This window comes from Tetrao urogallus (assembly GCF_951394365.1).
Source record: "Tetrao urogallus genome assembly, chromosome: 5".
NCBI lineage: Eukaryota > Metazoa > Chordata > Aves > Galliformes > Phasianidae > Tetrao > Tetrao urogallus.
In genome coordinates this window covers 61733326-61876237 of record NC_136818.1, presented here as the reverse complement: position 1 = coordinate 61876237, position 142912 = coordinate 61733326, and the positions used below count along the sequence as shown (strand labels likewise).

Genomic DNA, 142912 nt, shown 5'->3' with positions numbered 1-142912 from the left:
TACACCACACCTTCTTACTTTTGAATGTGGACATCATTGGTCAGATATACATGGGCCAGAATCTGAATGCTTTCAGATGAAATGGTAATTGAATGGTAATCATTTGTAATTTCATATCCAAGAGAACAGGATTAAAAAGCCCTCCAGCCCTCCTGGCCGTCTGTGGTTCTGAGATGCATGGAAACAGAGGAAAGATCACTTGAGGTCTTGTTTTCATCTTAGATTTGCATCAGGAGTCACAATTTGTTTTAGAAATAGCTTTGGAAAACTTAATATGATGCTTCTCGTGGTGGAAGCACGTTATGGGGAGCCATTTCACCGTGAGTCACACACTCGGACGCTACAGCAAGGACTCTGAAAGAGTACATCAGAGACCAAGATGTGCTCCATGAAAGGACACGCTCCCTTTCTTGCAAAAGGGCCTCACAAGCAGACCAGGTGCTTTTGTTTCAGGCACTTTTCATGGTAGGAACCCTATCTTTCATTACAAAGATGAAGCAAACGATGTTCTCATGTTTGCATTTGGTTTGTCAGCTGGGGTATTTACAATATTTTTCTTCTCTCTGCTCAGCATTGCTAAGAGGCAGAAAGAAGCAGCTATGAGATGCTCCAGAGTCTGGACTTCCAGGTTTTGGAAGTTTTTCTTGCCTAGCCTTGTATTGTACTGACCATGTTTTCTATGACTGTCCCATGATTGCACTCCTTTCCTGCAGAAGATTAAAATGAAGCTCTCCTTGGTGACCCCCTCTTTATCCTCTGAAATAAGAAGCAAACAAAGAAGAGATCTTTCTGAAGGAACTGCACTGCACGGACCTGCCCACAACTGGCTTTACCAGCACACCAGGACTCCTGCTAGCCCATGGGACAGACGTGGGCTGTGCCCCCATTTCTGCACCCCTGCCCACCTCCAAGCTCAGGGCATAATACCTTTGTGCTTCAATATTTTTATTTTCCAGCAGCGTGTTGCATAACAACAACCCCCACCGCTGTGCAGGATACTTGTAAAAGACGTCTGGGATGGATTAAACTCCTTGGCACCTCCTCAGCGATTAATCAATCTCAATAGGCATTTATTGCTTTGTTCACTGCAGTGCAGGAGAGATTATCCCTTAAATATACTTGACTCTTCTGGTACCGTTCAATTACACCAAAAAGAGCCCCAACACATACACAATTATTTTGAACTACTTCTCCAGCGAGGAGCAATTGATCTCTGAGAGTCTCTTCCTCTTCTTGTTATGCTGATTAATAGCCTTGGAGTTAGTCCCCGAGAGGAAAACATTTCCAAAAATAGATGACAGTCTCCTTGTTCATGTTTTAATCCCTCGAGGGCCCTTTACATCCATAACGAAGCCTTGAGGAACTTCCTCATTCCTCCCATCGTGTTTAACCTCACCAGAGGTTGGCACAGGGATGGGGATGGGTGCTAACACATGGAGGGAGCTCTCCTCCCCACAGGGCTGGAGGGTGCAGGCACCAGCAAGGGCCTGGGGGTCCCTGCCAGACAGCTGAAGGAGTTTGTCCCCACGGGCTTGATTTTTAATGCGGCTGAATTGCATTATTTATCTCATTAGGAAAGAAAGGAGCTGAGCGGTGCGCAGCAGCTTGCGTGGACACGAGCTGCGGAGCTGCTTCAGGGCACCCTTGGAGCGTTGGGTTGGGAAGAAACTTGGGAGATTTTACAAGTGGGGGGATGAGCCTCAGAGCGCGCCGAGGGCTCTGCTTCCTGCTGCACACAGGCCCTTGCAATTTCCTACTTCTAACCACGAGTCTTGTATCTAATTGTGCATTTTATAGCTGCTCTCCTGGCAAGCAGATGAGTCTGTTACTCATTTTGGAGCTGCGTATCGTCGTTACTCTTATCCTACTTTTTTTTTCTTTTTTTTTTAACGATATCCCATAATAAATGAAAATAGCCTTGTGCAGCCAGCTGGGTCCCGAGGTCCCCTCTGTCACTGCAGTGCTGTGGTTGCCACCAGGAATGGGCTGCACGGATGGGGTGGCGCCCAAGGAGCCCTTTGCACAAAGCCTGGTGCTGTGCGAGCGCGGTGCACGTGTCTGCCTTTAAAGGAAGAGCAGGGTATCAGTTTGCAAACAAAATAATCATCTTCTGGTACTTTTCAGGAAATGATTTTTAATATACTTTATTGAAGCGAGGGAAAAACAATTTAATTGTGAGAGCTGCTATGAACCATATTTAACCTCCAAAGTACTAAATGGAGTGCTTTCAGATAAGTTATGGTTTTTAATCTAAGTTAAACCATTATGTACATAAACAGTATGTTTTTGCTATTCTAATAACTGCCAGCTTGGACTTATCAGTTCTTTTCTTTATCATCTTTTTTGTCTCCCAAGACAGACTGCTCCATTTGAACTTTAAGCAATATTTTATGTTTTATTCTTCTTCGTTTCTTTTCTGTAATATGCGGTGCAATACCGAGCATGATTTCCCTCATCTGTAAAGTAACTTACTGGCTTTTGTAGGAGTTCTGAAACGTCTGGATAAAATCCCTGCTTTAGAGGAGTGCATGCACAGTGTTTGTATTTCATCTCTCCTGGATGGCATCCAGTGGGCTGTTACCAGTTCAACACTCTGATTAATATTTTACATATACTTTCCTAGCACTTGAAATGAAGTTTCTTTCCTGCGAAGATTAATTACTGAGTGAATGATATCAAAAACATTCACACAATTCATTTGTGGAGATAATCTTGGTAAAACGTAGCAGCACATGGAGTTAATTAAGTGACAGCAATGGAGATAGTTAAGATTTACACTCATTTCCCTGCCCCTTAAATAACTGTCCTTAGGCTGCAACAAAACAGCGCACAATAACAACTTAATGGGCAAGAGAAGCAATGAATATCTGCGAGAAGGAAATTTTGACTTTTTACCTTAACTGTAGATAAGCATTCCATTATTTAGACTCAACAACATTGAGGGGAGTCACTGTCCCTGGAGGTTTTCAAGAAACGTGGAGATGTGGCTTTGAGGGCCATGGTTTAGTGGTCATGGTGGAGGTGGGTTGGGGTTGGACTTGATGATTATGGTGTTCTGTTACAGCCTTAACGATTCTATGATGCTGTGACAAGCTAAGAGTTGAGCTCACCCTACAGAGTTGATAGCAAACAGCTAACCATGGCAAGAGCCATGCTGAAGGGCAGTGACCATTACACAGCCCTCACAATGTGCTTCTGCTCTCCTGCCCAGGCTGCGTGGGGCTGACACATGGGCTCCCATCTCTGATGGCATTCTCACTCACATACATTCCCCCAGGGGAAGGGTCTGGGCTTGCATGTCTTCCAGCCCCTCCCATCCAGAGATGGGCAATGGTGGAGCAACTTTGCTCCCATCCCTTTGTGGAGTTCCCTCCTGTCAATGACAGGAGGACAACCTTCTTCCTTGGGATGGTTTCCTTTAGCACTCTCACCTGTCTCAGTTCTCCCAAACACACATAATGTATTCTTCATCTGCAAGAGCTCAGATTTGGGGTTGAGATCTGGCTAGAGAAAAGTTGGCACGGAAAGTCACAGGAGCAACTCTGCAATGTCACCAGCATCGCGGGGCTGGGTCCAGCTTCACACTCAGCGCTCTTAGCCCAAATCAGCCACATCCTTAAGCATGTGAGTAGCCTTAATGAAATCAGCAGGATTACTCCTGTGCTTAAAGTTAAATGCATACGTAAGTGCTTCGCTGGACTGCAGCCAGGTGCCCTGGCATCTGGGACAAGACGCTCCGCCGCTCGCCAGCATGCGATGGGGCTGCTGCCCACCCCAAACCCCAGCCCAAGGCTGCAACCCGTGTCCTGGTTGGAGCCTCTTCCACCACACGGTGCCCCCAAAGAAGTGACACATTGCTGGCTGCACGTGTGCCCCAAGTAGCCGAGTGCTACCCCAGGACCTCACCGAAGCAAACTCTTTGTGCACAGCTTGTCACTCCTGCTGTCACATAGGCTCACAGTGCAGCGTATTCACATTTTTCCCTGCCTGACCCTCAACATCTCAATTTTGTCTGCCTTTGAAATCTTGGCTAATTAGGAGGCTACATGTTCCCTGTGAGACTGGCCTTTTGTGCAGAGTTTGTAATTAGAGTGACTGTGCAGTGCTCTATTAATTGCAAGAATTGTGATTTTTAGATTAATGAGTTAATTGCTAATATCTGCATACGACATTCCCTCAAGATGTATTACATTACAGTAAATAAACCTTGTGTCTGGAATGGCAGACATTAAAGGAAACTGCCGTGATTAGTTTGAATGCTTTAGATAGCTAAAATAATATTTACTCAAAACACAACGTGTGTAAAACCGGATTTTAAAGCTTCTTCTTCCCCTCCAGCCCCCCACAGTACAGAAACACGAGTGTTTGCTCCAACACCTTCAGTATCTCATGGAAAGCAGCAGGCACAGAGGGCCTTCCACCACTGAGCCCACCGCTCCAGTTCTACTTTGCAGCGCTGCTGCAGGGCGCAGCGACCCACCGTGCAGCTCCCAGGAGGCTCCTGCTCAGCTGCTGAGGCAAAAAGCATTGGAAATGGAACAGCCAGAGCCGGCCAAGGCCTTGGTAACAGCTGAGTGATTTTCATCAGACAAGTAGCTGTGTGCTGAAAAGTGTAATTTGGGGACAGCTGAAACTATTTGCAAATTCATCATGATTTCAGGAAGCAGTGTCACTGTAGGAAAAAAAAAAAAAGCTCAGAATGAATAAGTATCACAGGTTTCCACCTTGAGATTTTCTAGATGAAAGGCCCCTTTTTGTTTTGGAAATGAAATTTGATTTAGAGATTTATCTAAATTAAACAAAAACCCACTGAGAATGAACACAAATGCTGCTTTGCACGACAGTAAGCCTTCTGGGTTGGCTCACAACAGTTCTTTCCTTTTTGTACTTTCTGGTTTTTTGTTTAAACAAAATCTAAGCCCTATCTGAAGCAATTTCCCTGTATTTTAGTTCAGATTGCCGCTTGACTTATTCACATCCTCCTACTCCGTAATGCACAGAAATAAAGGGAGGAGGGATTAATTCTGGTAATAAGTGACTTTCTTTCTGCTCATCCTCCTGTCAGTATCCAATATATAGATACTTAAAGAAAATGTTACATGGGAATATGTCCTCATTGCCTTCATGCTTTTCAGAACTCTTCTAAGGGAAGCTCTTTCACTGAGCTAACACGGCACACATTATAGGTGTCATGGAGCTGAAGTGGTTTCCACCACCACCTCCACGTCACCATGCTGGGGCTCTCTGATGCCCCCTGACCCAGGGAACGAGCTGACAGGGCCCACAGCTGGGTTGTTTTCCTGCTCCTCTAAGAGCCATCCATCCGTTTCAGCTATTTGGTTTTATTTGCACTGCTGTGAAATGTCTGGGCTGGATGGGCGGCGAGGGCCTGGTCCAGTGGATGGCAACCAGCCCACGGCAATGGGCTGAACTGGATGATCCTATGGTCCCTTCCAAGCCATTCTGTGCTTCTGTGACTCAGGGATTCTATGATTCTATGACTGGTGCTCATCAGCTTCCTTGACAAGAATCACACCTGACTTTGCCTCTATAGCTTTAGGCACCTGGTTGTTAAAACAGTACTGCTGAGAAAACAGCGGTGTAATGACAACTGAAAAATACTCTTTACCTGTCAAAGCAGTTCAGATTTTTCTCGTTTTGAGCCTGGCTAACCAACATTTCAGGATGCTTCCCTGAGCTGAGCAGCTTCCTGTCAGTCCACAAGGTCCCACAAGCCATGGGCTTTGGTGGGAGCACTGTTCTTGCTGGGAAGTCTGCCTGTGCCTCATACCCACCCATACTCTCACTGCAGTTCCATTACTGAAACTTCCTAGGGCTCATAGCAGCAACCACTGTTAGCACATGAAACCATGAAAACCTTGTTGGCCAAGGAGGATGGAGGTGGCATGAAAGAATGGCTGAAGTGATCAGCAGCAGACCTCCCATGGCCGCTGTCTGAGCTGTGCCAGCCCCTCTGTTCTCTTCCCACCTCCTTCAGGTGTCACAGATGCATATCAGAAGCCATCCTTAGCTCTGGTTCTGCCCACTTGGGATGCGATGCTGGATTAGGGGCAGGGGGAGAAGCTTCCTCTGCCTGCATCTCCCAACAGCGTGTGCTCACTGAAATCTAGAAGTTCTCTGTGCTGAAGTTCCTGGCATCCCTGATAACCTTCTAAAGATACACAAACAGCTCCTCATGAAAGAACAAAATGGAGAGGAGCGGTGTGAGCTGGGACAGCTGCCCAGGCAGATGTGAGGGCTGCGCTGGCTCCGTGTCCTATCACTGCTGAGAGCACGGTCCTTGTCAAAACAAAGCAGTGAAAAGGGTTGGAAACATTTTGTACTGAGCTTCCCTAAAGCTGGGAGAACAGCAGCGTACTGAAATGCAGGGACCAGCAGGTCAGCTGCACGCCGTACCCTGCAGAGATGCTCAGACAAGCAGGAACATCCATCCTGCTCCTGCCACCTGACCATGGGGCATTCTCCCAGACCAGGAGGTGTTACGACTTCCTAGGAAGGCATTTCTCTGACTTCCCCCTGTCTGAGGTCTGACCAGGAGACAGGAGCAGAAGGGAACAGACCTCTCTGCCCTGTATCTTTCTCTCTGATGGATCAGAGAGACGATCTGCTCGTTTATTGCAGAGTAAAGAATAAAACTGCTTACTTAAAAACTAAAGACTGTTTGTCACTGGTCTGCAGAGCACTCCTCTGAGAAGCAGACATTTTTGAGGATGCAGCTTATTTGCTGAAAGCAATGCATGCATTGGTGCAGTCTGTTCCAATTCGGTGAGTAAAACAAACAAGGTACAGGGTGTGTTTACCCCGGCATAATTACATCACAGCGGGACTTCTCGTGTGTAACTGGTTTGGTTTAGAAAGAAATCACAGCTCCACCAGCAGAAGTGTGCTCGGGCGGGCTGTCCTTTGCTTCAGCACGTGCAATCTGGCAGCGAGCAGCATCAGGAGGGGTTGGCTGAGACATGACTGAGAGATTTGGCTGTCCCCAGTCAGTGAGTCCTTGAAAATTAGGAAGAGGGAGGGTGGGTGCAGGTGGTGGAGCTGCTATTGCACGATGGGCCTGATGAACCTCACCCTGCCCTGACTCAGCACCACGTGAGCACCATGCATCTGCACTTGCTCCATCTTGGAGCTGGCACAGGGCTTGGTGCACCCCTGGTAACCATCTGGGCTTCCTCCCCCCACCTCCTGTCTGCAGTGGCTCAAAATGGGCACTGCAGAACCAACTCTGAGCAATCACAGATATCCTGCCTGCTTGCAGCTGCCCACTTTAACAGGGTGCCCTGAAGACAAGGTGCTCACAGGCAGGCATGGCCAATAGGTCCATCACCGATGGCCCACAGCCCGTGAGTCTGTAGCAGCCCTCTTAACCCTAATGTAATTTGGCTGTGCAGCATTTTGGTGGCAGCAGGCTGCACGATTTAATTCTGCACTATGAGAAAAGTCTCTTGGTTTGAGAACCCGCTACCTTGCATGACTCAATACCTCATAGGAACCCACACATCCCTGCACCCTGTGCCTTTTCCCACCGCCTCTGGGATTTTACAGACATCCATCGTATCCCCATTGGCCACCTCTTTGCATCCATCCCTTCAAAACTCTTTCCTGTGGACACTGTGATGTTAAATCTCTCAGCAATTGGCTTACGAGGCAACAACAAATGCAGAACCAGAGCTTATGTGCTGCAGAATTCTTCATTGCAATATTAAAGTGTGCTGGAAGTGTGGACAATAGGGGTAGGGCAGCATTTATGGGAGGTGAACTTTGAGGAAGAACAGAAGATAAAGGGCAGGGAGCAGAAGGGCTCCGTGTATCTTTATCTAACAGCTATTTGTTTGGGAACACCTGGCACATACATCACATCAGGGCATCCAAGTGCCCTTCAAACTTTAAACCAGAGGAATTGAACCTTTCATTAAACTTTCCAGGAAAGATTAAACATCAGCCCCGTGTTCTATCAGCAGAACGACTCTGTGCACACAGCCATGGCATTCAGACGTGTTACAGGAGGGGCACACAAACGTGCTGCTGCCTGTGATGCTTTTCTCTGGCCCGATAATTCCTTGCTTAGGAACAAAAAGTGAATGGAATGGAGCAAAGTACCCCAGCATTCCGCCTAATGATTTCACACATATGCAGAGTAAAATAAAAGGGGGAAAAGAAAAAAGAAGCAGATTCTCAAAAGAGAAATTGATTGTATGTTTGCTCATGTTTGCCAAGGGAAATGGATTTGCAAATTTCCCACCAATGCTGAATTCAGCATTGCAGCAGAGCAGAGGCAATGCTATCGCCTCCTTCCAATCACTGATTCAATTCAAGAGTTCTCAGCATGCCATTTCTTTTCTTCCTCAATGGGAATAAATTCACCGAGAAGGGATAACACCAACACGTTATGAAAAGCATCAGCCACCCCCTGCATTGTGCAACTCTGTGAAAATCAGTCAAAATCTGTTTAATTTAATGTGTTAGAAGTACGATAGCGAGGCCGTGGTTACTCCAGAAAATTGCTGCTACCATTACGACCAGCACACGACCGAATTCTGTACTATCTTAAAGTCCCCTGTGCAGTGTGTGGCTCTCACAGTGATTCTTCCTGCAGCTGATGATATTGGGATGCTCCGAGCCCACTTGGTACACAGCAAGGAAACTTCTCCCAGCCCTACAGACCCAGCAAAGCACAGGTCTCTCAGACCCAGCTCCAGCAGGGACACACACTGCTGTGATCCCCTGGCATGGGGAGCTGCCAGAACCCAGCCTCAGCCTCACTGACCCCACAGCTCCTTCCCAATGTCAGCACGTGGCATCGCACGGCCAAACCACGGAGCTGGGCAGGGGAACTGATCCAGCCAAAAATCACTTTGTTGGGTTTTTTTTCCTCTCTTTTTTTCTTTCCCCCCCCCCCATTTTCTTTCCCTGGGCTCTGTGCTCAGCTGGAGCCGTTCCCCAGTGCACTTCACCTTGCAGCTGCACAAGCACTGTGTTGGCCCAAAGCAGCTCTGCTTCTGGGTGCTCATGAGCACAGGGCTGCAAAGCTGCTGTGTTTCAGTGGGGTTGGGTTAGAAATTAAGAAAAATAGAATTAAGAGCTGTGCAAACACTGCACGAGCCATGAGCACAAAGCATTCTGTGGCCTTTTGCAGTTAGTGGGTTATGCCAGTGCCATCCTTTGCATTGGATGACCCCCTCGTGGTACATCACACACAAAGGGTCCCCATTCCACCTCAAAACTAAACTCAACTAAAAACATGAAAAGAGGAATAAGAAGTAAAATGAACCAGTTCGTTTCTCAAGGCAGCACGTTCTGTAAGGACAATTCCATAGTCCAGTTTATTATATGGACAGTTACACCTAAACCATTGGCTTGAGTTTCTAGATGAAGAGAACTGGTAGGAAGCCAACATTTGCTGCCACGATAAGTGGGCTCCTTCTTAGGCAGAGCTGATCATTTCAATATGACCTGCTGTAGACAACCCAGCATACCTGTCCAAAAGCAGCTAGGTTGTAAAACCTGTAAGACACACCACGAGCTATTGAAAGTGATGCTGGATGCGTGGCATTCCTCAGTGCATGCACTGCCCTTCTCACGACCTGGTGCAGGGTCCTGGCAGGGGTTGTTCTGCCTGTTCCCACCCAGCAGTGGAATAACTGCATCTGTTCAGATCCCCAGACCCTCGCCCTAAATCTGCAGAGCTGCACGTGCTTGAATTTCTGCACAGAGCCATCCAGCTGAAGTCCATCCAACTCCTCGCGCTACGTAAGCTCAAGTGGGAGCAGCATCAAGGCCCCTATTTGCATCTGCAAATCAGCCTCTTCAAGAAAACCAGCTTGCAGTTTTTTTCTTTAAGTTTTTTTTTTTTTTTGCAAGGTTTGGGAAGCCTCAGTGCTACAGGAGGTGCTGCTCTGAGCACTGTGCTGTGCCAGCAAAACGTGGAGCAAAGCGCAACTGTGCTCCTGGCCGGTGGAGCACCTGGTGCAGCTTCTGGGGGTTGGCAGGTGGGGCAGGAAGCCAAATCTGGACATCAAGGCTCTTGCAGACAGAGGGCTATGGGTTTTCTGCTCTGTTACAGCAAGCAGGTACGTGATAGCACCGGACCTGATGTGAGCAGAGGTGTTTTGGCCAGCAAAGTGAGCCTGGAAAAGGGACACCAGTTAAAGCACGCACCCCAAATCAGCTCCTTCCATCAAATGGGCTCACCAGAGGTGCCTTGGGAAAGTTTGTTCAGGTTCACAAAACTGATGCTGAAAAGGCTTCTTCCCCCTTCCTCCTCCATGCAGCTCCCAGCAGGGCTCTGGGAAGGCGGTGTGCAGCTGCACATGGGCTGTGTTCTGCACAGTCAGGCTGCCAGAGCAGCTCAGGCACCTCCAGGGCTGGGCAGCCACGGGATGGACGTTCCTATAGTTGCCATCTGAAGTTCAATACCCAGTGCTTCAGACCCTCTAAACCCACCACGTCCTCCTTCCCAGTGTCTAATGATGGTTATTTTGCTCTTGATGAACATTCAGTCACAATCCACACAGTTTGAGGCAAAATCACAGAATGGTTTGAGTTGGAAGGGACCTTCAAAGACCAGCTGGTCCCACTCGCTCACAATAAGCAGGGACACCCACAGCTCCACCAGTGCTCAGAGCCCATTCCCTGACCTTGGGTGTCTGCAGGGACGGGCACCACCAGCTCTCTGAGCAGCCTGTTCCAAATCAAAGGCATCTTTGACCCATCTGAAGACATTCACTCCAGAGCTTTCTCTTCCACAACCTGCAGCTTAATTGCTCCAGTAATGAAATCATTACTTGCTGTTTGGCCTCAGCGTATGCCACTTAATATGGTTGCACCCTGAACTCAGTGCTGTTTACTAGGAGCAGTCACTGCTTCTCAGTCCCACACCTCCATCCATGACACTGCTAGTGTTTCACCAGCAGACCCAGGCTGGGCAAAGCTGTGACGGGCTCAAAACAAAGCAGAAGTACTGTGCACAGCCCCAGCTCCACCTGCAATACCTGACAGCGATGGTGCTAATGATGGAAACTGAAGAAATTCTGAGATTTTTAGATAATACAGAGAAGGCAGCTTCACAGAGCCACTCAGCAGCAGGTGCAAATGATGGACGTGATGCAAACACCCAGCAAGGACCCAACACGTGCTTATGAACACCGAGATCTTCAGGCTCCTCACCATGTAATTTCACAGACAAAACAGTGGAGCTTGCTTATTAATTTTGATGGACAATTGATCTGGTTCAAGGGGTTTCTTTGACTAGAAAAGGAGCGTGCCTTTCCGCAGGCTGATTGAGAGGCACAGAACGCATCTAAGGCAGAAGGCTCCATGATTAGGCAACAAAAAGATCGGATCACCACCTGCCCACATTCGTGTGATAAGCAGATGAACAATGTCTGTCAAAACATTAATTCCCCAATCTATGGCTGGGGGGGGGGAGGAGGGAAGCACACACAACACAAACACACCCCTGTGCCCATTGGCTCTGTTCTATCACGGCCCATCACTGGGTGCGTGGTGGGCACGTGTGGCTGCCCCTCCATCCTTTGGCTGTTCCTGGTGGCCTTTATTCCCCACCCACCCATCCGTCCATCCATCCCAAACTGCTGGCGCTGCACACGGGGCGATGCTGAGGGCGTTGGGCCACGCGGGCAGCATACAAAGAGAGCGCCGGGGCCGCGCTGGGTGCCCCCCGGCCCGGGGCAGCGCTGGGACCGAGCGGTGCGCGGAGCTCCCGCGGGAGGCGGAACAAAGGCGGCCGGCGCCGGGCGCAACAGGCGCGGAACCCCGCGGAGCTCCGGGGGCGGTGCGGATCCCCCCCCCGCTCCTCCAGCCGGCTCCCACCCCCCTCTCTCGCTGCGTCTGTTTGTACTTTAGCTGATCCACTAATCCCTCGAGAGAGCCTATTTGTAGTGAAGAGTATCTATAGGGGGCGAGGCTGGTCCATGTGGGTTTGTGTCATTGGTTTGCGAGGAGAGACCCCGCCTATTGCCAAAAAAAAAAAAAAAAAAAAAAAAAAAAAAAAAGAAAAAAAAGCAAAGAAAAAAAAAGGAAAAAAAAAAAAAAAAAAAAAAGAAAAGCAGCGAGAGCCCCTACCTCTCCCTGCCTGCGCGCACCCAGCGAGGAGCGCTCCGCCCAGCGCCGCCCGGGCACTTTTTCGCTTGAAAAAAAAAAAAGAAGAAAAAAAAAAAAGGAAAAAAGCCGCCGACCCTCCCCCAAGTTGCAGTTCGCATCCTCCCGATCCTCCCGATCCTCCCGCTGCCGCTGGGCGCCGCGCCGGGCTCCGCTGCCCCCGTCCGCTCCCGGCGCGGCGGCGGCGGGCGGAGCGGCGCGGGGGGAGGCTTAAGTTTTTGTGCGGGGCTCGCGGGTGGCACTGAAGGTGGATCTCCGGCAGCGCAGCCCGGCGGCGGCGGAGGCGGGCAGGGATGCGGCGCTGAGGCGGTGCGGTGCGCTGCGGGGCTGCCGGCGGCCGGGCCGGGCCGAGCCGGGCGGCAGGTAAGCGCTGCGGGCACGGCCGCGGGGCGGGGGGGAAAGCAGCGCTCCGGCCGCGTCCCCGCGACCTCCTCTCCGCCGGGCCGAGCTCGGGGCCGTCCCCGCGGAGCCGCCGCCCGTCCGGCACGGCCCGGCCCTCGTTCCGCGGCCCCGCGGCGGGGTGAAGCCGAGTCTTTTGTTGTGCCGGGCCCGCATTGTTTACCGGGGGCCGAGCGGCGCGGAGCGCATCTGCGGCAGGGCGGAAAGTTTGGGCGCGGGGAGCGGGCGGGGGGACGGAACGGAACGGAGCCCGGCGTGCGTGTGGCGGAACGGCGGCACAGCTCCGCGCTCCGCTTCGCCCTCGCATTTCCCATTTATTTTTCTTTCTTTCTTTCTTTTTTTTAATATTCATTTCCTTTTTATTTTTTTTATTTTTCATTTTCTGATATTTTTTCCTTTTTTTTTTCTTTTTTTTTAAATCTCGCTGCTTTTAATTCTGTACCCTTTCGCCGTGCTGACCGTTTTATTCCTACACTGACTTTATTCTTTTTTATTATTTCATCATTTCATTTTACCTCTCGGTGCGCGCTTTCCCCATTGCTCCCATCTTAATTTATTTTCTTCCACCTCCCCCCCCTCTTCCCTTCTCCCCTCCCCCCCCCCGCCCCCTCCAACCCCTCCAACCCCCCCGTACTTCCCGTTGGCAGCACGCTGGCTGTTCGGTGCCCGCAGGCAGCGCCGGGCACTGCGTGGCCGCGCCTCTCCCCGCTCTCAGCTCCCATCCCTTATAGGAGCGGCACCCCGGCCGCAGCCCTCCGCCCACCCCCCGGCTCCCTCGGGATTACCGCTCCGAGCCGCGGCTTTGCACAAAAAAACTTCCTGCGAGGGGGAAGCTCAGCCTTTGTGCGGCCCCGGGGCGAAGCAGAGCTGCGGGGAGCGGGTCCGGGAGTGCGAGATGGAGAGCTCCAAGTGGGAGAAGTGCTCGCTGCCCTCCAGACGCTCGGCGCTTCCCGTGCGTTGCGCGCCGCGGTTGTCCGGAGCTCTAATTGTAGCGCTGTAATCATTTCCACTTGATTAAGTGTACCGTGGGCACGGCGCTGAAACCCCCACGGCTGCGGCACGGGGGATGCGTGGCGTGACGCTTTAATCCCGTGCCTTGGAAGCTATGAGAAAAGCAGGAGGAACGCGAGCCGGGCATAAAGAACTGTTGTTTTGTACAGAGGGTGGCTCGGTGCCGCGAGTGGGACCGCGCCGACTGCCCGGATCGGGGGAAAAAGGCACATAGTTTGGAGTTTGTTTAAACGGAGCCAATGGAATAATGCCGGCCGAGATGCCGGGTGACAAAATGCTTTTGTTCCCGTTTGCGGCGGTGCGTGAGGGCGCAGACCTGCTTTAGCATTCCTTGAAGGTCTCTTTAGCGAGGAAAATTGGAGATGGTCTCATTATGGGGGAGTGTGTGCGGAATGCTATGAGGTCTTTATGGATTCAGAGGTGATTGTTGAGTCGCAGACGTTTCAATTACACATCTGGTAGTATGAAAAAAAAATAATAATAATACTTATTTGTGGCTGTGTGCTCTGTGCTTTCCACGAGGGTGGTTTGTCCCCGTGCTTCGGGGTGGGTTTGTCCACAGGGCTCGGAGCTGAGATGGTGTTGTTTGCGTGGCAAAACTTTGTGCTGCTGCAAAAGCGGTGGTGTGTGGAACATTGGGGGGTGGGAAGTGGGGCGGTGTGAGCAGCAGGCTGTGAGCAATGGGCTGTGCCTTGCAGAGCTGCTTGTGTCCGGGTATGGGGCACAACTGGGAGCATCCAGCCGGGCCCGCAGCTGTAACCATAGAGCTGCAGCCCCGCTGTGCCCCAACACAGAGCTGGAAGGCACAGCTGCACCCCTCTGCTCCTCACGCTTCCCCAAACAGGAAAATGCTTAAAGCAGTTTCCCAGCAGTGAGAAGTGCCATCTGTAACGCTGTCGGCTCGGTGCGTCTCCGGGTTCCAGTGCTCATCATCCTCCTGGTGGGGAGGACATCGGCCTTGGAGAGCAGTGTGAGGGATGGGTTGGGAGCAGTGCATGCAAACCTTCAGCTGGGAGATCCTGTGTGCTGTCAGCTGGCTGCGGTGCAGGCGGAGCTGCTGGAGCTCTGCTGGCTCTGGGATGCACACAGTGAGCTAAAGCTGGGGCTGCGCCTGCCCAGAGTTTGGAGAAAAGTGGGTGAATTCCCACTGGAAGTGCACAGGTTGTTCTCTGAGTGCTGCTTCGAGCTGTGAGGATGGGAAGTGGCTTCGTGTTGAAGCAGAAGAAACGGGAAAGCTCCTCTGAAAGCAGCACCGCTGATGATCTGTGAGCGTTTTGTTAAAATCTGCTGTCATACAAAGTCTGATAGGTGTCACATTTACTCTTCGCAGAGGATGCAGCGAGGATTCCCTGGCTCTGTGTTCTGGCTGGGGATGGGGGGGGTGAGAGCAGAGCAGAGCTGCTATGAGGAGCTCCTCAGATCACAGCGGTTGCACCTGCAGTAGAAGTTTGGGGCTTTCAGCACACAGAGCTGCTGCAGCCCCCCGTACTCAACTCACCCACACTGTGACCCGGCACACTGCCCGGGGCTGAGGGCTCGCCCCACTCCAGGGGTGCTGGGGTCTCATTCCCTTGTGCTCTTCTCACCCCTGTGCCCCCTCCTTGTGCCCCCCGTGTTTGGGTTTTGTTCCTTTTGACCATGAAAATAGAGACCAGTTGTGGGTGTAAGGATGAATAACAACATGCACGTCCCTTGCCTGCTGAGGGTGGGGATGCCAAACTTTGCAGCACTCTCTGCTTTTGCTCGCCCACCCCGGTGAGCAGCCCCGGCCCTTGGCACCTCCAGCCCACACCAGGAGTGCCCTGCTGACATCTGCTGTGATGTCAGCAGAAGTTTTTGGTTGCTGCTGCTGTTAATTCAGTGATCGATGCCGCTTCCCCAGCATGCCCCCATTTGCACCCTGTGCATTGATGGTGTAGGAGCCAGGAGTTGTTTCCATGGGATTAACTGTCTGCTCTTCAATTATTATTATTATTATTTTCCTATTTGGGCTGTTAATCCTGGGGGGATGTTGTGTTTGGGCAGCGGGGGGCTGAGATGGCAAAGGGAGAGCGGAGCCTTTCCCAGAGCAGAGGCGCCGGACAGGGAGAACAGTGGGAACCTTCTGGCAAACTTGGTGTGTTTGTTTTGTTTTTTTCCTCTGGGTTGTGTTATTGGTAACGTCCATGGGATTATTAAAACCCCAACAGCTGGAACAGCAGGAGGGGAAAAACACACGATGGGGAGAGGCGGTGTAACTCTACATCCACATCCATGTGCCCCCCCACCGAGGGTGGGTGCAGGGGGAAGTGTGGGGAGAGCCACCTCTGCCAGAAGAAGGAGGGTTCCTTTCCATCACAGCAGAATATCTCTGGCAGCACGTGGTGATGCCAAAGCCTGCTTTCTGTCTGGAGGTTGGCTTCGGGTAGTTCTGCCTCGCTCTTCAGATGCGCCGTGGTCTGGGTGGATCTTGGCACGGGTGAGAGCAAGCGCTGCTCTGGGACTTCACAGCAAACTGCCAATAAAAACCCAGTGAATTCAAAGAGATCAGTAGCAGGTTTTAATTATTAATGAGTTCTGCTCCTCCAGCTCTATCAGGCAGTAATTTGGTGTGTGCTTTAAGCCAACAAAACCCAGCAGTCCTACTGCAAGCAGCTCCGTTCTGGGCTTTCTTACTCATCGTTTTGCATGGGGCACAAAGGATTGGAGTGCTGGAAGTTGCACTTAAGTTGTGGCATTCAGTGAGTCTCTGGGTGAAACTATTTCAGTTCAGTGCATGGGAAATTTTTTTTGCCAGCTTTTGTGATTTGAAGTTGCCTGCAGTTTCATGATCATAGAGAATCATAGAATCACTCAGGTTGGAAAAGACCTTGAAGATCATCGAGCCCAACCACAACCTAACCAAACTACCCTTATAACCCTCCGCTAAGTCACGTCCCTGAGCACCACATCCAAATGGTTTTTAAGCACATCCAGGGATGGTGACTCAACCACCTCCCTGCGCAGCCCATTCCAGTGCTTAACAGCCCTTTCTGTAAGGAAGTTTTCCTGATATCCAACCTAAACTCACCCTGGTGAAACTTAAACTTAAGGCCACTTCCTTTTGTGCAGTGAGTGACCTGGGGCAAGCTTCAAACTGAGGGTTAAGGGCTCCATGAGGAGCATAGCAGAGTACCAGTGCTGATTTCAGCTTTGCCCCTTGGCAGCAACGATAACAGGTTTTCTCAGCTGAAATACCTGTGCTGCCCACCGGTCCCAGAAGGAAGCAGGGCTCTGTGTTCAGGAGGGGCTGTGCAGCCTGCTGGGCTCAGCTGCTGTGCGGGATGCGGAGCGGCAGCAGCCTTCAGGGGGCAGCAGGGTGGTGTTCCAGGGTTGTGGTTAGCCAAAAGTTCAATCCATTCCTTGCCTTTGTACTTTCTCAGCATCGTTGTGTGCAGGTTCCTGCCCCACCTGTGCTTGTTTCCAAAGGATTTCACCCAAAGGAATGGGTGGTGATGGGCAGGAGTCAGAGTGTGGTGGGGGAAGTAAAGGAGTGCAGGGAGAAGCTGTTGCTGGTAGTGATGAGAACAACAAACAGCTTCTCTAACACATCAGCTGTGGAACTAGGTTATGGGATGAGGTTAGTGGAAAAGACCCAAATATTACCTTTTGTTGATGGGTGATATGTGTAATCCCGTTACGTCCCTGCTACAAGTGAATGCTGAACAGCAGCTGGAGCTCAGTAAGAGGGCTCTGGAAGCAGGGATGAGTGCCCATGTTCCTCCAACAGCCAGAGCAGCGGGAGCTCCCAGCAGGCTGCAGCAGCAAGCACTGTGTGTAGGATGGGAGAGGAGAAAACAGGACGGACTGAATCATCCTGACCTCTGAGGCCAGGCACAGGGCTCACTTGGTGCCCGTGGGACCACTTTGTGACGGAGGGAAGGTCAGCGACACGCTTCATCTCTATCTGCATGAGTTTAGGGACATCAGATCCTTTGCAGTTAACTTTTTTTTTCCACTCAAAGAGCTGTTGAGAAAGGTGAGCATTTTGTTCAACCGAAATTCTGAAAGAAGTTCAGCTTCCTGCAGCACCGTTGTTTTTGCTGGGGGTGAGAGGAGTGACTGCGGGCTGGAGGAGATGTGGTGTCCCTGTCCCCATCCCCAGTGTCCCAGGACACAGTGGCCTTCTCAAAGGCCCTCAGGGTGCTGCCAGGTGAGCGATGAGGCTTTGCAGCCAGGAGTTCAGGAGCTCGATCCGCTTCGCTTAGCCAGAGTGTTGGAAGGTAAATTGATTAAGGCAATTAGCGTTGTCATGGGGAAAGTAAATTGAATGAAAAAGAGCTCTTGGGTCTAGCAGGTGGAGTTTTAACAAGATCCAATAGCTGGAAGGTGGAGCGAGAGGAGGGCTGGAATTAAGGTCCACAGCTTGCTGCTGAAGGTGACGGATGCTGGAAGGGCCCACAGAAGATGCTGGTAGTTCCTCTGCCTTTGTAAAGGCTGAATTCAGGAGTGCTCATTTATTGAAGCGAGGGAAGCTCGAACAGGGATTAATTAGCAAGTTACCATGCAGTGTGCTGAACAGGGATTAATTTAGGTAAGCTGCCATGCTGTGTGTTAGGCTGGAAAATCTCAGTGGTTTCTTTTGGCCTCAAAATCTGTGCAATCCATAGAAGCCCACCATTTAAATAAGAGCGCCCAGGTGTTTGCAGATCCCAGGGGCTGGTGCTGTAGTTCTCCTTCAGGAGGATGGGTTGCAGAGGGGAGACCTCTGTCTGAAGGTGGAGTTCTCAGGCTGTGTCCTTTGGAGCGTTGAGTCTTAGGATCACTGAGTGGTTTGAGTTGGAAGGAGCCTGTGAAGGTCACCTCCTGCAATCCCCTGCAGGGGTTTTATTTCTCACTGTTTCTTTATAAATTCCCTCTGCCCATCACATTATCTCCTGTGCCAGCACCATGTACATAGCGCTTAATGAAGAGGTGAGCCAGGGCCACATTAGCCCCAGCTGTGGCTGGTAGTTGGGTCAGGTGTGGGTGCATTGAGGCGGAAGGAGGAAATGAAGGAGGGTTGCTTATTTTCATTGTGTGCTTTATCTGCTTGTACAGAATTCACTCAAACTATCTCCTCTGGGTGGCTGTGGCACTTCCAGAATAAGGCCAGCCCTGGTGGGAGCCTTCTTAGTGGGGGAGCACCAATGAGAGCACAAACAACTGATCAAAACAGGTCAAAGCCAGGTTTGGCAAGCAATTATGCACTGCTCGTGTTGTGCTGGAACGCAGCAGTGTGTTTGCATGCAGTTTTGTTGTGGAGACCAAGCACACAAGGAAGGAGCAAGCAGAGCTCAAAGGGCTGCAAGTTATGGTTTATCTGATGCACGGTTGTTTCTATTAAGATGAAGGTGGGAGGATTTGGGGGTTCTGCCATGTTTCGTGTGTGCAGTGTGGTTCCTGCAATGTCCAGCAGTGCTCCCTTCCATCAGCGCTTCGTGCTAACGAGCATTGCTGGTAAGAATGACGAGTGCATCATCAAGCAATGAACTTAGCTTTATTTCAGGCAGGAATGTGCGGCACAGTGCATGCACACGGTGCTCCACTTGCCTTCTTGGAGGTGAGTTTTCAGATGCTCCCGTCCAATTCATCCACCTGTGGCGGTGTGCCTGCATCCTGCCCGCGTTTGGCTTTGTGTGATGCAGTGTAAGCAAACCAACAGGCTGTTAATCTCATTACTCAAACAAATGAAGTAAACCTTTAAGGCACTTAAAACACGCCTGTGTGTGTCGGCCGGTGCAGAGCTGTGGGGCAGCAGCACGGAGGTGGAGGCATTGGAGCAGCCAGAGAGCTTTCTGTTGGCTTCCTATTGCTTTTGGCTCTTGGTTAGAAGCAGAAAGGACCAAACAACGTCTGTAACAGCGAGAGCACCTGGCTATTTTCACACAGATCTCTTAATGGAGATTAAACACAAAATAAAGCAGGATGCATCAACAGCGATATTCCCATAAGCAATATTGTAACTTGCAGGCAGTGTAATTATATTTTGTACACTTGCCAATTAAGCAGTAATGCTTTAGAGAAAAATTACTTTCAAGAGATGGAAGAAAAGTATCGCAGTAAATCAAATAAAATATACATGTATTAGAGTGCTTTGTGTACGCCATTGAAATTTTAAGGTTTCCTGCTGTGCTCCAGGAACACCTCGTTGGTGTGCTGATGCTGCAGGTTTGCAGCTTTTTGGCTGGAAAGGGGCAGAGAGGTGGAAGGGTGTAATGAACCAACTGCTTTCTGGATAGCCACGTGGAACTGAATGCAAAGGCACTGCTGTCCACCTGCTGGCCAGGCTCCAAGCAGGGCTCCCCAGTGCCGTCCTTGGGTAGGCTGGGTTCCTTCTGCTACTTCTGAGGAGTTTCCCCGTGATGACAACCAGCCTTTATTTTTCAGCTCGTGCACTCGTTGCCTTGAAAACTCTACTGTGAGTTGCACTCATACAGAGGTGTGGGGTGGTTTATTTTCACTGCCCGGCGCTGCTGTGAGTTCCACCCATGAGCCCATGGCACACCTCGTGCCATCCGCGCTCCGAGCCGCTCTCCCTCCCACCTGCCCACACCTCAGTGGTGCTTTTAATTGGAGGAGAAATAAACGAAGGTGTGTTCTGAGTGTAAGGAGGTGATTATCACAACGGGGTGATTGCATTTTGGTACTTGATTTGATTTGTTAGCTGGGAGATTAGTCTAAAAGCAGAGAAGGAAATGAATGCATTGTTGACTGCAGGAAGTTACTTATGAGATTTTTCCTTATGTTTAAAGGAATTCCCCCTGTGACTTAAGTAGCAGTGCAATTTATGGCCTTTCACGTTGGATAGCTAAATAAATAAACAGAATAAAGGCAGCGAGAATAAAAAGAAGTGGTGTCGGGTTTGGGGGTGTTAAGTTTCTGTTGTGGAATGCAGGAAGGGGTTACTTTCCAAGGCCGGAGCAAACAGATCAACAACAGTAAGGCATGGTGTATAAAAGTGGTGCGAGTGCTGGAAGGCACTGTTCACAGCTCCTGCTTTGCTTTGAGTGCCCCCAGCCTGTAAAGCCAGCCAAGCTCTCTGATCCTCCATCCGTTGATGATGGTTTTGTGAAAAAGTGGCTCCTTATGTAAAATGGAAGAGTTCAGTGAGCACAGGACCCAGCTCCTGCAGGCATGGCTCTGAGCCGTTCGGGTAGGTTTCATTTCTGGAAACCCATCCTATGGGTTTCATACTTTTTCCTTTGCAGTGATTTGTGATTGGGATTGATGCTGTCATGGCTGATGCGGCTGGATGGCGGGATCTGGCAGGTCTTTGCCATCCATGTTCCCTTCAACAAACACTACGAAAGCTCAGCTCTGTAGACTGAAGGAATTTGTAGGACCGTGTTCCATCCATCAGTGAGGACGGAGACTCCCAAACCTGAGATGGTCCCATTTCAGCTCTGTTGTTGTTCCTGTGTTTGCGTATCACTGCGTATGGAAGTGATGAGGAAAGCAGAGAAACAGCCGAACTTTGAGTTCCTTATTATCCCCACAGGACTGTCAGTCGAGGAGTGGACGTCAGCATCTCCTGCAGTCACCCAGTGGTGTGAGCCGTAGGGAAGGCAGTAATTTTGGGGGAACAGTAGGATTTCTGATGGGTGCAGCAGTGACTTATTTTGCATCCTTGAGAAACCTGTGAACAGCGATGCGCTCGACTGCAGCTGTATTAAACTTCCAGTGATTTTATTTAAACTGCATTTATTACACCCGTCATCAGTGTTGTATCAGCAGAGTGCATTGGAAGAGCTCGACCCTCAGTAGATCCATAAAATGAAGAGTAGCCGTTCACTGGGAGATTACGCATTGATATTTATAGATCCTTCAGACTGAGAGATGATTCTGTCTCCACTCCAGCGTGTGTGAAGATGTTTTGTCAAGCAGCACCGCCAGCACACTGCAGCATCAGAGCTTGGGAATAGTGCTGACTGAGGGGAGCTGCAGCCATCATTCAGCGTGAGGATGGCTGTGTTAAGGCAGTAGGGCGGCAGAGCCATGCTTCAGCAGGCTGGTGAAGCTCGCAGAAGTCTTGAGCCTGTTGTGGCGGGTGGTTGAGGGAAGGATGAGGCAGGGGGCAGCTCGGTTTGTTGGCCCTGGAGGCTGGATTCACGTGGTGGAGGGGAGTGGGCAGGTGTGAGCAGGAGGGGAAAGCATCATTTGGCTCCTGCAGCCCTCAGGGTGCTGGGATGGCCTCGCTGTGCTCCGTCCTTCATTGCATTGCGTTCATTTATGGCCAGATAACAAACGTCTTGTACAAATCCGCCTCAAAATGCTGATTGCTGTCCTGGCTGTTTTCGGGCAGGCTTCACTGTTTGCAGTGTGCTCAGCATTGACCGCTGCAGCAGGTGGGTTTGTGTCCCCATTGCCTGCCACTGACATGCCTTCTGCAGTGCTAATGCTCCCGTCAGTAATTTCTTGGTGTTAAGTACAGAGTGTGAGCTGTAAGTAAGCCCGTATTGGTAGTGATCGTGATTGATGTTGCGATGGCCGTGCTATAATTTGCTGTGTTATGCACCAGAAAGTTGAGAGCATTAGGATAAAGTCTTTCAATAACGTGCGACAAATTCTCATCATCAAGGAGCAGCCGTTGTATACATTCTGTTGAGTAATTATGGAGTACAAAGAAGATTTGATATAGGAGCTGTGGCTTAATCTCCTGCACTTCATTACATTTTCCCTGTGGTGGTAGCGAGGAATGGGAGGTATATTTTATTTTCCAATTTGAGTATGCTTGCTCAGGATGGCCTCGCTCTTAATGTTGCTTCACGGGGGAGAATTTACAGTGGGGGTTTCCATTAACGCTAATGAGAGTTATGCCCATGCAATTCACTGGCCTGGTGACAGGGGAGGAGAAAGAATAAATAAATTCTATGCCTTCTGAAGAAATAAGATGACCCTAAAATGTCCGGTGTGTCAGCAGGGAGTGACCGAGAGCAGGAGCTGCAGTGGTTGCTGCTCTTTAACATCCACCGGTAGCTGAGAGGGTTTTCCACTGTTCCTCTTCTCTGTTCTTCGAACAAAGAGGAAAAGGGGGTAAAATGTATTTTAATTGGGAGGAGTAGGACAAGGGGGAATGGTTTTAAACTGAGACAGGGGAGGTTTGGGTTGGATATTAGGAGGAAGTTTTTCCCCCAGAGGGTGGTGAGGCACTGGCACAGGTTGCCCAAGGAGGCTGTGGATGCCCCATCCCTGCAGGCATTCAAGGCCAGGCTGGATGTGGCTCTGGGCAGCCTGGGCTGCTGGTTGGTGACCTGCACACAGCAGGGGGTTGGAACTGGATGAGCATTGTGCTTCTTTGCAACCCAGGCCATTCTGTGATTCTTTGAATAAGTGACCTGAGGACAGATGCTGTGATTGTGAAGCAAAGCATACAGGTCGCTAACATGAAGTTGTCTGAAATGGGTTGCAGTAGGTTTTTCTTCAGGCTTGTGATTAACACACTCTTCCATTTAAAGCCATTAGGTGCAGTTCCGTGCTTGATTTAAAGTAAGTGCAGTTCATATTTTGGGTTATAAATCTCAGCCGTGCAGTGAGGAATCATCCAAAAGCACAATCCCTGGTGTAAGACAAGCTCGGGTTCCTGCTGGTCTCCCTGCAAAGCAGGGCAGGTTCTCTCCCGCAGCCGGGCTCTGCTGGTTGTGTGGTGGAATTAGAGCGAGCGCGGCGTTCATGTGAGCTGTTGTGACACATCTTTTGTACGGGAGCCTCTCGGAAGGGAGCGCGGAGAGGGCTATACTTAATCAGTATAAATGTCAGTAGCATATTTTAATAAATTCTTGATTTTGCTTGGACTGTTTGCAATTGCATATTTAAAAGGAATCTGCCATCCCCTTTCGAAGGTATGTGACATTTAAAAGATCTGTAAAGAAGATTGGTTTGACAGCTTCAAATTACATTTGAAAGAGTTTTTTCCTTTCAAAACAGAAAATGAATACTTCCTATTCTAAATGTCACTGCAAAGGCATAAACATGTTTAATCAAATTATATATTTAATTTATGTAAAATGTAATTTTTTATTCATGCAAGAGGCTCACTTGTTACGTTTTTGCCATCTCCAAAGCTTTGCGAAGTTGGTGAACTGCTGAATCTCCTGAATAAATCATTGCACGGCGGTTCTTCAGATTCTTTCAGGATTAGCCCTCGGCTTACCGTTGGCTCTGCTCACTGCCAGGTCTTTGTGTTGTGGGGCGAGCTGTGATGGTGCTGGTGGGATGCTGGGCAGCTGGGCTGGTGGTGGAGGAGCACTGGAGGTTATTGCCTGCAGCACTGCTGTGGGGCTGGGAGGCTGCTGACCATGGCTGATGTTCTTTGGGTGCTCATCTCACGTTGAGCTCAAGTCTCTGTGATGGAGCTGCTGGGCCAAACCTGTGAGAGCTCTCGTGGGGAAGCAGCCTTGCACATAGCAGGGGGGTTGAAGCTGGATGGTCGCTGTGGTCCTTTTCAACCCAGGCCGTTCTGTGATTCTATGATTCTACATCTGAAACGGCCCAGAGGGTCAGGAGCTGCCAGCAGGGCTGCTGCCATTTCAGTGCTCCTTGTGGAAGCTCTCTGGAGTTCCCTTGGCTGCTCATCTCTGCCTCCACCACCAACCCTCAGTGCTGGAGCTGCCAGTAGCCCAGCAGTTGCACTCTGGCTGCCTTCGAGGGCAGGCTGCTTTTCAAGAAGGAACACTGAGCACTGATGGGTGAGCCCCGAGAGGAAAAGCCTCCTTTGTGCAGACTTGTGGCATCAGGCCGTGTCACGTGGCTGGGATGGATGGGTGTCTTGGGGCTTGGGCTTTCTCGCTAAGAGAGGAAGCAACAAAAAAATAATCAATGTCAATAAAGCAAAACCAGGGAATTCAGCTCTTTCACCTTATTTCTGTTTTAGTGCCTGCAAGTTTTATGTGTTTGCTGAGCAGATACAGATGCGGAACTTGTACTTGTCCCCAGCAAGGCCAGAAGTGTTAGGTAATATCTTCCCGGGTGTGAACGTAGAAGGGCTTGGCAAACCTTTGAGCATGCCCTTTCCTTGTGCATCTGTTTCAGGATGACTGGGCAGCCTGTGGAATTGCTCTGGCAGGATGCTGTCAAGGCTCTGAGAGCCAAGGAGCAGCAAAGAGCAAGATTGTGTTCCTGCAGGTTCCCTGTGCAGGAGGAAGGGAAGAGCTGCCCCTGCACGTCACTGCTCCTTGGCTCAGTCCGAGGCTGACAGTGGGGCATCTTGTGCTGACGCTGATTGAAGAGAACTGTCTTGTTTTCTGCAGTGCCTTACACAGTCCTCTCCTTTCTGTGTCTTAACCTCATCAGTGACAGTGATTAGTAATTGTGATTTAGGTACCTACCAGGATGAAGCTGTGGCACCAGGAGTTAAGCAAAGTTTAGGGTACTCGCATATGTGCTGCTGGTTAGAGCTGACCCATGCTACAGTCCTTACATAAATCCACCATCTGAGTGTCAGAAGGGCTTCATATGAGGTAGGTCAAGATCTCACAGACTCCTGAAACTTCTCCTTCCCCTTCACGTTCCTGTGAAGTGCGTTTGCTTGCATACATTTATTCCTGTAGGGGACGGCCAAGCCAAAGCAATTCGGGAGGGGATCTTGTATGCAAAGACCCCAATCCTGGAGCTGACCAGAATCTGCTCCATGTAGATGTGGTGAATGTGGCGCTCTGGCCATCAGGCTCCCTTCCAGAAGAGCTCTCCTATGGGTTTTTCTGGAAGAGTTTGGGTTTTTCAGCTGTATGGTGTTGTTTTTGCTTACAGAGAGGTTGAGTGAATGAACTGATATTGACAGAGCTATAATTTAGGCAATTAGCCAGCTGACGTGTGTACTGAAAAGGACAGAGACTGTTTCCTTCCTGGTTTGCTGTTTCCTTAGGAGGGAGAATGTATCTGAACAAAGACCCACGGGAACTTGGGGGTCACAGGTAGCTAAAAGCAGTTGGAAAAAATCTCTAAGCTCATCTAGTCCAACCACCAACCCAGTGCATCTTCGTTGACCTCACAGGGTGTCTTTCCAAGCCCTCCTTACTCAGTGTGTTGGCCTGATGTTGAAATAGCACCAGAGAAAGAAGTTTATTTTCTTGCAACTGCTGGTGTAAAATCTCCCCTCCTTATCCTGACTTACTCCTGCCCTGGACTTAAAAGCACAGGCAGGCTGAAAGTGTTCAGGAGGGTTTGTCCTCCAGCTTTGTGCCAAGCACCACCTGTGGCTTGAGCTGGGCAGAATAGTCTGAATCAGAGGTACAGCTTATATTTGTGTTTCATTTTTTTCTTAAGAAGGAAAGCCTTGAAAATGTTCCCTGCCATATTCAAGTTCAAGCACAGTATAGTTTGTGCTTGAACTACACTGGATTCTGCTGTAGCAGATTGGTGTAGAGATTGTGAAAGACAGAGAGCAGTAAACACTGCAGATTTGCAATGTATTCCTCCTTTACGGTTTAGGGGAATGCGCGATCTATAGTTTTTTTTATTATCCATTTCAGCATGAAATATACTGCAACGTTAAGTTGTATATTTCCATTGAAATATATGGCAGGAATAAAATTGCAGACAAAAAGTAACTTATTTGATGTTCCGTGTAGTTGTTGCCGTGCTGTTAAAATAACACAGTGACTGCTGAGCTGATAGCAGACCAAGAGGATGCGGCGTCAGTGGGATTTTCTGAGGAGCCCTGCACCCCAAACTGCAGGAGCAGGGGCTGTCCTGAGCTGTCACCATCCTGAGAACTTCATTTTCTGGGTAAAAGAAGCCACCCTGCTCCTCCCCTGGGAAAATCTCCTTGCAGTGCATTTTGGCAAAGCGTAACGTTGAATATTTGTTTTCACCCTGTGTGCTCTGCTGTAGAGAGTTTAAATCTAAAATTAGAAGTAAGTGGAGGCAAACTGCAGTTAGTTAGATGAGCTAACGAGATTGCAGTAGATTGCTGTTCCGCACTGTACGCTGGCCAAACCCTTCATGTAGTGAGGTGTGGGATGGTCTCAATTGAGGCAGCCAGAATTATTTTAACTGTTACGTTATGTAATTTACCCATTAGTCCTAATTGCTGTCTCTCTCTTAAGCTTCCACTGACCCAGTGTCTACTATTAGTGGTCTCTTTTCCCTATCAGGATAAGCTCCTGCAATTGCCGTACTCGGTACAGAGCAGCCGAAATGCATCTCTCGTATCGTAGAGTAGAAAACAGCTGAAGGCAAAGGCGTCAAAAATGAGCAAAACCAGCACAGCTTTTCTCAGCAGTGTGATGTATTTCAGTGCTCCTAGAATCACAGAATGGCCTGGGTTGAAAAGGACCACGATGCTCATCCAGTTCCAACCCCCTGCTGTGTGCAGGTCGCCAACCAGCAGTCCAGGCTGCCCAGAGCCACATCCAGCCTGGCCTTGAATGCCTGCAGGGATGGGGCATCCACAGCCTCCTTGGGCAACCTGTTCCAGTGCCTCACCACCCTCTGGGTGAAAAAAAAGTCTTGTGCAGTTCTTCTGTGCCCCATGCATGCCCTGCACCATACAGAAGCAGAACTTGTTCCCCAACACAGCTGGAAGCCGCCATCACCACAGCTCACCTTTGGTTGGTGGGCACCCACAGACTGCTGAAGGGTAGAGGAGGAGGTGCTGTGTGGTGGATAGCTGAGGTTCTTAGGTTGTATCTGCACTCCAGCTTGCATGTTGCAGCAGGCTCTCAGAGCTGTGCACAGTGACCCATCCCTGCTCCTGGGGACGTCAGCGTGAGGCTCAGCCCAGACACCCATCCTGCTGAGCCCAATGCCGTGCTGTAGCTACGAGCTGTTATTAAAAGGTGCTGGAGATAACAGCCGTAGCAATCCCACATCAATGTGGAATGACTTGATGGTAAATTACATTGTTCGTCAAACAGAAAAATTGTTCGTTTTTCCATGCTGGCAAATTTGGTTGTTTTTTTTTTTTTCCTCAATGTTATTTCCTCAGTTTTCACCCTCGTATTTTACTTGCTATTTATAGTGTTACGTGTGTGCAACTTGAGACCAGCCAGTTTGAGGTGTTTTAATCTCAGATTTTCCATAAACATTCCTTCCTGCAGCGAGACCCCTGTGCACCACGTCTATGAGAACAGGCCCCTCCAGGCAGAGATTTTTCTAATTCCCTGAATATGAGGGGGAGAAGTTTATAATGAAGTGTCGAGAGGACCTTCAGCGTTAGTGTTGTGAGTTTGGCTATCTACAACCATGGTGAGAATTAGTTCTCAAGCACTTCACTGAATAGAGAGTAATTTTGCATTCGTACTTACTGTTTCTGTAGCTTATTTTCAAAGAAAAGCTGCTTTTGAATATTCAGATAGTTCTGCTGTGATAATGCACGCTTTCCAATTTTAAAACACCTCTTTCAGTATGAAGAATTACTGCAAAATAATCGATTCTGCTCAGATGTCTTCTATTAACCAGGTTTAATGTTTGCTGTAAGAGGCCTTACGGAGTGATATTTCAGATGCACACGCAATAATGTGAAGCTATTAGGCATTTCCCCCATATGTTAATACTTAAAGGGTAGCCTGACAGGCATTAATGTTATTAAGGGGTTTGCAGGGGTGGGTGTTGTATTATTGCTGGGCATTGCTGCAATTACAGCAGTTTGGGGGCTGAGCAGCCCGCTGTCCCTGCACTGCCACTGTTTGTGTTGTCTGTTGGGTGGGTGCAATTTGGGAAGCTCTGTACCTGGGAGCACTCCTGGTACTTTCCTTCCCATCTGTGGTGATGCCTGGCGGGATGCAGAGAGCTGGGAAGTACCAGCAGTGCCTGCAGGGCTTGCATGGCCAGGCTGTCTGTTTGGGCTTTATGGCTGGACTTTATCGTTGGATTTGATGACATTGTGGGTGGTGTGATGGGTGGACTCAGTGATCTTGAAGGTCTTTTCCTTGGTGATTCTGTGATTCTGCACGTGTTACTGAAGTAAGGGCACCCAGGGCAGGCACCTGTTTGCCAGCAGCAGCTGGTGATGGGTTTGCATGAGTGCTGGGTTGCACCCCACCTGCCTCTGAGCCCACTTTGGGCCAGCTGTGACACCTGTGGGGAAAGCTACGTGGGCAGAGATCCCAAACTCACCTGAACTTAATGCTGCTCCCACCTCTCTTGAGTTAATCTGTGGAGGCTCTGGCTGCAGTTGCTGGAACAGGACTGCATCTCTTCAGTCTGCTTTCAGCAGCACTTAAAAAACATAAATTGAAAACAGTGTAAGTGTGCATCTCATCCCAGGCTCTGCTTCTGCTCTGCCTGTGTGCTCCAGATGACCGCTTCTGGTAAGATGGGGATGCTGGAAGACAGTGATCCCAGAGCAGCTTTCCTGCACTACAGCATTATAGCAGAACGCAGGGCTGTGCTGGGACCTGTGGATGAGGTGCTGCCAGCAGCGCGCTCCCTGCCTTGCTTTCAGTGTTATCTTTTAGCTGGCATTTTCAGGGACTACCTGTCACTCCGGGTGGTAGTCTGATGCTAAAAATCACTTAAGTAGCTTCACCCATTTAGAAAGCATCTCCTTTGTCTAAGATGGCTTTTAAAAGGTCTTTCTCTCACAACTACTGCCTTAGTAGAAAAAACAACAGCAACAAAAAAAAACAACAAAAAAAGTTCTGTTTAGCTAACTGACTAAAGAAGATTTGAAGAGCCAAGCTGCTGGCTCTGCTCTCCAGCCATGTCTGGCCAAAGGGCTGTGCTCACCCGGGTTCTGGCAACGAGCGTTCATCATTCATCCCTTCCACACCGCTGCTTCCTCCTGCCCTCACCTCCCTGGCATGCCGTGAGCTGCCAGGCTGGAGGTGCAGCCCACGACCTGATGGTTGGGTGCAGAACACAAGCCTCCAGGATGAGAAGTATCTGTGGTAAAGGAGCCCCCGGAAGGAAGGGTTTGCAGCAGGAGCTCGGTGAGATCTGGCTGCAAACAGCACTGTGCTGCCATAATGCTGTGTGAAATACTGTACCCTCCGATTATGTTTTAAGGAACAAAGTGCTGCAGCAAGCTGACACTTCCCCCTTGGTGTTTGCTCATCCCTTCTGAGCATGGTGGACTGTGGTTAGCGCTGCGGTGGAAAGCGGGGTAGGGAAATTACAGAAATGGAAGTTAGGGATCAGGAGAGAAGAGGAGGATGAGCCATTTGTGGGGTGGCGTCAGTGGAAAGGAGAGCGTGATGCCCGTTCCATCCCATGCCTCCCCGCTGCACCCTGGTGCTCTGCCACTCCGTGTCCTTTCTGGCTGTGCTGCTCAGCTGTTGCAATGGGGTCTTACAGAGCATCTCAGCTGATTGCATGGGGCTGAGAGGGTCGTGGTTCCACGGCTCCAGAATTGCAAAGGAGCTGGGCAGCGTGGTCACACCTCACGTAATGTATGGGAGCGCTGCTAAATGCATCACCTCGTTTCATATTGCATTTGCTGAGAAAGTGCAGTTTTATTGAACATTAGGATTGAATTCTTAACTGGCAAATCAATTTTAGTAGTAAGTTAAAATGCCTGGTATTAATGAACAAATGCAACCATTAATCAGGGTTACAGTAGATTAACAGTTGTCAGCATTTATGCTAATAGTACTTACATACCGTGGGCTTTCCAATTGCACTCCTTGCTTCCATCTTTTCCTAAACACGTGCAGCAGCTCTGCTTTACCCTTGGCCCTGTTTTCTCCGTTTCGTGGCTCATCTTTGGTGGTTCGGACCTGGCCAACATGCGCAGCAGTGACCCAGTGTTGTGTATGACTTTTTTGCACGCTCAGTTTCACGTCAAAAGAGATGGAATGGAACGGGTCCGTTTGTTCTACTGCTGGACTGTTTAATTTGAGCTGGTGTGCAGTGAAACCAAGACAAATGGAGTGTCCTCACTGAAACTATTTAACAGTCTCTGGCAGCTCCAGAAATCAGAATACAGTTAAACGAGTTTGGGAGGATGTAAAAGAAACTCCCTTCAGGATTCCCTTACTAAATTCATTTTGCTTTCAGTCTTTGATCCCAGTAAGGAGTTTTAAGCCGGCAAAGCAAAATTGTTGTTCAAAACCAGGCAGAATAGAAAAACGCCTTAAACCTTCATGGGTCTTTGGAGCATTTTCCTCCATCCATTTTGTTGGGATATGTTTCGGTTTGAAGCTGGGCTTTCCTAAAATCTTTTTAGCGCGCGGTCTTCAATTAGCTGATTGCTATGGATTACAGGCATACTTTGGATACCTCATCAAGCTGTCTAATAGCTGGATCGTACTGATTGTCCTTCAATTAATCACGTCCCATATTTTCATTTATCAAAACCAAAATACATGTAATTAACTCTGAAGTGATGTAGCTCACCGTAAAGTGGTTTTGCTGCTGCTGCAGAGATAGCTCAGTAAACGATACCAACTGGAAATGCAAGCTGGAGTTAAATTAATGGTGTCGTGTCCATCACAGAATGTTAAGAACCTACAAGTGAATGATGGTTGAGGGGAATCTTCTGCGATGGCAGGTTGCTGGTGTGTATGTGTGTGTGCTTTCTTTCCATCCTGGTGACTTCCATTCTCCTTTTTGAACAGTGCCATTCAGTCTCTTTGAGAAGGAGCAAGAAGTGCCCCTGGTTTCTTGCAGGTGGGGAAGGAGGATGAGTGGGGAGCAGGATGGGGAATGGCGGATTTATTTATTTCCATATCAACGTGTGAGTTTATAAACAGACTACTGAGTGACATTGTTTTGCTTTAAGAGCAACTTCATTAATTTGAATGTAATCTCTCCTTCCCCTGACGTTTGTATTGAAATTGGCTCAATGCACTTAATTCCATGACAGACTGAATTGGGATAAATAATATACAATATCCCTGAACCAGCTTGCTTCAATTGGCATGATATTTATGAGCAGTGAGTTTCTGAATTGCTCATCATGGCTGAGACTTTAAGCTGCAATTTTATTCATAAACACAACTGTGTGTAAACAAGGAGAGCGTGGAGTATTTGTGTATGGGGCCATTCATCCTTCCAACTAGAATGGACATATTCTGTAAACGTAGGCTGGTTTTTTTTAGTGCATTGACTGTAATTAATGAGGAACTCATGGTTTTTTTTTCCATTGAACCCTATGGTGAGGAATTCTGTTTCTGGAGCAGAGATGTTACCTGGGTTATCTCAGGACCTGTCACTGATCCGTTGATAGCTCTCAGGGCCCAATGCGGTGCTTGAATTTTATCTCCTGTTATTTTTTGACAGCAGGGATAAACAGAAATCTCGAGTTTCCAATGTGATTCATTCAAATAATGGAACACAATGATAAAAACTAAAAAATACTCTTTTCTTTGAGTTGTTTTGCTTGATCCCCTCTGAGAGCAGTTGTGCTTTGTCAGTAGTGCTGTTTCACCACTGCTTCGGATTCCCTGCCTTCGGCACTTTGTTATCAGACATTAATATCTGCAACAGCAACCAATTATCTTGTAATTTTAACAAAGGCGTCAGAAAAGAGAAAGTGCTTGTTGGTTAGATGGCCATAAATACACGGATCACAAGAAAGAGCATTTACTTTTATTATGCAAAATAATGACTGTGTAACTGTTAATGGGATTTACTTCATAGGATGACAATTTGTACTTCTGCATGTCTATGGGAGAGCTTTCCCACCAGGCTGTTTTGACAGCTCTCTGTAATGATATAGGAGAGTGATGTGTCTAACGAAGTCTCCAAGAAAAATACCTGGTTTGCATTTCAGGACTTGTCACTCAGTGTGCTTTGCAGTGGGAGATAGCATGGGGAGATGCCTTCCTTTCCTCTCGGTCTGCCATTGCAGCCCCTAAAGAAGGCTCTGTGGGCAGTGCTCCCAGTGAGCAGTCTCCACATGGGGAGAACATTTGTTTTGCCAAGGCTGATGATGCTGGGTTGGCTTTAGACCACAGGATGTGTGGGAACGCATTGTTGTGTTCCCTGCTTTCAGTAATAAGGCCATTCCTGCAGGCATGGCCGTACTGAAATGCCACCTGCGAGTTCTGTGGTAGCCACCTGGGCTGAGAGGGCTTTAAGCTATGGTTCCCTTTTTGGGGGAGGAGAACATCTGCAGAGCTGGTTCAGCACAGGCAGGAGATGGTGAGATCTCAATAGGTGGAACATCAGTATGATAGAAGGTGCGCCAATAGAAGTGACCCACGCACGTGTGAAATTATGATGGTTGGATGAACTTCAGTAAGTGAGATGTAGGTTGGTTTGGATTTCCATGTGGAAGCAAAACCAGTCAGAAGCAGGGAAGCACACTGGGTGCAGCTGGTGGTGGTGCTCTGGTACCTGCAGCACTGCAGCCGTGGTCCTCCATCCATCTCTGCACGCTGAGGTGGTGTGAGCTGTTGGCTGTGCATGGTGACCTCCTGCAAGTGCTGGTGTGGCATACACAGCCCTTGTGCAGCTCACCTCAGGATGCTGGGCTACTTTCAGGCATTTGGCTGCACGTTAATTAGTGCCATTAACTCCCAGGCCTGATTGTGGGAATTGTTTATGGGGAGAAGAGATGGGTTTTGCAGAGTGGGAGCCTCCCCCCACCCTGATGGAACGCATCAGGTGCTCGCTGCCCAGCCAGCACCCATCTGGTTGGTGAGGGCAGCTTTGTTTGGGCAGTAATCCGTTAGTAATTAATTAATTAACATCTGTAGAGGCTGTGATGGGTGCTGGAGCAGAAGCCCTTCTGCACCCTCCTGGCACAAAATTCACCCTGGTACCAATGGGCATCTCGCTGCATCTTCGTCCTGGTCTCACAGAGCAGCAGAGTGAAAGTGTGAAGTTTCTCTTTGTTGTTGTTTGTCTCTTCCTTTTCCTAAGCAAGCTTTTCTTCTCGGCTAATCCTCAGAAGCAGCCCAAGAAATGACATTTATGCATATTTCATAATGTGATTTCTGTAGGCATACGGAGCAAACAAATCAATTTCTCAGCAGCACGCTGTTTAAAAGAAACAGCAACAACCTGTGGGATAAGTTGCAGAAGCTGTTAAAATTAATTATAAATGGCAGAAGATATAACATTTTGGGGGAAAAGTGCTAATGTGTGAAGAATAATAAACATTCAGTAGATGAAAAGGAGCTCTCTGTCATCTGATTATTTAAACTTCATATATTTATAAATATCGTAGCGCGTTAAAACAATGTACCGCTCGCTACCAACAGCACATTACCATTTTATCCTGGAATTGCAAACAGCCTCGTCTGCCGTCTCACTCTTGCTCCTTGCTGTGCAGCTTCCCTGTAGGTTTGTTATGACTCGCTAAGCACTCCGAGCAGTGTTCTCTTTTCTATTCTGGGTGCTCAGACCTTAGGAAGCAGTGACCTTTCCTTGGTGGCCGTTCAGAAGCATCTTCACTTCATCCTTTAGGGATGGTCAGAAGGAAATCCTGATGCTGTTGCTCCCATCACATCTCAGGTCCTCAGTTGCACGCGTTATTCTGGATTTCCAACCAGCTGCACTGGTTCCTGTGGTGGTGACAGTGGCCATTGCTTCCCATCTTGCGGGGACTGTTGTTTGATGGTGGCTGTTCTGGTGGCTGCTGAAGGACCAAGAAAATGGAAGATCTGCTGAAGTGAGCGTTGGGTGGATTATGCCAAATCTCTCAGAACTGTTGTAGATATATGAGTGTTTGTTGGGGTGTAGTTATTTCCCTTCTGCCTTTTTACATCAGCAGAAATGCTGCAGTAGATACGGTCAGGCTAAAGGAGCTTAATTTTGTTGGGTAGAAATTGACTCCAAAAAATCCTTCTTTTTCTAGTGTTACAGGATGAACTTTCCTCAAGCTGCCTCTCCAATGGAGAAGTCAGATAGTAGCCAGAGAAATATTCTCAAAAGAGAAATAAACAGTTAATTTTCGGCTCGCTTTGCTCAAACGGAAGGGAAACACTCTGTAGTGAGGCAGCTCCTGCTTGAGACATCCCCTCCTTGTGGGCTTGGAAGCCTGGAAGTGCTCTAGGGCTGCAGTTCAGTTTGCTGGATGGTTTGGTTTGAATGGATTTGGGTTGCGCAGGGCTGCGATGGCGCTGGGCGGGATCCCCACCATGCCCATCTGCCTCCCTGTGGCTTTGGCAGCTTCGCAGCTTCTCCGTGTGACCCTTCCACAGCCGAGCCTTTCGTTTTTTCCTTTCTCCTGAAGGTGCTGACCTGACAGCGCGGTGTCAGAACCACTTTGTTCTCATCACCCCTGTGCCCATCCAATGTGATGTGACACCATGTCACTAACATATGTCACGCTGCGTTGCCGCCTTCTCACTCTTCCCCAGCTTGCCGGAGGCCGCGTTGCCTCACGGGGAGCGAGGAGCTCCCGTCTGTGGGTCTGCACCACATCACCATGCTCTTCTCAGTGCCACCATGAAGCTTGGCGTGTCCCCACGGGACCCTGGGGGCGGCAGCTGGAGCACACTATGGGACCCTGGTGGGGTTGGCAGGGTCGGGCATCCTCTCTGTGACCCGGTTGGGGTGGCGAGGCTTTATCCCGCGCCAAAAAGATGCAGGGGCCGTTTGGGCTGAAAGGCAGTTAGATCCAGGTCACTGAGTTTGGGGCGGCTGTGTTTTCTGACAAAGTCTAAAAATGCAGATTCGCAGCAACCTATGTTAATGGATTCCGACTGCTTGAGTTTCACACTGAATAATGGCCGGAATTATCAGCGACGGTGACTTACGAGATGTGATTGAATATCGTCCTTTTCCTCGAAATTAAATTGATAAAATGATGTAATATCACGTTATTTTTATTAGCGTGCTTGGGTACAAAAGTCTCCGTGGAGCTGGAGGTTTTCTTACAATAAAACAAAAGTACTGCAATGATAATGCTCAATAAATTTCAAAAATGTGGTATCACGTTTTAAATGCAATTTTGTGCATATGGCGAGCGAATGCAATACCTCTTCACCCTCAGGCCGCCCACTTTCATACATTAAAATATTCTATTTAAATGCAGATTTTGATTTGCTGTCTGGCGTGGCGTTTCAAGTAGAATAGACAGGAGAAAAGGAAGATGGTCCATGTACCTTAATTTAATTACATGTTTCTTTTGGCGTGCAAAGGAGCCAGCAGGAGTTGTTAGGTATAAAGGCGCGTGTGTTTAATAACAAAAAGTGCGAGGTCAGTTTTCTAAAATGTATGAAAGTAAATGCTGGAAAGAGAGTCTGCTGTGGTCTTATGGAGTGAATGTGGTGTAGGGTGGTGCGAAGGTGGGCTTCTTGCCATAGCCTGCGTGGGCTAGGAAGGCTGCTTTTGGCCAAGGTCCTGTGCAGGTATCTGGTTTGTGTGTGGATCTGCCTGCTGTGGTGCTGGGAGTGCTGCGAGGTGCTTGGGGTGAGGATGGAGGGGCTCTCTGTTAGCGCCATCTGGGTAGGGGAGCCGTGGATTTTTGACATGGAAACCAAAGTGGTTTATATGCACCTTAGAGGTCAACTTCAAGGGGTAAATGTTACAACAGCAAAATGCTTTGAGTGCCAATGAAGTGCTTTTGCTATTTGATTTTCTAAAAACCAGGGATGCTGTGTTTGACTTTGGTGCTCTTTATCTTTGTTTGTATGTCATCCAAGTTAAAGCCTATTTCCAGAACTCAAAGAATATTGGAATTTCAGTGCCCTGGAGCAAATAGTTGGAGTGGTATCAGAGATTATCAGATTTAATTCATTTATTATAAATGTAAATTGATTTGAAACCACTGGGAGCTGTTAAATCGTGTGGCAGTTGGCCTTGGTGCTCTGCAGCGTGTTCTCTCTGCTGGTGTCCACTTCTACCGGCTCCTTCTCCCATCCTTTGGCCAGGCTGCTTTGTTATCTGGTCTCAAAAGGACTGAATTTTGATGCTGGGTGTTTCTTAGTGTGTCGGCCTTGGGCGTCCATTGGCTCTGGAGATATTGCCTATTCCTCTAACAAGCAGTCAAAAACTTTGGCTTTGCTCTCAATGCATCGTGGCCACGCTGTATCCTCTGAGCCTGAATTTCTCTCTGCGCCCACCCCTATTTCTCTCCCTTGTTTGTAACATTCTAATAATGTCATCACTTCATGTATTAATAGGAGAGCCTCGTTGGCATTGGCAGCGATGATTGTCCACACGGTCCCGCCGTAGGAGTGGGCTCAGGACTCTGCACATCTCCATGCTCTGCCTCCCATCACTTTGGTGCAAAATCCATGTTTTCAGGGGCTGCATGATTCACCATCAACAATTTACAGTTTCCTGTAAATAGAACTGCAGGACTGTGCCAAATAATGCCAAATGCATGTTTTTAAGCCTATGTATAAAATTATTTGATCTCTAAGACTATAATGTTTGCCAGTTTCTCTCTCAGGCAGATAGATATTAAAATCATATTATGCACAGTATGCAGTAGTAAAATTGAAGTCACAATGGAAAGCAGTATTATCATTTTTTTCTTTAATTTTCGTCTCAAAGAATGTGTCTTTCTGAAGAAAAGGTTATTTGTCTAATATGCTGGAGAACCAGTTTGCAGAATTAGATGAGAGATATCCCTGTGAAATGTGCTGCAGAGAGAAAGAAAAGCCCCAGAGACACTTGGGACTCAGAACCCATCTTGGTTTCCACACAGTTTGAAACTCCTGGTTTCTCAATGGCTGTGAGTGTGAGGACAGCCGATGGGATGTATTACAAGGCGGCTGGGTGTGCAGGTACCACTCCTGCGTTTTGAAGCCTCGTGAAGGATGCTCGGTAGATTGCACATCTCTTCCTTATCCTCACCTATAGGAAGTAGCATGGGATACCAGCTCTGCAACCACTGTTAGCCCACATGCAGATGGTGGTGATGGAAAGGGGCTGGGCCACGTGGATGTGTATCTTCTGCAGGGTAAGAAAAGAAAAGAATCTATTTAAATAGGGACTTCAAAATTAAAGGCATTTAGAAATGGCCTACCATTAAAATAAATTGTGATAGGTAGGTTATGAACAGCTGATTTAAAGCATCCAGGAGAGTGTTCATGACATTGTCTTGAGTGCTTAACTTGGAACTCCTCAATTTCAGACTGATCTGTTTGGCTGTTTACTTTTTTCTCCAAAAGACGGAGGGAGGAGGAGGAAAATCAGTGGAATTGGTTTACATATTGCTTTAACTACTCTCACAATAGTGAAAAGCTCTCATCAAGTATGTATCAGATTATTTTATTATGCCAACATTAATATTGGAAGCACACACGTAATCTGGAGTCAGCAGGTTCATACACTACTATCTCATTAAATTTTCAGGCAAAAGCTGCAAAAATTAATTGGAGGCGTGTAATAGTTTAGAATGTGAGCTGGCTTATGGTAATATAAATTACATGAGGAGAAGACAGTTTTATATACTGAGAGAGGGAAAACTGGTTTACTTTAATGAGAAGAGATAGAAATGTGGAGCTATTTTTTCATTACAGATGCACTCTAAACTGTTTGGACTTACTTGATGAATAGAGTTAATTCTCTGCTACAGTTCCAATAATTCATGTTGCACAGTTTAATGACTTCTAGATAAAAACAGGATTGAAATGTTAATTTCTGTGAAGAAATTGGAGCACTCTCATACATCAAGCTTTTTTTCTATTAAACTACTAGTTAATTTCACTAAACAAGTCTCTCAGAGATATTTCATGCTACATAGATTTTGGTGTTTCTCACCTGCTTTATTTTACTTCATTACCCATGAGCATTGGCTACTACCGTGAAGTGCCACTGAGATGGAGAAAAATTTTTGTTGTACTTAGTCTACTATCATAATTACTTTGTCTACAATACACACAGCCGTGGTTGGGCCTTTGCATGTCTTTTCCAGTATCTATAAGCTGATACTGGCGGGTGTTCCTGTTTGTTTCTGGTTTGATTTGATGCCGTACCGCTCACTGCTGCTGGACTTGGCATTGCCAGGCATTGCATGGGTGCTTGTTTGTTTCATAAAGCTGCATCCCATATTTGACGTTGTGCAGATCTGCGGTTTTGTATTTGCAATATTCTGCACTGTGTTTGTGTGGGGATGGTTGGGCCAGCATTGTACCTCCTCACTTGGTGTAAAGCAACTTGGTCTTGCCTACTACATCTTGGTTGATAGGGCTACAGGGAATAGCCTCAAGCCTGGCTCCAGAGGAGGTTCAGATGGGGTATTAGAAGAAACAACTTCTCTGAAAGAGTGGTGAGGCACCAACATAGACTGCCTAGGGAGGAGTAACTCCCTGGGGGTGTTCGGGAACCACGGAGATGTGGCCCCGAGGGAGATGGTTTAGTAGGCAGTGTTGGCGGTAGATGGACGGTTGGACTTGATGGACTTAGAGGTCTTTTCCAACTGTAATGATTCCGTGGGATCGCAGGGCCTGTGTTGTTTGAGGTACCCCAACACCTCTCACCAGGTCGGATTGCCCGGGATCCTATCCGTGGCCTTGAGCACCTCCGGGGATGGGGATGGGGCACCCACAGCTCTCTGAGCAGCAGTGCCAGGGCCTCACTGCCCTTAGTACGGGGATTTCTCCCTGAGATCTGATCTGAATCTCCTCTCTTTTAGACTTAAATCCATTTCCCCATGTCCTGTAACTACATTCACTGATGAAGACTCACTCCCCATCTTTCCTGTATGCCTGTTCAGGTACTGAAAAGCTGCAGCGTGGCTTCCTTGGATCCGTTCCCTCTCCAGGCTGAGCAAGCACAGCTCTCTCATGCTTTTTTCATAGAAGAGGTGCTCCAGCCCTCTGCTCAGCCTTGTGGCCTCCCTTGGACCCACAGCAGCAGCTCCACGCCTTGTTATCCCGCTGTGCTGTGCTGATACAAGCCGGTATGCACCGCACATTGAGGACCTCCTTCCTGCTCTTCAAGCCAGAGAGTTCCTTCTTGTTGTGTTGTTTTTTTTCCCACAATTTCCTCCCATATGGTCGATGATGGGAAATGGCGAGTGCTGGAGCTTTTGACAGTTGTGCCCGAAGGCAGAGCGATTTTCTGCCCAGTGACATCGGCTCAGCAAACTCAGGGTCTAAAAGCCGAGGCGGCCGCTCCGGGGCCTCAGGGTGGCTGCCGGGGCCAGACGTGCTGCCCTGGCTTTCTGGTGCGGTGCCTGCAGTTGTTTGTCCTGTAAGGCACTTTTGTAAATGGACATTGTGCTGTATTGTGTGGCTTTGCTATCTGACATTGGATTAAACGGGGTGTCGCGTGTGCGAGGTGTACGGTACGATTATTTTAACCCATTTTCCTTTCTAGTGTGGAAAATCTGCTTGAAATAGGACTTGCTAAAGTCATTGTACCATATACAAAGGGGTTATTAAAATGCACTCTGGAAATAGGATTAGAAGAGACACTTTGGCTTTCAGGCCTTCTCCAGCCGAAAGAAGGCCTCGTGGCCAAAATGTCTCCTTTAATCTCATTTTCTGTTTTCTGGTAGGAATTTTATTAACTCTCCCCCCCCTTCGTGCCCCCCGTCTTGCTGCCTGCATGCTTGTAGCACACCAGTCGTCTTCCATCTGCCAACTGGAGGTCTGGGAGAGGAAGGAATGATTTACCCTTGTGGTAGGGGCAGTGCCTTTTATTTGTAGTCCAAAAAACCCCACACCCAGACAGTTTCTAGCAGTGATTTGTGGCTATTTGCAGTATTTTCCATTCTCTCCGGATGTGCCACTTTTCTTTCCCAGGGAGGAGCCATTCTGCTCGTGCTTTCATTTGCATTGAGACACTTGGAAATGCTAATAATTTCATGTGAGATGCTATGTTCTGTTTTGCTAGTGGGCACCTGTAACAGTGTGTATGTCTCTGTACATCTGTACTGCTATGTATTTGTCAGAAATGCAAAAACTGCGTGATATTCTGAAAACTTAACGTGTGGAACGTTTCCTATAATTGATAATTGGAACTTCCTGGATAGTGTAGTAATATTGAACTGGTCTCTAATTGCTTTACAGCCGCCCTCTGCCATGTTGGTTCCTCAGCAAAGCTTAACATGTAAAAATTTGTGCCCCACATTAGGAAAAGGCATCCAAATCTTGCTGTAATTCTTAATCACTGTTAATTACTGTATTTCTTAATTACAGTCTTAATTTTTAACAATTTAGCAAGACAAACTAGGCAGTCCAGAGAGAACCTATCTACAAGAAGCAGTCATGCTGGTTTTCATATTTCCTTGTTTTGAGGGAATCCTGAATGCATTCGATTTCATTTCCGTAATTGGGAAGGACAGAATACTTTGGCCATGATTGCAGTGGGAAAATTCCAGGGAAAAAAATAATCATCTGTTTCACAAGTGGGAAGGATCTGCATGGGGTTTGCAGGCTGGTGGGGGAGGAGAGGCTCTGGGAACCAAAAAGCAGGGAAACATTTGCAGATGGTGAACCTGCGACATCTCCTGTAGGTTACTCACCAGGTTGAGTAATAACATTTCGTATCTGGAAAACTTGCCAGCGACCACATCTTAAATGTGAAAACCGTTTGAGTGTTTACAGGAGGCGCCTCAAAATCGTTTTCATCAGGACCATTTGCCACACTTGCACCTGAGTGCTACGTGGGCATCCAGCAGTGGCGTTTGGGCTTCCTTGTAAGATGTGTGCTCAGAAATGTCATTCAGATGTCAGCAAGGAAAGTCACACAGCCCTGTTCCCCGGAGCGCGGGGCTCACGCTGACATGGTGATTCATTCCAGAAGGATTTTTTTTCCCCCCAACCAAAAGTCAACGTTCAAAGAAGCCCTGAGATGTTGGCTCAGAGTGCCGTGCTCAGAAAGGACACGAGCGGTCAGCCTGAAGCCCTGTAACAAAAGGTTAATTTTTCTCCCCTGACGTATTGCTGACTAAGTCAAACCCCGACCACAGGTCCGTTTGCTTTCTGTGCGTTTCCAGCGACTGCTTCAGACATCCGTGATATCAGTTTTGTGTCTCTTGGCAACAGATTGGTTCTGGCACCCCGAGGACAGGGTGAGCTGGCATTCTTGAACTGCCAAGAGACACAAAGCAGATATGCGGGCTGCTCAGTGTCTTTCTGAAAATGCTTGAAAACACATTTTGGTGCAGTATCATGTCTTTCGGAAGAATGACCTTTTGTGTGCGTGTGGTTTTGTTGTTGCTGAGGCCGTCCTCCCCAGTGCCCACTCCTCACTTTGTTTGCAGCATGCCCGCTCCCGCTGCCCTTTGCGGATGGCCGCGTCCTGCTGCCTGCTGCTCACCCAGGAGCGATGCTTCCTCGTGGAGCTGCATGCGTTCCCTTTTCCCTCTGTGCAGACAGGGAGAGCTGCTGGAAGCATGAGATGAAAGCGTTTCTTTCTTTCTTCCACACCCACCTTAGGAAGAGGTGGCAGTCCAGTGCTTTGTGGATGTGTTTTCCTCTGAAAAGAAATATATATATAAAGAGATGTTCTCTTCAAATCTTGGGACTGATGTCTATTAGATGATCTTGGCAGAGTCTTCAATGCCTTATGTGTGTAGCCAGGGCAAGTGATGAAGCCATTTACAATAATTTCTAATGCACAGCCCAGCCAAAAATCTGTTGTCATTCAATCACCGAATCAAATAAGTGTCATCCTACTTAGCTCAGAAATCACCGCTTTCTTATCCCAAATCATAGAATCATTAAGGCTGGAGACCTCTAAGGCCCCAGCCCACCCCCACCAAGCCTAGTGCCCACATCCCTCTGTGCCACATCTGCACGGCTCTGAGCACCTCCAGGGATGGGGACCCCATCACTCCCTGGGCAGCTGTGCCCATCCAGTTATCCGGTTTAATTGTCCAGACTTGTAGTGCTGGTATTTGACAGATAAATAAGTAGTAATCCCATTTTCTTCTTCTCCATGATATCAATGCTTTTGCAGGTCTGAACTTTTGCAGAGAGGACAGAAAAAAAAATAATGGGAAACTACAGAAAAGAATTCTTGCTTCTCAAGCTCAGATGTACTAAAAGATACGCTGCAACCTGCTTGAGATGGGAGGGGCACAGGAAAGAGGACAGCTAAAAGGCAAAAATATGTGGAATGTTGATGTTTTGAATGTGGTGTCCATGTACTGGTGGAAATTGGGCAGCAGCGCTGAGCCAGCAGCGAGGCAGAGGCTGTGGTGGTTGCTGGTAGGCAGCTTTGCTTGGAGGGCCTTCCCCCATCCCAGTCCAGTCTCGCCACATGCGGGCATTAGCAGTGTCTCCATTCCCCCTGTGTTGACTTGCAGGTTGAGTGCCCTGAGTGCTGAATTCACTGACATTTTTCACTTTTTGTTACATTTGCCAACCACAGGGTCTGATGGTTGTCTTCCAGTTCTGTGTTCCATTGAGAACACGTGGGAGGAGCTCAGCAAGCAGCTTGCTCTCTGCATCTTGAGATGCTGACCAGTGGATGCCCTTGTGCTGTATTCCTCTCCATTATATCATGTGCTGAAATCTTCATTTAAACGTGCATGTAGCCTGTGGTAATTTCAAGGAGCCAGATTTTTAAAAACACATACACCTAAATGGTGATGGAACCCTTAAAAAAATCTATTTAAAATCAATTGTATGCGTGAAGAAGTCAACAAACAAAAGGGCAGAGACAAGCATATCAGCTTTAATTTAGTACTGGATTTCCTTTGACAGGAGCCATTTAGATAGAGGGCAAAAAATTATCTCACTGAAAAAGGCAATGATTGATCACATGTTGGTAACTGAATCAAGTCTGCAAAAAAGAGAGGCGATTAAGGGACAAAGAGGAATTATCATATTACAATGTTGCTGCCTGTCAGGCCTCCCTTGTGTTGTGCATTCATGTGTCACGTTGTGACATTCGATCAGCCTTGACTCCCTGGGACAAAGGGATGGTAGTTAAAAATCTTTAAGTGCTGCTCGGAATTGTGCTGGAAGTGTAAATCTGTGGTCTGAGCGCTGGCGGGGATCGTTGTGCCCACGAGGAGGGCTGTGCAGGGCCTGGCGGGCAGCTCACAAGCCCATCTCACAGCAGTGTGTTCCTGGCACCCGCTCGCTGTGGCTTTGCTGGCCAACGCTGGGCTGCTCTAAAGGCAAAAAGCATTTATAGAACTTGCTCAAAAATGGGCAGTGTCGTTAATATATTTGCTGCAGCTAAAAGCTGTAACTGATGACCAGCTGACCTTTAAAGGTCCCTTCCAACTCAAACAGTTCCACGATTCTACAACTCTGTGGTCAGTTTTGGCACTTCTGGCTATGGGAGGGGCTGCCAGTGGGCCCTTCCATCTCCAGCACACAGCCGCTGCTCCCCATAGCACAAATGTGTATTTTTTCAATCATACGTCAGCAGAGCGGTGGGTCCAAAGCAACCTGGCTGCGCTGAGGCAGGTGGATCTGCATGAAGAGCATGACGGAGCTGAAGCTGAGCAGATGAGGACCACAGGGGCAGATGAAAGTCAGCGCTGACAAATGCATGGGAAGGAAAGGTCTGGGCTCCCCATGCTCGTTGCTGGCTTTTCAGTGAACTGAAACCACTTGGGAAAAAGACCTGAGGGTCACTGCGGACAGCTCAATGAAGACATCTGCTCAGTGTGCAGGCGCAATCACAAAAGATCAAACAAGATGTTAGGCCATCTGAAGAATGGGTGAGAAAATACCGAAAATATTATAAAGCTCTTACGTCCGCAGCATCCTGATCTGGATATTGTGCTAAGTCGGGCACGGGAAACCCCCTGAGCTTTGAGAGGCAGGAGGCTGAAATGGCAAAGGAATAGAATAACTTCTGTGTAAGGAGAACTGGAAAGATTGGGAGCATTTAGAAAGATCATGTGAGTAAGAGGATTCATCCGAGAGGTTTTATAAACTAATGCTTGACATATTTAACCTTTCTCAAAATGCGAGAGCAAGGAAAAATCCAATAAAACCAGAAGCGTGCATTTAGCAAGGTCATGTTTTTAGTGCAGCACTTGCAGAAATGCCCGAGTTGGTGCTGGCCCTGGCTGCAGTGACCCTGCTGATGCCATCGGATGTGGCATTTCGATATCTCGCTGCCAGTGAGCCCGTTTCAGTCCATTTGACACCTTCTGACAGCGAGCACTGGAAGTGCTTTTTTACCGTTTCAGAAATACACTCCATCGCGTGTTCCCCCTGCTGCCACTGTTCCTGCTGAGAAACCAAAATGTTCTTGAGTCAGGTTCAGTTTGTCTCGCTTTTTCTGGAGCACAGGACTTCACTCAGTCGTGTTTTCACCAAATTCACTGTGGCCACTCGATCTGGAGAAATATTTGGTGCTATCCAGCCTTGATGCAGGTGATAGGAGTCCTTGTGTGGTCAGATGTGTTGGGATTGGTGTTGGGGTTGGTGTTAGGTTTAGCACTCGGCTTGGGGCTAGGGTTAGCATTGGGGTTGAGGTTAGTGTTGGGATTAGGGTTGGTGTTGAGGTTAGGGTTAAGGTTGGTGTTGGGGTTAGCGTTGAGGTTAGCCCTGGAGTTAGGGTGAGATGGTTTGTGTGTTCCAGGCAGTACAGGGTGTTCTTGCACCCATATTCGGGGAGCACATCGCACACACATCCCTCATCTTCACACTTCTTCCTTTTCACCCAAAGAGAGTTCCTGAACCAGGAGAGATGATTAATGCACAGAGACTGAAAAGCGTTGTTGGCTTTTTAGCATTTCAGTTCCTCAGAAATACGGGCTGGCTGCCATGAGAGAGGGTACTGTGGGAGTTTATCAGAATACAAAATGCTGGAAAGAGTCAAATTTTACGTTTTAATTTGTCCAGCGTTTTTCAAATAAGGGTACTAAATGGATGTATTGAAAACCGTGTTACCTCGGCAAAAATATTTATTTGACAGGGTCACTGTGAGTTCACTGGTACAATTCTGGACAGCATAATACGGTCTGAAGTGAAGATGGAGAGAACACCTGCTGGGTTTAAAGCCCTGTAAAGCCATTCCAAATCCGAGCGTGGCCGCTGCAGTCCTGTGCAGCTGTGGTCTGAGGTGGCTTCCTATGCAGGCATGCCTTTGGTAGCTGCGTTTTGCTGAGGCATTTTAGAAATAACTCTTTCCTTTAATGTTTTGTAATTGTTGCTTAGATGTAAGCAGAGTGCTGGTGCTGCTCTTTTGGTGTGTTTTGGTCCGTCAGCACAGCGAGATGTGGTCTGGGAGTCATTGAGGAGAGGGCAGGTGCTGATGCGATGGCTGTATGATCACATCGGAGAACTAAATCAGTAAAAGATTAATTAACACCATCTAACATATGTAAAACTTGTAGAAGCAGAGCTCTGTGATATGCTGGAGGGCTTCATTTGGGGCATTGATGGTGGAGCACGGGTTTGGGCTGGGAGTTATCCTAGGTGGGTTATGGCATGTGGCCCAGGTATGCGTGTTCCCTCCTCACCATGGTCTGATCAGGTGAGTGCATGCCTGGCCACAAGGGTCCCCTCCTGTTTGGTGCTAATTGCACGCTTGTTAGCCTTCACCACTGCCCCACTCTTGGGGTATGGCAACAAAACTGTGCTGCTCACACAGCTCTTCCTCGGTCACACTGTAATTAATATTAACCCCGTATTGCTGCACAATTCACACTGTATTTTTCAAAGCTTATGCACTACGCACATTTCTTTGCTAAGGATTGAGAGTGCAGAATGTGATGCTTGGCCAGAAGCAACAGGTTTGCTTGAAGCAAACAGTCCCTGGAACCCTGCAGCTGATGGCTTTGTGTGCTGCTCCTTCCAGAGCACTGCTTATCCCTGGGAACAGGCTGGCAGTGCAGGGAGCTGTGCTGTGCAGGGAGCCAAGCAGCAGAGCCCAGGCTGGATTTCAGTGCCAAGCTCGATGCTTTGTGCCTGGGAGCTGAATGCTGCCGGCTTGGTAAGCAGGTTAATGCTTGCTGGACTTCAGCTTGGTCAAACAGAATCCCAGTTTGCTCTGAGCTGCCCCCAAATGGTGCCTCTTGTGGTTTTCCTCCTGGAGCTTTGGGTGCACATCCTCTGCATGAGGTGTCATGGTTGATTGGAGCTGTGTGCTGGCAAAGTGAGAGAGCTGCAGGTGACAAGAGACAAATATGTTGATGTCAAGGCATCTAGCACAGGAGGGTTCGCATGTAGAATGTCCTCCGGATAGAGGTTTGTTGGATGCTTCATCTTTGTCCAGGATTTTTTTACATTTCCATCCTGTAATCTGTGGACCCATGCAGTCAGGCTTACAGAGGCTGTTGGAAGTGAGTCATTTCCAAAAATGAGAGTCAGCGGGTGGCTGGAGGCAGGTCTGTGCTGCCTCGGTCAGTGGGCTTGGCTCACACTTCCAACGTTAAGGCTCACTCAGTTGTCAGAGAAGAAGGAAATAAAGAACCAGGAATGGATGGGAATGAGGCAGAGGGAGAGAGGATGGTGCTTGTTGGTTGCTCCTGTCTCATGGTGGGAATGGCTCTTCCAGTTCTTCTCATCAACCTTAAAGATGCTACGATGTGTTTGGAAGAGCAGGAAGGCACGCAGCCATCCTTTGTGCTGTCTGCAGTTGCATTTTGATTCTTCTGTCACCACCATTTTCCAGTGATGGGTGTAAAAAAAAAATGAACAGTTGTATTTGTGGGGATGCAGACGTGTTGTGTTTGAATGTACCTTTTGTTGTGGTCATTTTGAAGACATCTATTAAATATCAATGCATTTAGTTCTAAAACTTGCTGAAATGAAGGCTACAGGAATGTGAAGACCACAGAAATTCAGCTGGTGTCTTCCTTCAGAGCTGCTGAGCCTGGGGCCCATGTTAAGCAGACCAAGGGGGAAGGTATTAAAGGTTAAGGTCTGTGAAGACAGAAGAAACCAACCACTGAAGAGTTGGCACAGACGGAAAGCCTGCAACACTGCATGGGTGAGGTAGCTTTAAAATGCTCCACTGCTTTGGTCAGTGTTGGTGTGGTCCAGAAGACCTGGAACATCCCGAGCTGCTGTGCTTACGGACATGGTTGGTGTCCATAGCTCCTGGTGCTCAGCTTTTGGTCTTCCTGGGGTTCCTGTTCATTCCAGGTGAGGTGTAGATGTGCAGCCCGGCCCCAGGAGTAATTCGTGTGCACGGAGTGTGTCTCAGGTTTGTCTGCTCCTGCACACTCATAGCCAGGGGTAGAAAATCCCCGGTGTTGGCCTGGGGAATGTTTTTTAGAGAAATCTCTGAAGCTTTCTAACCACTCTGCCCCTTTGTTCTCAAGTCGCTATCTTTTATCATGAGAGCTCTGGTGTGTGGATAACTGTTGGGGAAACTCCTCGAGGCTGCTGAGCAGGAATCTGCTTTAAAGACAGAGATGCATCCAATTTTTAAGCAAAACAGCCTGTAAACTGTGCCACCAGCTAACAAGTACAGGATCCCTGCTGTGTCCTGTGTGGGATCTGTGGTATTTTTATTTCCAGGGCGATACCCTTCTGGTAGCATGTGGAGCTACAGCTGGGCCGCCAAGGAGCATCCTGCTTTGGGAAGATGAACAGAGAATATGTTCCTTAGGATTGCCATGCCTAATTAGCCTTGAGTTCTGGTATTAGGAGATGTTAATGAGCTGGAGCATATAAACTAACCACAGGAAAAAGAAATCCTTGTAATGGCTACACCAGTGGTAAAGGAGGGGTGCTGCGTGGGGCTGGAGGAGCCAGCAGGACGTGGTCATGGCCACGGTGACCTGCTCCCAACGAAGCACTGCTTGGTTCCATGCTGAGGAGCGGCCATTTGCTGTGGAGTGATCTAATTAGCACAGAGATAGGAGGGTTTTTTTCTTTTACTTTGGGTGCAAGTGAACGCTTCATCTAATATTGCATATAACTTCAGTTACGCGTTGCCTGCTTGTATTTGTATGTTGTGCTCCATTTCACTTTGGGTTTGTTTTTCTTTTCACAGTGAAAATAAAGGAAAAGGTTTAGATGCAAGAAGAGATTTCATCCTTTTGCAATTCTGTATCAACATTCAGAGAGGCCAGAGAAGTTCTTTCTTCCTGCTTCATCTTGGCCCACTTAGCATCTTTTGTTAGAGGCAGGTGGGCAAGTTGCACTTCCATTCTCTCTCCTTTCCACATGCCTCCATCATGACACTGCTTTTCCGTACCAACCAGGTGCTTCGTTTGTGGCTAAGCTGAGGTGTGGCAGTGTGGAAAAAAAAAATCTGTTTTGTTTCTTCTCTCCACTTTGAAACTGCTTAAAACAGTCGTGGGAAAAAAACAAACCACCACAGCAACAAAACAGCTTGCCAGGCTCTTAAGTGAATTGGTTGTATTGAAGAGGGAAGTTGGGAGAGGAGCCAGCGTAGAACCCCTGGGTAAGCAAGGGGAGGGCTGATGTAGCATCACAGAATCGTTTCTGTTGGAGGAGACCTTTAAAGGCCCTCTGGTCCAACCCCTGGCAGTACACAGGGGCACCCATCAGTGCTCAGAGCCCATCCTCTGGCCGTGGGGGTCTGCAGGAACAGGCACCACTCCCCCTCTGGGCAGCTCATGCAGTGTCTCATCACTCTTCTTGTAATCAGCTTTTCTGTCCAGTGTAAATCTCCCTTCTTTTAGTGGCAAGGAACAGCTGGAGTGGGGAGAATCATTGAGGTGTGGGTGTAAATGGGAGATGTTTGCTACAAGGCCAGGGAGGATTGGTGTGTGCTGCTCACTCAGCTGTAGCCACGATGGCACAGGAACTATAAGCTTGCTGTCTGTCAGCACAGATTCACTGCTGGACGTCAGAGAAGGAGGACATACAAATATATTATATATATATATAATATTTGTCTACGGATAAATGATTCTCTGACTCTATGAAATGTAAAAATTTAAGTCCTTCCAAAGAATAGAAAGAAGAGAAAAAAGGCATGGGAGAAAATATTACAGTATGTTCATTCTTTTAAAGATATCTGGCATCTTTTTTAAATGCTTGGGGATGAAGAACTGTGTAGGTCTGATAACAGAGTACCACAGAGCCCACGTGTAATAGTCAAAGAAACCGCTTGTTTTCTGACATCCCATAATCTTGAGCTCTGGAAGCATAGTATCAGCTATTCCCCAGCCCACGTATTGCAACCAGCTTTTTAAGTAATGGGCCAAATAATGATTGCAGATTTTATAATCAACATTTTTCTTAATGATTTACAGTTCCATTTGCAAAATAATGAGTTCTGCAGAGCTGCGTGGTACAATACCAGAGGAACTCTGTGTAGCCACAAGTGAATGGAAACTTCTGAGCCCAAGGGGTGCAGGGCAAACCCTGGGGTCTCAGCTGTGGGATTTCTGTAACCTGACAGGCATGAAAGGATCTGAAACATCAGCATGGACTCACACTATGGCACAGGGGTGCTGGGAGGAACCTGCTTGGTTCCCAGTGACACCTTGGGGTGGTTGGTCTGGTGAAACAGGAGGCAGGAGAGGAGGCATCCCTTTGTTGAAGGGGAGCGATTTTCATGCTCCTTTCCATGCAGGGATAACTTGAGGATGGGGACCACTCCGGAAACCATCTGGGCTTCTTCCAGCAGCAAATCAGAAGGGGGTCCTCACGATCCCGAACACCTGATCCGTCCTCACAGAGGGACATGTGAGTCCTGAGAGCTTTTGAAAACCTCTTGGGTGATTGTGCTTCTGCCATGGGGAGAACAGTGGTGCCCGTCTCTTCCCATCGTGGTCAGAATGGGGCTGGGTGCAAGTGGGTGCATTTCCTTGTTGCTGCAGCTCCTGCCATGCTGGGCAAGGCTGGTATAGTTTCCTCACTCTGCTTTGTTTAGGTTTTCAGCTCAGGAGCTTGGCACAACATGGCTCCGATCTCAGCGGCAGATGCCAGATGCTGCCAGAATACAAAGAAATAATGAAAGTAACCCAAAATGTGTGAGTCAGCAATAGGTGTGAGGGGGGCGCCTCTTTCCATACTGCATCCACTCTGTTTCCAGCTTCTCCCTTTTCCCCCTCTGTTCTTCTTCCAGCTGCTTTCCCTTTGTCTTTATGTTCTGCCTCCTGCCACCTTCCTGCCAGGTGCTGGTGGGAGAACATGGTAGAAGATCCCTACAGCTCTGGTGACATGCAATCTCCTTCTGTTTTGCTTCTGCACAGAAATTCCCTGGCACCATTAAAAAAAAAAAAACACAGAAAAACCCTCGGCACCATTAGTGCCCTCCTGGCAGCTTATTCCAGGGAACTTCAGAGCCTTCACAAAGCCAAGCACTGGTGTCACTGCAGAAGTGCTAACCGCAGTCAGAGCCTCTTTGAGAAATGCTGAATTGCTTTAGTTCTGTATTGTGAGTCGCTAATTTTATTTCCTCCTACCACTACGTACAGTTTCTATAGTTGTGGAGGTCACTGGAGCATTGTAAGTGCAGCCAAAAGTGTTCTAAATAGTCGTTGTGCAGCACAGCAATGCCATCAATCTCCCATGCCATTATTCCATCTAGAAAGTTGGGTTTCATATCCATTTTCAGATTTAAAGCAAAATTAGTGGCACGCCACTACATCCCGTAAGGCACAGAATGGGAATTTCCTGAAGGTTTATGTGAGCATAATGGTGTTACCTGTTGGTTTGGGGTATTTCTGAGCAAATCAAGAGCTGCTGGCAGCCAAATGGTTTCTGGAGAGGGTCTTTCATCCTTAACTGGTATGATTTTATTGTTTCATTTCCACGGCTACTCTGTAGTCGGGCTCTAATAATGATTAGATCTTTTTAATGGGAGTCTCATAAGCTTCAATTACCAGCTTGCCCAGAAATACTCTGTTTTTGGCTCATGTATATACATATATATATATCTATATAGGGGAATAAAAAAAACCAACACGGAAAATAATAGCGGAATGTAAGTCTGCGGCATATTGAATTAATTTCCTGTTCCACTTCTGCATCAGCTAACCAGACAAATAACCAATTTGTTAAGGGCTCTGCTACTTCCTCCCATCACTTGCTCACAATGCACTCCTTACATTTTATTTCCTGGTTTTTCCATTTCAGTTCCTCGAGTCCCCCTGGGCCCCTGGTGCGGCTGCCTTCCCTGCTCACCCCACTCCCAGCACCCAGCCCGAGGATGCTGCTGTGTCTCGTTAGTGCCCACTCTTTCCTCATTGGTGGCTGCTGCTCCAAGCAGGTTCCCAGTTTATTGACTTGTTTTGGTCACATCTGGGAGCGCAGAGATGGGAATATTGCCATGGCACGGAGGAGGGAGCAGGGCTGCCAGTGTCGGTTGTCTGCAGCAGCGGTGGGGTGAAGCAATCCTGGCAGGCAGCTTTCAGTGATTTCCTCTCCCATCACACGATGGGTTCGTTCAGAGGCTGGCACTGCACCGTGTAGCTCAGTGCCATACGGCATTCGGTGCCATTCAGTGCATTTTGTGGGTTTATGTTTATGTTTAGGAAATCAGTGCTGAAGGAGAAAAGCACTTTGTTGGATGCTGTGCTGGGGACATCTTTCCGGAGGAACAGACAGTGGGAGAAAAAACACCCAACAGCTCTGCATTTGGAGGCACGCTGCCTCAGCTGCCAAACTGTCCCTTGTGAATGCAGACCTGTAGGAAAATCAAGATGTGTAATTGGAGACTTCTCGAGTAGAAGCTACAGAGGGCTCTGATGGGGAGGGAAGGGAGTGCATCAATTCAGTCACAGCGCTGTGTAGTGCATGATAAATATTTGATGAGTGCAGCCCATCATTTAGTTAATACACAGAACGGGGCGCGTTCTACTCTCAGATGCAGCGCACCCATTTCTGGCTGTGCCTATTGCGTGAGTCCAGTCCTGTGCAGGGGGACAGTTTGGTCCGACTGCTGTAGGGTCTGCATGTAAAACATTGGAGCATCACATAAGAAGACTGTAGGTTATCAGCACAGCAGTGTGTTAGTGCAGGGACTGCTGAGACCCAGCAGCATTTCTGGTTTGACCAGAAAAACACTTTGGCCTAAGGCTGGGTTTTGATAGTACCATGAATTAGGCTATTTTATTTCTGGGTTGTGTGTGTTTCAGAACACAGTGCAGCCTCAGCTGTCCAAGTGAAAGGAGGACAGTGCTGTTGTGTAGGCTGAGCTGTGGCACGCACAACTGGTTAAAGAAGCACCGGTCTTCCAACAGAATATTCATGAATGGGAGTTATTTATGGATTCCAGGAGTTTTTGCAGATGTATGCTCTGCACCATGCATGCATTTCTGTTGGGAGCAGAACTCAAGCTAGCAGATTCTGAGCAAAAGGTCAGTGAGGAGCAGTGGATAGAAGCCCACGGTGCTGGGGGGGACAGCATCTTCTGAAGCAACTTTATAGAGGAGCTAGTGAAACAAAAAGTTTCACATCTTTTTATTTCATTTTATTTTACTTCTATTTCCGTGTTTAATGCTTTGTGGGGAAGCCAGAGAGCTAATGGGCAACTGGGAGGAACCGTGTGAAAATGTGTTCTTTACTGAGAGAGCAGTGAGGTGCTGGAACAGCTGCCCAGAGAGGCTGTGGATGCCCCGTCCATCCCTGGAGATGATCAGGACCAGGTTAGATGAAGCCCTGAGCAGCATGGTCTAGTGACCAGATCTGGGAGTTGGTGACCCTGCCTGTGGCAGGGGGTTGGAACTTGATGATCCTTGGGATGTTTTTGGGGTGATGTCTGGTACGGAACTGCTGGGTTCTGTGAGTTATGGGATAATCGTTCCCTGTCAGGTGCTGTGAGAATAGGGCTTACTTGACAAGAACTCTGTTTGATGGAAGTAGGGCCCCGAATTCAAACTTGGGCATGTTTTCAGAGCCGTAGACATGCATACAATAAAATCCAGGGAGAACAATTTGCATAGAAAAGCCAGGAAACAGCTGGGTGTGCAGACAGCTGAGGTTTTAGGGGTGGCTTTGGGGGAGAACAGGGGCAGAGTCGAGCAATAGAATTTTAAATACAGACTTCTGTGGAGGAATCTGTTTAATACTATAGATGTGGGAATCATTTGTCAAAACACAGCTGTGTGGTCACTCCTGAGACCAGGTAGTTTTACCTAACGTTAATATCAAGGTGGTTGTTCTTTGTAATTAGCAGCTGACAGTGATGGTGAGAGACACTTCCGTGCCTGTGCATATGTATATATTTGTTCTTACTTTAAATTCTTTCCCATACAAAATTCAACACTCTCAATGTCAGTAAAATCATTTTGAAAGCCGATCAGATTAAAAATCAGGTCCCTTAATGAGCTTCCCATTGGCAAGTGAGACCTTCCTTACAGAATTCAGGTTTGTGTCAGCAGCAGAAACTCACAGGATTCCTCGGCCTCTCGCTGGCCGCTCCACTGACCTTGCGAGACTGGTGAGTAACAGCAGGCCTGGAAAAAGGATCTGGGAGGCATTTTTCTGCACGAGCACGATTGTGGTTTTGCTCCATGTGGCATTACTGGCAACTCGGGGCTTTCCTAGAGGGAGGTGAGGATTGCTGTGTGGGATGGCTCTGTGAGCATTGGCTGAACCATTCCCAAACCCAACCCATTGGGATCTGCACTGGGAGCATCTCCAGTTGGGCTTTGTTGGCTTTACGCAGAATAAAATCCCTCTGTTACTGTTGTATTCATGTGTGTGCCACACTTAGTGCTGCAGCTTACTGAGCGCATGGACCAGTCCCAAGACTTCAGCCCACTCAGCTCCGAGGACGCCGTGGCTCCAGATGGTTGGGGTTGATAGCACGGTGAAGGTGTATTAGGGCTATCTGGCATCCTTGCCACCTCTCACATCTCTTTTAGCAAATAATTCAGTGCAAAGTCTCTGAAGAAAATAAGCGAGGCTGCGATTCTGGAAATAAGTTGCTGTGCCTCCCATTGTTACCCCCCTTTGTTGTTTTTATTTAAAAGAAGAATCACTCTTTTTACAGATTTATTGCCCCAGCCTGGCTTAAAAGAGAAGGGGACAGAACAATCAGCAGTGATTTATTTCTTTAATGCATTTTAAATAAGTAGACCCCCAAGAATGAAGCAATGGTGCATAATTACGCTGCGCCGGTCACAAAACTCGGGCTGTGCTGCCGCCAGCTCTTAATTTAACACCTGGCCAGCCTGAGTGAGCTGCAGTTCTCTCCGAGCTGTGCAAGGGCTGTTCTCTGGTGGCAGTTTCTCTCCTTGTGAGCAGGGTCAGCTCGTCTCACTGCCCTGTTCCTGCTTTGGCGCTGCTTCAGGAGCATCTGGAGCTCCATGTCTGCCCGCTGCCCCCCACCCTGTGCCCAGGAACTCCTGCCCACATCGCTGTCTCCCCAGTTAAAGCAAGCAGAATCAGTTGGAGTGTTAACATTTCCCCTGCACGGACCTCCTGATGATTTCTGTGCTTTTTACATGTGCGTTTTCCTGTTTTTGTTTAGCTTCTTCAGCTTTATCACTTCCCCGCTGCTGACTAAAGGAGCTGCACAACAGGGGAAAGTGTGACTAACTCACTGCCTGCCTGGGGGAAAGAGTGAGACTGGTTCTGCACATGCTGCTGATAAATGCACAGAGTAAATAGAATTGAAAAGTGGGGAGAAACAGCTTTTTTTCCTACATTCTCTTCTTTTTTTTATAGCAGTGTTAGTCACTTCTTCCAGCAAACACAGGTTAAAGCAACTTCTATCACAATAACATTTCTTGCAGAAGCAGCAATACCAGCTTCAAACGTGTGCTTCCTTCTGAGATACTTCACTGTAAGCTGGGAGGAAGACCAACAAATGTTCTCCTTCTCTTCCTAGCATCCCCCTTTTATTTTGTAGCACGTCTTGTAGGTGTGGTGGTGCCATGTAAGAGAATCACAGAATGGCCTGGGTTGCAAAGGAGCACAGTGCTCATCCAGTTCCAACCCCCTGCTGTGTGCAGGGTCATCAACCAGCAGCCCAGGCTGCCCAGAGCCACATCCAGCCTGGCCTTGAATGCCTGCAGGGATGGGGCATCCACAGCCTCCTTGGGCAACCTGTTCCAGTGTGAAAACCTGGCCCTTGTCCTGGGGCCACATCATCCCTTCATGGAGTGTCTCTGCAGAGCCGCTCTCGTATTTTTCCTCTGAGCATCCCAGCGTGGCTTTGGGAGGAAGAGGAAATCTATTTGTGTGTAAATACAGCGCCGTGATGTTTATTTAGTGTCTTTGTTTACTTTGAAAGTTAGTCCCATGCTAATGAATTTATAAAACCTACATTATCCATAAAACTGTCACAGGAACAAAATTTAGTAATAACTCAGGTAATGTATTTAAACCACCAGTGAGTTTGCTCTATCCTTGAGTTGATAAATCGTACGGCTTCATTTGCTAGGAATCAGCAATTTTATGTGGCAATTAATTTTAATGGCAACGGGGAGCCAAAGGACTACGTTTTTTTTTTTACCCTTGCTTTTCTGCACGTTGATGGGAATATCCTGCTGGTTAACATTCAGACTGCAGAACGAGGAAGCAGTGTGTGCATAGTGCTTGCTCTGCACAGTGCTGGCTGAGCCCTGCTGTGGTGTCTGGGCACAAGGCATGTCCGAGCAGCAGCCCCTGATGTCTGTCCCCAGGATGTGTGTGCAGGAACTTGCTGCTTCTTGCTTTGAGTTGTGTACATCACTGGCAAAAGCCGTGAACTCAGGGCAGGGGCTGGGAGCCGAGCACTGCTGAAGTGTTTTGGTGCCGATTTTACCCTCTTGGTGTTTGATGCCCACTGAGGAAAGGTCCCGATATACGCTGGGCTGCCAGCCCTGTGGTTGTGTGAGATCCCATCTGGGAAGCTCCTGCTGCTCCATCTGCATCTCATCATTCCCATCAGTGGTACCGATGGGTTCCCAGCAGCATGCAGAGCCCAGTGTAGTTCCCCTAATGCTGAGATATGTCTTGTTGCAATAAAAAAACAGCAAGGGTGGTAATTTTAAGGGGATTTATTTACGATGTGGTCAGCTAACATTCATATCTTGGTTTTTGCCCTCTGTGAAGAGCAAGCAGGGCTGTGGGGAGGATTTTGGTATAAGTGACCTTAGAGCCACCATTGGTGGCCCGTCGGTGCTCTTTGGACATCATCTGTATTAGAACTTTGTCAGTTCCCAGAGAGGACAGTGGCCCAAAATGAGGTTGTTTGAAGTTATGAGTAAGGTTGTGAACCTGGCGGAAATTTCATTTTGTCCAATATTTATTCTGCTGTTTGGGGTTACACGGAGTTACCGGTCTGTAAAATGAGGTCACAACCAGAAAAGAAAGTTTGGGAGCTGCTGCTTTGGAGCCTGGGTTGAAATTAATTATTTGTATACCTTGGAGGGTTGCACTGGTTTTTAAACAAGACAGCTGGGTTAGAAAAACAGTCTGAATTCATTGTGAAATACGTTGTGTGATGGCCAGCTTTTGAACCTTGCACTCCCTCGGTGCTCTACCAACCAGAAACTCCAAATTGGCTGCTTAAAATTGGCCGTGTGGTCACCCAGATATTTCATCGTGTTATTGCAGAAATCGCAGCAGTTCCAGATGCCGTGGGGCCGGGGAGCAGCTCCTTGTAGCCACGTTTGGAAAAGCTGGTCTGGTTTTGTCACTTGCGTTGTAGCCACGGATACTCAGGCAGCAGAAGTGCTGGTGTAGAAAGGAGGGCTGGGCTGGGAAAAAAACAGCTCAAGGGCATTTAAGTGAAGGAAATCGTAGAATCACCAAGGTTGGAAAAGACCTCCAAGATCATCCAATCCAGTGGTCCACTTGCCAATATTTCCCCACTAAATCTCATCCTTTAAAAGCCCAGGGAGCATGGATTTGGATGTGAAAAATGCAATGCAAAGTGTCAGCTTTGTGGCTTCAGATGAGAATGTTCTCTTAATTTCTCTAAGTTAAGAATGATAACAAAATCTCACCCTGGAAAACTAAAAAGTATATTCCTCCAAGAGGGGTTGGAACGATGCGATCTTTGAGCTCCCTTGCAATGTAAGCCTTTCTATGATTCTATGAAGCATCAATTCAAAATACCAACAATTCCCAATTTACAAAGAAAATAATACATCTACAGCAATATAACTGTGTTTCCACGGACAAAAACAGCCAACCAAACTTACAGATGCAATACAAACCCTGATAGAGCAGCAGTGCCAGGTGTCAGCCCGTGCCTTTCCCAGGCATTCCTCTGCAGGACTCCTTACCCGCTGCCTCTTCTCCCTACTGGTAAACTCTGATCTCCCCACTGACCTCTGTGCTGTTCTGGTTTGGTATTTTTGGAGGATCACTTCTGAAGTGTATGTTTATGATCATTAAAAACGAGTCCTTTTTGTATTCTGTTGAGTTGTGAAGTGCTGATTCTGCACATTCGTTTGTTTCGGTTTTTTTCCTCGTTGTTGCTTCCTTTCCAAAAAGCTCCAGACAAAGGTGCTCTGCTTAGGCTTGAGTTTGCTCATTAGTGGCGTGACCTCTACACTTGGGAATATTGCACTGGGGAGTGGACCAGGGCTGCGTGATGTCTGCTGGGAGGTGCAGGGGAGCACCCCGACGTCTGTGCCCAAAGGACGCTGCGTGGGCAGCCTCAAGCTGCAGACTCAGCATCTGGTGGAGGAATTCTCATCACCTCATTGTTATTGTTTGACTTGTGACTTTGTTATTGCACGGCCTGAGTTGCAAGGAGAGCAAAAAAGAAATAAAGAAAAGCGAAGTTTTGGTCCTTTTCCTGTGCCATGCGGAGCCCCACTCATTGTTAGCTGCTGATAAAGAGAGCTTCAAAACCACAAGTTTTTAAGCAGGGAACATGTTTAAATAGCAGGGAAGATGGATGCTTTTTCTGTCTCCGGCACAGCCCTGCCCTGACAAAGCCCATGCCCTTCTGGAGCACACCATCAGCTGGCTTTCTGCTTGCCTTGCTGGGAGTCATGGGGTGCAATACTTGGGGCTGATGTGCCCACAAAGCAGTGACTCTGCACTGCTTTTCCTTCTTAGTTCCCTGAGTCTCCCTGTCCTGATCCCTTTCTCAGTCACTTCTGCCCCAAACGATTGCTGGGCCACTGTCATCCTTGTGCCTCCTGGCACACCACTGCTGGCTGGGTGTGTAATGCCCATATTTGCCATCTGTGAGGGAGGCCCAAGCATTACAAATGGACTGGGGGTTCACAGCCAGGGAAATGGCACATTTGGGAAGTCTGGATGCGAGAAAGGAAGCCCTAGGAAGATCTTCCCTTTCTGTTGGAAAAGACTATTAAGACTATTATACAGGGGCTCTGGGCTGCCTCAGCTGAGATGTGTGTGAATGTTGGAGCATTCTCAGAGGTCCTGCTTATTTTGTGTCCCACACAGAACACAGCTGGTTCTGGTGGCCAATTTGCATTCCGCTTCAACCATGGCTGTGCCTGCCTGTTGTAACTCCATGTTCTGCTTTACATGTACCCAAAGCCCTATGATATGGCCTCGCCTGAAGCAAATCCCATCAGTGGTTGCTGATGCTGGCTGTGGTGGTGTTCAGGAGACGGCTCACTCCATCGCACCCAGCCTGTAGCACACGATGGCACTCATGATCCTGCTTGCTGGCCTTAGGTCCACACTCGCAACCTTTTAAGATCCGCAGCCCACGAGACTGTTCCTCCCTGCTAGTGCTTGAGATGGTGTCTCGGAGCATTGGCAGACACGGCACCGGCCCTACTGCAGGCTGCCACAGAGCAGTGATTCTGTTTGCATGCTCCCTAGCAACTTTGTGTGTTGGTTCAATTACAAAGGACTCCAAAAACTCACTCCATCTGGTTTTCCAACCCCAGATGCGACCACCCCAAAGAGTGATCTAATTCTTCTGTATTTAGACTCGAAAACTTCTCACCAGTTGGTGGTGCGGGAAATCAAATGAGAGTCCTTAGGAGCAATAAGATCCACATGCTGCCCTAATTGCACATGGAGCTACAGCGCTGCTCTTGCTCGAGCGTATATGCAGCGCTGCTCTCAAAGGGGTATTGTTAGGTGAGGGGAAAGCCCACAAATCTTAATTTGAGTAATAACTTAATGTGTTCCAATAATTAGCTGCTCATGATAGGGGCCCCTCGGCGTCTGGTGTGGGGCGTTGTGTGATGCGATGCCTTCTGTGGGGGGAGGCAGGCAGGTTGGTGTGGGCTGGAGGTACCGAGCAGGCGGACCGCACTTGGCAGCCCAGAGAGAAGCTGGAGCAGAGCTCTCCCCCCCCTTCAGTGCCATCAGTGGGGAGCAGAGCTGTGTTGTTTTAACTCGCTGTTAGACACCGGTGGTTTGTCCTGCCTGCACGATGGGGTTCTTGAGGCTTGGGGGGTGAGCGAGGGAAAGTCAGAAACGTACTCAAAGCTTCAGACCGAGTTTTACAAACGAATGAGGAGAGACCAGCAGTCAGCATTCACTCCGACGATGGGAGCAGGCCCTGGTTCATGCTGCTGGTTGTTTCCAGTGAAGGTTTCCTGTGGGAGCCCCACATTCCTCACAGGAAGCGTGGTCGGGCTGGTGGCCGTGGGCCGTCCCTGCTCGCACCTCCACCGGGCGGTGATGCACGGCCGTGTGGGAAGGCCGGCTGTCCTCCGGGCTGCTCCGAAGGTACGCGTGGCTCTGTGCAGGAGCCCCAGGAGACCCGGGTTGTGTCAACAAGCCTAGTAGGCACTATTTTAAGCTGCTATGTACCTAACGCTTCCTGTTTTTCAGGAGAAACTTCTTGTTTTCTTGCTTTTATGTTGACGGATTTATTTTAATGGCTTGTTCCTGAAGGAGGGCGTGGGGTTTCTTTTCCCCAGCTCTCCTGAAGTTGGTGACCCGTGGGGCGGGAGGACTCCCGGGTGCTGGGCTGCCCTTGGCGGTCAGCCTGGGCACCAGGGCTGCCTGGGGTCTGGTGGCAGCAGGGTCCCGCTGCAGGTAGGCAGCCTCCCCAAAGAGAGCTGTGAGGGTTTTGAACTTTGGTTAATGCTAAGTTAAGCCATGTGTGGTTCTCTTTCGAGGAGTGTTGGCCTAACCAGCAAGGACAAAGTAAATAGCATTCATTTCCTGCTGACCTTTTAACACCAACAGATGTTTTCTCTTACAAGTACCATAGGCCACTTCAGTCACTGACCTCATCAAGTGAGCTGCTGCCATTTTCTTACTCTGCAGTCTCTAATGCTGCTTTTTTAACCCGTTTTGCTGAGGCCCGCCTGCAGAAGGGGGTCTCCCGCCTCGGTCTGAACCCATGCACCATTAGACTTTTTTTGCTTTGGATGAACCAACCACATCCTCCTCATTTTTGTCCTCGGTGGAGGATGGCAGATGTTTCCTCTGATGGGCTCCATCAGGCTGCCTGAGGGAAATGAGTTTCCCTTTGTGATATTTTCCCTGGAGGTCCTCTCACAGGTTGGACTTGCAGGCTCACGGCTGGAGCAGTGAGTCCATCGGCCTCGTCCGTGTCTGCTGTTGATGAGGAGAATGAATGGGGTCCTGAATCACCTTCAGGCTCAAAAAATGAATGGGTTGCCATGTCAGCACCAAGGCTTCCATCAGCAGTGTTCCCATCAGTGCTGATTGCACTACTGGTGCCTGCTTCTCTGCAGCCTCGTGGCTCTTTGTCCTGCCCAAAGAATCAAGCAGATCTTAGTCCCATCCCCAGGCTGCCCTGCTAGGAAGTCACCTGGGTGTTGCCTTTTTTGCCCAGTCTTCCCTCCTGCATCTCCAGATCTGCTGCTGCAGATGGTGCTGGGTGGGAATCTGTGCAGGAACTGATGCTGTTGGGGAAACAAGTGTAGTAGTAGTGAGCAGTAAAGCTTGTTCATTCCTGCTGCCTTTTAATTTGCTTTTGGCCAGGGGATGTTCAAGTCTGAGCATGACTCATGTGTCTAAGACTGTCAGAGATGCCGAGTTCATCCAGGAGACAGCTGAGGGAAGTTTGTCTGCTGTCTGTCCTGGCCAGAACCTGCCTTCTTCTTCCAGTCCTTTGTGGAGAGTGTGGGGACAAGCTCTGGAGTGAGGTAATGGAGGAGGGAGATGTGGTGGTAGGTTGACGTGCATGGTAGACATTTGTTTGAGACCTTCACGTGTTGGTGAGGAGCCTCTTCCCAGAGCTGGCTTTGCAGCAGTGTCCTGTCTGGTGGCGTGGAGCAGGGTGAGGTGTCTCCATGTCTGGGGTGAAATAAAGCACGACTCCAAAGGCTTTGCTGCAGAGCGCACCGCTGGTGTTCCTGAATTAGTGGCATTCAGTGTGAAGTGCAAAGACTTCAGACTTCTTTTGGCTTCGGGTGGGGGGAATCAGAGAGGGGAAATACAGTGTGCTGATCAGTTGTCGAGTTATTCCATCTGGAAAGGGATGTTTGTTAATTTGAGGCTTATGGAATTAGCCTCATAGACTTTTTTTTTTTAATCCCCTATTGAAATTAGGTTGATGGAGATCCCCAGGTTGCCTCTTTGCGTTCTGTCTTCATTTTAGTGGTCTCCATACATATTTAGCTCAGAAGTTTTACTTCATGAGTTGTGATTTTTATCCCGAGTGGTGGGTTTATGCAGGGCAAATAAGGAGAAAAGAAATACTGTGGCTCAGATTCCCCTTTTCCTATTTAATTAGAAAGAGAAGTATGCAAAATCTTAAAAATTCCTGAGTATTACTCAAACATTACCAACTTAATAGTTTCAGGTTTCAAGAAAAATGACTCACGGGCATTTTTAATACAGGATTGCTCAAAATAGAGTTGAGCATGATTCACATTAGCAAATTAAGACAACAGAAGCAAGCAAAAAGCCTTTAACCTGGCATTTGCCTTTGTGAGAGATATGCTATAGAAGGGATGGCTGAGCTTTCCCTTCTGCTCATGGTATCCATTGGTGTGGGGAACAGCATGCAGGGCAGGGAGCCCTGTCAGCCCCAACTCAACCTATCTGGCAGGTTATCTGCTGGGGGCTTCCTGAGCAGGATGGGTAAAAGGATGGCATCTCTGAATGGTGGGAATCCTGCCTGCCTTGTATATTAATGTTTGTTGGTCAGTATCATTAGGCTATGCCTAATTGTTGTAGGCGGTCATGAAGATCAAACTTTTGAGTCTGAAGTAGAGGAAGGCAAAGTCTGTAGTCGGGTGCCTTTTGCAAAGCCTTTCATTCACCAGCATTCAGACTCAAGCTTGCGTCTAGCACTGGACTGGTCTACGTTTTGTGGTCAGCATGGCAAGAGAGATGTCCCATCTACAGCAGTGTGCTGCCTGGATGGGCTCTAGTAAAAGAGGAGCCAACTCCTTTGGCTCTGCCTGAAAGCGAGGAGGATTCATAAAGCACGCTTGTAATACAACCCTTGTGAGAAGAATTGTTGAACAAATAGCCAGGTAATCTAGTTTGCCTTTTCTGCAGTGTTTTAGTTTGCCCTGTGCTGGCAGTCAGCTTTTCCCAGGTCTAACCTTGCACAGAAGATTTTATCTCACGAGCCGGCGGAGATGGCTGCTGATGGTGGAAAACATCACCAACTTAGCGGGTGGATTACTGAGCAAAATCGATTTTATTTGGTTCGTTTATAGGCTGGAAGGCAACACAATAGTGTCTGCTTTGCTTCCACGCCAGCGAGGAGGGAGCGCCCCAACCCGTGTTGGAGCCCCTGTGTGTGCCTGAGAGGCACCCACGTGTTTTGGACCACGTTCATCGCCGACGTAATTCTGATGGCATCGTTCTGGCTGACTGAGCAGGACCTGCTGAGACGCCTTAGGTGTACGTCTGGTGTCTGTTTGCGGCTGTTTCTACTTACATGTTAAAGATTCTCTGTGAGCGATGGGAGCGGAGACCTTCCCGTGCTCCTTGCTGCTCCCTGGATTGATGTATGGTGCTTTCCCTCCTGTTTTGTCAAAGTGTCCTCTGCTCCAGAGATAATGCAATTGCTATGCAGTGCCGTGCAAATACTGTTCTGTATTTGTATCTCTTCTCTATTTAATTATACTGTATAAATGTCCTCGGTAAATTTGATAAGTTGGGTGAAGGATATTGATTTTTGAGTCTCTCTCGTGCATGGCTCCTTGCAGCGGCAGCAGCAGCTGTTCCCCAGGTCTGTTTCCTGAGTGAAGGTTCAACATTTGAGTATTTTCAGAATAACAAAAGAATTTCTCTCCTCTCCCGATTAAGCCGCCGACTGTGGGAAGAGAAAACATTCGTGTTGGGTGGTGTTTTTTCACGCCTTAGTCTCACATAGTCTGTAATTGCAGGTGGGAAGGGAGATGGAGGTGCACAGCAGACCTGGCGCCTTCGTTGCTGTGGGTAAAGCCTGCTGCCAGCTCTGGGGAGCAATGAGAGAGGGATGCTCTGGGGCTGGGCCGGGCCTGGGAGCAGCAGTGGGATCCCCACTCCCCTGCATCACCCACAGTGGGGGTGCAGACCTGGCAAGCACAGGGTGGGAGGGAAAGGAAGAATGCATTCAGAGGGTTAAAGCAGGAGGGCCAACAGCCTATTTTTAACAGCAGTCTTGAATGTGAAGTGTCACCGATGTTAAAAAAAGCTGGTGGTGAATAGCGGGGAAGATGCGTGCAATAGTGGAAAGCCAGCTGCAGCTCTTTGAGCCGCCCGCTGCCGTTCGGTGAGGCTGCGAACACTTGGGTAGTGTTAATGTTTTAATTTTTCTTTTCTCAGCCCGAGGTCTCCCTGCACAAGGGAATTCCTTTAAACCATGCTTAGCTTTCAGCCTCTTAAGATATTTTCGTTCTTCAAGAGGAAAGGAAGGGAGAAGTGTAGATATTTGTGCACTTTCCTATCGTGCTTGCTCTCTTTTCATTCTCTTGGAACATAAAATGTTTTCCTTTCCCTTTTTTTTTTCCCCCCTGAAAATTAGACCCTGTTTTTTCTTATGGCTAATTTCCATGGATTCCTCATACAGGATTTCAGCCTTGATCTGCAATGCAAGCCTGTGGCTGTTCTTCCTAAAAGTTTGGTCCCACCGGGGCGTTCATTACAAATCCTTCTTTTCAGTAGCAACTTGCCTTCTGCAGACATCCCCCTTCGGAGCCAGCTGGGTCAGTGGCTGTGTCACCCCATGTCCCACCCCCAGGACAGGGACGTGGGGCTGCCACGTGTTCTTTGCTCTCTGCACGGACACAGGAGGCTGCGGCACCGCGGTCCCTGGAGTCAGCGATCTGCAGAGCGCTGCGTCCCCGAGCAGCGGCCGTGTCTGCCCATTGTGTCACCGATCTGAGCATTAAAGGGACCCCGAGTAGGTGTTGCCACAATAAACCATAACAGCTCCATGGGAGCTGTCACAGTTCATTGCATCAATAATCTGTGCATTAAGGAGTCCTGAGCAGGCCCTGGCACACAATGGGCCGTTACGGCTCCAGATGAGGCTGTGCAGATTTAGGTCAATAACCCAAGTGTTGTTAAGTCCCAAAATAGCTGCGATACAGCAAACTGGCTCCTAAGAAAGATGCGTAGATTATGCAAACCTGTGGTGGTGGCAGAGGATGCTCTGACTTACTGCTAAAGGTTAGTGGCGGGAGAATTATTTCATTTTATTTATGGCTGTTATCTAAACCTCTCTCCGCTCGCTTCGCTCCCTTCTTCCCTCTCCTTTCACCCCTCTGGAAATTAAACCGCCTGAGCGATGCTGCGGGAGCAGCAGAGGTGAGATGCAAGGAAGGGGAGGATGGCTGGGTGGTCCGAACCCTTTCTTCTCCCAAAGCCATCCCCACCTCATCCCCACCGCTGGGCTCTGCATACCACTGGCAGCTCCCACTGCTGCCCATCACTTCCCCAGCCGAGGCCCTTTTGTGCGCGGGCGGTGAGGAGAGGAGTGCCTCCAGCGCAGGAAGGAGGGCCGGCTCGCATTGTGGGAGCATGCCTGAATGGAGACGTGGCCTTGAACTCTTGAACTCTTCTTTTTCTGTAGAGTACAACAACTGCGTACCTGAGAACACACACAGGACTTACTTAGGTGGAAAGCAGTTGTGTAGCGGCAGCAGATCTCATCACAACAAACAGGGTTTTCCACATTTCCATTTGGAGACTTTCTGTTTGAGATTCCTCTAGCAGTCAAGCCGCCAAAGATGAATTAGCCAAGCTGCTGAAGGTATTACATGTGTTTCCCCCTTCAGAGACTCGTTAGAGCACATTTTCTTCGCTGATAGTAGTAAGTGTTGCAAACAAAACACAGTTTTCCCCTTTGAATATTTCTTTACAGAGCATCATCTACATAAAAAAAAAAAAAAGAGTATGTTAAGCAACATGAATAGCTTCGGGCTATTTTGTTTCATGTTGCTAAATAAGTCAATGCAGATGAGGACTTTTTATGTAAGACTTGTAAATATAAGCATTCAGATAAGAGCAAATTACAGCTCTGAAAATCTCCTGGAGACAGCGGAGAGTTGCTGCTCCTCCTGCTGCTCCCAGACCAGGCAGAGCTCTGAGGGTACGCGGTGTTGGAAAAGAGCTTGAGATGCACTGAGGAACACTGGGTGTTTGTTCCATGCTGGGCAGCTGGGTGCTGGTAGGGTCTGCTGGCCTGTGCTGTGCCTGCAGGGCATCATCCTTGGCTCTCCTGCTGAGCCACATCCCAAATGAGCAGTTGGGAATGATTGGGGAATGACATTTCCAAGAGATGGACCCAAGGAAGGCATCCTGTATCAATGCTTATTTCGTGTAGGCTGTGAATGAACTGTCTGGACTATGAGAGAATTGAGAAGTTGTGAGTAAAGGACAGTATTGCAGACTTTATGGCACTTTAGTTGCGAGTCCTTAAGTCTGGAAATTGGCTGTGCTGCCAGGACTGCAGGGTGCTGTCATGTTTGGGTCTGACATCAACCCAATGGTGCAGCAGCTTAGAACTCAGGCAGCAAGGTGTGCCCTGTGGGCAGGGACAGGAGCACTTTGCTCCCACTGTGTCTCACGTCTTTGTCTTCAAGGATGCACTCATCTCATTGCCTCTTTTATTATTTCTTTCATTTAGGAGTAAGACAGAACTCTTTTCGGAAGACCTTTGGCTCCTTTTGGTTGTCTTGCCATTGCTGCCGTCACTGCTTTGAGCTTTTAACTTGTTAGCATATTGGGAGTGTGTACTTCCAGTAGGATGGTGGCCTTAAGTTGCACTGGAGGAGGTTCAGGTTGGATACTGGGAAAAATATCCTCCAAAAGAGCAGTGAGGCACTGGCATAGGGACCGGGGGGGTTAATGTCCCTGAGGTGTTCCAGAGCTGTGGGGAGGTGGCACCAAGGGACCCGGGCAGTGGGCATGGTGAGGTGGGCTGGGGTTGGGGTTGGCGATCCGAGAGGTCTTTTCCAGCCATCATGATTGATTCAGATATTTAATGAAGCTCTCCACACTGGGGCTGGGTGCTCTGGAACCCCGAAATGCACAGCCACCACCTTCCCAGTCCTGCTTGCTTCTGTCCAGGGAGCAAAGAGTGCTCAGGGCTTGGAGGGCTGGCAGCACAGCGTGGTGATGGGGAATCAGGGAGCTCCACGGGGGGTGCGTGTGTGCGGGAGAGGCATGGAGGCTGGAAGGATGTGGCTCTTGGCCACATGAAGATTTTGGTATGCAGCTCACGCTCAGGAAGTTTGGCCACCCTGATTACAAACATACGTGTGTTTGGAGATGGATGCTGAGATATCTGTCTCTTTCCTAATTTGATTTGTATTTAGATGGAGGGAGGAAAAACACCAGAGTGGGGAAGTGGGTGGCTTCATGTGGTTTCCTTGCCAGCAGAAGCTGAAAACGGCTTTAAAAGCTCACGTTTAGGAGCACAGTGGGATCTAGAAGAAGGCATCAGAAGGTAAGTGGCCTTGCCCTGCCTCTTGGCAGCGGGGAAGTTGTGTTTGCCTTTGTTCAGCTCTGCAGAGGGAAGAGCCCTCCGCTCCAGCTCCAGAGGTGGATAGCTGTGTTGAGACACAGCCTGCAATTTTTATCTGTTAATCATTTTCAGAACATCAGAAAATGTAAACTGCTGTGTGTGAGAGCAAAAAGGATGGGGTTTGCTGTGTCGGAATTAGGGAGGGGAATGAAGCGAACTGAACAAAACCAAACCTTGGAGGCAACAATAGCTGCACACCAAAGTGTTTGTATAGCCAGGACTTTTTATCATAGCTGTTTCTTCTTCTTTTCCTCTTGTCCTTGCTCTTGCTTGCTCATCTATATACAGCATATGGAAAGGTTGAAAAGTGGCAATTACTAAATGAGAGCAGACAGAAGCGGTTCTCCAGCAGCTCCAGATGGGGGTTAGCAGTGCTGTTCCCAAGCCCCGTGCTTCACTCCGCAGTATGAAATGCCCTCTAACGGCCAAATTACCACATAACTCACCCGGCGATGGGGAAACAGGCATTTTGCTAGGGACTTCCAGTCTGGCTGTGCTGATTTTGGTGTGGTACTGAATAACTGCTGGTTATCGAGATGTAAAACAGATGAAGGCTTCTCTCTCTCCATCATTTGGTTGATGAGATACAAACAATCTGAGAAGGAAGGCAGGACACGGAGTGAGGTTTTGTTCTGCAGCATGGCAGGGACCTTTGGAGACTTTCAGATTATTTCTGTATCTTTCTTCTCTTTTTAACTGGAAAAGTTGAAGGTAGTTTCTCAGGCCACTATGTGCCACTCTGTGCTGTAGTATCAGAGCATGTGTTATCGGTGGCAGACACTTAGAAAAACAAGATAAGAGAGGCTGAAGGAGGCCCGTGATTAATTAGCAGATGGATTAGGCCCTCTCGAAGCTAAGTGGATAATTTAGGTTCAGCTCCTGGTTATTGCTTTGCCCAGCACCAGGTCCCTGTGAGCTGTCAGGGCAGGATGGGCAGAGCATCGACCTGCTTCCTGATGGCACAGGAGAGGTGACAGCTGTCCTTACAGCAGTGCTGTGTGTTTGTGCTGCAGCTGCAGGAGTGAGAGGAGAGCAGTTCTGGTGTCTCCTAGTTGCACAGCAAGAGGAGAGGAGCTGCAGAGGGCTGTTCCTGCCTGCCAGCTAGCACTGCTGCATATGCTGGGAGACTTATTCCCTCAAAGTCAAGACTCCATCACTGATGTTGAAGAGTAAAATTAAGAAAAAAAAGTGAAAAATAGAAGCAAAAATCCAAGGGTCTCGCTGCCTTCCTTTTCATACTGTAGCAATTTGGGTATTGTCCTTTCACCAGGTCTTCACAGCGACATCCTGGCTGCAGGAGCCCAATCTGGAATGCAGTTTGTAACCTGCACTGTAATTCTTAAAGAAACTGTGAAAAAAAAAAGCCCAGATCTAAGTGCCAACCTGACTCATGGTTTACATATCATTAAGATGGACACAAAATGCTACAAAAATGTTCTTCTTTTACATATGCATGTATAATTGTAATTCTCTTACTGAGACAACAAGTAGCTTTGGTGGCACAGAACGAGGGTCCTCCCCATGCCTTCAGGGCTCAGAGCAGTGCAGGGCCAGGCCCTCTGTGTCATCTTTGAAGCCTTATTACTTTAACCCAGTCTGTATCTTGTTGCATAATGTTTTAAGATGTTGTCTCCATCTTTACGCAGCGTGTTTAATTTAGCAGCAGATGTGCAGGCTCATATGCCGTTATGGTACATTTTGTTCACTCATATAATAGTGAGTTTCTCAAAATTGTTACCAGTTCTTCAGCACTCCTACGGCGTGATATTCTCCTCTCTGCATGGTGAAAAGCAGAAGAGCTCTTTATTTCTCCACCTGCAGGTGCTAACGTGGGAGTGTCGGCTCATTGCGGAGCACACCTGACCTGCTGCATTGCTTTCTTGGGGAAAAAGGCAGCAAGCAGTCAGAGGAGGACAAGACTTCAGTCCTTAGGTTTCCGGGCACTAACCAAGCAAGGCACCTAGACAGAAACTGCTTCTTGCCACCCACGGAGGCATGCAGGCATTCCCATGGAGAGGCCTTAATGCAAAACATTGCTGAACACTTTGTGGCAGCAGAATCATACTAATAACTAATAAAGGCACTCAAGCTAATTAGCAATGGTTTTGCAGCAAGAGACCTGCCCTGGCTGTTCTGAGGGTGCCGAAGGCTTCACAGCAGAGATTGTTTTCCCACAAACTGGGAAGAATCTTTGTTCCTGATGTCCTGTTTCCCATGCGATGGCCAGGGGGTTTGATGGAGCAGGAGAAGGCCAAGACACTGTGTGATTCCTCTTCCCAAGTGCATAGGGTGACATCTCTAGGCATTAAATAATAATAATTATGATAACCTATTTTTTATCCTTCCTAATGAAAATCTATGTTCTTTTCTCATCACCAGTATAAATGTTTAATCCATTTTTGGTTCCTGCTGAGCTGTTGTGCTTAATGGTACCTTTTGACACTCTGAGCTCCACGGGTTGTTTTGCTGTTGCTTTTCCAAAGAAAGCATCCAAAAGGAGGATCTGGGCAGGGATTGAGTGGCTGGTGTCTGTCTTTCCTGTCATCCCCCTCCTCCCTGTGACTCTCAGAGCTGGGCACCCCCCTCGAGGATGTGCTGCCGGAGTGGGGAGGAAGGATGACTCAAAGTGTCCCTCCTGCATTGTGCCGCCTGCTTTGTCTGTTTCCCCACCCCTGCCATTATCTCTGTGTGTCTCCTTTCTTTCCTCCACATTTCCTTTTTTGCACTGAGCCAAGCTGCCTTGCTGTCATCTGAAGCCTGAGGCACAGCCCCCCTGCAGTCACGGCCAGGGATGGAAGCTTGAGCATTTCACAGCCCTGAGAGCTGCTCCTGCGCTGAAACCTTGGCTTGAGTGAGATCCAGCTTTGGGACAGTGGACCTTAATGTAAAGGTGGCAGGGAGAGCTCGCTGTGGCTCATTTCACTGTTACTGTTTGGAATCATAGAACAGCTTAGGTTGGAAGGGACCTTGAAGCCCCTCCAATTCCATATATCTGGGATTGCCCCTACCTGAGTGCCTCGCCTTCCACTTGGCCTTGTTGAACCTCACTGGATTGACATGGGCCCACTTGCTGAGCCTGTCGGGTCCCTGTGGATGCCATCCCTTCCTTCTGTTGTGTCAGCTGCGCAGCTCGGTGCCATCAGCCAACATGCAGAGGGTGCACTTGATCCCACTCTGTGTTGTTAAAGATGTTGAAGAGCACCCAGGAGGACTCCTTGGGAGGGTTGCTTCCTGTGAGAGGTTCTCTAATATTTCTGTCCAACAGAGCATTTTATTTTGGAAAATCACATTTTCTTTCTTTTCGTTTCCCATCGAAAGCAGGAAAAATAAGCCCTGGTGCAGCTCTTCTCTCATTTTCTGGCTCATGGACTGTGGTATTTGACAGGCGGTTTTAAGAAGCTATCTAAATGCGTTAACATCAGGATGAATATTTTTTCCTAAAACATTGCATTTAAGCACATGGCTTCTTTAAATAACTAACTAACTGCTGGCTATCATCGTGTCCGAGGGGTTTCAGGAAAATTTACATTTTGAAAGACACTGTTGGAGGCTAACACGGACATGCAATTACTGTATGTAAATCACTTCACTTGTTTCCTAATCTCGCTAAAGATGAAGTACAGTTTTTCTGTGCGTGCCTCTCTCTCTTGCATTCCCTTATACAATGAGGTTTTCTTGTCTTTTAATTGCTGACCGTGATTTCTGTCCTGCCTTGCCTGATTGTGTTTGTTTTATTTCGGAGGACATTTAGCCCCGCGCTTGGTTCCCAGTTGGGTTGGATGGAGAAATGGCCGAGAGGAGATTGAAGTCGGGAGCACAGCTAATTGCATCCTGACTGCTGCAAATGGAAGAGCTCTTTTTTACAGCTCCATAGGAAGGCTGGGGAGCACCCCCTCGCTTTGCTTCCTTTCATCCAGCCCTGCCATAACCTGCCTGTGAGCACCTACACAGTTTCAGTAAGGCTTTGGAGCTGTGCTTTTCTTGCTGGTGGTATCATGGACACCTGTCATGTAAGGATGGAGCAGTTAGAGTCCTTAGGAGGGAGCTCATTCACGTGTTAAGCTGTGCTGGATTCTGCTAATAGGAGCAGCAATCTCTGTAATTGTTAACAGTTCCTTTGTAGGAAGTTTTCTTTGGGGGAGCAACACAGTGAGTTGAGATGGCTGGAAGAAAACTTCACTGGAAGCGTTTGTCCATTAGGAAATGCGCTCTGTCAAAACTGCATACCCTTTGCATATCGATTTTGTTTGGGGGAAAAAGAGTCACAGAACAGCACAGTGATCCTTTTGAGCATTTTCTGAACAAAACAGTAACTTTTCTTCTAAAGAGACCGTTCTGTAACCCGTTGTTTCTCCCCGAAGGTGAGCTGGGATTTAATAGACCTGGGAAGCCACATGTCTCCATCTAACACTGGCCATGGACGTGCTGCCCTTGTGTTAGCCACGCTGACAGTGTCATTCCTGTTGTACAAAATGTTTTGGCTGTTGCAAGCTTCTGCCTCCGGAATGGAAGTTTTCTGCTTCTTTTAAAGTATGGCATTAATTATTAATGGAAGTGGGAACCGTGCTCTTTAGCATCCCTATGTTTAAAAAAAAAAAAAAATCAATTAATTATTGCTATAAATCTCAGAGATTACGCTGCAGTTGTGCTGCTGGGAAATTGGCCATTAACTACCAGGAAATTGCCCATCTTCCCTGAGTCAGAATTCAGTTGTACCAACACAACCGTTTTCCTTTTATAAATTAACTATCAACGTGATGCATAATTGATAACCATTTATAATAATAACAATAATCTCCATGAAATTGTCATCTCGCTCTGCAGTGGCTTTGTTAGAGCCCTCACCCTGGTGTACACAGCCCAGCCCATGGGTTTGTTAACCCGGAGGCTTTCTCTTGCACAGTCCAGGAGCTGCTGCAGAGGGATGAACCCACCAAGGGGACTGTGTGACTGTGCTGAAGGATGAGTTGAGTGCTGCTGGTTGTGCTCTGTGGAGCAGGAAGCAGGAGCCAGTGTTTCCAATGAAGACACCCCTTGACTTAGCTGCATGCAGAGCAGCCAGAGCTTGCAGCTGGGTGCAGATGGCCGCTCAGGACAGGATTTCCCACTCCTCGTGCCCGTCTTCCCTTTCCCCTTCTGTCCTGGTAAGGCCTTTGTTTCCACTAGTTCTGCTCTTTTGGCAACATGATATGGACTGAAAAGGGTGGGGCTGGAGGCAGGATGCATCCCTGGAGGGCTTGCAGCTCATGTCTGGGAACCTGTCTTCTTAAAACATCCGAGAGGATGGCTCACCATTGGGTTGCTGGCTGTATAATGTGAGTCGGTAAAAGATCAGCGTGTGCCGCGTTGGGCTGCTGGAATTCAGCTGTCGGCATGAAGTCTCTTCACCCGGTGTCTTCATTCATTGACACAACTGTAGATATTCTGTGAAAGGCTCAGCCCTGAGCCTTGCAATGCAGTTGCTGGGGCAAATAACTGTGCTGCACTTTCAGGACCGCAGCCTGAGCCCAGCTGCAAGCACTGGGAACCTGCAGAAACCAGAGTGACCCACCTGAGCTAAGAAGTTCAGGTTCTTTCTCTGTGTTATCGCAATGCAGAAGACCCTGCAGCCGTTGTCCCTTTGTGGGGCATTTCTTGCAAATGTCAGCATATATGGATTGTGTTATTTCATTGCATTTAAATGTGTGCTCAGTAGAAACTATGCAGGTCGGGCCACGGTGGCAGCTGGAACATGCATTAAGGTCTAGCTGGAAGTCAAGGGCCATTGATGATTTCTGCTGGGCCAGGCTGTGTGTATGTCTGTGTGTGTAAAAGTACTGGCAGAGCAAAAGCTGCTTTCCCTTTTTTATGTACTCTCTAATAATCTTTCAGTGTCTGTGAGCCTACAAAATAGCTTAATGGATTTTGTCTGCTAGGAATAGATTTTTAAGGCAGAAATAAAACTCGGAAGGCCAGGCAGCGCTTTGGCAATTCTCTTGTACAATGCTGGGTTTTCTGATCCCAGGGAAGATAAAGGGGCTGCACGCTTGGTTGGCGGTGTAGGATGTGGAGGGACGCAGGGCTGGAAGTGCTAAACCCACAGCCTTGGCTGCAGAAAGCCTGCTGAGCTGGGTGGGTTGGAAATCCTATTTACCAGCTCCTCTCCTATCCACAGGATCGATACTGGCGGTATGCATGCCGACTCCTGTGAGTTTTCCTGACTTCCCGGGGGACTGCTTTGCTTTTTGAATCAGGAAGTTGGAAACTACCATCAAGAATGGCACTTGTAGATAAACACAAAGTGAAGCGGCAGCGACTGGACAGAATTTGTGAAGGTAAGAGGATATTCCAGCATTTCTGTGAAAGATGACAGACTGTTAAAGTAGAGTTACCTCACTTGTCCTTGTTTTATACAGCACTGAGAAGCTGAGATGCAGGTCCGTGGCTAGATCTCCCATCTTTTGTGTTGGCACAAACTACATGGTTTTGGTGTCCAAGTATTGGCAAGGGACATACTGGTTCCACTCATTCCTCCCCACAGTCGTGTTCACAGACTGTTTAATTACCCAGTGTCATGTCCCACACCACTGGCATGAGCCCTGCCCTGCTGCCCTTGGGGAGTTTGGGTAAAGGTCGGTCCTTTACAGCCACCACTCGCCTTAAGGCTTTGGCAAGGCAGAGATTTGGTTGTCTCACAGCCACTGCTTGGTGGATATGGGAGTTGACCATGGCTCACAACAATGAGTATCTGCTGAAAATGGATGGAAATTCACAGATCGTTCTTGAAGTATGTTGGAGTTGAAACTTGATGAACCTTGCGGTCCCTTCCAACCCAAGCCATTCTGTGATATTTCATACGCTTTGGAACAGATTGTTAGAATGGCTTTTGTTTTGTTGCTGTGTGATGATAAGACAGATCTGCTGTAAATTGTTCTTTGTTAATTGTGCATTACAGTGGGACAGCTGACTCTTACCTTCTATTTATTCCATTTTCCAGCAGAAGTCTGTAGCTAATATTTTCCTATTCTAGCTCACGTGAAATTACTTTTGATGGAAGTCAAGTGATGGCAAACAACCTCTGACTTTCAGGTGTACATTCTAGTACTTCTCTTATGCAAACTGAAAGTCATGGAAGTTTTATCATCAGTGGCAAAAGCTGAGCAGAGTATTATTTTAGGAAAAATATTGTAAGTCACATCTCTTAAGGAGCTCCAGTTTTTATCTGCTCTTAAGATGAAAACAGCGACCTGCAGGGTAACAAGTTGCTGTATTACTTGAATGCCAACCAAGTGAAATAGGCTTCGCTCTTGGATGAAAGCACAGAGCTCATGTGGGAGCTGTACTGCATCTGTTTCAGCAAAGTGTGTGGGGTTTGTGCAGCTTCCAGGGAGGGTAAAATGCTGAGCACTGGGACAAGGTGGGTTTGGGATGGGTATTTGTGTTACGTACTGCTTGCTCCAGATGCCAGAGCTGTTGCTCTCCACTTGTCATGAGTTGTTTATCTTTAGATCAGAGTGAGCCTCATGCCCTCCTGTGCACACAGAGCCCCACGAACAGCCTGAGTATTGCCCACAAAGCAGCAGCATTGATGGGGAGCTGAATGCTAAGCTCAGAGAACAGCTGGCAGGAAGAGAAAATCAACTCTTCGTTTAATCATGTCATACATAAAGGTGGAGAGGCAACCCTGCCTCTTTGTTTAATTAACCCATCCCAAATGGGATTCGCATGTGAGCAGCACTGTATCCCTGGGCAGGATATGAAGCCCCGTCGATTTTGGAGGGGTGGAAGGAAAGCAGAAAGAGGTGAGGAGCCGGGAAGGGGTATCCAAAGTGTGCTGCAGCTTGGAGTTGCATATTTCTCCTTTTGAATGTCATAAACACTCAGGTGTAGTACAGTATCTCATCTTCAAAATTTACTTTGAACTCGACTTAAAAGAGTTGTGTCAGCTGAGCCTGGATGTTCAAAAGCTGCCTTCCTGGTTTGATGTTTACTATCAGATCGAGTTGCTGAGTGTACAAGAAATTCAAAAGGGCTGTATGACAAACCTGCTAACAGAGCTTTAGATGTGATTGAAGTTTAGATTATTTTCCTCTGATATATGAACTTCCTTCTTCTTTCTTGGTCAGAAGATATTCTTTCTTAATCTGTAAACATGCAGAAGACATAACTATTTAAAGTATACTTTGTCATTTGCCAGCTGTGTTGTGATTTGATTTTAGGGGTGGGATTCATGTTGTAAGACACTTGTATTTGTAAGCAACAGATCGTGACTGTGTGCTGGAAGCAGCATTGTAAAAGCTACCTTGACAAACGCAAAGAGATGGGATTTCACAAAATACCAGGCTTATAGGACTGTGAATGTCCATACTGACATCTCTGATGGCTGTTTTTATTATAGTCACCTACTTGGATGATAGCATAGGAGAGCACAGAGGAGTGCATGTTCCAGCTGTTGAAAACACACCTTGAAATAACAAGCTTTTCTCTTGGTGTTGTCTCGAAAGGTGCACAGAGCACGGGGTGAAGTACAGTGAGAAGTCAGGCGGCTGTTGTCCCGAAGTCACTTGAATTATTCCTGTTGGGTTGGTGGCTGGACTTGATGGGCTTAGAGATCGTTTCCAGCCTGAATAATTCTATGAATCTTTGTTCAGTGGAAGCATTCGTGCAGCTTTTCTCTTTAAACAAACGGATGGAATGCAGAACGGTGTTGAGCTGGTGGAAAGATAACTGTTTGGTGGTACACAGGGGGTTTCTGTGCTTGTTACAGGTCGGTATGCCATCCCATCCCTTTTACAGCACGCACATGAAGGGATGTCAATCAGTGCAGCAGGGTGGTGGCACCTCTGGAGCCCAACCATCCTTAGTGCTCCCCCTGCATGCTGTAAGCTCTGTCCAAGGAGTGCTACTTAGTGCCCCATGTCTGTGCTGTGCTGCACAAACTGCTGCTGAGCAGTGGTTCTTAACGGGGGGCTGCTGGAAACATAACAGGCACGTGTTGAGGGAAATAGCTTACAAACTGCCGCGGTCCTAAAAGAGTGTTTTAAGAAGCTGCAGTATTTCTGTGTCTCTGTTAAATGTGCATCTGGCGTGGAAAAGTAATCGAGGCTGTACAAAGAGTGGTGGTATCTTTGAAAATGCCTTTATGTGCAGGTTTATGAGTCTTCCAGGAAGTTAGGGAATTTGGTTTCATTGCAGTACACAGTGCCTCCGTGCTTTTTTTGTGTACAGTTTATATGACAGAGCTCCTTCTCCTGCTAAGCAGGCTATATCCGAGGGGTGAGCTCTGCACCAGGTAACCAGCTTTGCTCTCTAGGAAACTACGAGTGGGATAATGGTGCATACTGAAGAGGACAAATAAATATTAGGGCAACAGTCTGCAATAATGCCATTTGGAGCAGCCTGCTAAGAACTGAATGGGTTTGTGGTGCCTGTCAGAACGGAGCAAAGCCTTAGCTAACCCACTTCTTTCTGGTTGTCCCAGAGAGTTTGGGTGCCGATGCTGTAATTGGATCCATGTGGGTGGAAAGATGGATGCAGTGCAGGGCTGGGGTTTCGGAAAATAATGTGTGGAGTGGTTTACAGAGTTCCTGTTTGTGGAATCGTGGCTGATTACGTAGCGAGTCCAAATATGCCTTAGAGGTGGTGCTGCTGGTGCTGTGTCGAGTTAGAGTTGTCCAGCACCCCTTAGTTCAATTCTCTTCCCATTCGCTTGTAATTTTGACACTTTTTTACATTTGTTTGAGCTGAATTTTTCCATTTCATCATGAGTTTTTACCTCAGGGTGAATTTAAAAAAAAAAAAAAGTTCCAGCAAAAACTGTTGAGCCGCATCTAAGCAGGAGATGGTGAGGAATGTTGGTTTTGCTGTGTTAGAAACAAAGCAGAGCCCCCGGCGTGCAGTGTGGAAGCCACAGTGCCCTCCTGCTCTGCTTGGGAAAAGAGGGTCTAAATTGTGCAGCAGGGTGGCTGTGGTGCCAGGAGCGTGCCTGCTATTGTTCCCAAATTTGGGGCTATTTCTTGGCCTTTGAATGCAGTGAAGCTCACACACGTCCCTGCTGGACACTGGTGGACACTTGGGCATGCTGTCATCAGGGGGACTCCTCTGCAGCCCTTTAGAGATGCATGGTGCTTTGTGTACCCAACAGGGACAAGGCAGTAGTGGTGGCACAGCCAGGATGCTGATGACAGTGTCTTGTCTCTGCATAAAGCTCAGGTTTCCCAACCCACTGAATTTCTCTCCAGTGATGCCCGGTGCTGCCTTTGCTCCATAGCATTGCAGCCATGCTGCTCTGCTGTCTGCAGCTCCAGAGCCATGAAATTTTAATGCTTGGCTTTATACGTTAAAGTTTGCGCTGACATTTATGAGTCAGTTAAGCTTTCAGCACACACACACACACACAGAAAGTGGCAGCCCTGAGGTGAACAAGAAGCAAAGAGGAAAAATAATGGCAAGGCCAAGTGAGCCCAGGCATTTCCTGATGGAGTTCTCACTTTGGGATTTGTCGTTATCTAATGGGGAATCATGTCACAGAATCATAGAATCACAACGTTGGAAACGACCTATAAGATCATCCTGTCCAACCAAGTCCAACCATGTCCTTACACATCAGTTTGTGCCACCAGAGCTGTCGGCGCCTTGCACAACAGCACAACTACTAGAAGTGCCACACAAGCTCTCTGTGGCTTTTGTTTGCTTTTAGGGCCTTCGCTGTGCTCTGTGGCTGATAAATGCCTACTCAGAAACATCGTTCTTCCAGTGCTCAGTGCACGGGTCTCTTGGTTTTGGAGCTACAGGCTTCTATTCCCCAGGTGTTTGCCTTCCAGCCCTGTGGTTTCTAGATGGGATGGAGCACTCTCTCCTTTCTCGTGTTTCCCCACCAAATTTGTGGCTGTTCAAAGGAAGAGGAACAGGAGAGCTTAAGAATCATGCAAAATCAAGACAGACTGGGCAGCACTTTGTTCCTGGCTGGGCCGACGGCTCGTTATTTCTTTGGCTGCAGTGGTGGTGCTGGTTGTGGGTTTTGACCGTGGCCTCATTAAGGAGGGTTTCTGCAGAGGAGATCTGGTGGTTAAATGAAGCACCCAGATCTGGAAAGGAGCTGACATGAGGGTGGGAGCTCCTCTGTGAAACGCAGGAGGGAATTTGGGGAAGGGAGGATGGTATTGTCATCAATGAATTTATCTTGGCTGTGGCTGCATGGGGCTGGTGAAGTCATTTCAAGGTGGGCAGGAATTCCACGTTTCTGCCTGTGATGGAAGTCAGTGCAAACCATATACAGTAATATTTGAATAAATGCACAGTGTAATGGCAGGTATGCTGGTAAATAAAGTCCTGGACCATTGTCAGGGGTGCATTTTACTTGCTCTTTATTTCGGTTTCTCGTCCTTAAAAGTGGGCTTAATATTCCTGCAGTCAGTTATTGCTTGTGATGCCATTAAAAAAAAAACAAGCCTTTGACAGAAGTGTCCCTGAAGAACTGTCGTGGTTCTGGGCTTTTCAGCAGTATTTGAACTGTGTGTCCTGGAGATTTGGGCTCGCACACCAGTAACCACAAAAAACAGGTTCTCATTCAGAAAGCGCAATCCATAGGGGCTGAAAAATAGAGGAGCTTGTGGAGCTTTGCCCGTGGAAGCACAGTTTGTAAAGCATAATTAAAAACTACCAGGTAGTCAAAATAAAAGTTGTACAAGGGAGCCGAATTCTGGCAGTCTCTTGTTTCCCTCCCCCCTTGGTGGTGTATTTTTTTTTGCATGGTACTGTGTAAGAAATAGCCAGTTCTTAGGCACTGTGATACATGTAATGCCATCAAATTGAATTGTTTCAGTGCTTGGCATCCCTGTTCCAGAACGCTGCCTGTCTGCAGGTCTGGACAGTGACTGGGCAGCATTGGAAAGCTGCTTGCTCCTTCGGATAATGTAAGTGTGGCCAAAATGAGGATGTTTGATGTTTGGGTGGAGGAATTTTCTTCCATTCTTGGAAATTTGAATGCCAAGTAGCATCTGATAATACTTATTTTTACAGCTTAGAAATAGAATCCTATTATCTCAGGAAATTCTTATCACCACTAGTCATTTGATGAGAAACAATGAGTTAAAGATGATATCAAACGTGGAAGAAACTGCTTGTCCTGAGTAAAACTGACTTATTTAGAACAAATACAGACCTTTATTTTTGTCTGGTGGGTTTGGCTTTCTTTGTTCCGTAATTATAAAACACAGTACCAGGATTTCCCCCCCCATATAAAGCTTTTCATGTATTTTTTTTTTCAAGTTTCCACCTCAAAGCACATAAACCATCAGGCTCGTAAGGAAGGCTTGCATGCCACATTCTGCCTAGAGAAAAGAAGTTCACTTGTCAGATGCTCTGCCACTGCACCCTGTCCTGATTTGATTTCTCTGAAGTTCTGTTTGGCTGCTATCTCCTCACCAAGAGTCCATATGAAGTCCCTCAGCCTTTATGGAGGTTCCAGAAATGACTTTAAATTCAGACAAAAGCTAGGCTGCGACTCAATTCAGGCATTGGGAAGTGTGTCATTCAGCACTGTTCTTAGCTGCCCTTTTGTTAACATTGGTACTTGTTAAAATTTTAAGACTTTTTTAGAATTAAACCATCCTATGGGCGAAGAGAATTCTAGCAACCTCAGTGGATTCACAGACTTACTGGCGTTCTTCCATGATTTTCAGCCCTTTTGCTGGGCTGCTCTGTATGTGAGCGGGCATTTTCTGCTTTGTGGCAGGGCTGCAGCCTACCTCCTGTTTCCCAGTGGGCTGTTTGTCCTTACAGCAGTGAGGCGTGGGCTGCTTGAGTAGCTTTCCAGCTTTGTGTAGATTTTTTCTCTATGCAGTCACTTGTGTGCAGTCTATCTCCAGTGACACGGCACAGGGGGATACGCACGACAAGATGTAGGACTTGAGCCAGATATGAAGCCAGCCTGACAAAATCCCCCGGGCAACCAGTAGAGAGTAAGACACATTTAGATAAGGTTACAGGAAGAAAAAAAATCATGAATTTGGTATGCAGTCTCTTTGTAATAGATATGTGACTCAAGCTATTGCAAGATGTAGAGCTCCCCTTTCCTGTGACTTGAGTGCTATGTAGGTTGGGGAAAACAGTTCTGCTGTGTTGTCCTTGTGTTTAAGCCCACATTTGTGACAATTTACTATGCATCTAACTCTTAAGCCCACCTTGTATTTTTCCATTTTCCCCAGCCTTAAGACAAGGGTCTGTGTAACAAGCTTTCCAACTTCATGCCGTTAATTAGGAAACAGTTACAGCTGATGACTTCAATACCTTCAACTTCATTTTCATCCTTACCGCATTTCCCATTTAAATCAACTGGTTTATGGATTAACACGTTGTCACTGTATCTGGCTTTCTTCTCTTACTCTAAACCCTCTTCCTCATTTGGAGGTTACTCAGAGAAATGACAATGTCTTGGACTGTGCGAGATGTGGAGCAGGGGTGTTGTGGGAGCAGCAGCCGTGGGGCTGCCCTATTGCTGTGTGTTGCCAGAGCCGCCTCCAGTTGGCTACTTGGCCTTTCCAGATTTGTGATGGGAAAGGATCAGTCCTCAAGGATGGGTGAGAATGGGATGGATTTTCCTCCCAAACACCAGGAAAAACTCATGTCTGTCTCCTAAGGATTGACGACGTCTGGATCCAGACCAAATTTTTAGATTTGATACTGACTCTACAGACTATTTACCAGTAAATATTTTGACAGGAGTGGGACATCTGGCTATATAGTAAAATAAAGCTGCAAAGAGCCGCATTACACAACTTTTCTTTTATATTTTTCGTTATCCACAAACAGATGTAGTGGATCTCTGCCAAAACAGTGAAGGTTTCCATTATGTGTGTTATATCTGAGAGCTTTCTGCAGAGTGCAAGTTTTCTGGAGTTGGTTGTGCATTTTTGCTTTGCCTTAAGCTTTAAATGGCATCGATAAGTTCTTAATGACACTTTCGTGTAGCCCCCTAGCTTAACTCCATTCACTTGTGTCTTTTTTTTTTTTAGGTTATCTTTTACACTCTCTGCTGCCACCTAGCACCTCAAAACTTACTAATAAATAGCTTTGGTTCACAAATAGTAGATGGTTATAACTTGGCATCTATTCTGGGGAGAAAATAGTGTCACTGCCTGCTGATGTTAACAGCTTTAGGAATGAATCAGCCAGTCAGCCAAAGCAAGGGGAGTGGGGCTGCCAGCTTCAGCCTTGGGGTCACCCCTGCCATGCAGGAGTTGTCCCCATGGAGAGTTGGGCAGTGCAGTAAGACGTGCCTGCAATGATGGTCCCTCCACAGTGCAATCTTTCATTATTGCAGTGTCATAATAAAAATACGTTGATTCAAAAAAAATAAAAAATTGTTTTTAGACAAAATAATGCATATAAATGCATATATATATGTATATAATTGTGTTGAGTCTGCAGGGAAGATACATGTTGCAAGCTCTTGGCATCATCAGGAAAAGTAAGGCAGGGAAGCAGTCTGCACTCCAGCCTGTTTATCTCCTCAGGACCATGTTACAACCTAGTAATTAATTATTTTTTATGCAAAGCCCAGACATGCATGGCAGAGTTCAGAATTACAATATATATTCATTTAACAGTGGATTTCTCTGCTGCTTTCTGGGACAGATATAATTCCCATGCTTTTCATTACACATGCTATTTAAATCTTGATCCCGAATTCTTATTTGAAATGATGAATTTTGACCTAGAGGTCTAATACCTAGTTTTGGAGACAAGGTGCTTGATGTAATTTCCAGAGGATTATTTTGAAGAGCATTCCTGGATTAGATCTTCACAAATTGTTGAGCCTTGTCTGCTGGCTTTTCGACTGCCGTTCAGCATCCCGATTGATTTTTGGTTTGTAGGCCTTGGCAGGGTGCAGTTGCATGGTATAGGGATACAGCTGATGTGTTTATTATCCCTTTGTTGAAACAGGGATGTTGCAATATGTTTTATGCTAACTTGTACTGGTCTCTCCCAATACTTGAAGGCAAAATTGTTTCTCACTGAAGATTCAAGAGCCTGTAGGGTTCATTCTGACAGCTCAAAGTATGTTTTGCAGATGGGCTTCTTGTTTTGAATCACGAATGCCTTTTGGAAGCTCCATAGCTTCTCACATTTGTTAGCCTCAACACACTTTTCAAGCCCTGGGGTAAATCAGCCAAGCTTTGCAGGGAGCTGGGCAGCACGGGGTGATGAATTCCCATCCCTGGAGGTGTCCAAGGCCAGGTTGGATGGGGCCCTGGGCAGCCTGGTCTAGTATTAAATGTGGAGGTTGGTGGGCCTGCCTGTGACAGGAGGGTTGATGATCCTTGAGGTCCCTTCCAACCCAGGCCATTCTGTGGTTCTGTGTGCCCCTTGAGGTGCTGGTTCCCTCATCCTGCGATACATGCGGGGTAATTGGAGGTAGATGTATCCCTCACATGAAAGTTGTTTGCACACAGATGGTGCGATGCGAGACGTGGTGCTGGCTGGAAATGGCAAAGGTGACTGCAGTTTCCTTATGTGAAATGCTTGTTGTTCTCCTGATACTAACTGGTGGGAGCTGCCTGTTTTTGGAAGCTGACCCCAGTTCCAAATCCCAGTTGGGCACAGCGTGAGCACATCACTGTGCTCATCATGCACATGAGCCAGCAGTTACTTCCACCCATCCCTGGCTGGCTTACATGCCGACGTCAGCTTTTGTTTCATGCTCTCAAGTCATCAAAATGCAGAGTTACAGGAGGCAATGACTGTTTAATAATCAGCTGATCTTCAGTGTGTTCTGTTGTAACGCACTGAGTTGGTGTTTGAGGGGGTTTTGTTGATCTTGCAAAGCATCTACGCTTTTGGTTTGGAAATTGGTAAAAGCGTGTGGCATGGCTTCAGGAGCTGAGTGCTTTCAGATGCTGTTCTGTTCCTTTGATTATTGAAAATGATTCCTGCACAATCCCGCTAATTTTCTCTTTGTGCGCCTCTAATTTCGGGAGACCATTAGAAAGTCCATCTATGCCGAGTGCTTATTGCCGCTGCGAGAGAGATTTCTGCAGAGCCACATTTTAGCAAATGCAGTCATTTCCGAGGATTCGGAACATTTTCTTCCTGCGTTTCTTCCCCCAGCCTTGTCTTTAGGATTTGTCCACGTGTGTACATCGCTTGGAGCTCACGCTGCTCCTTTTCCTCTCCGTCACATCTGTTGTTTGGCACCGTGTAGCTCAGCTCCAGCCCAGCTCTGCTTCCCAGTGCCCTGCGAGCTGCACACAAGGAGCAGACAGCCCAAAAGGCTCCTGAGATGGGGGCCATTGGGCGCCATCACACGTGGTCCTTCGAGTGCGGGCGCTGAGGGCAGAGCCACTTATCCCCCGTTAGCTTTCTGGTGCTTTGTGCCTTGTCACTTGAAGCGTATCACAAACACGGAGTAATCTTAACACCATCTGAATGGGGTAGGGCTGTGTTATTATATCCCTCTTGATGGAAGGGAAGCCTGTGACTAAGAAATTAAGCAATTTGCTTGCTGACGGTGGCAGAGCAAAGTATAAAGCCTGGGTTTTCTGATACCTGCTCTGTCCATTAACGGGAGATGTAGTTATTCTCTGGAGGATTCCTCACAACCACAGGTAGGGTTTCTTTGACTGAGAAGGGGAAATAGCTTTTCCAATACTGATTTACCTTAGTTTTAGCCACCAATCCGGCAAATTGACACCTGGCAAGTGTTGTTTCAGTTCCATGTTCTGCCATAAGAAAATAATTTGGGAGAAAACATCAACACTTTATTATGTTTAAAAAAAAAAAGATCATGTTTCCAGCAGAAACAACATTTAAACTTGTACTTGAGAAGTATTTTAACATAATAAAAAGCAAAACGAAGAGAAAGTGTACTGTTTTGTTACCCAGGGTAATTTTTCCAGCAGCTTGCTCTCAGAATTCAAAATGAAATGTTTTATATCATTGTGAATCACATTTCACATCCATTCTCCCTCGAGTCAGCGCTGCAGACACCAAAAGATGTTGTTTACAAATTTGTGTTGCAGATTTAGCATCCTGATTTCTTATCATGGTTTTTACATGTGTAACAGGCTTTCTCCTCACTGGAAGAAAGCTGAGCTCTTTACCACTGTGGAAGATGTTTGTTCCAGACCCACTGGGAATGATTTCCAGAAGCAGATCTTACTCCATCCATTTTGACCATGATGTTTGAGCAGTGGGCCCACCTTTCTTCTCATCTGTTTTTTTTTTTTGGAGGAGACTTCTGTAGTTGATAGCAAGATGTCCTATGTATTATACCAGCACTAAGTTGAAACCCAGTGTACCGAGTCACAAGCATGCATTTTTCACGTGATCAGAAATACCACAGCATTTAATCTCTTGATCAGCTGTTTTTTTTTTTTGTCTTTTGCCTCTGTATGTTTGTGGGTTTTTTTTTTTCCCCTAAATACCTCTAGAATTAAAAGATAAAGGGAAAATACATTTTTTGTCTGTCCAGCAGTCCTTGTCTCCCCCTCATGGCAGGAGTGCTGATGCCCACACCCTCCTCCTCTCTGTGAGGTGCAGCTGGGATCAGTTGGGTTGCATTGGGTTGGGTTGCGTTGGGTGGGGTTGTGCTCTTATGCCCCCGCATAGTGGAATCGGTGATTTGATCCACGGAGGGCTGTGTACATACAGTAAGTCATCCATTATGAAAGAATGCTCCTGGCATTGGTCCAAAGTTGAAGTTTCCTTGTGTTGGGCAAGCTTGATCCGAGCACGTCCTGCTGCCCCAGGTCTTGCACCTGGAGGGACTGATGCAGTGGTACTTGGGATGTGTGAGCTGCTCCTGGGCTGGGGGGATCTTGGAGGTGGCTCTTTGGCTCCTGCTGAACCCACATAGGTGCCACTTGCCCTGATCTGTTGGGTTGGGTGAAGTTTCTTCACGTGTCCATCTTGCAATCATAGAATGGCCTGGGTTGAAAAGGACCATAATGACCATCTAGTTTCAACCTCCTGCTGTGTGCAGGGTTGCCAGCCACCAGTCTGGGCTGCCCAAGGGCAGCAACCCAGTGGCTTATTGAAGCCTTTTTCAGAGGCAGTAAGTGCTCAGAGCTCCCTCCTGACTTCCCTTGCAGTTGTTCAAGATCAACACTTAGAGAATTTCTCTGTGACATGTTTTTTTCCCATTGCCAACTAGGGCTGAGCGTGGTGGCTAAGTTCATTACCAATTTCTTTGAAAACAATGATGGAAGATGCCCTTGATCTATAGACGAGTATTTTATTATTCTTGCATGTACATTTTTAGGACTTTTCTTCTGCCGCTTCAGAGCAAACAAATGGAACAGATCTCTCCATATCCAGTGGGGAATACATTTTATTCTTTACCAAAATGTTGTTGTAATAAAATGTTTTTGTTTGTTAGAATGTTCTCTGTTTTATTTGTAAGCCACAAATGTGTCTTCCCATTTTGATTCTCACAAAAGAAGAAATTTTCCAATGTGCCTTAAGTTCGTTAGTTAATTCAATATGATGCCAATCAGATACTCTCTGTGAATTGCATAAATAATCTTTTGGGGCCCATGTTTTGCATGTCTGTGTAATATCCAACATGATTTTAAAGACTGTGGTTCTCGGGGACAGAATTGGAGGAGAGAATGTTTGAAGAGGATTTGTAATATTTACTGCAATAAAGAAATTTAGGGATTACTCAAAGATCCTGTCAGTATTTGGGTCAGAAATATAGCCCAGAGGCATTAGTGTGATAGGCAAGTAGAAGCATTAGTCTGTATTAGTGATTTAGCTATCATAATAGCACAAAAGTCTACCATGTGATGGCTAGTGCACCAAACATTTATTGTGAATTAGCAGTGAAAACACAGAAGCTGTCTTGCAAGCATACCAAAGGTGGCTGTTCCCCCTTTGCTGACTCTGTCCTGGAAGGCACGTGTTTGAGGTGAAGAAATTTGTTACTGCTGCAGGGAGGGACAAAACTATTTCCTTCTAAGTGTTTTCATTAGAAAAGGAAAATGTTGCTTCACTCAGTGGTTCGCTACATAAGTACTGGATGACCTGTTCTTCTAGGAAAAGGAATATGAGAGCAGAAGCAGCGTATGATAGGTTAGAAATGTGTTTTGGGGAGCCATTTTAATAGCTTTTCTGAAAATGGTAACTATATATGGAAATTTTTATTATGTTTCCAAATAACGATTTTCTGTGGTGTGATTCCATCTGAATCCTTTTGCATTACTCTAACTGTAAAAAAAAAAAAAAAAAAAAAAGAGCTTAAGCCATATGAATACTGAAAGACCATGAGATGAGTTTTTTTGATGTCTCTGAGTGTTTTTCTATCTCATAAACATGTTGGGTGTTTTTTTTTTTTCCTGAAGGAAACAGGAGATAATAGGCAGAGGTCTCTTACTCCTTTTTGTTTCGTAGGGCTGGGGTTTAGATCCTTTGATCCTCCCCTCCTTGCCCGTGACCTCTGGTAGGGTCTTAAAATTATACATTCCAGATTACACCTCCACAATTTTCTGTCCTGGGATGATGAAAGGATTTGCGTATTATGATAATAACGTAAAGAATCCTTTTGGTGCCTCCTTAGTATAGCTAATTTGAAACGGCAACAACAAAAAACGTGATTTCCAAAGCAAATTACAATACCCATAAAGTGTTAAACAGACACCTAACTAATTTCTAATCGCTCCTGTATTTCTGAGTATCCAGCACTGGTCTTTTTATAGGCCTGCCTGCTTGCTCCCATTTAATTTGTCCTTAGCTGTGTGCAGTGGATTAGCATTTCATCAGGGCGGATTAAGATTGAGCTGACATTGGAGCTTTCCTTTGTATTTTCGTACGTGTGCGTGGGGCCGTGCGGATGCACGTTCTGTTATCTCGTGGCCCATTCTCCGCAGGCGCCGGTGCGGATGGGAGCGGTGAATTTACGTGGAAGGAGACAACTGAAGCAGATGAAAAAGGTGTCAAAACCAACGTGCAAAAGAAAAAAGAAAAAAAAATTCCCTAGTGGGAGAAATTGCATTGAGATTGCCGGCTGGGTTGGTGCAGGAGATTCATCGGGCTAAAATGATGTCACATGGAGGAAAGGCTTTAGCGGTTTTATTTAGCCCCTAATCCCCGCGCTGCTCGGCCAGTTGTCCATGTGAGCACACCGTCCCGAGCACAGAGGAGGATAAAGCATCGGAGCTGAGTGCAGCGGCCCTGTACTGCGGCCGTGCTGCACGGGAGGGTCCTTCCCCCACCGCCGTGCAGCCAGGCCGGGTTACATGCTTCGCCTCCTAAAGTTTCGAAGAATTAATAATTCAGGCGACGCTTGGAAAGATAAAGCCGCCGGTAGGCTTGTGAAGGGAGGGCTCGGGCCAGGCATGGTCTGCTGCTGATGCTGGCCGGGAAAGCGGTGAGAAGGAAGGTGCCTCCACTTCTCCGTCCCAGTGGGAGCAAGCAGTGCGGCGGTGATGCCCATCCCCAGCAAGCACCCCAACATCGGCCGCTCGCAGAGCTGGGATGCCGCCGGTTGGTACGAGGGCGCCTGGGAGGGTGAGAACGCTTTCGAGTACCAGAGGCCGCCGGGCCGGAGGAGCTCCCTGACCTATGGCGGTGAGGGCGGCTGGTATGAGCCGCCAGGCCTCCGTGCCAATGATATCATCTTGCAGGGCGGTGCGGAGCTGAAGCAAGAGGCGTACCCCTACCAGGATGCTGCTTTCGCCCCGGGGCCCCTCAGGAAGGGCTCTGTCCCTGACTTCACCTACTGTGACCGGCAGGCAGTCATGGCAGGACGGGGCCAGGATTACTACAGCGACCCGTCCTTGGCCGCTAGGTCACCCAAGGACCCTCGTTGCTACCAGGCGGTGAGCCGGCCGCCGGCGGGCTACGGGGCTCCAGGCAGCCGGCTGTCCTGGGACCAGGCTCTGGGCCGCCCACCTGCACCCCCAGAGGCTGCCCGCCTCTACAGGGACCCCAAAATGACCATGGATGGGCAGCGACTGCGCAACAGGGACATGTCGCCAGCACGGTACGGCACAGAGCCCCCCAGCCTGCGCTACGGAGCAGAACCACCGAACTTCCCTGGCCGTCCAGCCTATGGTGATGGGGCTGAGCGGCCTCCCGAGGCGGCGGGCAGCAGACAGGCCGTCCCCACATGCTTAGTAGTGGATCCCACTGGTGGCTATGGGCCAGGCCGCGAGGGCACCGGCACCAAGGGCCCCTACGACAGCTATGAGACGATGGCGGTGGCACCGACTCACCCGCCGGTGCCCACAGCCTTCCCTGGGCAGGAGGGGAAGAGGAGCTTCGACCCTGAATTTGTGGCATTGCTGCGTGCCGAGGGTGTCTCGGAGAGCACCTTCGCTGCTCTGCTGCAGCAGGGCTTCGACTCGCCCAACCTGCTGGCCATGATGGAGGAGAACGACATCAAGTCAGTGGCTCCCAACCTGGGGCAGGCACGTGTGCTGTCACGCATCGCCCACAACTACAAGGCCGAAATGCAGCTGCAGCGGCAGGAGCGGAGGAGCGGATCGCTGCGCCCCAGGACCCGCTCCAACAGCTTCAGCCACCGCAGCGAGCTGCCGGGTGACTATGGGCTGAGCGTGGGCTCGGGACCGGCCGCTGATGGCCTCGCCGCCCCGCAGCCTCCATTGCAGCCACCCTCCCCGAGGACCGGGGAGATGCACCGGCGGCCATCCAGCGCCCCGACCCAGCACCTACTGGAGACCACCTACCCCACTGGCACTCCGCAGGGGCCGCAGTTCCTCTCCAATTCTGGATACAACACTCCCCTGCCTTGCAATGTGCACCCACGACCGGCGTCCACCTATTCCGCTCCATCTGGCACACCCATGACCACGGCCAACCCGCACGCCAGCCCCAAAACGGCGTACCCGACCACCTACACTGTGCCCATGGAGCTGATGAAGAGAGAGCGGACGGCGGCGTCGCCAGCCCCCAGCCCACACGGCAGCCCGCAGCTCCTCCGCCGGCCGGGTGCACCCGGGGACAGCAGCCTGGCCCCCGCCGGCCCCGCGTTCCCTGCACAGCTCTCCCCATACCCGAAGCTCAGCAGGCGCACGGGGCCTCCTGTCATTGTCTCCACGATGGCATCACCAGAACCAAGTAACCTCCTAAGGATCTTTGTCTGTGTGGTAGTTTAGAGTCACTCTGTTGTGGTTTGCGTGAATTCCTAAGAAATGCGAGGCAAAGTCGGGTTCTGTGCCAGAATATTAGGTGCCTCTCCTATTTAGAAAAGGGCTTCTGTATAGGGCTACACACAGCTAGAGATGCTGTTTCTCCCTGTGTGGTTAAATTCTAAATATTTTATTTGCTCAGCCAACTTCAGCTAACAGTGAGCAGCATGTCAGGTAACGCAGCCGAGGGTAAGCTTTCCATCCTGTTGTTTGTGGAGAATGGGAGATCAGATACGGCGCTCGCTGAGCAATTAAGACCACAGGGTTTGCTGCAGATTGACTTTTTACTGCTGTTATCAGGCACAAATGTGTTCCTCAAGGAAACGGTTAGCATTGTTTTGACTGAATTCATCAGATAGCTGATGGCATTACTCGGGAATCGACTTACCTTTGGCCATTACCTAAGTCTTCCTATTATTAAATTGCTGTTTTATCAGGCATATAAAATAACCTCCCTGATTTCTTCTGGAGGTGCCTATAAGGGAAGTGATATAGCTGTTAAAGTAATAGGGCTGTGCTTAAAACTAAAACCTTGCCGTTAAGCTCTAAAACAGTAAAAATGAATGGTGGCTCCTCTTTTCCCTTCCCCTTCCAGAAGCTGGGATACACAGCTGAGTGGTTTGGGCATGCTTAGAAGATAGTAGCCCCAAAAATATGCCACCAAGTGAGGGGAAAATCAGAAAATCTGTTCATTTGTGGCTTGACTTGTTTGAAAAATGTACAGAAAAACCCTTGAAATGTTTTTTCCTGGTAGTGAGTCTGCGGGCAGGGAATTTTCTCTCTGCATAGTTTATCTGAACTGCCATACAAACAAGTCTCAAACAATGTACCCTGCAAGCACACGCACACAAAGCCTTAATAAAAGTCTACCATTTATAGGCGTGGAAACGGTGCCAAAGCAATGATGGCATTCCACAGGAATCTAAATAAAGAAGGATTTTTCTGAGTGGAAGTGATAAAGTTGTCAAAACGCAGCCGGTTGGCGCAGCCCTTGCCCTGGCTTACTGTAATTACATGGCTCGAGAGGGGATGCCCTTCCCTTCATGCTCATGCATCCTTTGTGCAGCTGGCGTAAGGTATTGATTTATAGCAATACTTAAATATTGGGCAGCGCGCTTTGTGTTGACACGGATCAGAGGCAGAAGTGGTCCGTCCAGGCAGTGCTCTTACATCTCCCATTTCCCAGGGCCCGAAGGAAGCGCGGAGCGGCACGATGCAGGGAGCACAGGCATGTTAGCGTGTTCACAGCGCGATCGATGTGAGGGACCGCAGTAACACACGCACTGGGGCAGCCTCCTTTGGATCCAGCCGCCATCCCCTCCTGCCGTTTGTCTCCTACGTAAACCACAAACCTTCCTCTCTAAAAATCTCTATATTATCCATTTTCTTTAAAAGAATTACCGGCGCACAGCAAAAGGAAGCAGGCAGCGTTTCAGCGCTGCTGAGCTCTTCCTCACTACTCAAACCTCTTTTTTTCCCCCCTACAACCAACTCATTTGCATGAGGATGACATTTGTTGCTCCAGTAATTTCATCTGATAATGGCCAGCTTGCAAAGCGGATCTGAAAACATATTCCTTAATTATGTGTTGCTAAGCAACCAGAGGGTTTGGACATAATCACAGAAAGATTATCTTCTCATTGAAGTCCCTGAAAGGTTTAGCTGAAGTAGGACCTGTAAAATTGTCTTCACTTTTATTTATCTCCCCCTTTTTATTTTCCAAATAGCCAGAGAGGTTTTCTTCCCGTTAAACTGTATTTTAGAAGTAGAAGCCAAGGTAAGACCCGCTGCAGAGGGAAGGCTGTGGCTGAGGAATGGAAGGCATGGCAGTTCTGCATCCTCGAGTGGTGTTGAGGAATTGCTGGTTAAGGAACACCATTGCTAAGGAGCGTTGGCACTTGCAGACGAGGTGATAAACGAGCCTTACCAGTACATTAGCATGTTTGTACAACATCGGGTGGATGACAGAAACTTGACTAAACCCAGGAACATCGTATTTACCAGCAGGAGGAGAGAGGACGCATATCTGGGAGCCACGAGCTCTCTCCTGGCTGTAGCTTTTGCTGTGGATCCGTGAGTCGCGAGGTGAAAGCAGGTTCAGTGTTCAACTCCGTCTCTAAATGGCTGCACATATTTTCTGTCGGTGGAGGTTAAAGTCAGCTTGGTCAGCAGAGAGTTGTAAAGTGTCTGCTGTAGTCCACGGATGTGTTGAGGGGTTGGTAAATGAGCAGAGGTTTAAAACAGATCATTTTGTGTTTTTTTGTTGTTTTTTTTTTTGTTGTTTTTTTTGTTGTTGTTGTTAAAAAGAGTCTTGTTGGGCTGTGTATAGCAGTCTTTTAAACTGAGTGTGTTTCAGGTACCAACTGGTGGTTTTGTGTCAAGCTTTGATGCTCTGTGTTGCGTCCTTTGGTATGAGCAGTGGGATCAACTGCCACAGGTTTTGGGGTTTGATAAAGTATTCAGGAGAAGTTAGATGGGTTGTCCTTTCTGTGCACAGCAATCCCTGCTCCAAGCCACAGCAGTGGCAAGCAGAGAAAGCCTGCAACGTGTATGGAAGGTGTTGCACAAAAGGAGAAGCGAGGCCACTTGGCGTCCAACCCAAGTCAGAGCTGGTTAAAACCCGGACCTTCTCCTACGCAGGGAAAGCCAGGCTGAGGATGGCTGCCTTCCCTGGGCAAGTAATGCTCTCCAGTGTGAAAGGGACTCATCTTTTGGTTTATCAGCTTAGAGCCTGGCTTGAAATGCCTTTCCCTGTGATGAGCTTAGCTCTGCTGATACTGTTTAACACCTGATGGTGATTCTTTTTATTGGCATTTTCCACCCTGTGACAGACAGAAATGGTGTTAACCGTATATTGGTTGCAGGCTGAGAGGGCATAGTCAGGGGCGAGAGCCTTGACAGTTGTTCAAGGATGGTTGAAAGAGCTACATTTACTCATTCTTTAAAGAGTAATGTGTTGAAATTGTAATCGCTTTTTATGGGCAGAAGGAGTGTAGCAGTGATATTTCATGCGCAATATAAATTTCATGAGCATTTGTTGATGTTGGTTTGTTCTCTGCCCAATGTACCGTATAGCGAGCAGTTCAGAAATCAGCTGCAGGTTTTCTTCACTCCATTTTCTGTACAGATTGTATCGTGTAATCACAATGTATACATGTAAAGCAGCTCAATTAACAATCCAGACTGAAGGAGCACCACAGCAAGCTCCATGCACTGAATAAATCTGATTTAATTTGCACATTGACCTGACAGACCATAGCAAGTCCTGGGCACCATTCCCAAGGAGTGTGTTCCTCCAGGTGAAGTATGTCTGCACGGCATGCACTGGCAAAACCATGGGCTAATTATTTTAACTGGGATTGTAACATCCACGCAAAAAACATTTGATTGAAATCAGCAGATCAGTCTTGTGAGTGTCCACTGGTGGTCGTGTTATCGTTTGTGGCGTGGTATGAGAACAAGATGGGAATAAGTTGCACTGAGTCTGGGTGGAAGGCTCACAAAGACCTGGCTGAGCATCATTTGTATGTGCAAACTCTCACCAGCATCACTGTGGTAGATGAGTGTGCAGATGTGTGTCATGTGTGGGACTGCAGATTGGTGTTACTAGAGCTGCTCTCATTAATGGGGTGCATAGCCGGAGCACAGAGCGTGCAATCTGACTTGATAAAACACTGACTATTGTGGCCAACATGAACACAGGAGTCACTGATTGCCGAGAATACGCTTCTAAAATACTTTTTAAAAGTTGAAGTGTGCTTTTTATAATGGCTTTATCAAAAGCAATATAAAGTGTCAAACTCATTCCAGGTGCAATTCATTGACTTTAGTGCCATGGCAATAAAAATGAATTTGGCCTGTCAGAGGAGAACGTGTTGTCGATGCACAAGTGTTGTCATCTTCAATTTACACTTTCCTCTTACCCTGTAGATCTCTATCATTGTTAGGACTTCCCTATATCCACAGCATTCTTTGGCTATATTTGCTGACAATTCTTTTTAGCTTTCTCGTAAGTCGTTTCCATAGCTACAAACTTAGCGTTCATGGAGGGGAACAAATGTTAAAGGTTTCTGATCATTATTATATTACACATTTTTATATTTCTTCTTGTCTCTCGCATAGCACTGCACCGCCGAGCACTGTAATGAAAATGCTGCGCCGCCGAATTGTCTGTTATTTCGAGGAGTGCAGTGGGTGCTGAGGAGAATCCTTAAAAAGCAGAGGAGCGGAATCATTAAGCCACTGATTTAGAAGAAATGCTGCAGATGCAGGACATGTATTAGTAATGTTTATATAGAGCACCTTGCAGATGAGCCTTGGACTTTTGCACGTAAATAAAACCTGACATTAACAGCATTCCACTGGCTTTTGGTAAAGAAAACTAATTTATAACCTCTCATGCCTTCTGTTTCTAGGGCTTTGTTACAGACGAAACGTTGATGTTTTTATTCACATACTCTTTTCTGATGCAATGGTGCTCTGACCTCCCCAGAGAAGCCGGGGCAGTGGAGCTGGATAGCCAAGCTGTGCCCACCTCGTCAGGAGCAGCACCTGGCTCTGTGGCAGGATCCTCACCCCATGCACCGGAGCAGCTTGGTTCAGTACAGCAGCAGGTTTGGGAGCATGCAAGGGCCTCGCTTTCTGCACTCGCAATCCAATTAGCTGCTGCAGAGCAGATGGAGCGGATTAGTGCCTGGCTTGCCTTCCTCCGCCCTCTTCCCCAGTGCGAAGGGTGTCGAGGCCAGCAATCAGCTTACCTGTGAGTCCCGTGGCAAATGGAGATGTGGCTCCTGCCCTGCCTGCCTGGGGTCACCCTGTGCCCAGTGGGCTGGGTCCAGGTCTCAGGCAGCTGGGAAAATCTTGACCTAATCTCAGAGATTGAGAGGCCAATGGCAAATAGAAAAGCAGAGACAGGCAAGGAGGGGCTGGGAGAAGGGGCAGGTAGGTCAAAGCTTTGAACTAAAAGAAGGGAGATTCAGGTTGGATTTCAGAAGGAATTTTTTTACTCAGAGGATGATGAGGCCCTCATTAGCTGTGGCATCTCCAGGCATCCCCAGAAGTCAGCAGCACCACACTGGATGGGGCTCTGGGCAGCCTGAGCTGGTTGGTGGCAACCAGCCCACAGCAAGGGTTGAACTGGATGGGCTTTAAGGCTCCTTCCAACCCAAACCCTTCTGTGATTCTATGAAACCAGTAAGGCTTGAATGGTTGGAGCTGATGAGGATCTGTAGCAGAAACACTAAGTCGTAGCCTGAAGCTGTGATGCAGCACCTTGGGAAGGCAGGGCCAACCCAGGAGACTTCAGGTGCATGCATTGCAGCTGAGTAACCAGAAAGGCTGAAGCCAGGATCCACCCCTTGCCTGACCTCATTTAAGAGCTGGCAGTGGAGGTGAGGGTATCTCCTGGGAGATTCCTGCCTGTCTGAGTCTTTTAAAAGGTTAGCAGCTTTTTTTTTTTTTCCCCCCTCCCCCCCTTTTCATTTCTCTCTCTACAGCTGTTGTATTTGTTGTATTCAAAAATATAATCTGTGCATTAGTCATTATCCATTTGGATCAGCACTTCTGTGCAGTTAGAAATATTTTGCCAGGAGTGATTTGGTTTGGTTTTCAAGCAGTTTGTTGTTTTCTGGGTTGTTATATGGACGTGGCGAGTAAATAAACAGAAGGGACTTTGCTTAGACAGCAAACACAATGAGAACTGGTAAGTTAGGATATACTTTCAACCAGGAAGAAGTCAGAAAGAAGAATGTGGAAAGAGGTCCCACTGAAACATTTGGGATATGTGCTCCTGGATGTTAAGATGGCACCATGGGTGCAGGGCCAGGGAGCGCAACACCCTGATGATGCACACTTGATACCTTTGCAGGTTTTCTTAACCCCAACACGTGTTCTGACACTTGTTCTAACACTGTAAATCCCTGTTTCAAGCTGCCTCCTACACACTCTGCTGCTGACCGTAGTGATTATCATCGATCTCTTCTTATGGTGACTCTTGTTGGAGTCTCTCGCCATTAGCCACGAAGTGAGGAAAGAACAGGGATGGAAATGTCACACGCAATCAGCTGTAATGTTCCCTGCCTTCCTCTGATTGCTTTATGATAAAGTTTAAAATGAATATTCAGAAAGTACAGTAGTTGATGCAAGTGCGTGTATTTTGCTTTGACGATGAAAGAAGTCTTGATTAGTGTGTATTATGAAAGATAAAAGGAAGTATTCAGCGTGGACAGTAAAGAGCTTATCTGCACCTGGACTGTCCATTGGGACAATGAGGTAATTGGGAAAACCCAACCATAGCTTTCCTTGCCTCACTTACGCACCTCCCACTTGTTCTGTCACTGGATTTTTGGTCACGTTGGGTGGACCTGAGTGAGAGTGGAAGTTGTCAGCTTAAGCACTGCAAGATTTGGTTTAAGGATCTTAAGTTTCTTGTCTTACTACTTTTAGATGGCTGTGGTGCTGCTTCATCAGCAGTTTGGGCTCAGAGGTCCCAACTGTGGTTTGCTGTGCTATCATTGCTATCATTAGTGGATCACTGTGGTGCTGAGCAGCCTGTTGTGCTCTGTCAGCTTGTCTTTATCCATCAAGGAGAAGTTTTTATACTCGATGTTCTTCCTTACAGCCATGAAGCTCATGCACTAACAGCCCCACGTGTGCTGTGTTTTACTTCCTTAAATCCAGGTTTCTGGTTTTGAAGCTTGCATGAGAAGAGCCAAAGAAATGAATATTTCTAATTTTTGAGAATTCCTTTCTGGAAAAGCAGTTTCCAGAAGAGAGCAGTGAGTGAAGCTGTACTTCCAGCTGAATAAATGGCAGTTTTGCCATTCATTGCAGCAGAATAAAGACTTTTACCCTCTCCTGCAGAACCAATCAGCTCCCCATAACTTACTTTTATTGCATTTCTTAAAATTAGATCTACAAAACCAATGGTTTCTTTAAGCAAGACGAGCTGTAAATTTCATGCATTGAATGCCTGTGCATTATTAAAAATAATAGGTTATATTTGTCAAATGGATAATGAGTAGCTTTCTTTCTCTCTTTTTCAGTATTTTAATGAGTACAGGAAATGTTTGCTATTTATTTGCTTTCAGGTTTTACCAAGGAGCTCTGGAGATAATTGTCAAATTTCCAAATGCGTATCAATATTTCATGAAGTGCTGTTTTTCCTCTGCACGTTAAGGAGTTGGGCTATTAGCACCAGAACTGTTCCTGCCATGCCACAGCCCCATGTCCTGCCACATCATCCCCTTGGCCCCATGCCTGGGCTGTGCAGGTTGGGGTGTGCCTTACACAGATACTGGATCCATCCAGGTCATGCTATGGAAAAAAAAAAAAAAATTCCACCTTACCAGCAGCCAATTAAATGCTCTTGAATTATTAAAGCTCAGATTGCTTTATAAATATAGTAGTGTCGTGCATGGGGGTTGGCTGCCCACCTTTCAGTTGGTGCTGTGTGCTCAGCTTGACTGGGACGTGCGGCGCTGGCTGTGTGTTAGCAGCTATTGTTCTGGTTTGGATGCTTGCCATTGAGAAGTGGTTTGGTTGTGGATACAGTACAGTGCTTCCTCCTTTGCTTCTGATGTTTCGGTTTCACGTGAAATTCCTGTTCTTGCTATTAGGCTGCTTACTGTGTGCCTGGTTTGCTCCCCCTAAAACTCAGGCGTGTCAGACTCTGCTCCTGTTAGTGAACGATAAGCCTGTTGAGCTCACTGCAATGCTCTCGAGAAAGAAAACGTAACACAGAAAGTGAAAATGATTCATAGATATGGGCCCAGTGTGTGCTGCTCTAGAGAATGCTGCACAAAAATAATTGATAAACTATGGAGGCTTTTGATCTGTTACCAATGGCTGGGTTGCCATACCTGCTTCGCCAGTCATAGCGGAGAGGTGGCTGTGCAAAGAACAAAAATTGGGACTTAAAGTTTTATTCAGCTGAGCCCAGGGTGGAACAGCAGCGTGGAAACCTAAAAGGGTATGGAGAGCTGGAAGGTGGGTGGGAATTGCACCCAGGTCTCCAGGCTGGATATTAGGAAACATTCTTTCTCAGGAAGAATGATAATACATTGGCACAGCTGCCCAGGGAGTGCTGGGGTCACCATCCCTGGAGGTGTTGCAGAACTGTGGGAATGGGGCACTGAGGGATGGGGGCATGGTAGGGGTAGGAGGAGTTGGGTTTGGAGATCTTAGGGGTCTTTTCTAGCCTTAATGATTATGATGTTATGGCAAAGGGAGGTGGGACGTGGTGTAGAGACAGGATGTGGGTTGCGCTGTGACAGCAGCAGATGTGCAAGACCTGTGGGTCAGGAGACACGGAAGGAGCTTGCTTGGCTGCTCCATGGCAAGAGCAGTGGCTGGAGGGAGAGAGAAGGAGGGGTGAGTCCTGAGGGAAGGGCAGAGCTGGCTGTTTGATGGAGAGCTTTGAAGAAGATGCCTTGAAGTGGCAAAAGGCATCAGAACTGGCATATGAGCCTGGCTATATTTTAGGTTAATCTTAGGATGAATGACAACACATTGCTGTCCCTGTTGGTGTTGAAGAAACATGTAGATGTGGCACTTCATTTAGTGGGTGATACTGATGGTGGGCAGATGGTTTGATTTGGTGATCTTAGAGGTCTTTTCCAACTTCAGTGATGATCTTAGAGGTCTTTTCCAACTTCAGTGATCCTGTGGTTCTGTTCTGTGCTTCTCTGGGCTACAGTCAACCAGAGCAGGTCACTTGTGAGGAGCACACAGATATTTATCAGGGAAGGTGGAGCTCAGGGGTACAGGCATCTGTCTTGTGAACTAAAAAGCATCTTCTAAAGGACGTGCAGCTGTGAATGAGATCAATCCGGAGATCTGTTGGACTATCTTGCTTTTTCTCTCTTGGCAGTCATTCCATGACAGTAGATGAGCTTTGTCCTGGTGATTGCAGAGGGAAGTCCCCTCCTCTCCTGGTGCAGGGTGAATTGGTGCCCTTAGGAGCAGTGGTGCTGGGCAGAGCCGGCCCAACCATTTGGGTCCATACCTGTGTATGTATGGTGTGCAGGCTGCTGAGCAGGGCAGGATCAGCAGGGAGGAGGCCTGAGCTCTGGCAGCCACTGAGGAGGTGAGCGGATCGGCAGAGCCATGTGGGAGGCAGATCTCATAGGAAGATTGAGGGACAGCATGGCTCCTGCAAGGCTCAGCGCCTGGGAGGTTGTTGCACAGCTCTGTGTTGCACAACCAGTTACAGTTTGGGAAGAGCACTTCAGTGAGAGCCAGAGGGACACTCACAGCTCTCCCTGGGGACAGACAGCAAGCAGCTTTTGCTGCGGGAAGGAAGAGGTGTTTGGTGCTGGTAAGGAAAAGCGCTGCTGTAAGTCCTGCTGAAAAGCCTCTCCTGCTCCTCCCAGAGGCCTCAGGCTCCGGAGCAGCAGCTGGCCTCCAGAAGATAAGCAGTTTGCAATGCAATCTCTGCCTTGCTTGCGCTCATTTGTGGTTCGGCTGTGGGTTCCCTGCACCAGATGCCAGGAGTGCTTAATTCCCTTCCATGATGCCCCTCTAATGGGTGGAATTTGGCCATTCGCCGCACTCAGGGACACTTTCCTGGGGGATCTCCAATTTCCTTTACTCCCACTCTGGAAAAATATTAGGCTCGCGGTGTTAATACGCCTCTTGCCTATTTGTTTGTTTAATCTGTTCATAAGGCATCTAGCCAAGGCACTGACCAATGAGTACATACAGAGCAATGCTGGGCAGCTGGCTGCGAGCACAGCAGGGCTGGTAGAAGGCAAGAGAGCAGAAGAAAGGGGCAAATACTGGAATTAGCAGCAACAAGCCAACTGAAATACTGCTGCTGGACAGGCAGTAAGCTAAAGGTAGACAGTTTCTAAGAAGCTATTCCATGCTTGTAACAGCACTGCTGGTAACATTCACAAAATGTTTGTGATTTGAATTTTTTGCAGGCTCCTCCTCCCAAATTCATGTCTTTACGTGCTTTGTTTGCTTTCAGCTTCTAGCCTTTATAGTTTCAGAATATCTCTTATCCATTCCATCCAAAGCCCTTTGTGCTGCAGCAGGGCAGTGTTTGGTGAGTCCTGCGGCTTCGGGCTCTGAGCAAGGATCTGCAGGTGGGATTTGGAAAAACTATAACTGGAAAGTAGGTCTTAAGCAAATTGATCCCTGGCTCTGGGATTTTGACTTCACATCGTGAACAGAATGTGTAACCTGTGCTTTGCTGCCCTAACTGCACTTTGCTGCTAGCTGTCCAGGCTGGGGAGTTGGACCAGATGATCTTTAAAGAAACTCTATGAAAGGTCCCTTCCAACTCAAATGATTCTGTGGTTTTACTAGGACAAGAGGAAATAGTTTCAAACTTAACAGAGGAAAGATCTAGATTGTACACAACTTCTTTCCTGTATCCAATAAGGGTAGTGAGGCACTGGCACAGGCTGTCCAGAGAGGTGATAGTGCCCATCCTTACAGACACCCAAGGTCAGGGGATGGGCTCTGATCGCCTGACGGAGCTTTGGGTGTCCCTGTGCATTGCAGGGGGTTGGACCAGATAGCCTTTGAGGTTCCCTTCCAACTCAGATCATTCTATGACTCTAAGCTAGTTTTGTACATCTGTGGGTTTGATGGCTCTGTTCCCTTTGCAGAGGTGTTTGGGACCTGGAACTCCTTGGGTCAGAGGCCCTCCATGGGGTTCAGCCTCTTCTTGTCCAATTTAGGTGGTTCTTTCTCATCTCCCACGTGGAAGAGAATCAAGAGGAGGCTGTCCTTTGGGACAGTTTTCTTGGAGCTGCTCTTAGCAAGGCCAGCTTGCCCTGCAACCATCTCTGTGCTCTCACCAGCTTGCGACTGCAGCTGTGCCCGCAGCCTCCCTCCCACCTGCCCCCTGCCATCCCATTCCTGCTGGCAGCTGCTGTGAAGCAGAACCCCTTGCTCAGCTACACAAGGTAGCAGCCTGTCCCAGCAAGGAGCCTTCATGGCCCTCAGAGGCCACGGTTTCATGTTCAATTACAGTAAGAGCGTCTCAATCCCACTCCTGGAAGTGGTCCATGGCCGATGTTTCTTCTTGGCCAGAGCTTTGTGCTGAGAGGAGGGATCAATATGCTGCTTGTGCAGAGATCCTTGGCTGCAGCACGCAGGTTGCACGTCCCCCTGTGGTTCCCAGACCTGTGTGGCACGGCGCTGCACCCACAGCAACGCACCAGTAACTACGAGTGGTTTTGGAGAGGCACTGGGGCTGACTGAGCCGTTTCTGTTTCCTCCATGTGCTGCTGTTTTTCCTTGTTCTCTGCCTTGATTTCAGCGGCGTTGTTTCCCTCGTCCTTACGAATGCAGCCAACTTTGTAATTAACCAAAGCACTGCGCAGCCATTGTGGCTGTTCCGTGGAGCTCTTTGTCCAGACCAATGCCTCCCCTTCCCCAAAAGATTTTGTTCAAATCCCCACAACTGAGGGCAGGTTGGAACCTGGGGTTCAATTCTGATACCTCTGGCTATGGTAAATACTGTAGGGGTTATTTTTCTGTTGCATTCTTACATGAGAAAAATAGTTACGAGAAATAAATATCACTCTGAGCTGGGCTTTACTGCTTACTGGGCTTCGAGCCTGGAAGGATTTAAAAGTCATCATGCTTTCAGGGAAAGCTGCAGCGAGTGAGAGGAGGCGGAGGGCTGCTGCTGCCAGCTGTTGTGATTTGGGAATTGCTGGTCCTGACCAATGGAAGGGAGGTGGGGAGGCAGCCAGCACTGAGCAGTGTGACAGGGCAGTGGAGAACCCCGGGTTCATTGTTTCTTTCATATTGTGACACTGTACATGCAACCTGTTTTTAATCATAGTTGTTATCTTGTGTTGCTGGGCATTGCATGAACAGGATGGGAAGTGTCTTCTTGGGCATTACTGGCTCTGTGTCCCCATGAGGCCACTTTCCATCCCACATCTGTCCCATATGGAAAGCAGCGCTCTGCTGTAAAGACTTGGAGCAATCTGCCAGAGCTGGTTACAGTATCTTGTCCATTAGAAGCAGAAAGAAATACCACTGGGGGTAGAAGATAGGAAATATATTTGCAAGGCATCCAAGTCTGATGCTGAGACGTTCTTTCTTTCAACGTTGATGTTGCCAATAGTTTCTCTTGTGCTCAGACCAAAACTATTCTGGGCGGAACATTTGCTCCCTACTTTCTAGCAAGCCTGGTTGCAGGAATGAAGAATGGATTCTTTTCGCTCACCACAGCTGGTTTGAATGATTTCCACACTGAAGCCATTGACTCCAGTCACTTTTCATGTGAATCGCAAGGAAGTCGTGACTGGGTTTTTGTTCATGTGCCTGACAGGGGCAGGAACAGCAGAGTGGTTGGAGCCAGCTGGCTGCTTGCATGGAAGTGCATGGCAGGGAAGAGTCCAGGTGCATCTCTGCACCCAGCGCAGGTTGCACACATCCCCGCCAGCTCTGTCCAGCTGTAAGGAGGCAGAGGAGAGCGAGATGTGCTGCTGATCTGGGCATCTATGCGTGCTGCAGGGCACAGCAGCGTGACTGCCTTGGGTGCAGAAGGTCCATTGTGCTCACTTAAAGGAGCTTAGAGAGGAGTCCTTCAAGAATTGTGACCCTCACGTTACAAGTAATGCAAAAAAAATTACCTTGAAGGCCATCAGTGTCAGTTGGGTAGTCCTTGAATGAGGCATCGAGAGGGATGTGCTTCAATGCATTGATTTCAAGGTCTGCTTCTCCAAAGGAGTGGCAAAACCCTGTGCTTCAGAGACCTCAGGAAATGACTACAGGTCCTGCAGCAGGTCTGTGTGCTTTTGTAGATGAGCTCTCTGCTGTAAGCAACTTGAGTGAGATCATGGATCATAGGATGCAACTTGTAACAGGCTTCTGCAAAAGAATCCCCTTCTTTTTCTCTTCTGAAGGAGCCCTCTGTCAGGAAGATGGGTGAGCATGTGGGAGACGACAGGTGATCATCAAGGAAGATGAACCATTCCTTGGGTTTTTACCAGAGAGAGGTTCAGTAGAACTTGCTGAGAGTAACATGACCGCAGAAAAAGGGATATAGAGAAAAAGGGATATGCTCCTCCTGCTAACAGCCAGCGGGGAGGTGCTGTGTTGGGGGCTGTGTGTGTAGAGGGGCTTTGTGACCCATAGGACACAAGCACCATGTCTGATCATTATTGCAGCAATTCATTTCAAATCATGGAATCATTAAGGTTGGAAAAGGCCTGTAAGATCATCTAGTCCAACTGCCAATGAATCTGTGTGATGGAATGAAGTGCATGAGCAATCACTTGCTTCCCTTTCCTACCTCACTCCTAAGGAAGAAGTGGGATCTGGTTTGTTCATTTTGCTGTACCTCGTTCTTCTGGTGTGTTTGCATCATGGCTTTGCAATGAAGAATCATCTAGGTTGTTGTTTTAATTGAGAGTAGCTGTAGGGTATGTAGCTACAGCTCTTGGGTGGGTAGGTGATGGGTTTTATTGAGGCAGTAAAGTGTAGAGAGCTGTTAAAAGAAAATGCCTTATGACAGTGATGCTGTTCAGTGTGATTTATAGTTTTATGACTGCAGGCAACTTTGAAATATTTTCACCATCCTCAGTGTACATATTAGATAAATGTACAGCCTGTGCTTACCTACATCAGTGTTGACTTTCTTTCCTGTGATGCTGGAAGGGCATAAAAATGAAGACATTTTCAGCCTGTTACAGCTTGACATTGTTTGGAGAGTAGTTTTGGTACAGCTTTGGGTTTTTTTCCTTCCTTTGGAGAATCCTCTAAGAAATGCCTCCTAGCAGCCATGGAAGTTGCAGTGCAGTGATTCTCTGCATGCATAACAGAACGAGACACCTTACATGTGAAGGTTATTGATCAGAGCTTCCGCTCATTTCAAACAGAGAGAAAATACAGTTCCTAGCTTGGTGCTTTACTCCATCATCCCCATCCCCTCCTGGCTGAAGTTGCCCTTGGTGTCAGTGAGGGAATGGCTTGGTTCTCCACCTAGGGAGCCCTGGGCCATGGCCAGAAACCTCCTTGATGGAGAGGAGAGATGGGCAGCGACCTGCAGGACCATGGGAGCAGCTCCACGGTCTTGGAATTGCAAAATAAGGCTTTGCCAGTGTGTTGTCTGGATTAATGAAGATGAAATGTACTGTATGAATGCAGCATGATTGCGTGGTTATCCCTTGGGCAGCTCCTGCTCACAAGGAGAAAAGGTTGAGTTGTGTTTGTGGATGGTTTTGCTTGCTCCACCAGCGTTCGTTTTCGGTTTATTATGAAGGACACGAAGCGTGTGTTCTGCTCTGAAACACAGCAGATGAGCAGATTCTTCTCGGTTATCCTTCTTCACATAACTCTCCTTTAAGATATTTTTTTCACCTATCCTGAATCGTGATACTATCTCAAACACAGCTGGTAAATAAGGGTGGCTGCAAACTGTGATTTGGATGTTGAACAAGGTATCCAGTTCTCATGCAATGAAGCCATGGAAAGCATCGCCGCGTCTCAGGGTGAGGAGCTGCTTCAGGTACCAAAGGCAGTGATGGTATTTATAGAATCATAGAATGGCCTGGGTTGAAAAGAACTCTGATGCTCACCTGGTTCCAACCCCCTGCTGTGTGCAGGTCACCAACCAGCAGCCCAGGCTGCCCAGAGCCACATCCAGCCTGGCCTTGAATGCCTGCAGGGATGGGGCATCCACAGCCTCCTTGGGCAACCTGTTCCAGTGCTCATCATTTAATGGGTTCGTCTTGGAAAAGTTACATGTGCAGCCTTGGATTGCCAGAATTTCTTTTGGAGAAGCTTTGGGTTTGGGTCTCAGGGCTGTTGGGGTGGTGATGTACAGATAGGTGGGGCTGTGACAGATGTCCCATGCGTGCAGCCCCCAGACCTTATTGGTTTTCAGCCAGGGAGACTGAAGCTAGGCAGGGTTCACAGGGAGAGATAATATCTTTCACGAGAGCAATTTGTACAGTTAGAAAAACATTTGTGCTTTTGGGACCATATGCTTTTCTTCAGATCTCTCTGGTTGCGCATTACATGAAAAATAAAATAGGTTCAAGTTTTGAAAGGTTTAATGGATGTTTGAGAGAAAGGAATTCAAAAGCAGCTCACAAAAAATATCTCAGCATTTGATTTGAAGATTTTAAGAAAGATTCAATAGCCCTGAATGACAAAAGATCTTTCTGGCTTGCAGCTTTCTACGCACAACCCAGCATCTGTGCACATGGAGTTGAAGGATCCGTGTGCAGTCTCAGAAGTGTGCACTCTTGTGCACCTGGGCAGTGTGCAAGTGTACGGACACATTCTTATGCCCTTTTGTACTCCAGGGTGCTCTTAGCAAACAGTAATGGTTTGGTCTATTTCAAATGTCAGCGGGAACCCAACGCGTGCCTGGGTTCCTAAAATCCAAAGATACCCTTATAAAGAATTAGTTGTGAAAGTATTGACTTTAATAGCATGTGGGTTGTACTTAAGTTCTTTCTAGTGTTGGTATTTAGTTGGGTTTTTTTTCCTTCTCATTTAGCTGTGGTGCCATGCTGTGAGGAAGTGTGTGTGTTTATCTTAGGGAAATTGGTGGGATTTGCAGGCATTCAGCACCTCCAGCAGTTATTCCCTGCTTGGTGCATTTTGCCATCATTTTGCACCAAGAAGAATTGTTCCCAGATTCTTCAGAGGGCAGTGGGAGAGCTCAGAGGCTGTGGGACAGGGAGGGAGCACAAAGTGAAGCAAGGAAGCAGGAAAACAAAACTAGGAGCTGCAGAAATGATGGAAGCATGCTGGTTCACCCTCTGCTCCACCAAGGGGTTCTGCCACTTGATTTTTGCCATAGAGGTGGGGGTCTGAGTGCAGAGATGGGGCCGGGAGTGGTTTTGGGAAGGAAGGAAGCAGTGGAGGGTGCAGCACTCTTGGCAGGAGCATTCTGTGGGTCACACAGTGACAGCTGTCGGTCTGCAGAAGGGATGACCTCGCAGCAGGGTCACCCAGCAGACTGCAGGCTTGGCTGGCACGCCTGGCCGATGCCCAGGAGCTATTTTAGTAGGTCTTGCAGGGGATGGAGCCTTGGCAGGACCTGTGGGTTTTGAAGTGAGCTCACAGACCTTTTCCCTTCAGTAGCCAGCCAGCTCCAGCATGGCCCAGGGCTCCGCTTGCATGCGTCACCCCAAATGGCACCGCTGGGCTTCACATCCCTGTGCAGCTCCCTCCCAGCAGAGCAGTGCTGTCTCTCCAACCCACTTGTCTGTGCACCAGGGGCATCGCCGCACTCTAAAGCTGTAAGCCAACAAGTGCCAACCTCTGCCTCGTTTCTGTCCCCAGCCCAGAACTCTGCTAACTCCATCTCTGCCCTCCTGCTCTGGGGGTCTGCAGGAAACCTCCGGCTGATCTCAGTTACGTGAGCCACAGAACTAAGCAGCATACAGAAACACTCGTGTGCATCTTCATTAAAAGATTCGTAGCACTTTCTGTCCAGCATAATTAAAAGGCCAAATGTCAGCATAATTTAATTCCAACAGCTGCATCACAACGTGGCGTTCTCTTTGTTTTCTGCTCGTGTCCAGTGTGCTGACACAGGTTTAGAAGGTGCACATGGCACGTGCTCTGTCAGTCAGCTCGAGCCCCTCCGCTTCCCAAAAGCTGAGGCTGAGGGCTGTGTGTGAGGGATGGCGTTTCTTTCAGTGGGGGGAATCTCCTGCCCCTGCCATACGGCTGTCACTTCCCCCTCTGCATAACAGCTTAGCATCCCGCACGCTGTCAGACCGCGTAAGTGAAAACCCTGAGTTGTTTTTCTCTCTCTCTCTGTGATGATATAATTAGAACGGCTGCCTTTTCCCAAAATGGCCAGGCTGTGCTATTTTCTGTGCCACGATGCTTGCTAAGGAGGCAGTCTTCGTTTCAAGAGGAAGACACCCCGTCTTGCTGCAGGCAGCAGGCAGATGGACTTCCCCGGAGTTTGGGGAATTTGCACATGGAGTTGTTTCACACCCCGTTCTCTTTCCCTGCACAACAATACAGAGGAGCAATAAGACATGGGACCAGGCTGGGTTGGCAGTGCTGGGCGTCCCTATGCCAGGGCTGCTGTGCCCTGGGCCAGGCTGATCCCAGCCTCCATTTCTCCACCTTCCAGAGCATCTTTGAAGCCTTCAGATCCCTCAAGGTAACTGAGAGTCTGGAGAGGCTCCCCTCCAGAGAGGCTTTGGATGCTCTGTCCATCCCTGGAGGTGTTCAAGGCCAGGTTGGATGGTGCCCTGGGCAGCCTGGGCTGGTATTAAATGTGGAGGTTGGTGGCCCTGCCTGCAACACGGGGGTTGGAGCTTGGTGATCCTCGAGGTCCCTTCCAACCTCAGCCATCCTGTGATCCAAATGGCAAACCCGATGGCTCTCCCAGTGTTGTGGGGCTCTTTGTTACAGTGGGGATGCTGGAATACCTTCCTGCTTGCATGGCAGAGAAACCTTTTTGTTTTGTCCTGATGCTATTGGTTTCCATTTGAATAGAAGGGAAAAGAGAATTGGATGAGGAGGGCAGAGAGGACCCAGGGGGATGTGCTGTGGGGTGGCACTCCTCCTATGCCACTCAGAGCTGCCTGCTCTGCATTGCTGCCCCAGGGACCTTCAGCAGTGTGCTGCGTGTGTCTGTGCTGTAATGGGGCACACATGGAGCTCAGGGGTGCTTGTGGTGTGTGCTCTTACAGGAATTCAAGCTGTAAAACAGTGAAATGCTGCAAATATAAAACTCCCCATATTTTGACCGAGTGTTTAATTTATGGTTGCTTCTGTCATTCGTATGTGGCTTACAGTCCTGGCGTTTGTATTATTTCTTTTTTGTGCATGCATTTATTGTGGGGAAACATCTATGAACTCCGAGAGGTTCAGTGAGAGGGAGAGCTCCTGGGCAGGGCAGTTGCTTCCCTCCTTTCTGCAGCCTCTGATTTTGGAGCTCACTTTTTTTCTTTAGAGATGTGCACATATGTGTCATGAAGGGCAATGCTCTTCAAACCAGTGGGAGTGTTTCCATGAATTTCAATGGAAAAACACCTGTGTGCTCTTTTAGGGCAAGAGATGCTGATCACAAGTTGCACCAGGTGAAATTCCAGTCGGGTATTAAGAGGAATTTCTCAGAGCAGTGAGGCAGTGGCACAGGCTGCCCAAGGAATGGTGGGATCACCATCCCTGGAGGTGCTCAGAGCCGTGGGGATGTGGCACAGAGGGACGTGGGCATGGGGTGAGCTGGGATTGGACTCGTTGATCCTAGAGGTCTTCTCCAGCCTTAATGATTCTCTGATTCTGTGATTGTAATCTGTGTTTGGCCTTGTGTTCAACCCAGGCCGTTTTATGATACGAGATGAGGGGTGTAGGCTGCAGGTGATGCTGTGGGGCTGCTTCCATGTCCTCCCAGCTCCCAGCAAAGGGGCAGGGGCAGGAGATGGGCACCTCAGGGAGGATCTGGGGGGTGAGCCCTGCTGGCAGACTGCCTTGGCTGCCAACCACGGACACGTGGACACGTGCAGAATTATCCTTTGGGTTGTGGTGCTCTGGGTTCGCCGTGGCCTTGCCTTCCCCAGGGCTTTGTGCTGCTTTTCTTGCTGCCGCAAAAGGCTCTCGGTTTGTTCCTGGAGCCTTGCTCAATGCGCTCCATGTGGATAGGCATGTTTCATTTTTAAGCTTTGGGGGGGGAAAAAAAAAAGAAAACAAAACAAACATAAAACACAGCATGGCACAGATTAAATCCATTTGAGACAACTGGAAAAAAAAAAAGAAAGACGTATGTGCAAGTCAAGTCAATAGGAGGAGGGGAGTGGAAGGGGGAAAAAGAAACTGTGACATATACAAACCCTTTAGTGTGCATAGCATAAGATTTTTTGGCTGGCACTCACATGATTTTATTCAAGGGCTGGGAAAGAACTACGATTAGTTAAAAGCTTCGGCAAAGTCTGGAGGGAGTGCTCTGAAGAGTTGGGAGCCGCGCAGAGGTGGCTGTAACTCCTCTGGCAATTGCAGACCATTCTTCCGAGGCTCAGGACAAAAGCCTTTTCTTTTCCCTCCGTGTTCAAAGAGACTTGTTTGTCTTGAGATGGTGCAGCTGTGGGCCGCGGGACCGCCTGCTTGAAGATACCCCCTCGTAGAGGAGAGGAGAGCCTGCGCCCTGCAAAGTGGTGGTAGTATTTTCTCGTGTGTGGGTCCCCCCTCCTCCTCCCTCCCTCCTCCTCCACTGCCATGTGTGGTTTTTAATAAGAAGAAGAATGTGGAGGCAACATTTTCCAGGCAAGGGGAAATTTCCTGTTTCTTTTCTGTTTGTTTAATAAAGTGTGTAGTTGACTGTAAAGCTGTAGCTACTCCATAGTGAATGAGTAATTCGGCCGATGGTCAGGCTGGCTTCTCGATGCACTTTGATATACTGCAAGTGAACATGTTTAACGCTGGCTTCTTTCCTTTTATTTATTATTTTAAATGCTGCGTGGCGCAGGGAACTGAGATTAATAAGAATTAGGCAAATGGCTCCAGCTTTTGTTTCTGTGAGATAGCACCCGCCGTCTGGCGGCCGCACAAAGGCTGCCATTGAGCAGGAGCGCTCCCTAATTCTCCTGGCAGGGGTGCCATTGGGATCGGATACAAGTGGGTGGCAGAGGGGAGGAGCGGTGCAGAGGACAAGCAGGCTTTGTGCCTTCCAAATGGAACAAAAGCACTTTATGCACCGGGCTGCGTGCAACAAGCGAGCCGGCTGCACTCGGGGTTCTGAGCGTGGCTGCACAACCTTGCTGCTTCTCCTTTTTCCTTGTCCACAAAGCCTTCCTCCTCTCTCTCTTCCTCAGTGCACCAAGCGATGCCAGCGGCCCCCAGGGGATGGCGTGGGGCTGTGGTTGGCAGTGGTGGGAGGCAGGAGCTGGGTGCAGGATGCACGTGGAGAGGCTGGAGGCTAACCGTGCTGTTAACCATGGGGTCATGGAGTCATGTGATGGCTTGGGTTGGGAGGGACCCAAAGGCCCGTCTCGTTCCAACCCCTCACCGCAGGCAGTGCTGCCAGACACCTGATGGCCCAGCTGCCTGATGGCTGATGATCCAGGGCACGGCTCTCCTGAACGAGGCAGGTGTGTGCAGAACAAGTGTGCTGTGCGAGGAGATGTCATTCCCTGCGGTGCTGTGCCGGCAGCTGGACGGACAGCAGTGCATGGAGGGGCCCAGGGGGTTACACACAGCATCTCTCTGTGCACCGTTATCCCTTTCTGGTGTGCAGAGCCTGCACGGTGAGGCTGGGAGGTGATGCTGCTCCTCATCTCAGAGATGCTGTTCTGCACTGTGCATTAGGGCAGTGTTGTAATTCACTTGCTTGTTAAACAGAGAAAAGAATCCAGCTGGGTATGGTGCTTCCCTTCAGGCTTGTGTAAGCCTTCTGCGCTCTGTGCATGTTTTTATTCTCGCTTATCTGCTTATGGCAAGCTCCTTTTGGTTATCCACATCATCTTGGCCCCATTCCCCGCCTACTGACACGGCCACGCTTCCATCTGGAGGATGTGCGTGCAAACGGGGCACGTTCCTCCCGGTGTGCTCTGATGGAGAGCTCCAAAAGCACTCGTGTGTAACGTTACGCTGGGCGTTGTGGGTCGGCTGTGCTGGGTGGGTTCACTCCTGGCTTTGCTTTTCCTGCTCCCCATCCTGATATCTGCGTGCCTGCCTGGGTCCCTCCTGCTGCTGCTCCTCTGGCATCGCTATGGCCCCTGGTGTCCCAGGCTTACATCCTGCTTGACAGCAATCTGGACAAACAGGCACATTTCATTTTCCCTTTAAAAAAAAAAAAAAGCAAAAAAAAAACCCAAACACTGTTGCTCTTCTCTGTGAGTTTCCTCCCCTCATTGTCATTTTCCTGGCAGGAGGGTGGTGTGATTCCCTGCAAAGCGGCCCCTGCTCCTGGCTGATGCTGGCACACAATAGCATTTGTTCTACAGAGAAACCCCAACCCCAAACCAAACCTTCACCCCTCTGTAGCTAATTACAGCCCTCTGGCTTTTAGAGGAACAGCTACAAGGCGTGGTTGTCAGCGCAGAAATGATGGCACTGAATTCCCCCAGCAGAAGAACCCTAACAACCATCACCAACGTCCAGAAATGAACCTGATAATCCCAGGCTGAGCAGCTAATAGGATAGAAGCATGGGGCTTCCTGCAGCCCTTGCTGATTATCAGTTGTTTCCTAACCTCACCTTGGTGAGCCTGTGATTGGAAAATGAGCCTAGAGCAGCACACAGCTGGATGTGGCCATGCCTAAGGAAACAGCCATAGGCATTGGGGTGGCACTGGTGTGTGTGTGTGTGTGTCCCCACAGCAGAACAGAGTCTGCACTGGTTTTGTATCCTTCACCTTGTGTGCTCTCCACAGGAATGCTTGGGCAGAGCTGTTGCCATGGGTGTAAGGGTTTGTGCTCCTTCTGCTTGCAGGTATCCGTCCTCAGATCATGAACGGCCCCATGCACCCCCGGCCCCTGGTGGCACTGCTGGATGGCAGGGACTGCACGGTGGAGATGCCCATTTTGAAGGACTTGGCGACCGTGGCGTTCTGTGATGCACAATCGACTCAGGAGATCCACGAGAAGGTAACGGAGTGGTGGCTGTGGGGCACGTGGGGAGAGGCAGGGATGCTCTCCTTCCTCCCCAGTCCTCAAGATTTGTTCAGAGCTCCGCTGCGAGTTGGCCCAGGTAGCATCAGCAGAAGTCGCTGCTGATTAAAGTTCAGCGAGGCTGTTTCAAAAGCCAGATGTTATTTTGGAGCAAAAAGTCACCTTATCTCTTAGCATCGGCTTTTGAACATCAATATTATGAAGGTTTCTCCCTTTCACTGAGCCTGCAGTAACACGCAGCGCTCCATGCCCAGCACTCAGCATCAGCAGCTCACTGCCTCCAGCACAGAGTTTGGTGGCTGTGGGCAGAGGTCAGAAATCACATCCAGGGTCTGGAACTGAAAAGGGCCCCAAATATAAAGTGCAGGGGAAGGGTTTTTTATGAGGTGTTCATTGACTAATGAGCGAGTCTTGCAGAATTTAGGGCTTGGGTTCCCAGAGCACTAAGGGGAGCCCAGTGAGGGTTTGAATCTCCACTGAGGGATGGAGTTCAGCCTTACATGTGCATACAGCCTCACACAGATGGTCTTATGTACTCCTGGAATGGTGAGCAGTGAGACAGGTACCGCCCATCCAACACGTATGAGGACATGGAGTGGCACATGGTTGTCCTCAAAACAAGCGGATGCAGCTGTAGAACCTAATTGTTAAAAGAAGAATTACCCTTGTTTGGAAGAGGAGGAGCGGATAGATCTTGGAGTGTCCATGCAGTTCATGCCTCATTCCAAGGGTGATGGCTGCAGTTTCGGTGGGGCACGCTGCTGCTGGGTTTGGTGGCACCGTGGCAGGTCAGCCAACAGGTTGGTGGTAAAGCTGGGCAACTCCCTGTGTAACTGCATCTCAGGAGCTGCAGGTGTTCCGTCCGAGTGTCCTGGTGACTCCTGACATCCCTGTGCCCTGTTGCAGGTATTAAACGAAGCTGTGGGGGCCATGATGTACCACACCATCACGCTGACTCGAGAAGACCTAGAGAAGTTCAAGGCCTTGCGAGTCATTGTTCGAATAGGCAGCGGCTACGACAACATCGACATCAAAGCAGCAGGGGAGCTCGGTAAGTCTCAGTCCTGCGCTTCAGTTCCCTCCTTTGTGCCTCTGAGTCTTGAGAATCAGCACAGGGGACCTCTGTTCCCCATGGGAGCATGTGAGCCGAAGGGCAGTCCGGGCAGTGCCTCGCACAGGGGCTTGGTTCAGCTCCCACATGCCTGGCTGTGCTGCTGGGCCACCACGTGTCACAGGGGTGACAGGGACCTCTGGCGAGCTGCACACCACAGCCTGGGAGCACAGCATTGTGTTGGTGATCGCAGCAGCTGTGACAGCCATTGCGGGCCACCTGATCCAGGGACTCAGGCTCTCACCATGCCTATGCAGGGCTATCTCTGGGGAAGTTAGGGAAAACAGCTGCTCCACATGAGCCATTCTGCAAGGATAATTACGATAAGAGAGTTTCAAATAGGCATTCCTAAAAAGCAATTCTCAGTATAGTGAGTTATTTTTTTTCTAGAGGAGAGCAGTGTCTTCTCAGTTTAATGGTTTCTTCGTGTTTTTAACTCTTATTGTTATTATCCATTATAATGACGTTCTGAAGCTCTGAGCATCAAGAAACGAAAAACATAACGAATAAAATAATGGGATACTGCAGCATAATCCTTCTTTTTATACTTGGCAAATTGGGTGGCCAAATGATGTGGTTTAGAGTAGAAAATGTAATGACTACCCACAAATGTAGCGTAAAGTTTAATTGGTATTGCTTTCCATAAGGTAGTTCTTAAACCGTGCAGGCAGCACAATGTCCAGCGCCTGCTGGGGTGATGGGGTGGAAAGACACTCCCAGCAGGTGTAACTACCACTGCAGTGGGTGGTGGGTGGGTAGGAAGGCACCCAAGAGGGCAGGAGCCCATCAGACAGGGATGAACGCTGCAGGGCTGGCGGTGGGATCAGCCCTTGCTGCCTGAAGCAGGATGAGAGGCACAAGGTGCTGGGAGCTTGAGTTGGGGGGTGGTGCTGGGAGCTTGAGTTGGGGGGTGGTGCTGGGAGCTTGAGTTGGGGTGGTTTCACCCCTGTAGGGCCAGTCAGGTTTCTCTGGGTCAGCATAGGGGCTTGCTAACAGGGAGGAAGAAAGGTCTTAGAGCTTCTGGAGGCAGGGGGGTTGGCAGAGGGCCCAGAAGGTGCATGCATGGCCCGAAATATTCTCATTTTTTAACGGAGTCAGTGGCCCCTAAAGCGGAAGGGGATTTTTGGAATGTTATTCTCTCTTTATCTCTTGCTTTTTCATGGTTTCTACTCCAAGGCCCCAGTACAGTAAAGCATTTAGATACACATTCATCTCAAATTGTGTGTTTAAATTGCGTTGAAGCCAGTGGGATATAAGCATGTGCTTAACTGCTTTGCTGAACAGACGTGAAATTAAGCACCCTCTTACATGCTTTGCTGGATCAGAGCTTTAACAGGGTAATGGCCAGGGAGACATTCTCAGTTAACTTAATACCCGTAGCTCCGAGCAGAGAGGCACGCTTTCAAATGACCCCTTTGTGACAAAGGAACAAAAGCTCCGTTATGGGGATCTGTGCGCAGGGCGGCCGCGGTGCCGGGTGGGGAGAGCTGTGCCAGCATGGCTGGGCCCCCAAAAACAGCACCCAAAAAAGCCTCAGCACCACGAGGAGCACGTCTGGGGTGGCGATGGTCACCCCGAGCCTTCCTGCAGCACCGTGCCCCCGTGGGGAAACCTGCGAAGCCAAAGTGGGTCCAGCTTGGAGCGGCTGCGCTCAGGTGGCTGTGGTGGCACATCTTGGGGGACCCAGAGGTCTTGCCATACCTGGAGCTGGCTGTGCAGTGCATAGCACCTGGTTGTGCTCCAGAGCAAGAAGAGGTGGCTGGTTGTGCCCTATGTGGCTTAATGGCTGAGCAGTCTTATTGTGCAGAGGGAGTGGCTTGTGCCATTGTGGATGAATTGGCTTTGAAGGTAGATTAAACTAAACAAGAATAGGACTTGCTCTTACAGAATAAACGTTTCCTCCTGGAGTTATTCCTGCGTAGCTTTCGCACTTGGAATTGGCACTCGTTCTCAGAGGTGACCCTGAGCAGTACGAGTCGTGGTGCCTTTGCAGATGTGAGGCTGCTGCTCCTTAACTCTGCATCTCTTTGCAAAGTGTTGCTCCAGCTGGCCTCTCACTTTACTGGGGAAATGGTGCGTGAGGGCCAAGGGCAGGGCACGTTGCGCGGGGAACTCCTTTGCTTTTCAGCACACCCTGGTGCACGCCAAGCCCGGGCACGCTGTGCTTTTGGAAGGACTCTCTGTCAAAGCTGAGCAGCTCCTGGCACAGCGCTGTCCCCAGACTGCCTTTGTTTGGGGCTGTGCTGCTCCTGAGCCGTGTCCTCCCGCAGGGATCGCCGTCTGCAACATCCCCTCGGCTGCCGTGGAGGAGACGGCCGACTCCACCGTCTGCCACGTCCTCAACCTCTACCGACGGAACACGTGGCTCTACCAGGCGCTGCGGGAGGGCACGCGGGTGCAGAGCGTGGAGCAGATCCGGGAGGTGGCCTCTGGTGCTGCACGGATCCGGGGCGAGACGCTCGGCCTCATCGGCTTCGGTACGTGGGCAGGGAGGGAGACTCAGTGCTGCAGGATGAGCTAAAAGGAGAGTTTGCACAGTCAGAACTACTGGAGTGGGGATGGGGCTGTGTGTCCCACGAGGTTGGTGTGACATACAGTCATCGAATCACAGAATGGTTGGGTTGGAAGAGACCTTAAAGCCTGTCCGTTCCCAACCTCTGTCACAGCTGGGGACACCACCCACTAGATCAGGTTGTGTGGGACGCCATCCGTCCTGGCCTTGGGCACCTGCAGGGATGGGGCAGCCACAGGTCTGTGCAGCAATGCTGCAGCCTCACCACCCTCAGTACAGAATTTCCCTTTTTTTATTTAAAGCCATTCTCCCTTGTCCTGTCTCAGTCTCCCCATCTAAAACGCCACTTTTCTCCTCTTATAATCTCCTTCCAAGTACTGGACATAGCCATTGACTTTTTTACACTGGTACTTGAGAGAAGGAGCTGTATTTTCCAAGGAGAGTGGTGGTGAAACCCAGCAGTGCCCTCAGAGTGACCAGAGCTGGCTGTGCTGCCTTGATGCAGCTACATCACCTTCCTCTTTCTGAGCCATTCTGCCCAGCGTAAATAGTGCTTGTCTTCAGTTCACCCACAGCAGTAGATGGGATGGAGCTCGGACACCCACTGAGCTGAGAGCTGATGCTCACACAGAGAGGCGCACAGCGTGCACACCTGGCAGCTTGGGCTGGTTGTGTTGATTCTCCTTCCCCTCGCACAGGTCGCACGGCGCAGGCGGTTGCGGTCCGAGCCAAGGCGTTTGGCTTCAACGTCATCTTCTACGACCCGTACCTGCAGGATGGGATTGAGCGGTCCCTGGGAGTCCAGCGGGTGTACACACTGCAGGACCTGCTCTACCAGAGCGACTGCGTCTCGTTGCACTGCAACCTTAACGAACACAACCACCACCTCATCAACGACTTCACGATTAAGCAGGTAATTGCCTCAAGAACGGCCAAGGCGAGTGCCCTGGTCAGCACCCAAACCACAGGTGATGCAGTCAGGCTCTGTGCTCGTGCCCTGGTTCCAAAACAGCTTCTTACACCATCTGTCCCTTTTTTTTTTTCCTGGATAAATTCCCCTGTTAAGCAAGCAGCGAACAGGGGACAAGGATGGGGTTTGCCAATGCCGGCCAGCGTTGGGCCAGCTGTAGAAGGCCCTCTGACACCCAGCTCTCTTGTCTCTTCCCACTGCCCCCAGATGAGGCAGGGAGCGTTCCTGGTGAACACGGCGCGCGGCGGGCTGGTGGATGAGAAGGCCTTAACTCAAGCCCTGAAGGAGGGTCGGATACGAGGGGCTGCGCTCGACGTGCACGAGTCGGAACCCTTCAGGTAAAGCTCCCTGTGCTCCCTTCCTCAGCATCGCACACACCTGCAGGGAGCCCAGCGGCGGCCCTGGAGCCCTTTGCCATTCTTAACACTTTTTGTTCTCTTTTCAAATGGCGGCTAATTTATTTTTTTGCCTCCCTTGCGCCCAGTTTTGCTCAAGGCCCATTGAAAGATGCTCCTAATTTAATCTGCACCCCTCACACGGCCTGGTACAGCGAGCAGGCGTCACTGGAGATGAGAGAAGCTGCTGCTACCGAAATCCGGCGCGCGATCACAGGTACAGCCCTTCTGTGGGGCCCTGAGCTGTGGCTTTCTGTAGCCTCATGCAGGGTTCTAACCCTAATTTTCTTCCCAGTGGGAGGCCTGAGAAATCCAACTTTACTTTTCTGTCATTCTTGACACGTTAGAAGCTGAGGATGATTGGGATGGAAGGGACATGAAAGAGCATGTCCAAATGGTGCTGGAACAGAGCTTGCTCCGAGATGATGCTCCAGCAGATGGGTGGTTCTCTTGTCCTAAAATGAATCCTTGACCTGATGGCAAAGCTTCACTTTGGGCTGCCCTGTGCTTTGAAATGGGGCTGAAGGGAGCAGCTGCTCTGAAGGCAGCACAGGAGAGGTCTCCAACCATGACCTTTGGGACAGCCAGTTGACTTTCTGGGGCCCTCATTTCTCCCCCTTTCCTCCCTGTTTCCACTAACAAATAGAGGGAAAAGGAATAATTGTAGCTTTACTATAGGGTAATAAAACAACAGGGTGCCTGACACGTGCTTACCTTTAATACCGACTCCAGGGCGCATCCCAGAAAGCCTAAGGAACTGCGTGAACAAGGAGTTCTTTGTCACAACAGCTCCGTGGTCAGTAATAGACCAGCAAGCAATCCATCCAGAGCTCAATGGTGCCACATACAGGTAAGCCAGAGAAAAGGACGGTCACAAGCAGGGCTTGCCCTGCAGGTTTTCTAATGCTGCTGCTGGCGAGCCAGCACTCACACTTACCAACAAGCAGGGCAAAACTTACAGACTGAAAAAGGGACTGCAGATCTGCTCTGTTTGTGTTAGAATGCACAGGCTGCAAACCTGCGCCTCCTCACAAACCAAGAACTTCAAATGCAGGACTAAATGCAGGTAGCCTGCTGATTTCCACCAGAATCCCTAAGATCGGGTCACTTGCTGCTTGACTGTGGGAGGCTCCACACACACACCAGCACTGTGTTGTGCTTAGGGAAGAGGCACGCAGGATCCCATCCCCAGCAGAGCTGTGAGGGCAAGGGCCTGAGCAGTGTGTGTGCCCCTGACCAGCAAAAAAATGAGGCCAAACCACCCACAGATGGTGAAAGCATCCTCCTTAACCTGCACCCCTGTGAGGTGGTGTGTCCCGTGGGGCTCTGCTATGCTCCATAGAAGCAGCTCCCCTCCTGGCAGCAGGCAGAGCATCTCCTCCTGGCTTCTCCTTTCTCAAACTCAGTGTCCTTTCTTGGAATGCTGTAAGAAAGGCAGCTGGATTAGTCCAGCTCCAGTTTCCAAGTACTTTCTCTGCTTACAAGAGTAAGAAAGAAGAGGACAGACCTGTAGCAGCATCTACTGAGATAGAATGAGGGGAAGTGACTTCAAATTAAAAGGGAAGATTTTTTGTTTAGATACAAGGAAAAAGGTGTTTTTGTTTGTTTTTTGGGTTTTTTGTTTTTTTTTTACAAGAGATACTTGGGATGTCGGAGCATGCAGGAGGATTGCTTACCAGATTCTTGTGGTTAACAGCTGGTGTCAAGGTACAGGGCCAAAGCCACAGAGGCATACCCAGGAGCTGCACACAGTCCCATGGGTGCAGAGCTGTCTGTCAGTGATACAGAATTACCCAGCAAAGGGCAGTGTGGAGCTTCATAGAACTGCAGGAAGAAGGTCCATCTTAAAAAAGAGCAGGGAAATAAAACAACAAAGCCAGTAGATGGAGAATGGTCTTAAACTGAGACAGTGGAGGTTTAGGTTGGATATTAGGAGGAAGTTTTTCCCCCAGAGGGTGGTGAGGCACTGGCACAGGTTGCCCAAGGAGGCTGTGGATGCCCCATCCCTGCAGGCATTCAAGGCCAGGCTGGATGTGGCTCTGGGCAGCCTGGGCTGCTGGTTGGTGACCTGCACACAGCAGGGGGTTGGAACCAGGTGAGCATTGTGGTCCTTTGCAACCCAGGCCATTCTGTGTTAGATGCACAAGGAGTGTGCCCAGCTCCATGAGCAGAGAAGCAATGCTGTTGTGCAAAAAGGGAGGGCGCAGGGGGCCGTGACATTCATTACATCTGGTGTTGTCTGCTGCTCCAGCTGATAAGCAGCAGTTAGTTTCCTCAGGCAGTTAAACCACGCAGTTATTACAGCAGCTCGTGAGATCGCTGCTCTGCTACTCACACTGACTGTGTCAAATTCAGGACAGTCCTACAGTGCTGGTTTAGAACAGTGTAACTTCACACGGAATACCGCGGTCATTAATGGCAGCAGCGACTGTGCTGCCAGCTTCCTCATCGCAGCTCTCACCAGGTGCTTGAGGATTTTTACAGCTGAAAAAATCATCTTGGCTCAGCCATCCCAGCTGTAAGGCCAGGCGCTGGGCCTCCAGCAGTGATGCATTGCCCTTGCTCCCCTTTCCCCCGCGGTTGGGTCCCCAGGTGAGGTGACGGTGGCTGCCTCTCTTCCTCACCCCAGGTACCCGCCCGGGATGGTCAGCGTGGCCCCAGGAGGAATACCAGCAGCCATGGAGGGCATCATGCCCGGGGGCATCCCTGTGACTCACAACCTGCCCACGGTGGCACATCCTTCCCAAGCTCCATCTCCGAACCAGCCCACAAAACACGGCGACAACAGGGAACATCCCAACGAGCAATAGCAGATAATTTTAAACACCATCCTTCAATAAACTCGGGACCAAGAGACGTTGGAAAAAAGAAGTTATACACGAACTGAAAACGAATTTGATACGAAATTTGTAACGTTGATTTTTTGGACAGATGCATCATTGATGTTCCAGTGTTACCGACACTGATAGCAGCCAAGACTGGGAAGAAGCCCTCAAGAAGGCACCTGCTCACTGAAGCGCTGAAAACTAAGATGTGATACGTTAAGGATCGAAGTGATCGACCTCTGTTATTGTGTGTTAAGTTTCCTTCATCTGTGCATCAATCCCATGAATAAAAATCAGATTTTTTTTCCCCTCCCTTCCTTGGGAAGAACAGGGTCTCTGCACCTGTTTCCAAACAATTGCATTAAGCAATCCTTACCAAGGTAACATAGAAATGGAAGAGGAAACCATGATGTGGCTTCAGCCCTTTCCTTACTCTTGTTACCTCTGACAGTAGGAGGCACCAACACTGGCTTAGCAGCGGAAGAAAAAACCAATGAAATCCTTTGTGCAGCCTCCCGGGGCCGATGTGTGCCAGCAGGGCTCCTGCCAGGCTGGGGGCAGAGGGCTGGGAGGGCAGAGGAACAAGGCAGCAGCTCCTCCCTGCCCAGCTCTCAGTACCGTAGCTGTGCACCCATCTGCGCCCTGCAATGATGCAAGAAAAAAAGAAAAAAAAAAAGAAAAAAAGAAAAAAAAAGAAAGAAGAAAGTATTACGTTTCACACACTATTTGTACTCAAATATATTTTCTCAGTTTTAAATCTGCAGCTATTTTATCAAGTGGAGAAGTCTTGAGCTGGAAAGGGTTCAAGAATAATGTTGCATTTCCTTATGTCTCAGGAAACACTTTTTATGGTAACTTGTCAGACTGTCGATGAACAAAACCCACTTTTTTAGACATGGATAAAAGTCTTCTTTTCTTCACGTGATATTTTATACAAGAACACTTCAAAATGTGTTATTAGACGTGACTGATTTTAACAGATCCTATTAGGTTTGTATCAACTAGTTACATGTTATATTCATAGTCTTTTGTGAATCATCGCCTTTTTGTTTTTAAAACGATGGCCTCTTTCGAGCCTTTGTATGGGTACATTCCTGTTTCTGTGACAAAGAAATCTTAAGCTGTCCCAAACAGAAAAAAAACAAAAACCAGTGGCTATCAGCAGTATGTTTTGTTTTAGTGTGTTACCGTTACTGTATTTGTTTATTGTAAAGGTGGACATTTAGCGTTCGGTGCAGTTTTCAATAAAAAGTGATAAAATTTCTATAATTTCTGGGAGGTCAGAGCTCTCTGCGTTGTCCCAGCACAGCAGTGAGGCACCGGGAGCAGCACACAGCTCAGTCACAGAAGGGGCACCCGGTGAGGAAAACGGGTTGTGGATGCTAAGGTCTGGGATGGCATTAAAAACAAACCGCTGGGATTTCTGCCTTGGCTTTAAGTTGCATCGTGCAGGGCTGGAAGGGCCTCCCCTGGAAGCAGGCTCACAACACAGCTCCCCCCCAGCACCCACCTCCCACTCCAACCAAACCAGGAGTGGGTGCAGATGGAAGCAGGCAGCTTCCAAGGTTGCTCAGCAGTAGAGATCTCAGTAGAGATGCTGGTTAAAGACGGAAGGAAGCATCCTAGCGCTCAGTGTTACCTCTTCTGCTGGGCTGCGAGCAGCAGCAGTGCAGACAGCAGCATGGGATGCAAAGATGACACCTGGAAAGAGAAAGGCTGAGATGTGCATGGGCAACGTGGAGCAGCGCATGGCAACTGGCAGATGGGAGCCAAGGAGTGAGGAAAGCAGAGCTGAAAGCTGCTGCTCCAGATCTGCGCCTGGGACTTTGCTGACAGCCACACTGCTGTGTTCACACACTGCAGCAGACAGGGAGCTCTGTGCTGCTGAAGGATGGCAGTGTGGCAAACACTCTAAATAAAGCCACCAACAGTTAAAAAGGGGTCAAGTTGCTGAGCAAGGAAGCAAGTCTCTATGAGCACACAAACCTACTTCATTAATAGTATCAAACCTGTTCCAGTCATACTTGCCCTAAGCCATGCAGTGGGACTCTGGAAGAAGCCAGGATTACTAAATTTTAATATATTAAAACCAAAAGGAACACAGGGATTGAGCACTGAGGAGTTCAAATAAAACCAGAAAACCGACCAGGTGTAAAGGAGGCAGCAACAAAAGCTAAGGTCTGTGCCAGGAAAGCGTGTGTTGCTCACAGCAATGAGAAAAACAACACTGAGAACCAAAGTTTGTGTGCTTGGCTGAAGGAGCAGAACTTGCTGATGAGCTGCAAGGGACATCTGCAAATTCATCTCCGTATTTGTAAACTTTCAGGTGTGTAATTCAGGAATACCCATGAACATACACTGAGTACCGTGCTAGCACAAAGCAGGGTTTGCATCTCTTTAATCTACAAGTACATGAGGTTTGGATCACTTTGATTTTGAAAAGAAGATACTGCCCCAGTCCCAAAGGGACCCAGGAAGCTCATTCACCTGAACAAACCGTTGTACAGCACATGGGAACAAAACAATAGTGATTAAGAAAGCCAGGAGCTCTGAAGTACCAGGACTGCCCTCACACCACAACTACACACACACACCGGGGCGCGCTGCATGCGTGCACAGCTGGCACTGACTGCACGGCGAGCTTCCGCTCCCTGGGGATGCTGCAGGCTGCCCACACAAAGCCAGGGCAGAGAACAGGGCTCAGGGTAGGTTTCACATTAATTATTCTCTCCATGTTACAAGGAAGCATTACTTCCTTCAGCAGAACATTACTGTGAAAATAAGGGGCAGGGGGCACATCGCACAGCCCTCGAAGTAGCTTGAGGGAGGCAGGAGTTTCTCCTTCCATCCATTCAGTGCTGGTGTGCACAGGGCAGAGCTGCAGGGAGCACACGCTGCCTGCAGCTCCCTGACAGCCCAGCTTTAGCCATCAGCAAGACAAGGGGGAAAAGGGCTTTGCTGCAAGTTAAGAAGAATAAAAAGAATACCAAACTTGGGACGGGGCCGTGTGTGCGTCAAAAAACCTCTTCAGCATCAGCAGCTTGCCTGTCGGTTCAGGTCAATCATACACTGCAGTGAACATGCACTCTTCTACCTGACGTTTTGCACATGCACCAATCAGAGGAGACAGAATGGCCCAAAAATCTGAAGGCATTTCCTAATGAACCTCAGTGGGATCTGCGATGGGAAAACTGCTAAGTCAATACAGTACTTCGTTCTCTCTGTACTTCTGGTGCCATCACCAAGGTTACGGAGGAGTTGTGCACATTTCAACACCATCTAAGCAGCATTTGGAAGAAAAAAAAAAGCAGCAAGTTCCTCAGGGTTTCCGCAGCTCTCCCCTGCATAAAAATATGTGCTATGGGGCTTCTTTCCAAATCCTAATTCCAACAATTGCATCTACTGCAAAATTCCTTACGGAACCACCACAGCATCCCAAGTGCTTTTCAAAACCTGAATTGCACTGCATGTGTAAAAACTGGCATTAACCTTTAGTGTTTACGTGAGCTTTTTAGATAAACTTTATCCATTACAGGTTACATGGCTAAAGTTATCAAATATAATAAAATTTCTACTGGAGAATATACTCTGAACTTACAGTCTTAGGAACTTACATAGGTTTAAGTATGGCCACATCAACCGACATGCAAGAAATTCCCAGGGTTACATACTGAGAAATATATAACACGGTGCTTTTGAAAACAACTTCAGCACAGATTCCTCTGTTTTAATCAGAACTGCTGAGTGGATTCTCACTGGATTGAACGACCCAAGGAGCACCCCTTGAAACAGACGTTTTTTCATTTGCAGCAACGTTTGAGTTGATGAAAGAAGAAATGATGGAGCAGTATAGAGTTTGTAGCACAGCAAGAAGGGAGCTCTGACAATGTAAAACTCCCAATCACATCTCGAGTCCTCAGATTTCACACAATTCCATTTAGTAGATAGGTACTGGAATCAAATCCCTATGCTTCAGGTCACATCTCTGAATAAATATCATTAAGTATATAGAAAGGAATCTAACTATGAAAGGAGGGAAAAAAATAAAAAGCAAAAAGACTTTTTCAGGAAACAAATCATTTCACTCCATGAAAAATTTAGCTTCTCTTCCAGTTTGTTCCACAGAGTTCAGGTTTTATTTGTGGGCACGGCAGTAACTGAACTATGAGTAAAATGAACGTGGTTTTGTTTATGACTTGCTGTGGATATTTTGTGCAAACAAAAAAACCTCACCATCTGACCCGGGCACCAGTGAGCTTTGACATGAAAGGGCCTTTCACAGAAATATGTCAGAGTAGCTAAAGGTGACATAGAATGCCAGGTTCTACTGTAAAAGAATCTCAGAGGGAAGAGAGATCCACCTAACGTGTGCTTTGTAAGTGCCCTTATCTGAAAAATTTCTTTGCAATAATTAAGATGCTGGTATACTTCTCCTATTACACAATCTCTTACACAACCACATGCGGTACATTTATAGACAGATTTACAATCAGAAAGAAAAGTGTTTGTTGGTTTGTTTGTTTTTTTTTTTTCTGTCTTGATAATAAAATTAGGTGTTTTGTTTCTCTTTTGTTTTATACAAACTGTAGTCCAGCCCATTCAGCGCTCTCCACGCAGCAGATGAGCTTCTAGACTCTCCCCATGCTGGTTAGAACAATCCTTTGCAGCATGTTTCTTCTAGAATTAGGTTGCTCCACAACAAGCAGCTACAGCACAACGCTAACTCCAGGTCAGACACTACGTGCTGGTAATTTGCTTTTCCAAATTCACCCATCACTCATCATCATCATCCTCGTCTTCCTCGCCATCAGAAAGGGAAGTACAAGGGCGGATCTGCCGGTAGCGATCGAGCCACTTCTCCACCATCTGGGTGACCAGAGGATGGTTGCGCCTGCGAGAGCTCTTCTGCATGGCCACCAGGACCCCTCCTTCCGTCACACAGCAGTCCAGCCACTCCCGAAGCAGCTTCTCTTGCTGCTCCTCGTTACCTATCTTCAGGGAGAGAGAGAGAACAGGTTGAGAACGAGGCCCGAAACGTTACCAGCAACTTCCTGGAAGCCACCTTCCAATATCTGACAGGAGCACACAGACAGGAGAGGGAATGGCTGTCTGCAGGGTGGATAGCAACAGGACAAGGGGGAATGGTTTTCAACTGAGACAGGAGGTTCAGGTTGGATATTAGGAGGAAGTTTTTCAGCCAGAGGGTGGTGAGGCACTGGCACAGGTTGCCCAAGGAGGCTGTGGATGCCCCATCCCTGCAGGCATTCAAGGCCAGGCTGGATGTGGCTCTAGGCAGCCTGGGCTGCTGGTTGGTGACCTGCACACAGCAGGGGGTTGGAACTGGATGAGCACTGTGCTCCTTTTCAACCCAGGCCATTCTGTGATTCTATGACACACTCTCAAATACCCTGTCTGGGGTAGCAATGCAGCTCCCTTCCCAGGCTAACACTATTAGCATCCCACAATCACTGCCACTCAAACCAACGCACACTGCTTTTTTAACCAAAATGTGAAAGTTTTGGAAGTCTTCTCCAGCTATTCCTCCCCTTCTGAGTTCTCCAAGCAGGCTCTTCCAACACAGTTTTCCTATATTTCAGTCATTTGTGAGAAACTAGTTCTCCAGAAGGCACCCTGTTTAATTAGGACAGGTCCTACAAGAGCCTTCTGGCTTTACAAAGCAGTTTTTAGGAGTCCAGCAGTATTTGATACAAAACACTTCCTCTTGTAAGACACTGCTGATGTCATGCCTTGCTAAAAAACAAACATCCCTCCCTAAACTTGGAAGGCCATATTCTTTTCTCCTTTATCTGTAGGATGGCCACTTTTGGGGATGACAAATTATTTTCATCCATTCCCTCCCTTCTCTCACATACAAAGTTTATTATAATAATGACAAGGAGCCACTGCAGTTATTGAAGAAGTTGTGTTTCATTCTAAGAAGAGACAGTCCATGCTGTAAATGCTGGCCAATAATTATTGCATCCATAAAGAAAAAGTCAGTCTGGCATTAGTGTCAGTCTTTATTTGTGGGTCTCTTCAAGGTACAACTGTACCCTGCGTGGCATATTTACATTCAGCTTACAGACCTACAAATAAACACCAAATACATGGAGAACAACACTTCAGAATCACCTCAGGTGATGAGGAGGGGAGCAGTGTTAACCCATCTGAGCAGCCCATTCCTGGCCATTCTCTGAACTGCAGGAACACGGATGGTGAGGCCACGACTCAGGAGGAGCAGCGAAGAAGGCCAGCAGCTCCTCAGTTAGTTCTTACCTCTTGAGCAGAAAGGAAGTGAATGTGCAATAATTTCCTCTCGCTATCCACCAAGGGTAGAAACGTAACAGTAACGTCGTCGTCAGTGTTCAAGTTAGCACCAGCACCTCGATTGCCATACCCATCGTTCTCCATGGCAACCAGAGCAGAGAAATGGCCCCTCGTGTAGCCCAGAGCAATAGGACTTTTCCAACAAAAACTCTGTTCCCATAACAAAGGCAGATACACACCTACAAACACGGAGGAGAAAGGATGAGACTCAGATCTACAGTCAAGTTCCACGTGCAGCTCTTTCGCGGCAAAGCTTGTTGGTTTGGTGGCCCTGCTCAGGGCCGATTCACTGTAACTGAGGTGGAACCTGGTCTGGAGCTGCAATGGCACGAGGGGAGGCAGAAGCTATTGCAGCTCCACCAGTGCCACATCACTGCCCCCCTACAGTCTATGCTGTCGTACAGCGATGAACAAAAGCAAGGTTAGGAAAGCAGTCTTACATAGGCTTCTTTTGTGTGTAAAGATTTGTATACAAGATATATGAAGACTCAAATCGCAGAAATAAAAGCTACAGTTATGTCTATTTTTACCAGAACAAGAACCCTGCATCTGCTTGCAGCCTATTATTAAGAGAATGTACTGCATTAAGCATCATTCAGCATCTAAGCATGCAGCCCATTCCAGAGGCAGCCCAACTTCTCATCAACATCATACAAATAAATGAACCCACAGCAATTATGCATCTGGAGTCTCCAAAATAAACAAGACCGACCACCAGAACCTGACACTGCTTTGCTCGCTTTTGGAAAAAGAAAGAGAAAAAAAAAAAAAATCCATTTGGAACCTGTGCCATCAGTGAATTGCAGCTTTTCTCCCTTCCTTTTTTAGCAATAAAGAGAGTAATTCGCTTGAAGAGCAGCAAGTCTCAAAACAAAAGCAGAACCCTTTTCTAGGAAGAAAAAAAAAAATGGTTCTTGGTGCGTTCTGCTGCAAGACAACTTCAGCAAAAGCAGCCCTTACCTTGTGACAGTTTAAAAATAGCCGTGCATAAACTTAAGTGCACATGTAGCATAGCAACCTTTCATAGTACAGCTGCTGCCAGCAAGTCAGGGACTGACGCTGCAGCAAAACAAGGCACTGGGTTCCTCCTCCAACATCCATGGGCACTGCAGGGCAGCGGTAGCATGGAAACATGAGGCAGGGAGGTGTTTGGGGGGTTTATTTAAGCTTAAAATTCATCTTTTCTACAAGAAAAAATTAGTAAGTTCTCAGCATTTGGCCCTCTCCCACTTCTTGCATTCTTTAATTGGAAAAAATCAAGAAAAACCTGAAAGAACTGGAACGACTCACAGACAAGAGTCACAACTTTATTACCAAGTCCAGATTCGAGGAGGAATCTTTAGGAATGTCTCAGCTCTGTGTTCATCCCGTTCCCCAAGTCCCGTACAACTCCCTGCTAAACCCAAAAGACGCAGAACAAGGGCTAAGTGTTAACCAGAGGACATCTGAAGCACCAGCATTTGGGCAAGGAATGCTTACCCCAGCACCCTCAGGGTGAACGCTGATCTCCTCCCCAGGTTGCATCTATCAGACAAACTCACAGCACAGAGCAGGGGCTCACAGCTACCTGGGCAGCACCCACAACATTTCATTTCTCCAACCCCATCTGATAACACTTCAGTCACTTCTTCCCTGTTTAGTTCTGAAAGCTGTATATTTGTGACCACGAGATGCTTAAGGTCAGGTGAACAGATCTGCTGCTGTCAGAGCCTAAATAATTAAAGAGGCATGAACTGCTGATTGCAATCTAGAGGTGACCAGAAGGCTGTGGATTATGGGATTCGCAGCAAGGTTGCCAGGTCAGAACAAGCAATTCCTGGAGAAAAAGAAGTCTGATCACCAAGGAGGGTTAGGGGCTGGATAGGAAGTTTAGATCAGTGTCCAGCGTGCTACAAACATGCTGTTAAGAAAAGCATTTAAAGAAGTCTTTTCCACCTACTGTAAGCCACATAACTCTTCCTTTTTTTCAGTTAAAGTGATCTTAACCAGACAAGGGCTGTATATGGAGTCAGAACTCTGAGCATGCCTCAAAGCTCCTGAGAAAGGAGCACGTGCCAAGCAGAGCTCACAGGCACAGCAGAGCCTTGTACCACTCACAGGAGACACATCTTGCTGGCCCACTGCTCTGCATGCAAGGGCTGAACAGCCACTTGGTTTCAGCTGTGCTGCTGGCATTTAATTAGCAGACATTAACTACAAAAATGCAGCTGGACAGGGTGAGAAGTGACTGCAGGTAATTTGACACAGGAGTCCTGAGTTCACCTGCTGAGCATCCCTGGTGCAGCTCACAGCAAGCACAGCACTGCTCATCAACATCTGCCTGCATTCCTGGAAGCACACAGCAAGAGGCTGCCCATGCACCTGGGTACCTCCTGGTTCACTGAGCAAAAACATTTCAGTGTGTTCAGGCCTTACACTTGCTTGCCTTAATGCCCAATTACAAAATGAAAACATTTGGCAACCACTCAGCCTTTAAGTCAGAAGCAACTAAAAGCCCAGAGGACGGTGTCTATGTATGACTGACTGTTCTTTCCCAGCCTGTACTTCCATCACCTGAAATGAAACAAAGCTACAAAGAGTAACAGATTTTAAGCTCTCTACTTCCCTATTCCTGGTGCAAGATGTTTTGTCACTGCCCAAAACGTGCAAGCCACACAGCTTCCACAATTCTCTGAAGACTGTAAGCAGTTACAGCGGGTTACACATTAACTTCACCTGCAACTCTTCTTCAGTACAGACTGGCCACCTTCATTTTTGCTTACAAAGAGGCTCTAGATCTGGTTCAGGAAGTTCTCTACGAGGCTCTAAACAACCAAACAACACGTGCAGGTATAGACAATGCTGGGTAGGAGTCAGGCAGAGATACAGGAGCAAGGAAGATGAACCAAAGGAATGCCTGAACACCCTGTCAGTCACACAGCTGCAGGACTGAGCACTTCTTTCCACATCTGTTATGTTTACTGCTGAGCATGTTCAGATGCTTCCAATCCCCTCTTACGTTTTTAATCCTGCAAATAGGGAAATGCTGAAGTGTTACCATCTAATACGTTGGTGAGTCACCCCAAAAACACTTGACTTCTAAAATAGAATATGGTTCTTGAGGAATCTACACACACCTAGGCAATATAGCACCATTACATTTATCTTCAAGATGGCTAGGCTGTTTGCCTAGAGTGCAAAAGCAGCAAGAATCCAATCCAGATAGCCAAAGCCACAGTACAGAAGCAGGCCAGTATTTACATCACACCCACGTTTCAGTCATTAACACCTCACAGCATCACACAGAATGTAAGAACTGCCTTTCAACTTCATCATGGAATCTCCTTTTGCAGAAAATGATTGGCCTTATCTGTTGACCAACATTTTGTAATCATGTGTAACGAAGTTACCTAATCTTATACCTCACACAACAGAGTGCCAGCACAGTCCATGTGAAGAGAACTCCTCTTCCAGCTTCTGTGGCATGCGTTCAAGCAAGCAGCCACTTCTTTAAGTACTAAAAATCCTGCAACTTTATCATTCTCCTCCCTGCTTTACCTTTCTGCATCTTCCTTTACACACTGGCTTTACCTCTGGCTTTGAGGATAATTCCTCTTCACTTTTGTGAGGGCTGCTTCAATTCACCTGCTGCAGTGCTGCAGAACAAGGCACACCACTCTGCTGCAGAAGCAAATCCCACTGCTACTCTGCTGGGAAACCAGGCCAATACAAACAACGCAAACACCTTCAGCCCACCTCTCCACCACGTTTATGAAGCACGCTGTGGAGTCTCCTCCAGGAAATGCTAAGCACCATTTCATTTAAAATGGACATTCATAGCCACTAATAGCACAGACAGGCAGAATTTTAAGCCTGTATCTTACAGCAGGATGAACCACACGACTTTCAGTTCGTTTCAGACAAATTACAGGCTAAGAGCACGTTGAATGGAGGCAAAAATGTTTTCTTTTGAAACTGTGGTTATAGGCAGCATGCCCACCATACACTGAAGAACTGGAAGTTTTGAGTGGTTTGTTCTGTTCTTTTTAACAGCAGAAGAGTTTGCCTACAATGCAACTCCCCCTTCCATCCAGTGGCTGGAGTCATTCTTTCAGTTTCCCCTACGACTTACAGCTGAGCATTAGTTAATACTAAATTTGAAAAAATACAGGCTTACCTTGGAAGCGGGTGTATCCTAACGTTTCTCCTCGGAAACTCTTATAATATTTTACTCCATAAACTATGATTGGTCTTCTAAGAATATGTGCAAGTACAAAAATGTGTGTCTGCTCCAAACTTGCTCCAGGCTGAAACAAAGACAATACAGGCAGTGTTTGAGAAAGAACTTATTCTCTCTGCTTTGGAATTTGAAAATTATTCTCCAAAAGGAGACAGAAAATGCTTGTAAGGGTTATCTAGAGAAAAAATGAAAGAGTGTAAGACTACTACATATCAGATGGAGATAAGCAGAACCACTTCAGCGTGCAAAGGAACTTAATCTGTCTGTAATAATTCTTCCTCCTATCTTCCAAATAACACATCTCATCCTTCAGTTAGCCATGAAGCACTGCAAAATATTTAGTCTAAAATAATTCGCTCATCTGGGGAAAGCTGAAGGTAAGTATCTTCTGATGACAGGAAAAGAGCACATCCAAATCAAACGGCAGGAAAACAGCTAGAAATATCATGTGTATCATTCACAAGGGGAGCTAAGCATGTTCCTGTGGTTGGAAGCGTACTGAAACGTAAATCTCATTTTGCAGGGGAGCTGCAAAGTATCAGTGTGCCAAAGTTTCACCAGTGTAACTCAGAGATGTGGGGGTACATTCCAGGTGTGTGATCACAAATCAGTTTACTCTACAGACTGTGCTTGAACACCAATGGAACCAGGCTTTTTCCACGCCATAATGTTCAAAGGCAAGCTCAACAATTACATTTTTACATTCACTTGCCAGGAAGAGCCTGGCAATTATTACTGAGTAATCATTTAATATTGCTGGCTTAAGAGGAATGTTTGTCTTTGCAGCAGAAAAATCTCATTCCTCAAGAACAGTCTGAGTTCTGGAAATTTCTTTTCAGAAAGATCAACATGCCCTTTCAAACTGCAAATTAATGAAGAATTTCTCTTACCTGGCTTGCAAGAGAGAGTATGAATGCCCAATCTTCCTGCCACTGTTCCTCTCGCAATGAGAAATGTAAACCAAAGCTTTGGGAATACCACGATTCCCAGTCTTTCCAGCGTGTGTAGAACCTAAAAAAATTGGGGGTAAGGGAGGAGGGAAAGAGAGAGAGAAAAAGGTAAAGGTCACTGCATGCCTGGTAGCAGTACCAGCCCTTGTACTCCATTAACCCAAATCTGTAAGGAATGGGAGAGGGAAAAAGAGCATAAGGACAATAGATATCTATTTAGATCTGTGTGAGACTCCATTTTGCCAATCCTCATTTAAGAAATCACTGGGGATCACATACCTACAGCAAACACACCATAGTAGATACAAGCTCCTAAGAGGCTCCTCACTCATTTAATACATTTATAATAGCTTTTATGAAGTCATATTTAGCCTTGACTGTTTTTAAGTGTTGATCTGCAGCAAACAAAACCAAGACATTCCATTTCATGTAAGGGAAGTTACCCATTCTTCTCATGCAAGCAACACAGATATTCTCTTCCTTTGCCACACCATGTGCCAACGAACACCAAAATATATCATCTTAAAGTAGATTCTGCCTCCTAACCAGTCTATTTGATGTCAGCTTCTGATCCAGAAAGTAAGGTAATGATACATGGAAAAGGTGTAAAACTGCACAGAATTAAAAGCATCAAGTACCAGAAAATACAATTGATCCTATTTATACTCTTATTTATTTATTTTTTTAAGTCCTAAAGCTTTAACTTCTATTAAAAACTTGCATTTTATATGCCAGTTTACTCTCAGCGTTTTCTCTTTCTTAATCATCACAAAGAAAATTGTCTTACATATTCAGCAGCATATAATAACTTCTGAAACTTTTTATCTAAGAGAACCTGAGAGAAGTTGGATCCTATGGTGCTGCTTAACAGCAAACAAAAGTCAACACACAAACTATGAAATACTGTGAGTTTTCTAGAGCAGCTTCTTGGGGTTAGCCATGTGGTCAGAGACATCACCCCACAGAAGGCTCCTCTGATAACCCTGTAGCAAGGCCTCAAGATCTTGATTTTGTTCAAGTTAACACAAGAGGAATGAATGTATCTGTAAGCCAACTTACATTCTCCAACCTAATGCTAGCAATGGAATACAAAGAGGGAGAAATCAAAGTATCTGTCAGAGTAAACTGAAAAAAAAGTGAAGGCGTTTAGATGTCAGTGAAGGACAACTCTGGGAACTTCACTGTCAAGCTGTTTCTGAGCACCAGACTGTCTCAACCACACACTTCCTTGTTCAGCATTTGAACAAACGTAACAAAATGAGGCCAGATGAGCTACTTGGATGTTCTGACTGAACTAAATTTGTTTTTAAGTACCTTTGTGAAGTCTTTAGAGAACAATTCCAGTAGATAAAAATGTATTACTGTTGAGACTCGTGATTGCAGTTAGGAGCCTATTCCTTCAGCAACCACCATTAAAGCCAGAGACAGCAGCATCTGTTCCTAAGTGCTACATGTCCAGCCCAAGAAGTTTGGAGTTAATAGCATCTTCCCACTCAACCCATGCAGCATGTATAGGATGTGCAGAACGATTCTGGCGCAGCAGAATTTCACTGTGAGTTCTCAGAACCTCCATCTGGATTTTTTGAAAGGAATTATGACTCAAGCCTGATGTATTATCACCACAAAAATGCCAGCTGACTCTTCAAGAACTTCCACCCAGAGGCAGACCATGTCCTATTAAGGATGTCGTTCTGCAGAGGTTTGTCTTAGAACCAGTGCTAATTTTTTTTAGCAACCAACCAGCAAATAAGATTACATAGACTGAAGGCAGGCAACAGCATTTAAACAATGATGGGGGGCTTGTATTATATCTTAATCTGGTTTATATGGTCCTCGTTGAAAGCACTGTTAAGTAAATGCAGAGGAGAATACAGCTTCTGCAAAGAACATGAACTAAGAAGATTAACCAGACTTAATATATTCTAAATAACGAGCATTTTGTTTGACACAACAGTCAACAGAAGTCAGCACTTACAGTTTGAAAGACTGGTTTAAAACTCAATCATCTGCAGCGTGTGTTTAGATACCATGCTTTGTCTTGTTACCATAAAGAACAAAACCTGATCTATCATAAGTTGCTGTTCTGGCCTTAGTGGAACTGCCTGTGATGCCAGGGACATTCCTGCGTGGTTGAGATGCACATTCCACTATAAACAACTCTCAAGTAGTGACAGAGCTCTTTGGGAGACAGGATCTCGGGAAAACAGCTTGAGAAGCACCACGTGACTGAACCCAGCTCTAGATACTAATTCTCTAAGTTTTTAAGTCAAAACAGCAAGTAGCTGGGAGCAGCAATCACAAAATTTTCTTGGAGGTACCCCCGAAAGCAGCCTTTGTTGCCTTCCTGAGAAAGGGGACAAGCTTCCTCCCTACCGTGCCAGCTGACAGAGCTTCTCTTGTCCTCGATGACAAGAACATATGAAATCTAATCTCCTGTGTCTTATATTAGCCTTTATCAATGCCCTGCTTTAGTCCCACTGCACACTTGAGCTGGCACAGACCAGCCATGCTCTGACTGCAAATATTTCTCTTCCAACAGTGGCAAAACACAGTACTGGATTAAAGAAGGCTGCCAGTGTAAAACAGCAAAAGTTAACTCAGGAAGATAAATCACTTCTACAGCCAAGTGACAGCACTAGCTAAGTGTCACCACAGTGCTTTACTGCCATTGCTTTAGCAGACAGCACAGGAACAAAAAGCAGTACCAAGTAAAGCTGCAACTAAGCAGATAGAATGAAAATACTGAGAGGTGTATATAGGAATCAAAGGCTATTTTTCAACATAATCTTCTGCAAACTATTTCCCAACAGCAGGGAGATGGAGCACATGCACAATTTACACTGCACGTACACAGAAATTCCAGTTTTAACTGTGGTCAGAACATGCTGACAAGCACACAGCACCAAGTATTTCACTTTGTTTTATGTGCTGCTGGGTGAAGATCGCAATCCCTGACGTCAGGATGCCCAACTTCCCAGTGCTTTGCATTTAAAAGAAGCTAGAACAGATCACCACGTGAATCACACTGACTCAACACTCTGCATCCACACAGTTGTGTTTATGTTGATTGGTTTTGCTTTGTTGGTTTTTTTTAAATACAGCTGTGAAAAGCTATCTGTAAGGGTGGCACAGGAACTAACTTACCAATGTGAGCAGTCATGTAAACTGTCGTGAAGGGCTTTCCGCAGCACTGAATCCTTGTCATAAATGCCCCAAGTGGCTTGTAGGACTGAATCGAGCAGGCAGTCCCCTGCAGTCCGATTCCAAAGTGCATATAATCTGCTGTCCAAGCGTGTACCCAATTCCAGTGACCAGTTGATAATAGGAGATTCCTCTTCAAGCTCTGTAACAAGAGGGGGTCTTGAAACCGAATTTGAAGTCTCAAACTGGACAGCATGTTAATAGCATAATCTCAATGTATTTACATGAACAAAGCTGTATTTTTGTCATACTACAAATACAGGTGAAGTGCAGCAGCTAAAGGCACTTGCTTCCTTGGGCTATATATACTGTCAAAGAAGAAAAATGTACACAAGCCTTAAAGAAACATCATGTCAATTGCTTTAGGATCACTGCTGAAGCAGAAAAATTGTTAGGTTTTCTGTGAAGAGCTTAAAGCTTTAGCTGTAAAGCTTTAAAAACACCCAGAAAACTTTAATCCAGAAGATGCATTATGAACATAATTTCTAAGACTTCATTCCAACCCTGCCTCTTGGACAGAATGGAAATATGAAACAAAATTTCAGAGTGGATATTAACACAAAACAGAACTTCAGGCAACAAAGCAACATATGCACACAGATCTACTTTTTAAAACGTATTTATTGAGATGAATATTCCTTAATGACAGGGAGAGAGACCAGTCAGGAGACTTTACCTTTCTGAACATCTCTATCAAGTACTTCATCAAATAGCTTTTCTTGGACTGTGGGCGGTAGGTCTTCAATATCTGGAGAAAAGGGAAGACAATATAAAAATCACCTATTACCTTAAAAAGAGACTTTACCAGCTGTTATTCAGGAGAATATACTGCCTTTACCCTACCATCCCTAACGCCTCCTCTGAAAAAAAATAACTGTCACATCTACAGACTCTTGGAAGAAGAGATGCGGAAACACTCAACCAGGTTGTTCTAAGCAGCATTCTTACAATGCTGCTGCTTTCTAAAGATTGGTACAATTTCCATCTACGCATTTTCTTATGTTTCGTAGTACTTCCAATCTTCAGTAACTGCTTCCTGTAATAGAAGTCCTCTCACAGATCCTTTTGTTAAGAGGCAGGCAGCTGAATGACATCATCTTGACTGCAGCGCACCTCTAAACATTACTCATTAAGCACTACTGCTATAAACAGGTACAAATCTAAAAGGGTCTTAAAGGAAAGGACTGGAAACTGCCATAGCTATGAGACACATCACATGAGAGTCCAGAAATATCTGAGCCCTGATCTTGGCACAGCCTTTCCTTACACGACTTGACTTTTCATCCATTTCCTCATGTCTGAAGAGGACCACACACTCACTTCACAAGACTGATGCATACACCGAAGTGTGCAAAACCAAGAATTAGTTTGCAAACTCAATTACTTGGTCTAACCTAAATTGTTAAAAAAATAAAAAACACAAGTAGGCTTTACTTTTGCTGGACACTTCTGCTCTCAAAAAGTCAACATATAGATCCCAAACAAGCAGTTCTCGACTAGGAGACAAAAAGCAACCAGAAAGAAAGAAAATGAAGCAGCAATAAGAACTGTAGAACTACCTGCAGGTAACGTGAACGTGACAAGGTCAGTCAGAAAATAGCAAGCAAAGTCTCCTTTCCGCTGATGAAGAGATGCAGCAATCTCACGACGGATTTGTTCCGTGACCTCTGGACACACCATGGCAGGAATGCACTTTGCTGCATGTTGTGACACCTGCAACATAAAGCAGCTATGCACTCAGTGTTGTTTCTAGTTAAGTATTGAGACTTCGGAGTGATAACCATCGGAGGAAAGTATTTTATTAGGAAGCGATGCAATGAAAGCTAAGTATTGGTGCTCTGAAAGATGCAACATACAGTCACATACAGTGAATTATCTCCAATTTAGCATAAAGCTGATAACAAGCCTGATTAAAATTCACTTTGAATCACAGAAATGAATTAACAGACAACCGCTTCCAGCAGGAAAATGGAGGCAAAAATGTAACAGAGAGAAAGACACCTCAAAACTGATACGTGAGCCCAGCCTACACTTTGCATTAAACTTCACTACCACCATACAACAGTTTCCTATGGAGAGATTTCCCAAAAGCTATTAAGGTAACACACCTAAATGTCTCTGCATTCAATTGGTGGCAGAAGGAGCTCATTCAGTGATGCATGGCAAGCAACATGGGGATGACTGGGTATGTAAACAAAGCTTTGTAAGACATTTGCACCAGTTAACACCCTAGCAAAAGAGGGCATACAGTGTAGGTCAAACACTATTAAATATTTCCGCAAATGCCATGTTGAATAAATATTTCTAGCAGGTGAAACAAAAACAAACAGGCAGCATTTCAACACGTTAGCTTTTGAAAGAAAAAGTTTAACTCCACTCACACAGATAACTCTGTGAGCCACACAGAAAGCACTGATATTAGCCATATAGAAGCATGCACGCTTTTCAAGACTTCTGTCCCATTTGTCTTGCTTTATTTACTGTTTAATTACTCAACCCCATGCATTCCATCAGTCTCCTGAGCTTCTTCTCAGCAGGGCACTCTTCTCAAGAATGCATGCTTCAAAATTGCAGTAAGCACCAAATTAGGGAGGCAGGCAGACTAGAGGCAGAGACAGAATAAAAACTGCTCTCATCAGGCAAGAAAACAAATCTGAGATGACAAAAAAGATAAAGATGTGGGCCTTCTAAGAGGGAAGGATTACCAGAAGTGAGGCGCTCCACACAAAAACACTGAAGAAAATGAAATGTTCAAGAGCAAGGGGACAGAGGACCCAATGAGCCTACGCACTGGGGAAGAGTGGAAAAATGTCACCATACTGCAAAGCAAGGAATTTGCTTTTCTCCTAGAAACTCCCAAGAATCTCAGGGAAGAAAGAAAAGGACAAATCATTGCCAGGTAGATGTATCTGTTAGCAAAACTCTGAAAAATTAAGCTGTCATTGAACTCACTGTTCTGCCCTCAGGGCATTTCCTCTCCCCCACCCAAAGCACAGGAAGCCCCACAATAGCTCACTTCCACCACCAGTGAGGTCAGAACTTTTGCCAGGACTGCACGATTTAATAGGAGAACCTCTACATCCTCAGGACCACCACACACATACAGCCTTACAGCAAACTCACCTCACAGGGAGAAGCATCAACAGAAGAAATGCAGCGATTCATATATTCTAACGTCAGTGTCAACCAGCAAATGAAGTTACATGTCACTGGCTGCAAACAATGGCACAGTTACATAAGGTTCCTATGCAGTCTGTGCAACAGCCCAAGCAGCTCACCTCTGTAAGCAGAATTGCTAGCATGTCTTGTCTCTGGAAGCGGATTGCCAGATGTACAAGTGTGTACCCCACATCAAAAGCAGACGGGCGATTCAGCAGGCGTACTTCATCAGCACTGAGCTGGCGGGCAATATCTCCTCCTGATGACTTGTAGGCCTCAACAGCAGCTAAGTCACCTTCTACAACTCCTGAAGAAAAGAATATTATTCATTCTAGATAGCAATTAGACCACTGTAGAGCAAGCTACCTTATGCGGCTTCTCAATATATATCTAACGTGAAGATCATTGCATACCAGCAAACATTCAGGTGACTTTATTTTTTTAAACAAGAAAAGAAGCACACTCACACTTACCTCACCTCCTGGACTATTTCCACTACCCAAAATAGCTGGAAGGTGAGGCAGACTGAAATCCAGCTACCAAGAGGTGCTAAGGACCCTTCTGCTAAGAAACACCCGGCATAACATACCCACTTATTTGTTGAACTGTACTGAAGGAAGTTCATTCATTGATACTGCAGAGATTCCTCTACTGTACTTTCCCTTCTTATCTTCAAAACAAATGACCAGACTTAAGAAACAGAATCACTAAAGCACTGTTCAAGTATGGTTTAGAACAGTGCTGAAAGAGGATACAGGACACAATTTCTCTTCAGCTCACTCTCTCTGCTACTAACTGGACCTACTTACCATTCAGTTATCTTTACTTTCTTTACTAATTAATAATAAAGAGAAACCACACACGTAGCGCATCAGCTCTGTGTTGCTTAGGTTTCTGAAGTGAGACAGGTGAAAAATCCCTACCGTCTTTTGGAGTCCCCAGGATCCTAACTGCTGGACCACACTTCACATCACAACCATTCATGCAGAACACATTCCTCAGCTGCAATTAGCAGGATACAACATCAAGGTGTGGTGGTGTTATATTTAACAATACTGGTTCCAATTCAACACATTACAGTCAAAGGCATCTTATTTTAGACAGCTCACATTGCTTTCTTACAAAGCACAGACTGAAGAAACAGAAAAGTAACCTTAAAGCCGTTTTTAATGAAAGAATCACAGAATGGCCTGGGTTGCAAAGGACCACAATGCTCATCCAGTTCCAACCCCCTGCTGTGTGCAGGTCATCAACCAGCAGCCCAGGCTGCCCAGAGCCACATCCAGCCTGGCCTTGAATGCCTGCAGGGATGGGGCATCCACAGCCTCCTTGGGCAACCTGTGCCAGTGCCTCACCACCCCCTGGGGGAAAAACTTCCTCCTAATATCCAACCTAAACCTCCCGTCTCAGTTTAAAACCATTCCCCCTTGTCCCATCACTTACGCTCAGGACTGAAGTTTGAACAGACAAAAAAGCAGAAGAATATTTTTGGAAGTCTATCATCCTCTAATTCAGAGATTAGAAAGATTTGATGAAAGGGTGCAGAGGGAAAATGGATAACCAGGGCAAGATGTGTCTCAATAGGTAGAACTAATTTGATAAAGCCTCTACAGCTGAATGTTAAATTATTCAAGAATAATCAAAAGCAACAAATCCAACTGCAAATTTCAGTCACAAAACCTCTGCCACTTCATCAAAAGTCATATTATTTCAATGAAAGAGCTGCTATGGATGGAGCAAAGCTACTTCAGCAGCAGGAAAGAAGAACACAAAGTTCACTGATCAATTTCAAGACTCTCCCTAAAACACATGTCACAGAAGCATGGTATGGGATATATGACCAGCACAGCTGTGCTCCTGTTACATTTCTGCTTCCAGGTAGAACTGAGCCATACCAAAGGAAGAGGTAAGAGCTCTGTCAATGCATGCCGCATCCGTAACAAGAACGTCAAGTGTGGCACTGTATTTCCAAAATGTTCTTTCAGCAACACATGATAAGACCCAACAATTCCCAGCAGCCTCAGTCAGCCAGCCTTGCCAGGTACAGACTGCACAGCAGCATCTACAGCCTTCAGACAGTGCCAAGGCATACCCTACTTGTTAGTGTTCTAAGCTACAGCAACAAGCAAGCTCAGCCAAACCTTAGCAAGAAGCAATGCTGGGAGGCAGCCACTGGAGGCTGTGCAATGCTGCAAGTGAGCAGTAAAGACCCAGACCAGCACCATGCACTGGGCACAGTACTGCCAGCACTTGCAGTGCACTCGCAATACTTGGCATGCCAAGAAGTCCCAGTTGTCATTTAAAGAGTACGTTTCTAATCTCACTGATGAGATTTAAGCAAGCCATCAATGCACACATCAATAGTGCATACCATATATGCTTTCTAGGCTTTATTTTTAAAAAAAAGGGAGGAGGGTTGTAAACGTGTGATAGGTTGGCAGCACTTTAACAGAAGAACAGTATCGTGTCCTACATGCCACCTCAAGCTGGCACTGACAGCTGTGGAGGAGTGGTGATGCACAAGCACTAAGTCTGGCCGTCCTCTGTTCTTCCACCCAGTCAGCCAAGTGAATATGGAAAAGAAAAAAGGGAAAAAGTGGCAGCAGCTCTTTTTTAGCACAAATCCAGGCAAGCTGTTCCATGAGATTACTAGCAGTGCTGTAATGGAGTCTCCCCAGATAAACATGGCACACAAACCGTGCAGAGCTTGCTTCACAGCGCTTTCCCCGCAGAGCCCATTAGGAGCCTCTCCTTACAAGAAGCATGCTCTTGAAAACCTGCTGCGTGCCCCTATGTCCAGTGCTCATCCGCACCAAAATACTGCAATCTGGATGCTCTGAGCATCACTACAGCAGAGCCTGCTCTGTGGCCATTACAAACCCCAAACACCTAGTCCTTTCCAGCTGTTCTGAACAGGGAAAATGGCTGACAGCTCACCAGGTGCCAGTCACAGCAATCCAAGGCTGCAGTGAACCCCAAGCAAAGATGCAGCAGCTTCCAAAACAGACTGACAGAAATCTGAACTGAGAAGTGCCACCTCACCCCAAAACCAGGGAGCAAAGCTGCCTACATGCAACACTCATGAGAACCATCTGCAGTTCTTGAAGCCTGTACCACCACACCAAAACAAGTCCTTAATGCCAGTAGGAGGCACATTCCTACAAGGGTTTTGGTCTCTCTCAGATGGATAGCCTCCAATTCATTACCCCATTTACATAAAGCCCAACAAAACACTCTTTACAAGAAATATCAGAGAAGTAATTACTGATGTTCTAACTCACTTCTTTTCATAAAGCACAAGTGCCCCATTACTTACACAAGCACTCTCTGAACTGCTTTCTGATGCGGTGCCACGCCAGTTGGACTATTCCCCACTGACACCCACTGCATTCCTCATACTGTTAAAATGTCAGAAGGAAGAGAGGCGTTTGCCTCAAGATTGTACACACAGCATCCCCAAGCCACACTTCTTGCTAGGGCATTGTCCTGATTATTCACAAGAGCAAGCTGATCCTTACAAGAACTTTCTCTTTGAAACGCATCCAGAAGAGGTGGTGTGACACTACAAACTGCAGACACTGGTCTGTGCCCCACCATGCTCCCCTTCTCCCTAAATCCACACTGCCTTAACTGCACAGCCTCAGTGACCACCTCAAAACCACCAGCTGTAAAAGTTTCCAAGAAAAAAACCTATAGCAGCTGTCTTCATTCACCTCAGTACCTTGGTGGAGAACACCAGCTGGCACAGCTTGCAAATAAAGTAACTTAACTCCTTCCAATACACCTCTGCAAACAAGGGCAGAGAATATTAACCCTCACTTTAACCACATTATACACTTGAGGAGTCAGAAGTAGAGACAGAGCCCTTAGTGACATCCAACAGACAGAAACGTGGAGACCTGTGCTGCTCACCTCCTGCTACAAATACAGCTGTGACGTGTTAACATCACAGACGTGATTTACCCATCCATGCTCCTCAGAAGGGGCCACGCACACCACGGAACAGCATGCTGACAGCCTTAAACCCAGCTCTGACACCTGTTTGAAGCCTTACTGTCCCTCAACCAAAGCAGTGAGTGCAAGGAGCTGTGGTTTGACCAAAGCAGCAGAACTGTACTCTGCAGCTCCAACTACTTCAGGGCACATTGGGTGGTCACAAAGATTTCACAGCAATGCCATATTTCATCATTTTGAGCAGCGAAAGCTGTCAGGCAGACAGGAATTTTCTCTTCTTAGAGGAACGACTCCTTCACAAGGGCATATGGAGCTTCACACAAATTAATAAAAAGAAAACAGGGATTGTTTGAAAAGCCTTTAAGGGCCTCTAACCACATCCTTCTGCTCATTCTTCTCTTTCCTTGTTTCCAGGACCTCCCTCCTCAGCACTGGCACACAGTCAGCAGCAGAACATTCTGCTAATGACAGTTTGAGACACAACCCTTCCATACAGTACATTTTTTGAGTTTCTCAAGCTCTGCAACTTGCATCAACGTCAATAACTACCTTCCAAAAAATGCACATATTTCAAACCTGATGCCAGCCAACAGCAGTATGCTGGAAAAAAAGTAATGATACAATCAAACAGCTTTCCCATCTCCAAGCAGGCCACACACTGTGCTTCCAACACCTTGCTACAAGGCAGAGCAGCATACACACAGGTGGGAGCTGTTGGAAGAGATCCCTGCCATCCCCTCTCCTACCTGCCAGCTGTCCCCAACCCCACGCCGCCCTGATGGCCGATCCCTCACTTGCACACTTGTGCCCTAAAAACAGAGAAGCATGCATGATTTTAAAGTTAACAACGCGTGTTTCCAAGGCAAGTTTAACTAAGTATTTTTAACTTGATTACTTATTCAAATACTTTCAGCATAAAACACCACAGAGTGTTTAAAAGGAGTCTAGAGACTGAAACAGATGTACTTCAGGAGCTGAGGTTTACTGGCAAGAAGTAAGGAACAAAGAGTTTTACACTCATGGACAGATCTGCAACAACAGCACTGATATGCATGCACACACACAGCCAGTTAGAACATATATATATGCTCAAACCAGGGAGCTGCTTTTCCAGGTGACAGTGGCATGCTTACATCAATGTACCCTGGCACAGCAGTACGCATAGTGGGGAAGGAGGACAGGCTGTACAGCTCTCAGCAGGGCCTTCCCCCTCAGTCATTCCACAGCACTGCTTGCCACATTTAGCAGAGGCCAGCACAGCAGGTAATCACCTGAATTAGTCAGCCACTAACTCATGCTACACTTCCCCCAAACACTTCAAGAGAGCCTAAGCTGACACAAGCAGAGCACAAGGCATGACCTCTCCCCACCTCCAGCCGTCCTTCTCCACCCATATGCTTCCCACTTCCTTGTTACAGGGCTGACAACCCACACACAGCAAGGTTTAGCTGTGCCATGAATGTGATGTGACAAGGAAACCGGTCCCTGCAGGATGCTGGGCTGGAGGCAGCTCTGTCCTGCAGCTTGGCACAGCCCTGTAAACACCACCTGAATGCAAACAGAGCCGCTCTCCTTTCCCACAGGGCTTGGGGATGCCTGGCTAACAGATCTGGCATCGTTTCAGACAACATGAGAGAGAATGACAGAGGACAAAAAAAACCTACAAGAGAGGTAAAGTAGTCGACAAAGAAAAAACTAAGCAGACCTATGTAGGAATATTAGGAACAAGCTAGCAGTCCTTTTAAGGATGTACTGCAAAACAAGATTCATTACAGACCGCTCTAAGTATTTTTGGATTTGTTTAGGAAACACACTCAGTTTTTTCCTTCAGGCGGCTCAGAAGAACGCAAGCCTGGTTGGTTTTGGAGCCATCCTCCTGCAGCAAAGCCTGCCCACAACAGCAGCTACCTTGCCTGGAACCTGAGCCTGGAAAGCAGGCTCTCCTGCAGCAGTTAGTAAGCAGGATTGGAGGAGAAAGAAAACAGTTTACCCCTGATCTGTGAGCTACAGTTCAAAATCTGGAACGTGCAACTGAGGAATCCCCCCCCAGTGCCCTGCAGCGACCACACTCCACCGTGCAGCCCAGCCTCAAAGCATCAGGAGGGGAATCTCCAGCAAGCACTGAGCACCAGCCTCAAACAACTCTGAGTGTTGGGAGCTGGGACAGTCTTCCTCCATTTGTACTGCTAAAACCCAGAGGCAGCTTTAACCAGGCACTCAAACCAGCTCCACCCAGCCCTCCAGCAGCACTGCTATGCTGAAATGGAGCACCAGTAAGCATGCATTAGCTTTTCTTCCCTCATCTCCCTGCATTGATCTTGCATTAAGGCCAATACAAAAAAAGCACCTGTGCTCCTGCATCACAGGAGTTGCACTCCTAACATTCTGTACAGCCTGTGTCTGCAAGAAATAGAAGCCCTGATGGTATATTTAATGAGAGGCAGGGAAAGTATTAGTGGATATCTCCAACAGTAGTTGAAGACAGCACATATTCTTCTAAATCCACAAAACAAGATACACATCTACAAGTTTCACCCAAAAAGAACAAATGTGGGAAAAAAAATTAGGTCTACTAAAAATAGTTTTATACTACAGTTGAGAAAATGAAATTAATTAATCAAGTGGTTTAAAGTACCACATGTTAT

General features: G+C 47.7%; 2 protein-coding genes across 4 annotated transcripts in view; one reads left to right on the top strand and one right to left on the bottom strand.

Annotated features, from left to right (window-relative positions):
* Positions 1-73213: 73213 nt before the first annotated feature.
* Positions 73214-118442, top strand: CTBP2 (C-terminal binding protein 2; the record flags this gene model as incomplete). Of its 3 annotated transcripts, none has more annotated exons than XM_079535195.1 (9): positions 73214-73271; positions 110466-110620; positions 111551-111695; positions 114026-114232; positions 114966-115180; positions 115445-115575; positions 115722-115849; positions 116365-116482; positions 118262-118442. In XM_079535195.1, 9 exons carry the CDS (start codon positions 73214-73216, stop codon positions 118440-118442), a joined length of 1338 nt encoding a protein of 445 aa, XP_079391321.1. The 3 variants fall into 3 exon arrangements, with proteins under 3 accessions (XP_079391321.1, XP_079391320.1, XP_079391322.1); XM_079535194.1 differs by having other exon boundaries at positions 110442-110620; XM_079535196.1 differs by lacking the exon at positions 73214-73271 and adding an exon at positions 88782-89016.
* Positions 118443-123230: 4788 nt separating this feature from the next.
* Positions 123231-142912, bottom strand: part of ZRANB1 (zinc finger RANBP2-type containing 1) — a gene marked incomplete at both ends in the record, with an annotated part of 22885 nt that continues 3203 nt past the window's right edge. Inside the window, 8 exons of the mRNA XM_079535737.1 lie at positions 123231-123449; positions 124734-124963; positions 128941-129070; positions 129894-130014; positions 133098-133296; positions 133831-133902; positions 134714-134867; positions 136433-136620. Of these exons, the coding sequence (XP_079391863.1) occupies positions 123231-123449; positions 124734-124963; positions 128941-129070; positions 129894-130014; positions 133098-133296; positions 133831-133902; positions 134714-134867; positions 136433-136620 (1313 nt within the window). The remainder of the gene's footprint in view (positions 123450-124733; positions 124964-128940; positions 129071-129893; positions 130015-133097; positions 133297-133830; positions 133903-134713; positions 134868-136432; positions 136621-142912) is intronic.